We start from the raw sequence: 122,789 nt of genomic DNA on the forward strand, positions 1-122,789 counted from the left end.
AAAAATGGAGGAGGAAGGATTACAGGTAGTCCTCGACATATGGCCGTAATTGAGCCCAGAATTCCTGTTGTTCAGTGAAATATTTGTTAAGTGACTTTTGACTCGTTTGATGACCTTTCTTGCCCGTAGTTAAGTGAATCACTGCAGTTGATAAAGTTAGTGTTAAGTGAATACCGCTTCCCCCTTGACTTTGCTAGTCAGAAGGTCACCAAAGGGGATCACGTGACCCTGGGACGCTGCAACCGTCATAAGTGTCAACCGGTTGCCAAGCATCTGAATTTTGATCAGGGGGATGCTGCCAAGGTTGTAACTGGTCATAAGTCACATTTTTCAGTGCCGTTGTAACTTTGAACGGTCATTTAATGAACTGTTGTAAGTCAAGAACTACCTGTATTGTGGAGAGGAGGAAGGCCAGTGTGATGACCCATGGTGTCTCAAAAATAACACAAAAACTAAAACATGAATCAAGGTCTCGTAATACTTTCAACTTAGCTTTGCTGTTTTATTAGTCACAGTTTAAATTCAAAAAGTAGATAATGAAGCAAAAGGAAACCAAAAACAAACTGCATTGACACCAAGATAATTAATCACACATTCAAGGAAGATTAACGGGGGAATCCATGGGAAGAACACCAACAAAGATAAACCTCACCCAAGGAGAGTACTACTTTGACTCCAGTGTTTGTGAACACGCAGTTCCAAACTCTTACACAGAGCTCACAGCTGCAAGCTATGAGGAGGATCATGGTAATCTCCTGAGTAGGCCTCGCTTTTCCCTGATCCTCTCCTCCCTGCGTGCCCTAGGATGGATAGGGGATGGGCCTGGGTCCTCTGATTGCTCAGCCAGCCTCTGCCCTTCCCCAACCTCCACCACCTCTAGAGCCACACTTCCACTCCTTGTTGGCTGTTCCTCCTCTTCCTCGGAGTCAGTCTCCACCAGGGGTATGACAGCCAGCCTCACTGAAAAAGGAGATGGATTGAGGCATTGCTGCAGAGAATGTATTCTGAGCCCATTAAGTAGTTGGGTTATAATTCCAGTTTTTCTCAAACCTCAAAATGTGTCCCACAGAAGTATCTGAATTTACTGTTGGGACAGTGATGTAAGAATAAATGCACCTTGTTCCTCATCAGATATTCTTTGCACTAGAAAGAAAGGATAAAGGGGATTTTCCAACCAAGGTTCAATTCATTGTCAAATTTGAGTTGCTTCATTTATGGGTTGATCACTGTTGCAATGTACTGTTACGCTAAACGTTGCAATGGTTAACCTTGTAAAAGTGATGGATGAACAATGGAATGTTGCCATATGATACTGGAGAAACGAAAGTTATATGGAGAAACAAGAGTTATATGGGAGAAACGAAAGTTATGGAGATAAGAGTGACTGGGCGGGGCTAAGAAGTAGGAGCAATAAGACACCAGCTATGGTATAGGTTTGCATTAGCATAATTATGTAGAAAGCTTCTTTGTCTCTGCTATGACGTGTGCATGTAGCCTATAAAAGGAGTACCCACCATTATTAAAGTGCCTTTTCATCCCGATTAAACACTGTGCCGTGTGTTTATTTATTTACCATGAGAAGGCCCAGGGCTCTGAGTTCAGACCCTGTCGTCGCCAGGAGGCAGGCAGTGAAAAGCCACAGATCACCACTTGGTTGGTCTTATTGGAAGCTAAGGAGGGATGCACTTGATAATGTGGATGGGATTCCTTCAATAAATTGAAAATTAAAAATTAATGGAAGAATATAATGGCAAACCACTTTGTTTTTATAAGAAAATTCTGTAGATGTATTAAGGTACCAGTAGTTAAATTAACTTTGGAGACTTTTACTTTATGTTTAACATGTATTTAAATAAAGACTAATACTAATTTTATAATATTACCATTATATCATTATATATTATTATTATTATAACACAAATAATACCACAGTATGGAACATGCCTTCCCTTTGCAAGTCTGTTTAAACCATGTTATTCCACTGTACCTACCATTGGTTGAAATTGACTATTGTCATTTATCTTTGAGATGTATGAAAACAAAATTTCTATTTGCTTGATTTTTTTCTGTTTTATTCTTGTTCACTGTCCAGAACTTTGATGATTATGGCAATCTAAAAATATTACCAATTGTGGTTTTTGATATTTATGGCCAGGTTGGTGATGGAGTTTTCTAGGCTGATGGTCCTTTAGAACTTCAACTTCCTTGGATGTGGAGTAAAAGGTGCCTCAGGACTTCATGGTCATCATGACACCCATGGGTCTGACCCAAGTCATCAATGTCCCAACACACTCAATACTCATATGCTAGAACAAGTTTTCTTGTTGGAGCAGTGACAGTGTGGATGGAAGGTGAGGAAGACTGATAACATTCCTCTCTTGTGGAGATGAGAAGAGTTGGAAGGGACCTTGGAGGTCTTCTAGTCCAAATCCCTGCCTAGGCAGGAAACCCTATACCAGAGACCCTACACTTCAGATATATAAGTCTCTGTTGGCCCTGATGTTTTCTGATGTTTCTACTTCCATGCTGTAGGGAGGTGGACTTACTTGATTGGTCTACCTGAGGTGACTGATTAACCAGAAAGCTTACAGAGGGAACTTGGGGTTTCCTGAAGGTCTGTTGTATTTTCCAGCTGAAGATTTAGTTGCTCCCTGGAATGTGAGGGAGGGACTTCGGACTAGATTATTTCTATATGGTCTCTCTTTTCCTGTGGATCCTAAATTCCCCTTAGCTTACTGAGGAGAAAGAGGGAAGGAGAGAGATGTTGAAAAGAAACTAAGAGTGCCACAGGAAGACTATGAGGAATAAGCAGGACCGAGCATCAGCTGGAGATGTTATTGGGGTCTAAGTTGTGATGGATAGGGAGGCAAAGTGCCAGTATCTTTATTGCATCCACACTCACTCAGAAACACTGTTCAAGGTAATCCTAGGGAAGGATTGAGATTTGCAGGGCCACTGTGAAGAATGTGCATGGAATCTATTGGATAAAAATCACTCCAATTCACATGCAGAACCATCCCCGCACAGACAAAACTGAAAACGTGGGGGGAGAGGGGGAAACAGGAATGGATTGTGGATGTGAGCAGGAGAGAATCCTTGCACAACTTTGTGTTGTATATTACTTGTGCCTTTGTTGAACTGCGAGAATCTTCTTTCAGTTAGTCATGCCTTAGTGTCCTTTCAGTTGGGCTATTGCAATGTTTTCTACAGAAGATGTTTTGCCCTTGAAGAACATCTGGAATCTGCAGTTGGTATAGTATACAGCAGTGAGAGCATTGATGGGCACATCTCAATCGGTGCATATTACCCCTCTGCTCCACAAGCTGCATTGATTGTGGTGAGATGGGTGTCAAATACTTTAATAAATAAATAAATATACTTCTGAGCTTTTGTTATTTTTTTAAATTGTTGTTAGCCACTCAGTTATTTGATTGAGATGGGCTGCCATATAAATTGAATAAATACATAAATTTAGCTGCTTGTGGTCTTTATTCCTCAGGTGTATCACTGCATCTGTCCAAATGGTTTGTTTCTATTTTATTTTGGACACAAAGCCCCCTTCAAAGTGTTTTACAACATTAAAACATAAAAATGCAACACTACCATATGCTTTTTATTTTTATAAAAACCTGTTTTTCAGTACTGCAGTCAAAATTCATACTTGGCTTTTGTCTTGCAATGAAGTGAAAAAGCTATATGAAGGAATGGGGGAGATCTGTAGTGCTACATATGTTGTTCCCATCATCCTTTATTAATAATAAAGGTTGCCTGGAGCTGAATTGACTTGCAGTTTGAGGAAAAGCATGGAAGCCTTTTGGTACACAGAAATAATATTGAGCTTGATACATTATTGAATGTGCAGATGACATAAAATTGGATGGGATAGCTAATACTCTGGATGACACAATGTAATATGATCTTGGTTGGTTAGAAGGAAAATAATAAAATGCAACTCAGCGTTCTTCAGTTTGGCTTGTCGATGAATATGCTTGAAAATGATTTTGAAATTGTATTTTATGATAGGGTGTAAATGAGTAAGCAGTGTGATAATGGCTGCAAAAAAGAAGACAGATAATTGCTTCCAAATCATGAGCAATACTATGTTCACTCCTACATTGCATTGGTCAGATGTTGCCTTAAAAGACTGGGGGATATTTAACCTTGAACATAAAATGACCACGGAAAGTGCAGGTTGCAGATTTTTAGCTCCACAAAGAAGGGCTGCACACACAGAAAAATCAAGTCCTATTCATGAACATGTCATCGTTCCAGTTGGGGTTGGTACCTGTAGAAGGGCAAATTGTTTTCTAATTTAAAAGTAATTTAAAAATGCTACAAATTATCTCAGAGATGGTGGCTCCTCTGTGTTGCATTTGTTCAAACATCAATTTATTTATTTTTACTTATTAGATTTTTAAAAATCTCACTTATATTACTTTTATAAATAACTCTGGGAAGTAAACATGCATAATACTCTCTATTTTCCCCATAACAACTCTGTGAGGTGGGAATAAGTGACCAGCCCGGTCATTCAGCCCCTTTCATGCCTAAGATGGGAATAGAACTCAAGAGTGTCCTGATTTCTAAATCAGCATCTTAACCACTACACCAAACTGGCTCTCAGTTGGGCGGCTGTATGTATGTATATAGATTTGTTTGCTTGGCTTTTTAATTTTGGATTCTTGCATTAAGCATGGGGATTGAATTTGATGTTTTAAATCAGCGCTCTCCAGCCTTTCTGGCTCCACAGACTTGTGGGGGATAGTTTCACGTATGCAACCTATATGTGCAAATAAAGCTTTGCATGCTTACCTGCCTCTTACATGGCCAGGTTTCCAAAAGGCATGATCAGCTACTGGTTCATGGCCTAGGGATTGGGGACCCATGATCTAAATGGCCTCTTCGAATTCTATAACTCTCTGAAAATTTCTGTTTTGATATATATGTTTTCATTCACCCCCTCAAATCTATTCATTCTCTTAGAATTGTTAAAACAGATGTTATAAGACCCCTTGATTTTAAACTCTGTAGCATTGTTCTACAGAAAGTCTACTATATGAGGATCACAAAAAAGCAGCTGGAAATGCCTCAAGCCATTGCATAATGTAGGCTGCAAATATTTAAATATTTTGTTTCTTAAACACTCTTTTAGAAAGACGTTTTGCTACAGAAGAAAAGTATCTTCCGTGCTCTTCTGCTTGAGGTTGCTCCAGAGGGTAAAATGAAATGACCAGGTCATATTTAATTGTAGACAGAACAAAATTAGCCCGACCTTCAGCGTGGGTGACTTTTTCCCTGTAGTTTGGATGACTTCAGTCTAGAGAATTATCTGTCATCACAATTAACTATTAAAACATGTTGACAGTTGCCATTCCTTTCCTGAGAGGGTGGGGAAAATGTGGATTGGTTTTATAACACCTTTAGAAGTGTTTTTTGCAAATACAGTGAAATGTATCAGCTTTATCCTCCAAAGAACCCTGTAACAAGTATTGTAATAACAAGTATTGCCTGATAAGATCTTTGAAACTGAAGACTTAAAGCATACTATAATCAATAAAATAGAAAATTCAGTTTAAAGCCAGGCAGCATGCTTGTATTTTACTCAGAAAAAAACAATTTCTGCCTTTCAGCTTAACAGCAATTTTATTGCACCCATTTATTTTCCTTTGCAGAGGAATTGTTGCAAAACTAGATTCTTGGATTTGTCTTGAAGAATGCTGGGTGTGGGAATTCTGGGAGTTGAAGTTCAACACATCTTTATTGAAGTTGAGAAACACTGCTCTATAGTAATAGCAGGGGAACTCAGTGGCTCAATAGATAAAGACACTGAGCTTGTTGATCAGAAAGGTTGGCAGTTCGGAGGTTTGAATCCCTAGCACTGCATAATGGAGTGCGCTCCCATTACTTGTCCCAGCTTCTGCCAACCTAGCAATTCGAAAGCATGTAAAAATGCAAGTAGAAAAATGGGGACCACCTTGGTGGGAAGGTAACAGTGTTCCATGTGCCTTTGGCTTTTAGTCATGCCAGTCACATGACCATGGAGTAGTCTTTGGACAGCGCTGGCTCTTTGGCTTTGTAACGGAGATGAGCACTGCCCCCTAGAGCTGGAAACAACTAGTAAGTATGTGCAAGGGGAACCTTTACCTTTAGTAATAGCAGATTTATGTATACATCAGTTTTGAAGTGAAAACAGATACTCCCTCCCCTTGGTAGCAGTTATAGCAGATTGCAACAGAGGAGCTTCTAAAACTCTTTGGAGTAATATTGAGCTATAATTCATTTCATTTCCAACCAATCTTGGAGCAAATAGGAATCTATCCAGGGATACTACAAATTATAGAGGAACAGAATTTGGCCATCAAGATTAGAGAAGTCTAGAAACATAGGAAAGTGTAGCAGCTTAAAATATAAATTTGTGCATGGTAATAAGTTGCAATATAAAAATTAGGACTATAGTTATCTTTTGCTTAAATACATGCTTGTTTATTGTATCTTTCCTCAATCAGATGGCGGGTGGGGGGAGGCATGGTGGACTATACTACCCATTATCTCCAATGTGCCCTCTGGGAATAAAAGTAGTTGGCTCTGAATATTCCTAGAGTGCATGAGTTTCTTGTTAAAAAAGGGGTGGGTGGGGGGCGGGGTACATAACGGACTCTAAAGATTTCAGAGTTTTTGTCACAGCTGGGCACTTAGTACAGCATAGTACAGAACGCTAGAAGGAGGCAGGAGTTACAAAATCTGATGGTCAATAAATTGCCCATTCCTATACATCTCAACATGATGTGTAGTGCTATAAATTATACAATAGGTAACTAATTGTCTAAATCTGTTGAGTTAGTAAAAAAAAATGTCAAGTGTCTTGTCAGAACTGGTGATAACATAGTATTTCTATCACATGAAAATAAAGGACTGTCATTGTAAGTGTAAAATAATCGTGCATGTAACTATTTTATCCAGTTTACTTTGGGATGCCTAGATTCATATAGATTCAGCTCAGTGTAGTGGTTAAAGCATCAGGCTAGAAAGCAGATATCATGAGTTCTAGTCCTGCCTTTGGCATGAAGCTGGCTAAGTGACTTTGGGCCAATTGTTTTCTCTCAGCCCTAAGTAGGAGGCAATGGCAAACCACTGTCAGAAAAGCTTACCAGGACAATGGTAGGGACTTATACAGGCAGTAGTCAGGAGTCTTCCTGACCTGAAGGCACTAAACAAGCATACCATACATGCAAAGCTCAAGAATGAGGATGGGATTAATTTCGGAATTCATGAAGAACTACAGATCACATTGAAATTATGTGTTACAAACATTTTTATTAAATAATTTACAACTTTTATTTTGCACAATACATCCAGCTTGTGAGTTAGAGTACTATTATACTATAAGAGTACATTTTTGAAGCTGACACAAGGCTTTTTAATATGTTAAAATCAATGTTCCCTCACAAAACTATAACTATGAGAAGGAATGACCAAAACAAACCCCCACCCTTCCAACGCCAAGATATTAGAAATTAGGAATTCTCTACCCTACTTCATCACCCTTTTCACATTCTTAGGACCAGCCTAAGAACACATGCACACGTACACACACACATACACACACACACACTCCCCTCTTTAGTCTTCCATATGCTTGGGAAATCATGGTCAATGTTTTACCAGTTCAATATCAAGCTTCTTTTCATGCAAATACAAGCTCCCCGACACCCCTCCACTCGGTGCAATCCACTGCAATGTTACCTCTTGCAAGCCTCACTGAAATTAATCCAGAGTTAAGCAGGCCAGGATTCAGTTTCTCACAGCCCCTTTACTGATGTTTACGTTTAGAGGAAAGTTTGTACCCTTGGACTAACGTGTTTATTTCAGTAAGACAGTTCAGTAATTTGTGACATTTCAATTTCAGGGTGAAGAAAAAAAAAAGACTTCTATAGTGATGTTTTTTTGTCCTTTTAATGATACAAAAAAACCCACCATGCACTTAATTTCTGCACAGCAAAAGATTAAGCCAGGAATTGGAGTCATTATACTCAAATCCGTGCTATAAGAAAGTTTCTAAAACAGACCTGGGTCACATGGGAAAGCCCTTGGTACCCCTAAGGGAGTGCTTCGGGGCTCAACCCTCTCTATAAGAAATAACAGGAAGAGGTCATCCCTTGGTTTGCAATAAGGCAGCATTATTAGGGCAGATGGTATCCAGTATACATCTCTACCCCAGACCAAATGGAAGAAGCAACGGAAGCCCTCGCCTAATTCCTGGAAACTTATTTTACTGTTTGAATAGGGAGAAGCAAATTCAGGTTCAACTGAAGTAAAACTGAAGGGCTATTCATTCAGAAGGCCACTGGTTCTGTGATTATTACATCTTTTACTCTTCTCCCGAGAAGAGGGGTCTGCAATCTGGAGGGGTGTGTGTTCCTCTAGTACTTCTGGCTCATACTGTGGCCAGGAAAGCTCTGCCTAATGGGGGTTCTCCTTACAATATGGGGTACTGAAGATGGTTGCTTCATGACCTTGGTAACTCTTAAAATGGAATACAGATAGTCTTTGCTCAGGGACTACTCATTCAGAGACTATTCAAAGTGGTAACAGTGCTAAATGAAGTGATTTATAACCGATCTTAGAAGTTGTGGCTATTGCCACATCTCCGTGGTCATGTGGCCACAACGTGGTGCTTGTCACCTGGTGTGCAATTATGATAGGTGATCTCCATGACCACTGCATCTGTCAAGCAAAGTCAATGGAAAGCCGACAGCGAGTTTCCATCACGTGATACCGCGCCCAACAACCACAGCAATTTTCTTAACCACCACAACTGGAACAGTCCTCACAATCTGTCGTCACGTGATTTTTCGCTTTAGGTCTGTGATCCTTAGCGATGGAGTTTCCAGTTTCAGCTATAGTTGCTAACAAACGACCTGCATTGTACTTTGCTTTTCATGGAGCTCCCCTTCAGTCTATCTGAAAAATTCAGTTGGTGCAAAATGCAGCACCTTGTATGCTTCGCTGGACAGCTGTTGATGTCAAACAATGCTAAGTAGCAGGAGTTGCACTGGCTATCAGTACATTTCAGAGTGCAGCTCAACTGCTGATTATCCCCTATTTGGACCTGGACCTGGATATCTTCAAGACTACCTGTCCTATGGTGGACTTTAAAGAAGATGGTGATCTGAAGACAGCTCCATGAATAGCAGAGATTACTTTTGCGGCCATGAACAGGTAGATCAGCTCCTTTGACCTTCTCTGGACAAAGTGAGGACATGAGATCGTCCAAGCTGTTCTCTTTAAAATTGCTCCTTGCTCCCTCTTTCTGCAGGATGGGAAAATTGGGAGATGAGGGAATTGGCCACTGTTCTCCAGCCACAAAGCCTTTTTAAATTACACCGAGTTTGCACTTGCCTTGCTAACCATTTTTGGATATTGTCTATTAAGTGCTTTAGAATGACAATACTATATATAAACATCGGATGAATGTCTTCCATCTTTAATGTAAGAAAATGAAGATCTATCTTTATAATCTTTAAGAATTTAAAATAAACAGCAAAAAGCAAAGCAAGAATTTGGCTATAGAAAGTTTTAAACAGAATAAGAGCTTAGAAAACATTGAAAAATTGGGTTTTGAATATTAAGGTTTTGAAATTAATCTTAAAAGAATAAATGAATTTTTGTGGGAAAGAAAAACTGGTTTTGTTTATTGGAGACATAACAAGACAAGTAATTTATCATGGTGTTTAGAGATCTTTGAGAACTTGGACTAGGACTTGCACAAGAACTTTCAGTCATGTCACCTATAATATATTGTGTAGTTTTGGGAACAGCCTGTTTCTTGATAACAGAAAAAGATAATGCAACAAAATCTACCCAAGAACACATGAATGAGAATTTGAGTAAGAATTTGCCATCATATTAAAAAGAAAAAAAAATGGGAGGATGCTTTAAAAATTAAGGACAGAAAAATGATAACCCCAAAAAGTAACTAGAACATTTTTTTGTGGGATTTACAAATGAGGCTGTTTCAAACAATGAAGAAATCCGTAACAAGGATTATAACATAGAATATCAGAGTTAGAAGGGACTTTGGAGGTCTTCTAGTCCAATCCCCTCTCAAGAAGTATCTGAATGGATTAAAGAGCAAGACTGTTTTGTATAAGAAGATACATTGACTTGGCTTATTTGACAAGATTTAAAATATGGCGTTACTATTTTGAATGATTCTTTTTGGATTTGATGATATCTGGACTGGAAAAATATTGTATATTAATTTGTTTACATTTAATATGGTGTTTAAGTTTTTCCCACTACAGTACCATGATTTGGCAGCGTTTAAACTGGCTCTTATTTAGCTGTCTTTTAAAAGAGTTTTATGTACTTGTTCTTTTTAAAGAAGAAAGTATCACTCTTTGTAATGTTTAATTTTTATCTTTTGTTTACATTAGGATGCTTTATATAGCGAATATGGATTTTTTATAGTTAAGAGTTGAGGTATGAAATGTTTATCTGAATGGAATATGTTGTTATTTGGATGATACTCTTTGGAATTGCCATTTGGAGTGGAAACATGTTGTGTATTTGGTGTGTTTACACTTAATATGGTATTTAAGTGTTTCGCCCTAGGGTCACTCTAGAAGGGGCTTGCTTTTTAAAAAGGAGAAATGCCATGTGAAACTGCAGTTTTTTGTTTCTATTAGGATATTGGAAACACTTTATGCCTTTTAAATGTGGTTTTGCTTCTGGCTAGGAGCAGAGATATGGGATGTTAGTTTTATATATATTAATTAATGTTATTATTTTAGGACTTTACATATTTTTCTGACACCTGGATTGGAGAAGATATTTCTTATTGGATCTGCCTATATTTATGGAATGAAGAGTTTTATATTTATTAAGAGGAGATAAAGTAATTATGAAATAGTTTGTACTTGTGATGAGAATAAAGGGAAAGTTGCTTTCTTAGGGGTTTTTAAAAAACTTTTTTCTCCTTTTTGCACTTTGGTTTATATTATTTTTTTTACTGTTGTAACTAAAACTTTTAATAAACATTAGGTTAAAAAATACTGCCTAAACAGGTGGAGGCCTGAAAGCGTATTCCTTATTCTGGATCACTTTGCCTCCCAAGGTATGGGAATCTGGAAGACCTCTGGGGCTTTAAGAGTGCAGAAGTGTCAACTCCAGGAATGTGAAGGATTTATTGTACTTTTTGAAGCATAATTATATATTGTATTCCTTTTATTGTATTTAATTGCTGTTACTTAAGCAGTTTATAAAATTCTAAATAATTTAGGATGATTTATTATTTTATAAAATAAATGGTGTATTTGAGATTCGCCATACTAGCTTATGGTTTGGAATCACTGCAATCACTGCAATATCTGAAAAGGCACAATCTGTTCTAACTTGATCTAAACAATTTCTTAACTATAAACTCTATTTCACAATCCATTTTATTGATATGTCATTTAGAAGTATTATATATCTTAGAGTAGGATGACTAATTATTTTGTAGCAGAAAATAGGGAGTGTAAAATCAATTTCAAATGACATTGCCTCTCTCTTTGCACTTCCAGGGGTTTAGCAAAACTTCCCTCCTTCTTTTTCAGTTTAACAATTGTCAACATACCTTTCTCCTTAGTCATTTATTACCTAAGCAGACATAACCAGTTTCCCTCCATAAATTTTATCTCCAAGATTTTATCTTTTGAGCCAACCTTTCCAGTTAGTCAATCTGCTTCTCTAATTGCACTATTCAAATCTGAGAATGCAATTCGAATAAAATCTAACAAAATATCAAGTCCTTCTCAAGTTGTGGAGTCTGTCTTCAACAGTGTACTGTAATAAGGCAAAAGTCTTTTTACCTCATTTCATCCATAACTGATATTTTCTAAACTCTCACTCTAAAACAAACTTCTGTATAATCCTTTCCACCATTTTGTACTTGTTTGACCCATCTACCTTTGCAGAATTTCATTTTCATATTATCTACCCATGTCCCCGTGGGAGATCATTTTGAAGATTGGCCTCTTTGTAGTAAGTGGATATGTATTAACTACCCCATATTCTATTATAGTAAGAAGCATATATCCTCATAAGGTGACGTTCAAAAGGCAATTGAATTTTGCTTCCCCATCCCCTTGAAAACATTTCGCTTCTCATCCGAGAACTTTCTTCAGTTCTGAATGAGAAGCAAAACATTTTCAAGGGGAAAAAACCAAAGCCCAGTTGCCTTTTGAACAGCATCTTTGGGACAACCATGAGCTGGATGATTGAGAATCTCCACAGACATATCCCCACAATCACATTCCCCCCACCCCATCTTTGCTGGCTGTTTTCCCACAAACTGCACAATAAATATAGTCCTCATGAAGAATGGTGATGATTCTAAGTATTGGACTTAGAGACCTGTTTATAAATTGAAAACAGAGAAGTGCTCTACGGTATATTTAATTTTTTTTTTTCCTTCACTATAAGCCATAGGTATTTCTGAATTACAGTGCTGCTCAGTCTCTGGATGTCTAAAATGAATTCTGTATGACCTAAATCAATTGAGTGTACATTTGCAACCATAACTACAGTGATTCCAAGTAACAATAATTTAGTAGGCTAAAGGTACATAGAATTGGTGCGGCAAAAAGATTCACTGATTACTTTTATCTTCCATATAGATTACTTCTAGAACCAACACAAAGAAATTCCCAGGATTGGAAAGATGCAATTGTGAATCTTGATTAAATCAGATCTGTATGATATGACCTAAAGGCCAAACTAGATGCGTCATTAAATGTGTTAATGAATTTATACAGTGGGCTTTTTCTATTGTAAATAGCTGCAACCATGCCTGACAGTAATATTGGTTTAGAGAGTAATCCTTATTAAATTTAATGAACCATTTATTTTCAATGCAAACCATAGCCTCTTGGAAAAGAGAGAATGGAGTCCTTACCCTATAGTACTGCTTACTGTAATCTTGCAAAAGAAGTCCAATGCTGGATTGAGAATCTTCTTCTGAGTTGTGACCATGGAGTGTAGAAAAGTAACATTTTGAGTTCAGCTACTGCTTTTATGATTAAACTATTATTTCTAAATACTTTATTTATAAAACATTTCTGCCATATAAAAAGCTTCAGTTCAAATCCCACCAGGCTCAAGGTTGACTCAGCCTTCCATCCTTCTGAGGTGGGTAAAATGAGGACCCAAATTGTTGGGGGCAATATGCTAATTCTGTAAACCGCTTAGAGAGGGCTGTAAAGCACCATAAAGCAGAATATAATCTAAGTGCTATTGCTATTGCTACTATTTCTAAATAGTTTATTTATAAAACATTTCTGCCATATAAAAAGTTTCTAAAGGCTAGCTTTTTAACCAGTTCCATTAAATGTAAGACAATACATTTAATGCTGCACTAAAGTAACAATTTGCCACATAGCTGTCTGCAGGGGATAGAGTGGATTTGGGACAATGGGGATATAAGAAAATATATGACATCATGCAAACGATGCAACTGGTATTATTTCAGACAGCTTGGCACTATTATATATATAATTGTTATTTTGATGTCATCATGGTCTGTTACTGACACCTATGGCTCCCCATAGAGATGTCAAGGCAAGCAAAGGCTAAACTGAAATTACAAGAAATATCTGAAAACAGAACCAGAACAAATCCATGACCAGATGAAAATAGTTTCTTTAATGTAGTTCTGCTATTTACAAAAATCATGCCAGACTAACTGCATTGTCTAGGGAAAAGGGGAATAAAGGGTTCAGGAATCTGGCCTCTGATGCTTCCTCCAACTGAGAAACTTTAAGCTTGCCAGCCTCTTTATTCCACCCTCTACTCTAGCTAGAGATCTCAGCACAATAGTTTAGCGATAGAAAAGCAAAAAGTAACAAAAATCACCCACCTTCTGTATTAACACAATTCCTCTACTGATATAAGTACATTTTATCTGATTGGTGTGGCTCTCCAGAATGACATGCAATTTTGGCTGCAAAGTGTTACTGTTTTGCATGAATGAGGGGCTCAGTTATAGAATCTGGTATGCAAAAATGTATCAGGTTTAACATCCAAGACCCTAATAAAAGATAGGCAATGTAAACTTTTATGTAGGCTTCTTAGGATTTTAAAGACAAGTTTTTAAAATGAAAGGTTTGTTTCTTCTGACAAGTCTATAATAGCGTTCCTGCTATATAGGAAGGAAGAGATGAGAGTATCATTATGTTTTGTTCTGATTTTTTTTTAATATGCTGAAGTGATTTAATTCTTGGATGCAAGCTTCTCAGGGTACAAGAAATTGAATGCAATTATATATGATTCATGTAAGAGACAGAATGAAAATACCCTGTTGGTAAGTTCAAAGGAGGAGAAAAATCAATTGAAGGCAATTATTTAATATTTGCCAGTGTATCTCTCATGAAAGAATGAGTTATTAGAAAATCCCAGACCTTAATCGTAAGATCTTGACATTCCTCAAAAAATATATGCTCAGGGAAAAAAAACATTTTTTTCCAAAGTGACTATTGAAAGCTGGGTACTTTTGAAATATAATTTCACTGGGAAATGTCCTAAACCTGTGTATTCCTGCTTGCAGCTATTTATAAAGTGAAACCATAGATGAGGAGTCGTGGGTAAGGCAGTTCAAATGGCTGCATGCCTGCTGTAAATTAGAATTCCCCCAAGATCATCCAGAGGAAGATTTGCTGATCCAAGCTACTAAAAATAAAACCTCTCCTGTTCAGCAAACATAGTACAGAAAAAGGACATTCCAAAAACATCCATTGAAATGCAGTGATTAATCAATATGATACACTAGATTCCAGTTGAGGCAAGGCACTCCCCATTGTGACCTAAACTAAATGCTATTCATAGCAAGAGTTCTTTCCTCCAATCACTGCAAGAAATACTCTTACAGTAGCAAAGGCATAGTAAACCAGCTTTGTAATTCCTTTAAGAAGCAGAAATTAGCGTTAACAATGAAGATCAACAGGGTAAAGATATGCTAAGACACATTTCATCTTCTTTGCTTTAAAGGCCTAAGCAAGAACTATAGTAGATGTTGATCACAAAGTAAGACGAAACAATTTAAGAGTGCTTTTCCACATTTGGCTCACCTATCTTCAGTGGCTGACCAAATAGTTATTTCCCTTAATTTAAGTTCTATCATTTCCTGCAGGTTTGTATATTCCCTGTTGCTTTCAGTTTGGAACAGTAAGGGGAATCACTACAGCAAAGTCAGCTGAGGCCTAAAGACTATCAGCAGGTTCTACGTATTTAAGAAGAAAGTGAAAAATAATTTGCCAGAAATGTTTCCTTCTGAGTGGCTAGTAATATGATTTGCAGGGCTTAAACCATGTAATCCTCTATACTGCAGCGCTACTTGCCTTGAAAGAACTCTTTGAAGTCATACTTCTGAATATAGAATAACATGTACTGTAGGTTCAATCAAATGCCAATGGGCAGCCTGAAAGTTATGTGTACATTTATTAACCTGAAAGCTAAATCTTGACAAATGGATCTTGGAATATCTCTGACAGACTCAGGTTCCCATTGGAACTCTGGTGAGTGCTTTTTGAGATAACTTTGGTTATGCTTTCAAAAGTAACTCTGTCATATATATTTAAATGACTAGATAATGCTATGTTTAACTAGAATTATGAGATTCCTTTGAGCCTTTGCTCTTTTGAATCCAACTATCTGTGAGAGTAGATCAATGATCAGAAGGCCAGCAGCTGTTGTGTAAACAATGCCCAGGTGCAGGATGTCCAAAGCAGTCCCTCCTTCCCCTTCAGTAAGGGTGCAGGGTCAGAATTTTTAGCAGAATTCTCTGCTACCTTTATCATTTTCTCTAATTAATATCTCCATCAGAGACACATATTTACCTCTTTTAGTCTTGACTGTAGTAACAGAGATCTGACAGTACCAAAAGGTTATTTTCAGTAAAGTTATCTGCTTAATTTTTCAATCACTATTTAAATCAAGATAAATACAGTTTCTCTTTATCTATTGCTTTTTATATATTAAAGCCATGTTTTTAAAATTTTATGCATGGTGACAAATATATTTTAGATATGCCACCAAATAGTGAGTTTCCTACATAAATGACCAACTATTTTACTGCAGTGTCCAAACCATAATTTATAGAACTGGTGTATATAATCTTTATGTAGTCATAGCACCCACAAAAAAAGGCGGAAGTATGTCCTCTTTTGTTTTTTTGTATGTTTCAACGTATTAGTTTCATGCAACAGCACAAATCTTGTAAGAATTAATAGAAAGGCATCTGGTAAAAAGAAACTGCTCTTTTCATTCTGCATCGAGCTTATTCCAGTATAAATTAAAGCTGAAGATAAGATTTCAATTACTTGGGAGATAATGAACACATAAATCCATGTGAAATCGCATACAAGTGAATAACCTGCAATATACAACCTGCTCTCAAAGAAACAATTTATTGGGACTTACTCCCTGTAAGCATACATAGGATTATGGCTTTGATATGCATATACTTTAAATAGCAAGGCTAAAGACCTCTCCCAATATCAGGTATCATTCCACCTATCTCTCTTCCTGCCTCCCCACCCCCAGAAAAGCCCCATGAATGAGATCTAGGATCAATGCAAGATTGGTAGATAGAATTTTTTTTTTTCTTTACAAACAACTCACTTGAAACAGTTTAACTTCAGTAAATGGGAAACTAAACATTCCCAAATAGAAGGGATGCTGAAGCTCAAAATTCATATTAATTTGCATAGCAATAAGCAAATAGCACTGAGGTACTGTAAATAGCGCCCTTTCTCCAGTAATGAGTAGGGATTTAGATTTAAATGATCTCAATACAAATATTTGACTAAGTACATCCAGAGAACTTTGAGGCAGGCTAACACACTGGCAGTGAACTCGATGACTTGGGACAGGTAGGGAAGTTTCTGAAATACAGCCAAGGCCACAGCTTATGCTTGAAATGCCATTCTGCAGAGCCACATGTTAACACTAAAAGTAGCCCTTGACCTACAACCATTTGTTTAGCCATGTTCAAAGTGAAAATGGCACTGGAAAAAGGTGACTTGTGACTAGTCTTCAATTTGCAGACATTGCAGCATCCCATTGGTTACATGATCAAAATGCAGGCACTTGTCAACTGGAATATAATTAGGACAGTTACAGTGTCCTGGGGTCACTTAATCACCATTTGCCACCTTCCTAGCCAGCTTCCAACAAGCAAAGTTAATGGGGGGAACTGGATTCAATAATGACCATCTGATTTACTTAACAAGTATGGCAACCACCTTGCTTAGCAACAGAAATTCTGGTCCCAATTGTGGTCATAAGTCGAGGACTACCTATAACAGTAGCTTCAAAGGATGCAACTGTGATGTTAAAATATTCTGCTTACAGAGAAGGTGAAATAAAAAGAAACTGTCTAATTATAGGTAATTGTAAGAAAGTAGTCAATTAATATCACAATGGCATAAGTGAATGATGAAAGCCTTAAATAGCGGAAAGGTGCTACTATCACGCAGGGATAAAGTTGGCTGCTCTAGACATGAGTAATATTCTCCAAAATAAGCTTTGTGCTTGACCTCTCTTTATGTGTGGCATTAACTATTTTTAAGACTTATTTAGACTAACCAGTAAAGTATCATCAAGAAATAGAACAGTGATTATAAAATAGCCATGTGAAAAAGTTTTACTGTTTGGATAAGCATATAATCACTGGCATTCCAATATTATATCTATACAAGGTTTCCCTGGAGGACAAGGATTTATCTGATAGAGGAGATTATTTGTAGCTCAGGGTTGAAATGAAGGGTCCTTGGTGCTCTCTGAGCTTGGTTGTTTTCTTGCAGATATTGCTTACCTGAATTAGATAACATCATCAGTGCAGTGTGTTTCTATTTATATGTAGGTACAGAAGCCGTCTAATTATCTCCAATTCATTAGAGGGGTTTTTAACTAACATGAGGTTAAATCTAAAAAGTCCTTTTAAGCATTCAAGGTCCCAGACATTTTTGCTTTCCTCAACCCCATGGCAGTTCCTTGCCAATTTTCAAAGGTCTCTGAAACAGCACAGAGTTTTGATGGGAGTTTCTCGGACATGGTACAATGTTAACATAGAAGGAACTGACTGTAAGGTTCTTGCTGAAGCCTCATAAAAGTCTTGGAAAAGATCCTTATTTGACTTCAGTTTAATGTACTGAGCACACTGCCTTGAAAACACCCTAGTAAGTACATCCCTGATATTGTTTCTTTCACACATTCAGTTCCACATATGTTGCCAGACAAGCATTATATCATTGATAAAATCATGATCAAAGCTATTGGATTGACTTGTAATGCCAACCTCTCCAAGCTTTAATTCTAAATAATTATTGCCAGTATATGGCTCTTTTGATTAGGTGACATACATGTCTTCAAGCTGATTCTTGAAAGTAAAACTCAGAACAAACTAATGTCATAAACAAGTCAAGAAATGGAATGCACAATAGACTTCATTAATAATGTACAGATTCATAGTTTGGTTAGCGGGAATGCCATAATTGGCTTTTTTTTTGCAGAGAAACTTCTGATAAAGCATACAACATACTACAAAATTAGAATTTTGAATTCTTAGACAAATTCACATGGGCTTAAATATCCTGACTCAATATTTCCAATTGCACTGGTTAACTATAATAATTCTCCCAAAATAATGCTGAACTATATAGTATAAAATAAAAAAGTATAAACTGTCTATTTCCAACGTAACCTTTAAAATTCCCTTTTAAGTGGTGAATTAAGAACAAGCCACCAGACATGTTCCACCGAATAGGAAATATCAAAGCCTTATAGCTTCTTTTACACATTATGAGTTTACCTGCCTATATTTTAAAGAGAAAAAACATGGAGTATGTTTGCTCTATTTGCAACAAAAATAAATGATGGGAAATCATGTGATGGGGCAAGATTAATTTATAGTTTAAAATAAATGGAAAGCACAACCAAAGCTAAGAAACTATCTGTTTAAAAGAGGGTGTAAAGAGATGAGTTCAATTACATGGAAACAATATCTACACTGTCCCAGACAGTTAGCTCTGAATGCCATTTCTGGATTATTCATGATCTGTTCCCAAAGGAAGCCTCAAAGTACACTAGCAGCAACCTCTACTGGATAGTGAGGGAAATCTTTCCCAGTGCTATTCTAGAGGATGCCAACAGATTTAATGCTCATTGCTCAGGCTGGAATTCCTGGCAACTGTTTGTAGGACCTTCGTTCACAATCCACTTCATGGACGAGAGAGAGAGAGAAATAAACAAGAATCCTACCTTTAGCAATGGCACTTTCATAATTTATATTACTTCAGACACTGGTTTTATAAATAAGTATAAAATGGCTTATGCTAAGCAATTAGAAACATTTCCCACCTAACATGCTTGCTCTAAGGCTACTGACAGCAACTGATACCTGTCAGTTGTAGTCAAATTATTTTCATCTAAGCTTCTTACTAGTATCTTAACTGGAAGTTATTAAGAAGACTCTATGTCTATTGAACTATAAAATAATTAAATATAACGAGCTAAGATTGTCTAAGGCTACATTTTCCTTATTTTTGTTTTTGCTTAAAAGCAACGTTCTTATTTATATTTATAATAATATCAGAAAATAAAAAGTGCAATTTAAGATTGGGTACTGGATGGACTGATTTGGTCACTCTTATCAGTATCATTATTCTGGAGCCACATCAATCATCTGTTTTTTCTAGTCTTCGAAGAAGCAACAATGAAAACATTAAGGCTTACAGTAACAGCAAGGAGTGCAGAATGGCACTAAAATCAAGCCAAACCTTCCTTTCCATATTTTCTAGGCCACTCCCTCCAAAATCCATAAAAAGTGCTAGTTTCACTTCCCCAATTACAAAAGCATGGCAATGTTTTTCTACAAAACTATGAAATATCAAGGCTTATAATCTGTACATTGGATTCTCCTCTTCAAAGATTAAAGCAGAATGAAAGGCGATTCCCTTTGACTGTAAGATATTAGTCTGTACACTGCACACGGGGAAACAGTCTAACAGCAAGATCCCCATAGAATGTATGTAAGAATGCCAGAAATGGTCCATGTTGGCTTTGACTATCAGGGAGATCAGAATCCATGATCAGTAATAGATACTCAAAATAAACCCTTAATGTTTAAGGCCAAATAGTTTATAAAATCTAGCTTGTTGGGTCTCAGTATCAACAACAGCTGCGTTTTGTCACAGAAGGCTGTCTTCTAAGTTTGAAACCCTTACCAATAGATGGAGGGTTGGCATCTGTGGATGGAATTCTACGACCTGCAGTGGTAGGGAAAAAACAGCATTAAAAGAGTATTAAAACAGCAATTGAAGACTGTAAATAAAATGAGAGGCTATACTAATATGATAAAGAAATAGAGACTTCTTCCTAAATCTAGTTCTATTAAAAGATACTCATAATTTTGATAATACATAAAAACAGAGAGATTATGACACAGGGCATTACAGATAAAAATGTAATCATCAATGCTACAGGCTGTTCTTCAACAGCCTAGAAGTCAGGCTAATCTTTCTTCAAATGATAGGATTACAGGTGTCAGGGGAAAAATACTTAAAAAAATACTTTAAAAAAAAGACTGGAAGCTTTAATATGGAGTTTTTGATGAACAAAGGAAATACTGATGATTTATGGATATGGGGGTGGGGGGGGGTTAAAGAAGGGAAGAGTAAGATGGCAATTACTCCATAGAAAGAAGGGCAGAACTTAAAATCCTATGTTTTCTTTTTTTACTTCTTGTTCTTATTTCATTTCTTTGTTCTTATTTTTCTTTTCATTTTAGCACTGTTATTGTATTATAAATTATAATAAAACTATTAACCCCTCCCCCAAGTATTAGGATTATATGTTTCTTGAATTAAACCAAAAGTACTGGTAAACTATCTAATAATTTATTCAAACTGCTTGGAATTCATCTTATAAGCTGAATGATTAATGATTAACTTCACCTTTAACTTGGAAAAAGCTCACCTATAAATTTAGTATTTCAAATTTATTTAATTAAGTAAAAATACCACACAAAATTGCCAGAGTCTTATCAGATTAATTACATAACATTAATTATCAGATATTGATAATTTCTTTTTCTCTCTCTCCATGGAACCAAAGGTAATATTACACAATAAACTGGCAATTTGCTGGGGCAAATATATATATTTTGGATAGTACTAATTATCACAAAATACACTATTAAACATGATACTGGATAGCTTAAATGAAGCTTAAATATTTCATAGCAACAGTTGCCTATACAACATAGTAAATAAATATTAAACCTCTATGTTTAAATTAATTTCCTAGGAGAGAAATGTATTATTTTTCTTACAATACCACAGAAACTTGGGAAAAGAACGTGTGTTTTAACTGTGTCTACTTAATACTTTTGAGGAGAAGTGCTTTTCTCAACACATTGAAGTACTGATTTCAAAAAGTTTGTGCAGCTAATGCTAACTGTATATTTCATATCCTCTCCTTCTAATGATATGAAACAAAACCACTACATATTAGTTAGCAAAGTTAACAGGATGAAAAATGTTAATGCTGGTACATTTCTCATTCTTATGCCAAGATATGATTTGAAAGATCAAATTAACCTCTGAGTCCTAATGATGAAATGAAAATGATGCTAATCATGAAGAGAATTACAACTTGGTAGAAGCAGAGCATGAAGCTAATACGATTCTTTTTGGTTAATAACTAGGAACTCAAGAAGAAAAATATTAGTGATTTACTGACATTGAATACTTACTTATTTCTATAAACAGTTCATTTATGTTTATTGCATTTTTTGCACTAGTCTCTACAAATATTGCATGGATGGAATCTGCATAGTCTTTAGCATCTTTTTCAGTAACTTCTCTGCAGGGTGAGAAGAGAATACATACTATAAATAAACAATAATGATTTGCCTTCATTTTAGCAAAGAAAATTAATTGCAAATCAATGTAGCATTATCAGTTATTTCTACAACTAATCCAAAGTCTGTAACACACTTTGTCTGAGAGATGTGGAAATATAATCAGTTTCTGTTTAACAGAATTGGTAGTGGTAGTACAACTTTCTAGACTGCCAAACATTAGTGGTTCAATATAATAGGTAACTGCCTAGAGGCATGAGATAGACAGCTATAGAAATTGATTGATAGATTGAATTAATAAAATATAGCAACAAAAGTATGCGGATAATTCTGCACATCATAAAACATAAACATTTGGTTCCATAATGATTTACTGATAGTTAAAAGGCAGTAATTTTTTATAATGTATGTTCAGGAAGGCATGAATGACAATTAGATGTTCAAATGAAGTTTAATTTCAACATTCCTACATCTATTTCCCAGCATTCTGCCCTCCACTCAACCAATTAGTTAGGAACTACGGGGTTGCTCTTTTTTTCTCTTTCAAACATGATTTAATCAAATGCAAGACTCTTTCATTGTTATATACAGTTTATGCTGCATCCCTTCTATCCTTCATTATATAACACATCGACCAATTTTCTTTCAGTGGCTTGATTAACATAGTGACCGGTAATTAAAATGAAAGTAAATTACTGTTGTGAATATTAAAAACTTAATAAAATTTGTTTTCAGACAGCCTAGGTGTTTCTTGCCTCTTCTTCAATATATTAAAATTAATTAAAGATTAAAGTATCCATATATTTTGGAAAACTAAATATACCAAGAGATTGTGGTAGGTTTGTAATAAAATGTTACCAACAGCTGAATAAGACTCTGTTTAATTTACCTTACATCATTAAGATCACACTTATTTCCAGCAATTGCTACAACAATATTGGGTGGTCCATGCTGGCGAAGTTCTTTTACCCAGTTTTTTAATGTTGAAAATGTTTCCTAAAATGGAAGCAACAGGATCAATAAATTTAATAAAATAGCCAATTTGTAGATTTTGCAAATGCATTTAATTTACCTCTTTTGTAATATCATAGACTATAATAGCTGCGGCAGACCCTCGATAATACATTGGTGCCAGAGCACGAAACTGTAAAGAGAAAAAACACATAAAAATAGCTTCTGTGCCATAGTAATCATATCAAATATTAAATGAAAAGGGGATTGAAATATGAGTAAGAGAAATAAAATAAAATTCATTATGAAGCATCTTTGTCCTCCATTAGTTTTTTTCCTCACATTTCCTCCAAACAAACAAGTAATACGACTAAATGAGAACCTAAGTACCGTGTTTCTCACATAATAAGGCCGGGCCTATTTTTTTTTGAGCCCCGAAAAAACAGCTAGGCTGTCTTTTCGGGGGTGACTTAATTCCCCCCCTTGCATCCTCGCCACCAGCAGCTCCTAACGGGTGATCATGGTGAAGCACAGAGAGCTCCCTACTCCCACTTTTGCTGCAGACACCTTTGGCACCTGCCGCCGTTGCTTTCCCTTCTGCCCATTCCGCTGCCACGTTTGGAGCTGCTGCTTCCGTGTTTGGAGTGCCACCACCATTTGGAGCTCCAAACAGCGGCAGTGCTCCAAACGCGGAAGCGGCAGCTCCAAACATGACGGCGGGCGATCTTTTTATTTTGGTCCACGCGAAGTTCAGAGCGAGCAAGAGAGGGAGACTGCGATGCCTCCATCCGAGATGGCAACCTCACGAGTGGATCACAACGTGGCTGGAAGCCCGAATCGGCGGGAAATGATGGCGATCTTTTTGGAGCGAGAGGAAAGGAAGAAAAGAGTTGCAAGGCGTAATTTGCAGGAGGAAGTGGGTGTACCCCACGGCAGGGAGCCCAAGGAAGAAGGCCTGGTAGGCAATGGAGAGCATCCCGTAGCTGTGGAAGCAGCCTAGAGATGCTCCCGGGAAGAGGCGCAGATGCTGCCTTGTAGTCCCCAAACCAACTGCGTGCGCTGCCTTTAGTTATGTGAGCTCCGCGCTTTGGGCATCTCCATGTGATCGCGACCCTGTCCTTTCCACCTGGCGTCCTTGCTGCTTTCTGGCTCTTTAGCAACCAGCTTCGTGTTTCTGCCAGGAGATAATTCCTTGTCGATATTGACAACCAGCCACATTGTGATCCACTAGTGAGTTTACCATCTCGGATGGAGGCATCACAGTCTCCCTCTCTTGCTCACTCTGAACTTTGCGTGGACCAAAATAAAAAGATCGCTCGCCGTCATGTTTGGAGCTGCTGCTTCCGCATTTGGAGCTGCCGCTGCCATTTGGAGCTCCAAACAGCGGCAGTGCTCCAAACGCGAAGCTGGTTGCACAATACAGAAGCCTGATGATGGCAGATGAGATTCTGCCGAAACGTTGCTACAACTTTAAAAGCACAACTACAATGACGTGGGAAAATACCCGAACAAAGCTGAATACCATACATGTAAGTACCCGCGAAAACTTAAGAAAACAAATATATATATCTATATATAAATAATATAGTGTTAGAGATGGAAAATAAATTATGCCAGCATCTTTATTGTTTTAATTAAAAAACATAAAAAATTGAAATAAAGATATAATTGTACTGTCTCCTTGCACTTCCACAATTTATCATAGAGCATCAGCATGTTTTATATTGGTTAAAGGGTTAAGAGTTTAGAGTACTCTAGGTACATATAATCCACTGAATTGTGAAACTGGCTAAGCAATCAGAGCCAATCACTTTCTCTTTGTTTAAATTGCTTTCCCAAGTTGTTATACCGTGTTTCTCCAACAATACGGCCTCTACCAATAGGAAGTCCCAGCATGTTTTTTTGGCATAAAATCAAATTAAGCCCCTCCCCTCAAATTTAGGCCTATTTTAAAACATACAAAATAAGGGGGAAGGGCGGGGGGACTTGCCGTTAGGAGCGCCCGGCGAGCAGCAATTCCTCGCCACCAGCCGCTCCTAACGGGCGATCATGGCGAAGTGCGGAGAGCTCCCTACTCCCACCAAACACCTTTGCTGCAGAACCAAGACTTTTGGCACCTGCAGCTGTTGCTTTCACTTCTGCCCATTCCGCCGCAACGTTTGGAGCTGCCGCTTCCGTGTTTGGAGTGCCGCCGCCATTTGGAGCTCCAAACAGCGGCAGTGCTCCACAATACAGAAGCCTGATGATGGCAGATGAGATTCTGCCGAAACGTTGCTACAACTTTAAAAGCACAACTACAATGACGTGGGAAAATACCCGAACAAAGCTGAATACCCCATATATGTGTGTGTGTGTGTGTGTGTGTGTGTGTGTGTATGTGTGTGTGTGTGTATAAAATGGTATAATATTCGGCACATTGATCGGCATTTTGCTAGAATATGAGGATATATAGTATAATGAATCCATTTATGATGTATCCATATAATTCCTAGAAAGCTTTATAATAAAACAAATAGAAATACAAAAAATGGCATATGATGTACAACAGCGGTGTCAAACTCGATTTCATTGAGGGCCGCATCAGGGTTGTTTTTTGACCTCAGAGGGCTGGGGTGGGCGTGGACAGGGGTAGGTGTGGCCATGGTAGGCATGGACAGCTCAACGTCACTCATGTCGGGGGCACCTGTGGTGGCCAAATGCTAAGGCAGAACTTTCCTGAGACTTTCCCTTACTCTCAAAATAATTTCCTTCTTTCCTTCCTTCCTTCTTCCTTCTCATTCCTTTTTTCCCCTTTCCTTATTTTTCCTTCCTTGCTCTCTTCCTCTTTCCTTCTTTTTTCTTTTTTTTTGTAAATTTTATTTGAGTTTTCACAAAGAGAAAAAAAAATACAAATAAAACATCTTTTTTGAAAGTAGTGTAATCCTGGGTTACATTTCTTCGTATAAACACAAATTCAGGTTCATGCTCATTTTTATATTCTATTCCATATCTTATTACTATTTTACATTTTCTCCATAGCTTCTCCTCTCTTTTAATTTTCTCAATTTTATTTTAATTATCTCATCTCAATTCAAATAATTGTATTTAAATTTTTTGTCTGTCCTGTTTCAATTATCTATTATCTTTTCTCATTAAACAAAATTTCTCCTGTAGTTACTGATTGGAGTATGACGCCTTTATATCTTCTCCCTAAAGTTGTAACATTCAGTATAATACATAACTTCCATTCGGATTCTGCTTGGTACATTCTTAAAATACGTGCTATATTCTTAAAAAAAGAAAAAATTATAAATATATATAATTAAAACAACATTCCATTCCAATTCAATTCTATCATTAATATTAATATTCATTGAAGTCTTAACATCTTTAACATTACTTTTCAATTAAATATCATACTTCTATGGGAACAATTATAAGCTTTCCATAGTTAATTCCCCTCCCTTCACTTATATTTTATAAAACATTAACTAATTAAAATGTTCCCGTTCCTTCCTAATTCAATTTTCTCATTTATTTTCACTTATTTTATTTACAAACATTGCACTAAATTACACTAACTATTTTACCCCTCATTTTAATCATACATTGTTTCCAATTTTCTAAAGTTATTTCTATTATTAATATAACAATACAATCTTATGTACCTTTACAGAATCCCTTTTTCAGTTAGATTTTCACCCATTATCTCTAAATAGGTCCTGTTTCTTTACATCTTGCTCCGGTCCTTTGTAACTTCTTTTCCTTTCCTTCTTCCCTCTCTTCTCTCTCCCCCTTTTACCCCCTTGTCTCTCTACCTCTATTTCTCTCTTCCGTATTCCCCTTTCTTTGTTGCTTTCCAGTATTATACTTATTTTTCAAATTATTTTTTTTTCTTTGGTTGTTTTTTTAAGTCTTAAATTCTCCATTCTCTTTCCCCCCTTTCCTTTTTCTTCCCCACATAAAATTGCTTGTTCATTAAAGATGGCTTCTTCTTTGTCCCAGTCTTCTTGTTTTGCAGTCATTTCTTGTTGTTTCTCATAGTTCCAAATCTCCATTTCTAAGAATTGAAAAACGAAGCCAAAAGAACCCTTCCCTTCTTGTGCATCTTCTTTGTACTTTTTAAGTTCCATTTTCAATTCATTCAGAAGTGGTGCCATTGTATAAATTTTTAAACAACCACCCGATTGATTTTAGTCATTCAAATATAATAACTAAGAATCCAAAGATCACCAAATAAACCAATACACGCAAGCTGTTTCTTTTTTGCTCTTTTTTTCACTTTCTCTTCATGGGGTTACTATTTAGTTGCAAAGTTTCAGTTAAAATGTATCTTTTAGAAGACTTGTTGAAGTTTTACTGTAGATTCTTTTTAATTCCAGGCAGTCTCCTCCCTGTTCCAGATCCTGCCCTTATTCTTTTTCTCTCCCTTCCTGCTTATGAAAAAGAAAATTTTTAATGTCCAGAAATCTTTATTATCTCTTTGGCATTTTGTTTTATTTTCAGCTTAATTGCCTATTGATGTCAAAGCGGATTTTTCCAATTTCTTATTTAAGTCTCTTAGTTGTCAGTATAGGGAAGGAGAGAGAAGAAAAAAAAAGGCAAACCTTTCCCTTTTCCCTTTCCTTCGCTGCTTCCGACTCTTCTTTGGGAGCGATGTTATTTTTTGTAATTTTAAATTCCAGGGTACCTTAGTTGTTGCTTTTACAATTTAACCCAGTGAGCCAAAACTTTCACTTCTTATCTTCTTCCTGCACATTCTTTTCCGGTCGAGTTCTCCTTTGTGGTGGCCATTTCTGACCACCGCTGCATCCGCCTTCGGGAAAGGGAGTAATGGGCAGCTGAAGAGGAGAGATTGGGCGTTGGTCTTACCTGACACGCCATTTCTAGTCGAGCTGCGAGAATCATCCAGAGAGTGGGAGGTTCTCCAGTCTGCGTCTGTGTAGGCTGGGCTTAATCATTAGGGAACGCTCCGCCCTCTGTCACATGGTCCCTTGTAGCCTCCCAGTTTATGCGAAGTCGAGAGAGGAGGAAAGTCGTCTAACTCTCATCTAACTAGACCTAAAGTAGCATTGGCTGAAACAAGGTTCCCCCAGACGGAAAAAAATAAAAAGGGTGGGGCTGGATGATCCTCGCAGCTCGACTAGAAATGGCGTGTCAGGTAAGACCAACGCCCATTCTCCTCGAGCTGCTCGGATCATCCAGAGAGTGGGACATACCAAAGCTTGGCTGTCCTACGGAGGGAATCCGTCTGGGATGGAAGCTCCCTGGGTCCTCGATGACCGCTGGAGGACTCGTCTACCAAACGAGGCCTCAGCTGACGCAAAGATGTCAATCTTATAGTGCCTAATGAAAGGGGAGGGGAAGCCCAAGTGGCGGCCCGACAGATGTCTGAGATTGGAGCCTGGGTGGCCCAGGCCGCAGAGGTGGCCGCACTCCTGGTGGAATGCGCCGTAACCCCACTGGGAACTGGCAAGGCCTGAGACGAATAAACCTTGGCGATGGTGGCTCTGATCCATCGCCTGATGGTGGAAGGGGACACCTTGTGGCCTAAGGACTTGGGCTGGAAGGAGAGAAATAAAGACTCTGACCTTCTAAAGGGTTGTGTGCGGTTAATGTATATGCGGAGGGCCCGCCTGACATCTAGGGTGTGCCATCGTTTCTCCCTTTCCCGCGAAGGATTGGGACAAAAGTTCGGGAGTGTAAGCTCCTGAGCCCTGTGGAAGGCTGAATTGACCTTGGGCAAGAAGGTCGGGTCGGCGCGAGAACCACCCGATCGGAATGGAAGATACAGAGGTCCTTTCTCACCGAAAGGGTAGCAATCTCCGAAATTCGGCAAGCCGAGGTAATTGCCACCAGGAATACTACCTTAAAGGTCAAAATTTGGAGAGAGGATTCACTAATGGGTTCGAAAGGAGGTTTGGTGAGGGCCACCAGGACCTTGTTAAGGTCCCAAGTGGGGTACCGGTGCACAACAGGGGGACGGAGGTTAGTAGCCCCCTTAGGAAGGCCCTGATACGGGGATGGTGAGAGAGGGGACCAGATTGTCGCCGGAGACGACAGTTGAGAGGGCCGCTACCTGGCGCCTCAGGGTATTAGGTGAGAGACCTTTTTTGAGCCCATCCTGGAGAAAATTCAGAATCTGGGCCACCGAAGGCAAGAGCGGGTTGACCATGGATGAATGGCACCACCTGCAGAAGCTGACCCAGGTGGCATCGTATATCCGATTGGTTGAAGGCCGTCTGGCGGCCAGGATCGTGTTAATGACCTGGTCAGATAAATTCTCCTTCCTCAACTTTTCCCGCTCAACCTCCACACGGTTAGTTGGAGCCATTGGGGCTCCGGATGTTGAATGGGCCCCTGAGACAGGGAGATCCTGTCCGGAGGGATTCTCCACGGGGGAGACACCGAGAGGTTGCGGAGGTCTGCAAACCATGGTCGCCTGGGCCAATAGGGGGCCACCAAAATCAGATCTGCCTTCTCCTGGATCAGTTTCTGAATGACCCTGGGAAGCAAAGCTAATGGGGGAAGGCATACAGGAGTCCGGGGGCCACGGACAGCGAAGTGCGTCGTGATTCTCGGCCCGGGGAAGGGAATCTGGAGAAGAACCGAGAGAGCTGGGTGTTGCAGGGGGATGCAAAGAGGTCCACTAACGGGAGACCGAAGATCATGGTCGCCTCCCTGAAAAGGGATGGATGAATGCGCCACTCGGACTGGTCCACGGTGGCCCTGCTTAACCAGTCCGCTCGGGTGTTTGAGGCCCCGAAATGTGTTCTGCTTTGATCGAGAGGAGGTGACGCTCTGCCCAACGGCAGAGTCTCTCGGCCCTCTCATCATCCGAATAGACTGGGTCCCGCCTTGCCTGTTGACATGGGCCTTGGCGGTAACGTTGTCCATGAGAATAAGGACGTGCCGCCCGCGTACCTGAGGCAGGAAGTGGCGCAGGGCCAGGTGGATGGCGTGGAGCTCCAGCCAGTTTATGCTGCAGGCCCGCTCTGCATGGGACCATTTGCCCTGTGTTGTAAGGGACTGGAAGTGAGCGCCCCAGCCGCTCAGGCTGGCGTCTGTGGTGATGACGAGACGCTGGGGATCTTTGAAGAGATGACCCCTGTTGATGGCAGGGTTGGTCCACCAGAGGAGAGACGAGAGGACCTTTGGAGGTACCTTGATGGAGGATTTTGAGTTGCTTCTGCCGGACCTTTGAAACGGAAGCAGGAGCCACTGCAGGGACCTGGTATGAAGACGGGCCCAAGGAATAATAGAGATGCATGAAACCATTTTTCCCAGTAATTTAGATAAATCTAACAGAGAAGCCCTCTTTGATCGGCGAATAACCTGAATTGAATTTCGAATACTCTGGAGCCTTTCCGGGGAAAGGAACACTTTTTCCTGCACCGTGTCAATGATGGCCCCCAAGTGGGCAATTCGGGTAGAAGGGACCAGTTGGCTCTTTTTTTGGTTGACCAGGAAACCATGGGCGTGGAGGGCGGAGAGAGTAGTCTTGGTGTCCAGCTCTGCTTGGGATTGTGAATGGGACAGGATGAGGATATCATCCAGATAGCAGTGGAGACGGACCGGGCAGTCCCTTAAGCGAGCTGCCAGGGCCGCGAGGATCTTAGTGAAAACTCTGGGAGCGGAGGCTAACCCAAAGGGAAGGGCCACTTACTGAAAATGTTGGTGATTGTATCAGAATCTAAGGAATTTAGAGTGTGAAGGCCGAATTGGGATGTGGAGGTATGCCTCAGAGAGGTCTATAGAAGATAGCCAATCTCCTTGCCTGGTACCCTGCAAAATGGATTGGAGGGTGTGCATTTTGAATTTGCAGGGGTTTAGGAAGCGGTTGAGCCGTTTGAGGTCCAGGATAGCCCTCCATCCCCCGAGGACTTGGGAACCACGAAGAGGTGGGAATAGAAACCCTGCCCTCGCTGAGAGGGGAACTGGCTGGATGGCCTGGATGGAGAGTAAGTGATGGATGGCCGCATCCATTAATTTGCGTTTGGAGGGGTCCCTAGAGGGGGAGATGACATGAAGAACTCGGGAGGTTGAGAGTTGAACTCCAGAGCGAGTCCAAACCTGATGGAGTCCCTGACCCATTTGTCGGAAGTGGTAGAATCCCACAGGTCGGCGAAATGCCTCAGCCGACCACCAATGGGGGAAAAGACAGGATTCATTTGGAGCGCCGGAAGGGTCTCCCGGAACCCCTGAAGGGACGCTTAAATCCTCCGCCCCTCCTATTTCGATCGCTCGGGTCGGAACGATCCTGGGAATATGATGCTCTATACGAGGGAGGTCTCGGGTACCTGGGGGGCAAGGGGGAATGGTAGAAGGACCGGGAGGATCCTCTTCGAAAGGGCTGAGGGGCTCGGGAGTCAGGCCTCCGAAAAGGAGGAGGAAGGAATTTCTTCTTTCCCCTAGTTTCGGCCAAGAGAGGGTCCAGGGCCGGCCCAAAGAGCTTCTCCCCTTTAATGGGGGAGGAGGCCAGCTTGACCTTGTTCTTCACATCCGCCTGCCATGGTTTGAGCCAGAGCAGGCGGCGGGCAGTGACCTGGGACGCTAACGCCCGGGAGGCGAATTTAACCGAATGGTACGTGGCGTCAGCTGAGAACTCTGCCGCCGCTGTGATTTTGGCTATGTCCTGAAGCGCCCGTGTATTGGATGGAGGGATGTGGGCCTTCAGTTGACGGAGCCACCGGATAGAGGACCTGGTAAAGAAGGAGGCTGCGGTGGCCGATCTAATTGCCCAGGCGTCGGCTAGATGAGCCCGACGCAAGGCCAATTCAGACCTCCTATCCTCGGGTTTGAGGGCCTCCAGGGGGTCACTCGGGGAGGAGGAAGAGGCGAGACCAACAATGGGCTCGTCCACCTCCGGGGTATTGAGGAGGGAGCAGAAACCCGGTTCGAGGTTAAAGAACCTCTTATCCTGTGTGGATGGGGCCGGAGGAATCCCCGTAAAACCCAGTTGGTTGGAAACCAGATCGTGGAAAATGGGAGGAGCGGGAATCACATCCTCGGCCACCACGGGCTGTTTGAACATTGCGTCCTCCGGTTCCTCCCCAGAGGAGTGGGGGACAGGGGAAGTTGAGTGGCCAGGCCCGAGGTGTTCTTGGCCTTAAACAAGATGGACTTAAACATGTGGGGCTTGAATAACCCCACAAAGGAAGGCTGGTCGGGGTAAGGCCCTCGTCCCTCCGACAACTCTGCTTCCATCGGGTCTAAATCTGAAAAGGGTTCCCCATGGAAGGTAGATCCCCATTCAAGGTGCTCCTCCTCCTCCCTGTATTGGTCTAAAATTTCCATTCCCTCCTCCGGTTCCCTTTCTGGAAGAGGGCTGGCCCCCGGGAGGGTACCTGACCAGGAGCAGGGTCCAGGGTGGGCATGGACCTAGTTGGCACCGGTACTTGCACGGGAACCGTCTTAGGAAGGCTTGATCCGGCCATCTGCTGCATGCCTTGAGCTATCCCCTGTCGAATAGCCTGCTCCATCCAAGTTCTCATGTACTCAGGCATCTCGATCGTGGGTGGGTCCTCCTGTCTCAGGCCAGCGGCCGTGGGAGTGAAGGTTGCTTCAGGCATCCGGCTGGTAGCTGGTCCAGGGGCGTGAGACTCCTGGGATGAGCTGTGCCTGGAGAGAGGGGAACAAACTGGAGGGGGGGGGGTGCCTGGAAGTAGAAGGGGCGGCTGGGGGTGATGGTTGAGTCACCCTAGAGCGCCTATCGAACTCCCTCTCTAGTGCCTTATGACGCCTTAAGGCGTCCCTTTGAGAGGCCTTAGAAGTCTCCTGGGAGGTTTCCTTAGCCTGTCTGTGCACATGATGGGACTTAGATTTCGCCTTCAAAGAATGGCGGGAGTTAGGGTTATCATCTGCCATGGTAAAACAACAGAAGTATCAAAATGAATATATAGAAATATATATATATATGTGTGTACAGGCGGTTGGCACGCCTAGGATACGACCTGGGTAAGGCCGGGTATCCAGAAACTGGCCCGCGCCCCCTTTTGGAATTTGCAATGAATAATCTGAAAATATGACCAAAAAAGGGGGAAAAAAAATTTTTTTTTTAATTTTTTTTTTTAAAAAACTGCCACAGATATAGACTTTTAATGTACAATTATATCCCACCAGGATAAGGATCCAGGAAAACACACTGCAGCGACAGTGATGGAAGCTAGGTCTCTCTAAGCAAATCTGAGAGAGAAAAAATGCCAATTGAATGAGATTGGATTACCAATGTAAGGAAATATGAAGATATTCTGTATTAGACTGAATAACAACCTGGCAGTTGGTAAAAGGAAGAGAAGCCAATCAGTCAAATCAATGCCAGCAATACAAGGCCTCAGGCAGCTTGCCCCCCCTCAGGGAGGGAGTGGCTGCTTTTCTAATTCCCCACCCTCAGATCTGCTGCGGAAGCCAACACTTAGACCAACAATTAACAGAGTAAAGAGTAAAGAACAGCTTTCTTTTTCCCCTCTGGGAGAGGGAGATAGAGAGATCAGCCCTACTAGGCCTGGGAGCCTAAGCCTAGGGCCAGCAGAACGTCGCAGCAATAGGAGGCCTGCAAAATGTCACCCGGCCACGAGGCAGCGCCCAAAATGGCGGCCGCCTGGAAATCGAAAGTGAAAGGCAAAGCGGGCGGCTCAGGGTGGGTGCGTCCTGCAAGCCACGAGGGCGAGGACGCTGAAATTGGCGTTAGTGGGGGGAAAACCAGAATAAAAAAGGCTCCAGACCTTAGAAAGGCACCAGGACAGCAAGGCAGGAAAGAAAGAAATAAAGGGCAGAGAGCGGGGGGGGTGGGGGTGGTGTTAGCGCTAAGCGCTGCTAAGCTGCCCGCCCAGCCCCCTGGGGGCGAAAAACGCACACCCCTAAGTCTCAAGACACCCCCAGAGGCTAAGGAAATAATAAGCTTAAATCAAACCTGAACTGAAATATTATCCTGCTTGAATCAGCCAAAGAGTGGGAAGCTCAATCAAAACACACAGCCTAACTCTGCAAAGGCTGGGCATAAACTGGGAGGCTACAAGGGACCATGTGACAGAGGGCGGAGCGTTCCCTAATGATTAAGCCCAGCCTACACAGACGCAGACTGGAGCACCTCCCACTCTCTGGATGATCCGAGCAGCTCGAGGGAGAAGTGGCTCTCCTCGACCCTGCTGGCGGTCTGCCCCCTCTTCACCACCTCTACGGGGTGGCTTAGCCCCGAAACCAGCCGGCTTGGGGCGCTCCAGCGGCGAGCCCAGACAGAAACCGTGCATGATCGCGGATTTCTGTCTGTCGCCAAAGTCCTTCAAACCCTTTCCTTTTTTCTTTGTCTTTCCTCTTTCCCTTTCTCCTTTCCTGTCCCCTCTTGCATGCTCAAATACAAAAGGGGAAACATTTCTCCTTTTGTTTTGTTTTTAGTTTGTTTTGCTAGCCTTCTGCCAGCTAAAATGGAGCTCAGCCCCCACCCGAGCTCCATTTTTGTTGGCACTGCGGGCCAGTCCTTTGCTGTTTCCAGGCCGGCCCCACAGGCCAGCTCTAAGCACCCTGCGGGGCTTGAGTTTGACACCTCTGATGTCGAAGAGCCGAGGTGATGCGGTTGTTAGAATGCAGTACTGCAGGCTAATTCACTGCTCACTCCAGAAATTTGAATGGCTCAAGGTTGACTCAGCTTCTATTCTTCTGAGGCTCTAAAACTAAGAGTCTGTTTGTTAGGGGCAACATGCAATTCTGTAAACCACTTAGAGAGAGCTGTAAAACACTGTGAACACCAGAAAACTAGACATAAGGACAGTTTTTTCCCCAAATGCCATTGCTCTGCTAAACAATTAATTCCCACAACACTGTCAAATTACTTAGTAAGACTGTATTACTATTATTCTTCTCATCCTTCCTAGTACCTATCTCTTCCCACTTATCACTATAACCGTGTTACTTGTATATTTACAATTTATATTGTTTTATTTGTTTTCCTTGTATGTTTTGATTGCATATTAACAAATAATCAAGAGTTGGAAGGGACCTTTTAGGTCATCTAGTCCAACCCCCCGCCCAAGCGGGAGACCCTACACTATTTCTGACAAATGGCAGTCCAATCTCTCCTTGAAAGTCTCAAGTGATGGTGCTCCCACAACTTCCAAGGGCAATCTGTTCCATTGGTTGATTGTTCCCACTGTCAGAAAGTTTCTCCTTATTTCCAGGCTAAATCTCTCCTTGTTCAATTTCCATCCATTATTCCTTGTCTGGCCTACAGGTGCTTTAGAAAATAGCTTGACCCCTTCCTTTCTGTGGCAGCCCCTCAAATATTGGAAGACCACTATTATGTCTCCCCTGGTCCTTCTCTTCCCTAGACTAGCCAAGCCCAGTTCCTGCAACGTTCATTGTATGTTTTAGTCTCCAGTCCCCTAATCGTCTTGGTTGCTCTTCTCTGTACTTTAGAAAAAAAGAGTCTCAACATATTTTTATAATGTGCTATTAGTAATCTATGTATGATTTGATTGCTTATAAGCAACCTATGACTATCAATAAGTGTTATATCTTATGATTCTTGTTGAATGTATTTTATTTTTTCTAATGTACACTGAGAGCATATGCACCAAAGACAAATTCCTTCTGTGTCCAATCATATCTGGCCAATAAAGAATTCAATTCTATCCTATTCTATCCTATCCTATCCTATTCAGCAGTATATAAGTGTCAAGTGCTATATGATAGAAGGAAAAAAGTTTCTCTCATTTGTATTTGTAACTTGAACCAATTTAAAACTTGAGGCAAAAGAACTAGAATACATTATTTAGATGTAGTAAGAGAAAAAAGATATCATAAAATATAAATTTCAATCCTGTTTACTGAGCAATTGAAGCAGATGAGTGGTATATTAGCCACTTGTAAGGAGATATTATATATGGTTTTATTACACTTCTGCCATTTTATGCAAGAAAATCAATGCAAATAATTTCTCAAAGCAATTAGGTTCAAGGCTGAGTGGGAAATTGAAGCTGAATGTTTTTTATTCTTAGTCAGACTGACCCTTTCTATAGTTGCTACAAAAGGGGAGAAGATCACAAATTCTGAGTCACAGAGCTAACAATAAATACATCACATTATTTTTGTTGCAAGAGCTGCAAGTTTTACTCAAAAAAGATTCCTCTTTTTTCAAGCATGGCAAAATCAGTTACATAAAGACATATTTTAAGAAAATAGATTCTAAAGTCTATTTTGTTATTCAGACCTGAAGATTGGCAAGAATTCTGAAGCAATTAACTACTGGTCTTATATAAAAAGCCATACTTTTACCCTGTGTTTCATACTTCAAAATCACAAAATATCTAGCAAGTAAAGAGGCAAGGACACACCTACATTTTAGGGACAGGTGATTTACTTGTTTGTTAAATTCACGACATGGAAAGGATTCAAGAGAAAACACCAAAATAAAATGGAGGACATACCAAACAGTAAAAATTATATATTATGGCTGTGCAAAACACTCAAAGGAGCACTTATAAGTGTGTTGATATAAATAACGTACGTGTGTGTGTGTGTGTTATCTCTCCTCAAAATGCTGACATGACACTGTCCTCCAGAAGGCTGGTCTTCCTGTAGTGAGGGGTTGCCCATAATCGGGGGTGGGATGCTACCAGTTCAGAACCGGTAGCTCTGAAGAACAGATGCTCTGTTTGGCCCAGAACCCGCCCGGGCTCTTGGCTGTTCTTTATTTCCTGCTTTTTCAACCTCAGCTGCTTTGCGTGGCACAGCTGAGGTTGAAAAAGCAGGAAAGAAGAGGATTTTCAAATGCTGTGCACCTGCGCATAGCGCTTGTTAGCTGTCTCGGCGGCATAGCAGAGGTTTTTAGGAAATGGTCTACATGTGCACGCAAAATGCACCTCACCAGGAGTGGAATTCTACCTGCCGGAAAACCGGCAAATCACACCACTGGCTGGACCCGTCTTGCCCCTCCCCATCCACTCACTCCTTACCTGGCATGCGTGCCATCAAACTTGCCTGCTAAGTTGCTATTTTTCCTCCCCCACCCCCAACCATCAACTGTTCTGCTGTATTGGGAGATTTAGATTAGCTAGAAAGCAGGAAATCATTGGATTTCTTGCTTTCTAGCTAATCTAAAAGCAGAGCTGAGTCTGAAGCTTCTATTACTCAGTGCAGACTTAGGTAGCAGATGGCAGAAACAGATCTCTAAGTGAATATGTGATTCTGTGAGCAACTCGATCTGCCTGCCTACTCTATCTGATTTTGGGTAAAAGTTGCTCTTTTTTAAATAAAAAATTCAATATTTACATACATGGTGTGTTGTGAGTTAATTTTATGAGTTTGCTTGCAAGCAAATTTTATGTGACAGACTCAGGTAGCCAAAGGCAGAAAGATAGATCTCTGAATCTGATTCTGTGAGCAACTCAATCTGCCTGCCTGCTTTGCCTGATTTTGGGTAAAAGTTGCTTTTTTTTAATAAAAAATGCAATATTTTCATAAATATTTATAATGTATGGTATTCAGCTTTGTTTGGGTATTTTCCCACGTCATTGTAGTTGTGCTTTTAAAGTTGTAGCAACTGAAAGTCTGACTCACAGACGAACATAATACAGAAGCCAGATGATGATGGCAGATGAGATTCTGCCAAAACGTTGCTACAACTTTAAAAGCACAACTACAATGACATGGGAAAATACCCGAACAAAGCTGAATACCATACATGTAAGTACCCGCGAAAACTTAAGAAAACAAATATTTATAATATTTACATACAAGCCACGCCCAGCTAGTTACATGACCACCAAGCCATGCCCAGTCAGCAAGCCACCCCAGCCAGTCACATGACCACTAAGACACAACCACAAGTTAGGCCACACCCACAGAACCGGTTGTTAAGAAATTTGAATCCCATCCTGCCCTTAACGTAGAGTTGCTTTGCTAGCAGCTCCAGTGGACTACTATCTACACATATACAAAAAGTTGATCAGGGAAAAGGCCCCAAAGCAGCTCTGTATTCAAGAGGAGCCAACATGTTTTGTGAAATGCCTCTTCAAACGCTTTGCGTACAGCTTCCAAGAAAGTCACAGGTTTAGATCCATACATTGGGGGGGCAGGGACCCTAAGTGGGCAAATATTAATGAAGCACAGAAAAAGGCTTCCTCAAGCAGGACATCATTTAAGTGAGCAATGGAGACTTCGTCTTTAGATATTTTTTTTCTAGAAGATATAATTACATCACCAAGGGGGTGAAGCTAGAATTTTGATCCTGTTTTTTACTGGCAAATGTTAATTCAACTTACTTAAAGCCACATTTCCAAGAATGGGGAAATGAAAATCGTAATGATTTTAAAATAGCAATTGTAAGAGGAAACGTAATCATCCTTCTGCTATGAGTCTAAGTTCACATGCTATACCATGCCCAGGCTGTCTTATCGTTAAAGACGCATCAAACTTTCTGTAATACAAGAGATAAACAGAATACATACAGCTCGTGTGGATCCATGCCCTATAGAGTAATTACTAGTATACATTTAAATAAGGATACCTTTTTCCTATGCATTTTCTACTATGCATCCAATTGTTTTCTAATTCATTCTTATTTTCTCTTAATTCATGGACATATTAAGAATAAGACTATTTTTTGAATTTGAAAAAAAAGTACTGAAAGGTCAATGAAGCAGGGAAATAATATATCTATTAAGACATTTATCTATCCTTTATCTCATGGTATCATTTCACAAAACAATGACGATGATTCTGAAATTCCCTATTACAACATCTATACAATATCTAAGAGACTCCTGCTAATTAAGATGATCATTACAAAAATCCCTTACAATAACAGCCAACGATAAGTAGGTCACAGAGAAAGATGTCAACCCCCATTTAGAAATGCTTTATCTACTTACTCGTTCTTGTCCGGCTGTATCCCATATTAGGAACTTATGTAATTCATTCTGATACTGTACTGTCTTGGTCATGAAAGACGCGCTGAAAAGAATGTTATGTATGAATAAACCATAAAACAAAGAAAGCCCTGAACTGAAAATCAATATATTTCTCATAAAACATATTTTTAGATTAATTTTATAACTTTAAAGATGGAAGGGAAGGAAAAATGTGTGTATTTCATGTTTTCTTTATCTAGAAGTGAACATATGAGACAAGATAAATGCTTTAGACCAGCGTTCCCCAACCATTTTGGCTTCGTGGATCAGAGGGGGTGAGTGGGGGTGGATGGTTTTGCACATGTGCCGCTTTCACAAATACAACTTCGTGTGCGTGCACACATGTGCGCTCACCCACCACTTCCATGGCCTGGATACGAACAGGTTGTGACCCGGCACCAGGCTACGAACCAGGGGTTGGGGACCCTTGCTTTAGACAACTAAAATTGATTGAAGTATCCATTCTGTTTTCTTTTCATAACAGATCTTAAAGAGGGAGGAAAGTGCACAAAGTTCAAGTTACTTCATTAGTGTTTATATTACAAGACTGGTTCCTTTTTTTTATTACTAGGAAGAGCTACATGGGACAGAATTTTGCTAAAATTGGGCACAAGAAACTGCTTATTCGTTTTCTTAAAAGCCTCTATTTACGCCATTTCAATTCCTACTGGACCTATTAAATCAAAGGCATGATACATCTACATGCTTTGCTTAGTAAAACAGAAACATCTCAATTTATTATCTAAGGTAAACATTGCCCAATGAAAACTTTAGCAAAGTTATCCTCATGAAACCAACACAAAACAGAAACTGGAACTAGAGGGCAAAATAAATTGATATAACATACTTTTAATGTTGTAATTTATACCACAAGAATGGAAGGACTGCCATTCTCTACCAATTATATAATGGTTTGAATTGCTTCTCATTGCATACTTGAGCAGCATTCAATTACTCAAGAGTCTAGAGTGGAGGAGGATTGTTGAGCAATTTTGCCTGAGTATACTACTCTATAAGTTAAAAGGTCCACTTTCTTTTCTTTTAGACAAATTGATTCAACTAAACAATTCCATAGTATGATATAAATACACGGTTAAGACTATTTAAATAGGCCATGAGCAATAAATATTCACGCAAATTTTTATCTTTTTATTTTCTTTAGCAAATAGCAACATTAAAAACCCTAAACGTAGATGTAGTTTTGTGTATCTTTAATCAGAACAATATGGTTATTCTTGGTATCGCTTGTGAAATGAAAATTTGTTTCTTGGCATTGTTAAAATGTGAGCAATCATCCTAAAGATGCAGAATAATATCTTCAAACTTTATTAAGTGGTTTTTATTGCAAAATTACTAAGCCACATTTCAAATATTGAACAAAATTCATGATTTATAAAGTGATATGAGTTTGGAAGGAAAACATCTGTAACCACAGTTTTCAAAGTCTCTGGTGTCTTCAACTGAAGGAAAACAAATGTGCGGGATTGCCTATTGTTTAGAAGGCATTTGGGGAAAAAATGATACCAACTAGTTATATGGATTTTTGAAAGGTCAAAAATAAATGATTTAATTTTACAGAGTTCAGGATACAGGATATACAGGATACAGGATATACTTCACAGGATGAGAGCCAGTTTGGTTTAGTGGTTAAGGTCCATGGCTAAAAACCAGAAGACTGTGAGTTCTACTCCCACCTTAGGTATGAAAGTTGGCTGGGTGACTTTGGGCTAGTCCATCTCTCTTTTATCTCACCTCACCTTACTGGGATGTTGTGAGGAAAACAGGAAGAGGATGTATTAAGGATATTTGCTGTCTTGAATTATTTAAAAATAATAAAGGTGAGATAAAAATAAAATAAATTCAGATTCTCCACGTATCTATGTGTACTGTGACTGAATGTGGAAATAAGATGGGATGGGGTGGATACTGGAGAAATAGGCACTTGTGGTTGATCATACAGGAAGCCTTTCAGTCTTCATATAAGCTAAGAAGTGGAAACCCATCTTACATCAATGACATTAGAAGATAGGATGTAACCAAGAAAAACAGAAGTATTCCAACTATTAAATTATGTTAAAATTAGCACTTTAAACAAATGAAATTTAAATTGTAAAATTGGCTTTATATAGAATGTAAATTTAAGATTTAAATTTTTCTGAAATCTTTATGGCAATGTTGGTAAAGTAATGGAACAGCCACTAATTTGCATTCGCAATCCATTTTCTAAAATAATTTTCTGTACTGCTCTCAAAAATGGTTTAACAAATATTCAGTTCATTGAAATAATTTATATGGCTGCTCAATTAGCAGATTTCGCAACAAGGATGTACATAGAATTAAAACCACAAAATAACTAACAAACATAAAAAACACAAGAATCACGTCACAATATATTGTAACATAACCAAGACTGTACCATAATCATATTTAGGATGGACTCATTCAAAGTTCTATCTCAATGCTCTGAATCTGCAGTAGCAGTCTGACAAGTACAACTTCTATGCTAAGTATCTCCAAAACAGGAGATGGCAAGTTCCATAACCAAATAGACCAAATAGCTTATAGTAATCTAAAATGTGTTATGGTACAATTATTTCTCAAAAACAATAGAATATCAATAATTAAGTTATTATTTCTAGGAATTATTGTAAATATTTGTCTTCATTATTCCTATAGAGAGTAAAATTAAGAAGGAATCCATTTTGCTTTTTTCAAGGGAATTCTTTGAGTTCTCACTTATTCTTCAGTTAGAATGATTTATCACAAATCCTGTATGGAAATATTATTTTATAGCATTTCATCCAACAATCAGTTCATTGGCAGTAAAAGTCATCTCCACTGAAGTTGCACTGCCACTAATCAACTCTTTTATCATTAAAGGCAGATAATTGATTAATTGTGCAGGATAGCTGACTCCAATATAATACCTCACCAGTTTCATTCAGTGCTGATTGGGTGAGGTCACATTATCAGCCTCTGACTTGTGGTGTGCAATAGGGCTTGACACTCTCTCCTTTTATTAACATCTACATGAAACCACTGGATAAGGTTAATGTGCTGATGATATCCAATTACACATCTCAGTCTTGATTTGACAAGATCACACTGTCCTGATCCAGTGCCTGCCTGTATAGGCCTGGATAGAACAGTCTCGAGTTCAATCCTACAAATCAAGAATTTTATTTCTTTGACATACCCTCCCTCGTTTGGGGACATTCCGTCTAGTCATTCATTATACTGAAGTTCTCCATGAGAGACTATTGTGGAATCTGAGGGGTCCTCTTGGGCCTTGGCTGAGACAGCCTTCACACAGGTTTGCCAGTTACACTTGTTTCTGCACTGGGAAGTCTTTCAGATAGTCACTGAAGTCTTAGTTACCCCCGATCTGACTATTGTAATGCAGCCTATATGTGGCTACCCTTGAAGGCCACTTGAAAAATACAGGTGGCCCTGAATATAGTGGCATGTGCAATGATGTCTCTGCTGCTTTGAGAGCTACAGAGAGCTAGTTGCCACTTGGTTTCTAGGTGTCATTCAAGATTCTGGTTATCACCTATAAAGGCCTTCCTGCCATAGAGCCTGGTTACTTGGGGGAAACCATCTAACTACACGTGCCTGACTATGTGGTAGGGTCAGCAAGTTTAGTATATATTCCCTTTTATTACTTTAACTAAAATATTTAATAAAATTATGAAAAAACCACACACTTTATGTAATGCTTAGCTTCCTAGCTCATTGTTTTATATGAAACTTCTATTTTTTAAAATATTATTAAACTTCTACTCTGCCCATCTTGTCGAGATGATTCTACCCAGCTTACACTCATAAAATTATCCCTAATCCTAACCTTAAAACAATAAATAAAAACCAAATATTTAAAATTCAGATAAAATTCAATTAATCAAGATGGGAAAAGGAATAAAATGTGCATGGTGGGGCTCAGTCTAATTCATTAGCCACTTCCAAGATGCCACTCCCCCTTGGGGCCCCAGCCCAGCAGGCAGAGGCAGGTTTTAGATACTTACCCAATTGTTGGATTGATGTTTGGATCAAAGCTGTCTTCTACAAAGCGCCATACAATGCTTGATTTGCCCACACCTGTGTCCTTAAAGAGAAACGAAACAGGTAATTTTAAATTTCAATCTTCCTATCTGTATTTCTAGAAGCAGCATTTTCCATCCAACTTCTATGAATTTAGATAAATCAGTTTCTTTTCCCCAAAAAAATCTTAATCTAAAACATTACCCATTGAATAATAAAAATGCCTTAAATCATTTGAAACAATTAAAGAGATAAAGAAGGATTCTTAAAATCTCAACTAGCAACTTCTTGATACCTGAACAAGAGACATTACAAAAATTTGATTAGCGACCATACAAAGTTACAACAGCACTGAAAAAAGTTACTTATGACCATTTTTCACGTTTGACCATTGCAGCATTCCCCTGCTCACCTGATCAAAATTCAGATAGTTGGTAACTGACTCTTATTTATGATGGTTGCAGTGTCCCAGGATCAAGATATTTTTTGGAAAAAGAAATCACCTTTTGCGACCTTCTGACAAGCAAAGTCAATGGGGAAGTCAGTTTCATTATTTATTTATTTATTTATTTGATTTGTATTGCCGCCTATTCGCCATGGCAACTCAACAACCATGCTATTAACAACTGCAGTGATTCATTTCAAAATGGTGGCAAGAAAGGTCATAAAATGGGACAAAACTCACTTAACAAATATTTCACTTAGCAACGGAAATTTTGAGCTCAATTGTAGTTGTAAGTTGAGGGCTCCTGTACCTTATTTGAATCTATTACTGTGTTTCTCACAAAATAAGGCCAGGCCTTATTTTTTTTTGACCCCCGAAAAAACGGCTAGGCCGTCTTTTGGGAGGTGACTTAATTCCCCCCCTTGCATCCTTGGGTGAGCGGGCAGCGACAGCTTGGATGTTGACCTCAGTGTTGGTGGGGCACTTCATATCAGGAGACCTTCCGCCACCCTTGCTTTTCCTTCTCCTTTGCTGCTACAACAAAGACTCCCCGGCCCTTGAGGACAGCCCAACCCCATGTGGGGAGGCGAATCTCCTCGGGCCGCAGTGCAGGATTGGCCCACCTCAGGAGAAACACCCAGCCACCATCCCTGCCTGGTGCCGGGCAGAGCACAAAGAGCTTCGCCTGGGGCGTCCAGTGCATCTGACAGGCGGGCCCTCCTTCCCGGCAGCAGAGCTCTCACCAAGGCAGCAAGCGCCTTCCTGCCAGACCCTCCGCTCATCCTGCCAGGGCCATGCCAGAGCCGTGCGGGCTGGGCAGAGCCAGGAAAGCGAGCCGCGGGTGCCCGAGGCAGTGATAGCGCCCACCCGTCTGCGGATAGGAAGGCGAGTGATGGCAGCGCTGCTTCCTTTGCCGGTGGAGAGAGCCCAAAGCTGCCTGTCCTTTCCACCCCTCACCCAGCCTGTCCCTGTCCGTATGCATCTCCAAATGCGTCAGCAGCTCCAAATGCTGCAGTGGAACGGGCATCAGGCAGAGGCACTGACTCAGCGGGGCTCAGCTCGGAGGACGCGGCGCAGGCCGTTACCTTGCCTTCTTGTCCATGGATGGGTGGGTGCTATCACTGCCTTGGGCGGCCTGTCCTGGTGGCCCTTTCGGGTTCGGGCTGGAGGTACTTGGGAAGGAAGCCAAGCTTGGGTCGGCCCGGCTCTTTCGCTTGGCAGGCGGGCACGCACCCCCGGCTTGCTTTCCCAGCTCTGCCCAGCCTGCACGACTCTGGCGTGGCCCTGACAGGATGACAGAGGGTCCAGTGGGGAGGCACTTGCTGCCTTGGCGAGAGCTTTGCCGCCGGGCAGGAGGGCCTGCCTGTCAGCTGCGCTGGGCACCCCAGGTGAAGCTGTTCGCACTCTGCCCGGCGCCAGGCAGGGATGGCGGCTGGGTGCTTCTCCTGGGGTGGGCCGACCCTACGCTGCAGCCCCGGGAGATTCGCCACCCCACGTGGGGTTGGGCTGCCCTCTTGGGCAGAGGAGTCTTTGTTGTAGTGGGGTGTTGTTTTTAAAATAATTGGCTTTACCTTTGAAGGCAAAGGGAAGGCGGCGATAGGAGCGCTTGAAGCCGAGTGTCTCTGCTGGGCTCCGGTTGCAGGAAGGAGCCCTGGTTGGCTGCGCATGGCTACGCCAAACACCGCAGCATTGCTCTAAACGCCGCAGCAGCAAGGGAGAAGGGAAAGTAATGGTGGAGGAAGGTCTCCTGATATGAAGTGCCCCACCAAATGCAGGCAGCACCATATCCGGGTATGCAACAAAAGTACTTCCTAACAGCAAGCCCCCCGCCATCCCCCCACATTTTGCATGTTTAATATAGGCCTTAATTTGGGGGGAGGGGCTCAATTTGATTTTATGCCAATAAAGCATGCTGGGCCTTCTTATGGTGGAGGCCGTATTGTTGGAGAAACACGGTATAATCAACAGTCTAAGGTAACATAGAGTAATGATTTTATTTATTATAAAATTTATAATAATAACGATTGAGCAAAGCTACCATTCTATGCAAACACTTTGAACTTTCTGAGTAAATATGCATTAAATTGTCATATTATTTTGTTCTGTTCAATATGAACAAAATATGGGCTATATTTTGCAGATGATACAACAGTGGTAGCACTCATCTCCAAGGGGGATGAGTCTGCCTACCGAGATGAAGTGGACTGGTTGCTTTCGTGATATGGAGACAATAACTTGGTCCTCAACACCAATAAGACCAAGGAGCTTATAGTGGAGTATAGAAGGAACAGATCAGACATCCAGTCCTTGCTTATCAAGTGGAGCAAGTGGCCAGTTTTTAAGTTTCTGGGTGTTACCATAAAAGAGGACCTGACCTGGGGTGCTCACATTGCAGCACTGGTCAAAAGGGCCCAGCACAGATTATACTACTTGAGACTTCTCAGAAAACAACAACTGAATGAAAAACTGCTGGTGACCTTCTACCGCTGCACCACAGAGAGTATCTTAACTTATTGCACCTCTGCATGGTTTGCCAATTCCACAGTGGCAGATAGGAAAGCACTCCAGAGAGTTAATGTCATTGCCCAGAAGATCATTAGTTGCCCTCTCCCCTCTTTGGAAGAGCTTTATACTCCCACTGCCTTAAGAAAATTCAAAACATTCTGAAAGAACCATCTCATCCTGGGAACCCTTTTTTGAACTATTAGCATCTGGCAGACAGCACAGAATAATAAAAATAAGCACAAATAAGCTGAAAAACAGCTTCTATCCCAGGGCAGTAGCTCTTTTGAATTCTACTGTATACTGCAGTGTTAGTGTGATGTTGGGGTTTTAGGCTCAATGTGTGGAGGGTGAAGGTGTGTTTGTGTTTATTTTCATGGTCATGATGTGCACTGAAGATGGTGTTTGATTTCGTTGTAGAAGTGCAATGACATAAACTAAACTAAACTAAACTATAGATGCACTCATAATTAACTTTACTCAGTGAACCCAACTTTCTGGACCATATAAACACAAAGGCTATTGAACTGATGCTGCAAAACTCCAAAAGTAGCAAGTAGTTAAATGGCCTTCATATTTTCTATTGCTAGTGTTTTATTTTAGATAACATTCTATGGTTTCCCAAATAAACATTTGCCATGTAAACATAGCAACATACTTTACTAGAGACTATTTTCAACAGCTATATAATGATCCACCCTAAAAATATGTCTACTAAACAACTGGGATAGGAAAGAAGGTGTTTTAGGTATTTCAAGGGTGTTAGTAAAAGGTGTTGTTATTCATTCAACCTCTCCCTATTTAATGAAAGGTTATGTATGCATTCATAAACCTGAGGAGGGAAATCATTAAGAAGGTATGGTTTAAGTATTTGAGAAAGTACAGTGATGTTTCTCTAATTATTTTTGTGTACAAGTATAGACAAGCTAAACTGGACAAAAAGCCTGCTTTTTTTCACAAGTGAATATCCGATGCTCATGTTGCATCTATGACTTCATTTATTTATTTAGATGGGCGCCCAATCTCTTTCAGTGACTCTAGGCAGCTTACATAAAATTAAACCTCAATATACAAAGAGTAAAAACAATAACCCCCTCCATCCCCATTATTAACAGTAATGTCATGATTAGGGAGCCTGTGGCTTGAGCCTATGGTCAAACTTCATGCCACAGTTAAAGTTTTTTTTTAAAAAAAGTTTAAAGTGTAGTAGTTAAGGTGATAGGCTAAAAACCAGGAAACTGAGTTGTAGTCTTCCTTAGACATGAAAACCGGCTGGGTAACCCTTTTAATCCAATCCATATCACATGATTGTTGTCATTGGGTAAATAGGAGGAGGAGCCTTCAGTTATATACAGAAAAGGCAAGACAAAATAATAACATGGATACATTACAATATCCTAGGTTCTTAAGAACTTGAACTTGGTATGAAAGCCAACACTAAAGAACTGGCAGCTGTGAGTTCATATTTTTGTAAACAGATTATAATCATAGCTTTAGCTGAAGATTCTGGGATTCAATAATGCTGGTATAGCTAGTCTTCAACTTAGGGCCACATATGAGTCCAAAATTTATGTTGCTAAACAAGGCAGCTAAGTAAGTTGCACCCCATTTTACAACTTTTTACCACAGTTAAGCAAATCACTGCAGTTGTTAAGTGAATCATATTAAGTGAATCTGCCTTCTCCCATTGACTTTGCTTGTCAAAAGCCAGTTAGGAAGGTTACAAATAGTGATCACTACCCCAGACAGTGCAACTGTCAGAAATACATGCCAATTGCCAAGTGCCTGAATTTGATCACTTGACCATGGGAATGCTACAATGGTTGGGCGAAAACCAGTCCTAAGTCATTTTTTCAGTGCTGTTGTCATTAAACGAATGGTTAAGTCAAGAACTACCTGTATTTCTAAAGAAAAAGGAAAGGTATCTTTCTGTTTGTTTCCATGTTCTTAAAAACACACATTTTTCTCCATTTAAATGAAAAATATATAACATATTCTGCCTTGTTCTATACAGGTAGTCCTTAACTTATGACCCACACTTGAGTCCAAAATTTATGTTGCTAAGTGAAATATTTGTTAAGTGAGTTTTATCGCATTTTAAGGCCTTTCCTGCCACAGTTAAGTGAGCCAGTGCAGCTCACTCACCTATAAGTCAAGGACTACCTGTACCAATCATAGGGCACAGTGAATATTACCTAACTCCTTCATATGCAAAACAATACTGCTAAACAGAGAATATTGGTTTTCAGGAAAATTGTATATTTTGTCCCATAAGCCACTCTCATAACTGGGCTTTAATTCAAATTATTATTTAGATATTAACATTTTATAGTGAAATCCTGTGACTTTGTCCTCAGAAATAAGATTCATTCTATTCAATAGTCCCATAGCCTTGACCATCATCCCGTTTCCTTTACAATAAAGGATTTTGTTACATACTCTTTTAAAATGAATTTTCAAAACTCATCTCAAAATCTGTCAACCAGGAGTTTGCACATACGTTTTAAACACTGCTTTTCCGCCCAGAAATATTGCAAGTAATTATTGTAGAATTGGTTGGAGAACAAATTACGAAATTCCTTTCCTTTCCAAGAAAGAACAAAACCTCTAAAAGTTGCAGCCTTGAGCACATATTTGGAAAGAAATCCCACAGAGGGAGGTTCAGGCTGGACTCTCAATAAATGCATCATGATGAACTGCTTGAAATTAAAAATTAAAAATTAAAAATAAAATAAAGGAGCATCACCGCCCAAGTCCATATTGTTAGTTTTCAGAAGTCGAAGGGCTGTCAGACGATAATCCTAAAAACACCGACCTGGCAATACGCCGTTTTGAAACTTGCCGAGAATTGGGGTGAAGCTGTTAAGGAATTTCTCGTGGGGGGAAACAGACGACCCCAATTCTAAGGTGCGATTCCCCTCCCAGCCCACAACTAAGGTAACGATGACCAGAGAGAGCCATTAAGCCGAGCTTCATGGAGAGCAAAAGCCCAATCCTTCTTCCGAGGAAGACGCCGCCGAAACCCCAAAACGAACTTTTTAAACCAGCCTGAACAAAGGAGAAAAGAGAAGCCACGCTTGTCCTCCACGCCCTTTCCAACTCACCCCAAGGAGGCAAACTTTCAGCTCCCGCAGAGCCATCGCTCGAGAACCGAGGGGGGTCGCCGCTGCTTTTTTTTTAGGAACCGCCGCCGCCGCCGCTCGGCCACACCATCACCCCCTTCGCGGGACTTTCACATGGAAAAGCCGCCCCGCAGCTACCCAACGGAGTCTCCGGAGAAGGCGGCCGGAAAAAAAAAAAAAGGGGTGGTGGTGGAAAGGCCTCCCAAGGCGGGGCCCAGAGAAAGAGCCTCACGTCCTGCCTCTCGGCTCCGGGCTACAGGTGAACGCGCCTCTTCCCTCTCCTCAGAGCCCACAGGCCGCGCGCCATCTTGGACAGCCCCGCGTCGAGCGTCACGTGACGGGCGCCCCGCCTCTTTTCCCAGTGACCTAATCCGGGAGGGAGGAAGGAAGGAAGGAAACGCCCATGTTGGCGCGCGGGCCGTCCTCCGGCTCTCCAGGCGCGCCTCGGCTTCGCGGAGTCCTCGCCTCAACGCTATTAAATTACACCCCTCCACCACCCGCCTCAAGACTGGAAACCGGGCGAGGAGGAGAGGCGGGGAAGGAAGGCTCAGTCCACGGAGACAGCCATTGACGTTTGAATTGGGGCGAGCGGCGGAGGCAGGGCGCTGCCCAAGGCGACCGGGATAAAGCCGGCAGCTCCTCCTTTCGGCCGTCCTCTCCGGACCCCAGTCTCCTCCCCACCCATGCGCCTTTCAAAATGGCTGGTAAGTGGTGGGGTGGGGACGACCTGCTTACCTGGGGGTCTCTCTCCTTCCACCCCCCCCCTCCACTGCTCTCTTTCGCCAGCTTTTTAAACATGTGTTCTTCTGCTGCTTGCGAGGGGGGGGGATGTGGGAAGGTCAGAGGCTGTTTGAAAATGGCGGTGCCATGGCGTCTGGGGCTGCTGTTTCATGTGCTGCTCTTGAGGCTTTCATTTATGTGTTTTATGCTTGCCCCCCCGTTCCCACCCTCCCCGGTTTTGTGGAGCAACAACAGCAACAAAAACGCCCCCCGCGTGTCTTCTCTCTCTTTCTTACTCTTGTTTTCATTTGTAGGGATCCCTTTGTATTTTGTGGATTTGCAGGATGACTTAGATGATTGTGAGTAACTTGTTTTAAATTTTTCTTAAACACACACACGCAAAGGAAAGGAAAATGGCAGTGAAATGGTGGTGATGATGGTTGTGGCTTTCTCAGAGGAGCTCTGACTTTGCTTGTTAAAATTTCCTCCCAGAGAGGTGGAAGAGGATTACAGTATAAAGATTAGGATGTCGATCCTTCCTCTCTCTCTCTCTCTCTCTCTAGCTTAAGGAGAGTGGCTATTTGTAGGAAAAGCTATATGTTAAAAGTTGTACCTTTTTGAATGATACTGGAGACGTTTTGATTTGTATAGCTTGACCACTCCAGTTTGAAATCCATACCTGTCAGTGTCATGGGATGAATGGAGCAGCCTATCTTTGTGAAGCCAGCCCTCAATCAGCAGATGTATGGAGTTTTTATGAAGCTTAGCCTCCTGGAAATGTTGGGGAGTGAAATCACACATACCTAAAAGGCAATCTTAATCTTTTGCAGTTTTGTGATATTTGAATAAAGATAAAGATTTTCATTAATTAAAGATAAGGATATTTCATTAATTTATGATACTGGTAGATTTTGCAGTTTTCTTGAAATAGATAAAACAACATAAAGCAGTATAAATCCCTATAGTATGTAGTTGTACATTGGAGAGGTGACAAAGGTTTTGGGTTAGCAGAAAAATTCTAAAAAGAAAAAAAGTATCCTTTTGGGGAGGGGATACTCATATGCTTGAATCTACATGTTTACATGCTTGTTTCTCTTGCTGTCTGTGACTGGCAAAAACTGGTTGCAGCATCAATTAAGTTTAAAGAATAACTTGTAGCAGGTAATTGTGAATTGAAGGTGCTGTCATTAAAATGCAACCCTGGTAGATTTGTACTGAGTTTGCTTTTGAAACCTTTGTTGATTTTTATAATACCTTATGAACTCTTAATTTTTGTTAACATATAGCATTGTAATGTTAAATAAGGAAATTTTAAGATAATGTAACCTTATTGTCATTTTTTCTGTGAACACACTAGTACACATTAAAAATTAAATTCTGATGCCTACTCTCAATATATATATATTTTACTGGAGTGTGTATGTATACATATACACACATACCCATACATGCATGTGTGTGTGTATACACACACATTAATCACAGATCATTTAGAATATATAGCAGAAAAAGTCTTGCAAGATAAATTTTACATTCTAAATTAAAAGCTTAATTGTCAAGTTTTTATATTTTAAGCATGACTTAGACTTTATTTTCAGATCATATTTGCCTAATACACTTCATCTTAAGTATTCCTTTCTATATGAGAAAATGTGTACATCCTTTAAGACAGAGTTCTCAAAGGATGTGTTTCATCTCTAGGTCATGAGACAGGAAATGGGGGGGTCACTGATGAGTGCTGTCTTTGCATCTTTCATAGCAAGACTTATTGTATTAGTTTGATGCAAAGCAATGGGACAGTTCCAGGTTCTGTACTGTGTTTGTTTTTCAAAGGCAGAGACATACCTGAAGATGTGAGATTTCCAATGAAAGCTCTGACCCTCAGATGTGATTCTCATTTTCAAGATGACACTGGGAGGAAGGGAAACGGTGCAATTATCTCATTGTGGGAATGCTTGAACACAAGAAACCCAAAGCAAACCCTAGCTCCCAATATTTTGCAAACAGTTTAAGAGAATTTAAAGCAATAGAGCATTTTGCACATATACAACACATACAGTTGCATGCGTATATGCATGTAAATTCATATGTAAACAGTGTGGGAAAGGTATCACCAGGTATTTTATTTTTATTCTTTTATTGTTTGTCCTCATAATTACTCTATCACCTTTTATAAGTAGCAATAGCGCTTAGACTAATATACCACTTTACAGTGCTTTACAGCCCTCTCTAAGTGGTTTATAGAGTCAGCCTATTGCCCCCATCAATCAGGGTCCTCATTTTACCCACCTCAGGAGGATGGAAGGCTGAGTCAACCTTGAGCCTGGTGAGATTTGAACTGCCAAATTGCAGGCAACCGACAGTTAACAGAAGTAGCTTGCAGTGCTTCAATCTAACCACTGCACCACCACAGCTCTTCCTGTTTTATTTGTAACAGCAAGTTTGCAACAAAACAAACTGCTCATTTTTGCTGATTTAATGTGAATCTTGTAGTTTGAATAACATAAATTCTTGGATCCTGTTTATTTTGATAATAACAAATAGGCTGTAATTACAGGATTCAGGCTAGAATGCTAACCTAAATTCAAAATACATGGGTTTTGTTCTGAATTTATGACCATATCCGGCCACATAGCTAAATAGTTGTATTTAGTTGTGACCTCAAGGCTGTCACAGATTATATTTGTTAGTTGGAATTGAACTACTCAACTTGCAGACTCATCTTTCTTTTAAACTTTAAGAAAGCTGTATTCATTGTTCCATAGAGAAACAGTCTAGAGATAGGAATATACATTTAAATTTCAAGTTTAGTAGACATGAGATTAGCAGGCTATACTGGTAGCCCTTGCTCACTAGTTGTAATTGGGACTGGGAGCTCCATCACTTGATGACACAGTCATAAGGTGTGATGTCACATGACTGCATGAACTTAAGATGACAAAACCAGTTGATATTGTTAGGTGAATCCTGAGTGGTTCCAGTCTTTCGTGGTCATAAATCACCATTTGCAACCTCCTATTGGCTTCTCTATTGACTTTACCTGTCAGTGGAGAGACAAGTATGGTTTTTGCTGGGACTCCCTCTCCATGAGGCATCTTGTCCTCCTTACCTCCCTGCTCAGGAACTGAAATCCTTTGGCAAGCAGCTCTGTCACCCAACATCCAGACCCCGAGTGTAAGTTCTCTTTGCAAATATCACCATTTGCAATCTTACTGCTGGCTTCCCCATTGAATTTGTGGGGAATCTGGCAGAGCATATTTAAATGGTGATTGCATAGTCACAGTGTGATTGGCAACAGATCATAAATGCGAACAGGTTGCCAAGCACCCAGGTTGTGATCACATGACTATGAACATGTGTGCAATCTTTGTGATGGTCAGAAGTAAAGCTCCCTTTCTGAACCCGTCATTAATTCAAAACATCATTAAGTGAAAGGTTGTAAGTCAAGGACTACCTAGACAGTAGCTTGCCTTCCCGGTGCTGGTGGGGATGTAGTTTTATTTGGGTGCTGGAGAGGATATGTTCTGATGTTTGTCCCCCCCACCCCCCCGCTTTTATTGTCTCTTGAATGGTGTGTAATATGGTTTATTTTGTGTGTAATATGGTTTAATAGTGTGTAATATGGTTTATTTTGTTTATTTTGCAGTGGTTAGTTTGTCTATTGGTGACTGATTTGTCTGAATGCCAAACTTCTGGGAATCTTTAGCTTTTTGGGATTTGGCATAATCTAGAACAGTGGTTGCCAACTGGTGGTCCGCGAGAAAATTTTGATGCTCCGCATAGAAATGTCACCCCCAGAGCACCCCCAAAGCAATTAATCCAGGCTGCGCCGCCCACATGGCCTGCCCACTCACTCCTTACCTGGCAAACTTGCCTGCTAAGTTGCTATTTTTCCTTATTTTTCCCCAACTATCAGCTGTTCTGCTCTGCCGGGAGGTTTAGATTAGCTAGAAAGCAGGAAATCGTTGGATTTCTTGCTTTCTAGTTAATCTTTAGCTCTCTGCTTAAAAGAAGAGCCGAACCTCCCTTAGGACTAAAGGTTCTATTATTCAGTGCAGACTCAGATAGCCAATGGCAGAAACACAGATCTCTAAGTGAATGTGTGATTCTGTGAGCAACTCAATCTGCCTGCCTGCTTTGCCTGATTTTGGGTAAAAGTTGCTCTTTTTTAAAATAAAAAATTCAATATTTACATACATGGTATGTTGTGAGTTAATTTTGTGAGTTTGCTTGCTAGCAAATTTTATGAGTTTGCTTGCAAGCAAATTTTATGTGACTGACTCAGGTAGCCAAAGGCAGAAAGATAGATCTCTGAATCTGATTCTGTGAGCAACTCAATCTGCCTTCCTGCTTTGCCTGATTTTGGGTAAAAGTTGCTCTTTTTTTATAAAAAATTCAATATTTACATAAATATTTATATTTACATACAAGCCATGCCCACCTAGTCACATGACCACAAAGCCACGGCCACAAATTAGGCCACGCCCAAGAACCAGTTGTTAAGAAATTTGAATCCCACCCCTGCCTCTGTGTGTTTGTGTGTGTGTGTGAGAGAGAAAGGGAGAGAGGTTAGATCAGATCTCTCTCTTTCTCTCCCTCCCTCCCTCCCGCCATCATCAGTCAAAATTCATATTAGTGGTCCCAGGGATTTAAAATTATGAGTTTGGTGGTCCCTGAGGTCCAAAAGATTGGTGACCCCTGGTCTAGAAGGCTTCAAAGTTTCCCAGCTGAGTTTTCATTTTGTCTTCTGATTGCTAACTGGTGTTCATGCATGTGCTGTGCTAATTTTCTGCCTGTTTGCCTTATATAATGGCTGTTGCAGACTTTACACGGTATGTTTAGATGACACTTATTTTTAGGTTACTGGGCTTTTTGGTTTACTTATTATGATTTAGCATATGATGAGAACATGGCTTGATTTGTGTGCTATGATGATGCCATGTTTCTGTAATAGTCTGTTGGTTATTTTTGATGTATGGTAATATCCTTTTCATTGTGTTCGTTTTACTGTAGTGGGTTCAGTGATCAGGCAGTTTTTGATAAAATTGCATGGCTATCCATGTCGTTGGAAGATGTTACATAAGCCTTTTCCTTTTTCTGGTGTTTCTGCAGTGTGTTTGTGCTCTTTTGAGTAATATTCTTACACAACTATTCTTGTGGGAGGTTGGGTTGTTACTTTAGTGATGGACCAATTGGTTAGTGTGGGTTGTTCTTTGTAGATGTGTTTCTTTCCTCTAGTTATGGGGACATCCAGAAAATGTAGTGGTGTTATTTACTTCCCCTCTGAATTGTATTCCTTTAAAGATATTGGTTGCTTCATGAGTCTTTTCTAGTTCTTTTTTTATTATGACAAGGGTGTCATTTGCATACAGAATTCATACTTTTGATTGCATGTGTGGAAGTGGTATAGTTTTGAGATACTGCATTATAGTCTCTGCTGTGAGTTTTGAGAGTGGGGATCCCATAGGAGGTTTTTCTGATTTGTTGATACATCTATCCATAGAACTGGAAAGTATGTGATAAGGCAGAGCTGATGAGGTCCATAATTCTGGATACAGGTAGTCCCTGACTTACAACCACAAGTGAGCCCAAAATTTATCTTGCTAAGTGAAACAGTTGTTACATGAGTTTTAACCAATTTTACAACCTTTCTTGCTACAGTTATTAAGTGAATAAACTGCAGTTAAATTAGTAACACAATTGGTTTCCCCATTGACTTTGCTTGTTAGAAGGTTGCAGAAAGTGATTGTCCGACCCCAGGATACCGCAACTGTCATAAATATGAGTCAGTTGCTAAGCATCTGAATTTTGTTCACATGATCATGGAGATGCTGTAACAGTCATATGAATGAAAAACAGTCATAAGTCACTTTTTTAGTGGTGTTGTAACTTCCAATGGTCACAAAAGGAACTGTTGTAAGTTGAGGACTACCTGGTCCTCTGGTCATTTGAATTTTACAGGTTGTAACAGGTGAAACTCAAAAAATTAGAATATCATGCAAAAGTTCATTTACTTCAGTAATGCAGCTTAAAAGGTCAAATTAATATATGAGATAGACTCATTACATGCAAAGCAAAATAGTTCAAGCTGTGATGTGTCATAATTGTGATGATTATGGTTTACAGCTCATGAAAACCCCAAATCCACATCCCAGAAAATTAGAATATTACATGCAATCAATAAAACAAGGATTGTACATAGAACAGTATCGGACCTCTGAAAAGTATAAGCATGCATATGTACTTGGTTTGGGCCCCTTTTGCAGCAATTACTGCCTCAATGAGGTGTGGCATGGAAGCTATCAGCCTGTGGCACTACTGAGGTGTTATGGAAGACCAGGATGCTTCAATAGTGGCCTTCAGCTCTTCTGCATTGTTTGGTCACATGTCTCTCATCTTTCTCTTGGCAATGCTCCCTAGATTCTCTATGGGGTTCAGGTCAGGTGAGTTTTCTGGCCAATCAAGCACAGTAATCCCACGGTCACTGAACCAGGTTTTGGTGCTTTTGGCAGTGTGGGCAGGTGCCAAGTCCTGCTGGAAAATGAAGTCAGCATCCCCATAAAGCTCGTCTGCGGAAGGAAGCATGAAGTGCTCCAAAATCTCCTGGTAGACGGCTGTGTTGAACCTGGACTTAATGAAGCACAGTGGACCAACACCAGCAGATGACATGGCCCCCCAAATCAACACAGACTGTGGAAACTTCACACTGGACTTCAGGCATCTTGCAGTGTGTGCATCTCCATTCTTCCTCCAGACTCTGGGTCCTTGGTTTCCAAATGAGATGCCAAAGTTGCTCTCATCAGAAAAGAGGACTTTGGACCACTGAGCAACAGACCAGTTCTGTTTTTCTTTAGCTCAGGTAAGACGCTTCTGACATTGTTTGTTGTTCAGGAGTGGCTTGACAAGAGGAAAACGATATTTGAAGCCCATGTCCAGGATCCGTCTGTGTGTGGTGACTCTTGATGCACTGACTTCAGCCTCAGTCCACTCCTTACGAAAGTCCCCAACACTTTTGAATGGCCGTTTCCTGACAATCCTCTCCAGGCTGCGGTCATCCCTGCTGCTTGTGCACCTTTTTCTTCCACACTTTTCCCTTCCACATAACCTTCTCTTAATGTGCTTTGATGCAGCACTTTGGGAACATCCAACTTCTTTTGCAATTAGCTTTTGAGGCTTTCCCTCCGTATGGAGGGTGTCAATGATGGTTTTCTGCACAACTGTCAGGTCAGCAGTCTTTCACATGATTGTGCTTCCTACTGAACCAGACTGAGAGACCATTTAACAGCTCAGGAACCCTTTGCAGGTGTTATGGCTTCATTAGCTGATTAGAGTGGGACACTTTGAGCCTAGAATATTGAACCTGTTCACAATATTCTAATTTTCTGAGATTGTGGATTTGGGGTTTTCATGAGCTGTAAGCCATAATCATCTCAATTGTGACACATCACAGCTTGAACTATCTTGCTTTGCATGTAATGAGTCTATCTCATATATTAGGTTCACCTTTTAAGTTGCATCACTGAAATAAATGAACTTTTGCACGATATTCTAATTTTTCGAGTTTCACCTGTACACCACTGAATTATATTTTTTGTACCTGGGGCATGGTACAGAGGTAACGTAGGCAGTTCGAACTGCCCCTTTATTGCTCCAAATTTCCCCAAATACTCCCAGGTTTCTGCCAAGTCCCAGAGCAAAGTGATGACACATCCACACCCATACCTCAAGTGGCCTCTGGCTGCAAATAGTCCAGCCCAACCTTGTGAGCACCACGGCTGCAAAGCAAGAAATCCAGAAAGAATGCAATGAATCCAGGAAAGTTCAAATGTCAGCACTCAACACTCCAGGAATTCAGCATTTGTTCCCGACAAATGCTCCTCCCCACAGCATCTCCTTAGGTCTCAGTCCCCAGGTGTGCTTTGTGAAGAGGAGTGGGGTACTCTCCTGAATAGTTGAGTCTGCACTGTTCTTGCCTTCTCTCCACTCTCCGTGCTTGAGGATCAGGAGAGGGTGGTCCTTGCTCATTGCCTGAGCTCTGTCTCTCATGTTCACTGCTTAGCTTCTCTTGGTTATCCTGCCCCCCTTCTTCCCTGCCTACAAGCAGCCCCAATCCTGAAAGGCCCTGGCTTGACTGGGTCTGCTTCTCCCCATTTTCCTTTGAAGCTTCCCTCTCAATCTCCATCGGCTCCAATTCCACCCCTCCTTCCTCCGCAGATTCAGGCTCTGACAGGGGCATGACAGGAAGAGCTTCAGTGAGCAAGCCACTATATAGCAAGGAAGTTCATGTGATACCATTGTTCCCACGAGCCTAAGTATACAAGCAGGGTCTCATATCTCGTTTACCTGCCTGGCAATGCCTGTAAGCATCACCAAGGATTTTTGAATGATAATGGCCACTGCACATCTCCTGCCTGGGGTCACGGCTGATGCCATACTTGTAATCTATTTGTCACATTTTAAGAACAGATTAAAATCTGTACCCAGTCTTCATAACATTCACCAACTTGGCTCTCCTCCACTATTCAATCATGGATGGGGAAGCCTTATTATGGAATGACCTGGAATTCAATAGCAGTAGCCAGGGATTCTGGCCACTGAAGATCAGATGATCAGGCCTTAGGAACAAGTATAGGAGGCTGGAATGTGGAATTAGTATAGCATGCTGAGTCCATTTTCCCTGATGGTCCACTCCCTAAGTCCCATCATAGCCTTCTGTATTGGTTATCTGTCACAATATTATAACTTGCTCCTTCTTCCACATACTTACCAGCCCCCTCCTGTCCTCTCTTATTCCACTCTCCAGTTAAAACATTTCATGTTATCACCTGGTAACACAACCAGCAAAGTGGATTGATCAGATCTTTATGATGCTTCTGCCCAGCATTCACTCCCAAATAGCAGACCTTCCCTCTCACCATTCATAAATGTATCGGATGCCTTCCCCATCCAACGTGCTCTCATTGTGGTAGCTAGAGCTCTGAATTATACCCACAATCCCAAGGAAAATAATTATTTCCCTGGTCTCCAAATGGGATGGTGGGGGAGGGAAGATAGCTGCATTCCAGCCACCGCCAATTTCTTAATACCAACCACTAATATCAACTCCCTTCAGAATTCACAACTTCTGTTTTTTTTTTTGCCAGACACTACTTCAGAACAAAACTCTGGAGCTACCGAAAAGTGACACACACACAGCACATACTCCAGTTTCTTTGACTCTCACTGCAGCTTGCAAGAAACACAGAGCCATTCTCAACGTGGCAGGCGTTGTCATAGAACAACCAACCAGGCCTCCTGCTGATGTGCTGGCTGTTCCAGTTGAATGCAGCCCTGTCACCTAGGTGCCCATACAATATTGTTCCAAATACCAGAGGCAGGTATCCCCCTGGTGACTGTCACTGCTCAGGTAGAGAAGCAAATCTGGCCAGACATGATGTAATGGTATCTATCTTGCATCATCCCAACCTGTAATGTGCCCCTTGTACACCTTCCTGGACTGGCATGGTGCCTCTCACACACACTCCTGCATCCTCCCAGCCTCGGTTATTATGAACTCTGAAAAGATAAATGTACAATTGGCCGGTAGTGGTGGATTGTTGATATGTGTGGATGGTCAATATTCTAAATTGGTTTCTTTTTCCCCAGTTAAAGAGAAGGAAGTAGACTTTAAAGTAACCTACTCAAATTTGGAGTTGTTTCGTTCAGATACATTTCCAAAGGTTTTTTTTTTTTGATACATGCAAATCTTATATTGTATTACTAATGTTCATGTAATGTAACATTCATGTAATGTTATGCCCAGTTTGATTTGTCAGTTTTTTTTGTTTTTTTTAAAAATACTTATCAGCTTACCTTTTTGTTCAGGAGTCTTAAGATTTTGAATTAAATGACAAGGTGTTTAATAATCACATTATTACAATCTTCTGATTTGAAAGAACCATCTGATCAGCTGTGTGTTTGGAAGAGACATGCAATGTTCCAATGTTCTGTAGAAAGTTCAATTCCCACAATGGCAGGTTTTGCATAAATCAACTGACTACAAAGTTAACAATGGTGGTGTGCCAACAGAATATGGCTATATTGTGTTTGCATATTTCAAAAAACTGCTTGACTTACAGTGCTTATTCCCAATCTGCAAAGAACTTCTCTCTTTCACGTAGAAGCAGTATTGATAAGCCTTAAGTACTTGGGAAAGGGAAACAGAAAATGAAATCTTGGGGATTATATAGGTAATTTTTGCTTAACGACCATCAAAAAGTTACAGTGGCACTGAATGAATGGTACTTACAGGTTAGCACATTTATGGTCACAAGATCAATATTGAGGCACTTGGTAGGCGGCCAGCATTGTCCTTCACCTCTCCCACCTGCGTATGTTCCCCCATCTCTGCTCTTTGGCCATCCTGCTCTCCACTGGTGTTGCCCCTCAACGACCTTTGCGCCACTGGCAACATAAGGAAGAAGATAGTAAAAATCAGCAGAGGGAGAGCGACATGGGTACACAGCAGAGACGTTTTAGATGGGAGAAATGAAGTGACTAGGATGGAAGGGCAGAAGAAGTGTAAGTTCCTTGCTTAATGGCACAGTCCTCACTTAATGATTATAATCACGATTAGCAGAACTGTTATTGCTAAGTGATGTGGTTATATGATGTTTCACCTACCAACCATTTTGCTTGAGGGCGGACATTCCAATGACAGCTGAGGTTAAGTGAGGACTATCTGTGGAGAATGTGTGATTCATATAGTTTTTCTCTGCTTTCTTTCTAAAGCAAAAGTGGAGTCTGAAATATCTCTTCAGCAATGTTACAATGTTATAAATGATATTGTGTGCATATTCTTAGGTGCTAAATTGTCTTGGAAGATTTTCTTTAATGTTACCTTTTAATGCAGTTTTACTACTGTAATAACAAATCTTTCCATTTTGTGTCTTTCACCAAATGACTACACTTCAATCAATCACAATCTGAAGTTTCTTAGATTGTTCTGATTGTAGTGTGCCACCTTAGTAGGTGGCATCTGGATTCCAGTCCCTCAACTATCTGGTTTATCATTTTTGTGATCACTTATGACAAAGTATATGTTTTGGTCCCAATAATTGTTTTAGTTCAGCTTTAGGGTGACAGTTGGGTAGTCAATTAATCTTGAGACAGCCTTTGTGAACTGTCTTTATTTTCAAAACCTATGTTTTTGAAACAAAGGGAATACACTTAAGCAAGTTACTCAAAGCCACCTTTTGCAACCAACTGCTACCCTTGCATATCACCTAACAAATTTAACTTCTTTTTAACCCTTTCTATCGAGGCATGGCGGTGTACTATGGAAGTGAGTATACACTTACAGAAGCAAAATTTGCTGTCTGATGGGGAAATGCATCCATAGGCGCATTTGTAAATTAGATTGGTGTTGGATTCCCCCCCCCCCCTTTCCTTTCATACTGACAAGTCATTTTTCTTTCTTTTTAAAGTTGGGTTTGAAGACTATGGACCAGATTGTGAGAGCATGAGGATAACTGCTTTCCTGGACATTCCAGGGCAGGATAACTTAACTCCACTTGGACGTTTAGAAAAATATGCTTTTAGTGATAATATATTTAACAGGTAATATTGAAAATAATTATTACTATTTTGTTGCATTAAAATTATTTTTCATGAAACTGGGATAGGGCAATTAATGCTGTTTTGATATTTTGAATAACTTTTGGTTTAGATCCTTTTGGCTATGCTTTCTGGAGCTGATGAAAGGTGGCCCAAATATTTGAGGGAGACACAGGGTGTTTCTCCTTCTCTTTCACGGGCCAACTAAGTTTTAGATCATATTATGTATGTATTGTTTTAAATACAGTATTAAAATTTTGATTTTGCAAAATAAATAGAAATTTTTTGTCTATGTGGCGAGATAAGAAATCTAAAGAAGGGAATTGTATGCAGATATTCCTTGTTTAATGACTAAAATTGGCACTTGCAATTCTGTTGCTAAGTAGAAAATTACATGGCCGCAACAGGCTTATGATCTCACTTTCTCTTCAGTTTGTTAAAAAAATGACTGAAACTGCAGCTCTTAAGCAAAACATGATGATTTTACTTCTGCCTTCTCTATTAACTCAGTTTTTGTAAAATGCATAAATGGCACTTGTGTCCCCGTGGGACACTGTAATACTCACAAATGCAAGATTGACCAGTTTTTTTAACATTGTTGTAACTTCAACTACTTGCTGAATGAGGAAGTTGATAAATGAGGACTACCTGTATAATGAATGAATATCAAGGTATATTCTGTCTTCTCTGGTAATAAACAGCAGTACCTGAACAAAATGGGAAAAAATGCTTTGACTTTACAGCTATATTGCTATGATAATTACTATGATAATTAATAACATTGTTGCAAAATTCTGCTTGTAAGATAGCTTGTGTGTGTGCTGAAATGAAGGAATTTTACCTTCCTTTGCATGCTGAAAGTAGAGAGAAAAATACTCTAAAACACAGATGTCAAACTCGCTGCGTCACGTTGCCATCACATGACGTTTTGCAATGTTTTCTCCTTTGCGGAACAGGTGGTGTGCCTGTGCATGATGGATCTGGCCTGTGGGCCGCCAGTTTGACACCCCTGTTCTAAAAACTGGAATTCATCAGTTACCTAACTTTTATATGCTGTCTTGGCCTATCGCTCAGTTTAGAATCCCTTTAGGATTTTTTAAAAAGAAAATGCTGATTCCTAGTCAGTATTGCTTTGTATATTATCCTCTGCCAGCAATGCTCTGAGTAATTTGGAAAAGTGGATGAATCCTATAGGATAGCCCTCCTGTGTTAAACATAAATAAAACATACCTGCACTTGAATTAGACCATATTGTTGTTGTTTGTTTGTTCACAAAGCTGTAATTATGAATTAATATTTCAAAACAATAATTACATGTGTATATTTGTTGCTCATGCAGGCAAATAATTGCCAGGGGTCTGCTTGATGTCTTTCGAGATTTTAATCATAACGAGGAAGATTTCTTGACAGTTATGTCAATAGTGGTCCGGCTGTCTGAAGATACAGGTGATTCTTCCGATCTTTATACTCTCATTAATTAAAAACATGTTCTCTGTATTAGTGTATTTGAGTATAAACGTGTACATATGAAATCTAGCTTATGATTATAATCATCGGCAGGGTTCTACAGGTTTTGAGAAGCAATCTTTCTCTACATAATAATTGGCATTGAATAAAAAAAATGAATTAAGTATTTTACCTGATTTGTCACAGTAATTATCAGCATCTCTAAAATATCTTGTAAATTCCCAATGATAATTTGCATAATTGATTTCCAGTTTGTAGGCTGCAAAGGTATTATGCCCAAAGAAAATTTTAAACTCCTGAGATTTCCAGATGTTTTTCACATTTTTGCTTGAAATCTCAAAAGATTTTGTTGTTCTTGTAGAAACTATGAGAAAGTGATAAATTACTAAAATTGCTTATACTTCTTGTGAAGAAGGAAGTGTTTTCTTCATATATATATATATATATATATATATATATATATATATATGTTTTCTGAGGTTCTCAAGGGTATTTATATGTGGATCTTTGGTTGTTCGGTTTTCTCCCGCGTAAGATTCAAGTATCTAGGCAACGTTTCGATGAAGTCTCATTCATCATCTTCAGGCTTCTGTCTCCGGCTCTGTGCTTTCAGAGTAATGTGAGATTGCAGCTGCTTCCTCCTTTTAACTGCCAGTGGGGTGGGACTTGATTGGGTGGGGGCTTGGCTGTGTTCTGATTGGGTGGGGGTGTGTTCTCATTGGTAGGGGGTTTGGTTGTGTTCTGATTGGTTGGGGGTTAGCCGTGTTCTGATTGGTTGGAGGCGTGTTCTGTTCAGGTGGGGGCTTGGCTATGCTCCGATTAGTCTTAGTTGCTGGGGGATTTGAGCTGGGGAGTTGTGATCTTGCTGTTTGGCTTCTAGTTCGTGGTCCTGTTGCATCTTCATAGTGGGTGTCGGTTTGCTTCATGTATGGCTCGGAGGGGTTTGAAGTGGGTAGTGATGCAGCTGTAGTGCAGCTTCTGGTCCATGGTCGTGTCTCATCTTCTGAGTGGGTGAGAGTCTGTTTTCTACATGGAAGTGTGGTGGTGGCATCTTGTGTGGCTCTCATGGGTGTGGGTCTGGTGTCCTTCTTCATGTTAGGTACTGCCTGTTCATGAGGGCGTGGTTTCCAAATGGCTGGAAGGCGGAGGTGTCATCTCGTTTGTTCATGCTGTGTGGGCGTTTTTTCTATCTCTATGGCTTCTCTGATTATTCTGCTGTTGAAGTGTTCGGTTTGGCGATAGTTCTGGTATTTTTAAAATCAATTTCATGTCCTGTGGCTTTGAGGTGTTGGACCAGGAAGAGGTCGTTTCTTCTTTTTTGATTGAGTTCTTATGTTCTTCAATGCGTGCATTTATTCTTCTGTTAGTTTGTCCAATGTATGTGGTAGGGCAGGCAGTGCAGGGGATTTCGTATACTCCTTGGTTTTCTAATTCGATTTTGTCTTTGGGGTTTCTTAGGATGGTGGATATTTTTCTGTTTGTGCAGAATGCTGTTTTGATGTTGTGTTTTTGGAGGATCTTGCTGATTTTGTCTGTAGTGCCTTTTATATATGGAAGGAGGGCTTTGCTTTTTCTTGTTCTCTGTCTTGGATTTTGGTTGGGGTTTCTTTTTGATTAGGTGGGTAATCTTCTTTCTTTGGAATCCATTGGCTGTAAGTACGTTGGTGAGAGTGTGTAGTTCGGTTTTTGGTGTTGTTCATCGGCTAAGCATTTTGTTCTGGAGATGAGTGTCCATATATATGGATCTTTGGTTGTTCGGGTTTTCTCCCGCGTAAGATTCGAAGTCTCTAGGCAACGTTTCGATGAAGTCTCATTCATCATCTTCAGGCTTCTGTCTCCGGCTCTGTGCTTCTCAGAGTAATGGAGATTGCAGCTGCTTCCTCCTTTTAACTGCCAGTGGGGGTGGGACTTGATTGGGTGGGGGCTTGGCTGTGTTCTGATTGGGTGGGGGTGTGTTCTCATTGGTAGGGGGTTTGGCTGTGTTCTGATTGGTTGGGGGTTAGCCGTGTTCTGATTGGTTGGAGGCGTGTTCTGTTCAGGTGGGGCTTGGTTGTGCTCAGGTTAGTCTTAGTTGCTGGGGATTTGAGCTGGTGAGCTGTGATCTTGCTGTTTGGCTTTGAGTTCGTGGTCGCTGCATCTTCATAGTGGGTGTCGGCTTGCTTCATGTATGGCTCGGAGGGGTTTGAAGTGGGTAGTGATGTAGCTGCAGTGCAGCTTCTGGTCCATGGTCGTGTCTCATCTTCTGAGTGGGTGTGAGTCTGTTTTCTACATGGAAGTACTCAGAAGATGAGACACGACCATGGACCAGAAGCTGCACTGCAGCTACATCACTACCCACTTCAAACCCTCCGAGCCATACATGAAGCAAACCGACACCCACTATGAAGATGCAGCACGCATCACTAACTCAAGCCAAACAGCAAGATCACAGCTCACCAGCTCAATCCCCAGCAACTAAGACTAACCTGAGCACAACCAAGCCCCCACCTGAACAGAACACGCCTCCAACCAATCAGAACACAGCTAACCCCCACCCAATCAGAACACAGCCAAACCCCTACCAATGAGAACACACCCCCACCCAATCAGAACACAGCCAAGCCCCCACCCAATCAAGTCCCACCCCCACTGGCAGTTAAAGGAGGAAGCAGCTGCAATCTCCATTACTCTGAGAAGCACAGAGCCGGAGACAGAAGCCTGAAGATGATGAATGAGACTTCATCAAACGTTGCTCAGAGACTTAATCTTACGCGGGAGAAAACCCGAACAACCAAAGATCCACATACAAATACCCATGAGAACCTCAGAAAACATATATATATATATATATATATATATATATATATATATATATATATATATATATATATATATATATATATATATATATATATAATTATTTTGTTTCTATTTTTCTATTTTTATCAGTTTATAATGTAATATAAATTGGATTTAAATTATTTTCAGTTCTACTGCCCTTCCGATAAGATACTATATTTCTGGAGAAAGTATTAAAAAAAAATCAACCACGTAAGAGTATTGGATGGAAATAGTTCCTCCGTAAAGAAAGTTTAGGGTGTTTAGAGCTGTTTAACTTAAAAAATAATTTTGTAAAGGAGGGAATAGTTTAGAGATATAATCATGCATGATTTGAAAAATGTTGATGGAGACAATTCTTTTTTCCCTTTTTTCAAAGTATTAGCATTGGAATCAGCCATTGAAACTAATGAAAAATCTGAACAATAGAAAAAAACTTTGTACTTTTTACACTATTACTAGTTAAACTGTAGAAAATGCAGCTAGCAGATATTGTGATGTCCATCAATTTATTAAATAGTATTAAAAGATGACTAGAAAAACTCATGGAACAGTAATGGCGTGATGGCTATATGCTGTCTTGTTTTACTGGAGGCATCATGCTTAATGTCAGTGCCAGGGAGAAACAGTGAATTTGTGGCTTCCTAGCTCCATATTCTCAGCTGCTAATGGGATACAGAATGTTGACTTAATCCCAAAAGTATATTTTAATTTTAAAAATGTTTTAATTTCTAGAACCTACTGTACGGACAGAATTAATGGAACAGATACCACCCATTGCCATTTTTCTACAGGAGAGTAGGCCAAACTTCCCTGCAGCCTTTTCTGAATACCTTATGCCTATAGTGGTGAGATACCTCACAGATCCAAATAATCAGGTATTGTTTTCTGAATGGAAAGTATTGTTCACTCATTTGTGGTAATTTTTTCTTGTAATATTCAATTAGATACTTTGGTTTTGCTTGATGTGCAATGTGATTTGTGCTTATATGTTCCCTTATCCTCCTGTAACATAGCTTTGAAGAGACGTTTAAAGACTTTCTATTCTAGATTAACCATACCGTATAATACCCAACTCTATATGAACTGTGTTTAATCCTAATTATATTTTATTGGAAGGAACCAACAGCTTATAATTTTAAAACAAAGCCAATTCATACTTAATTAATATGAAGCAGTATGTGTAGTGTTAGTCATTTATTTCCAAAAGGCCACCCAGAACAGTTCAATTTTTAACAGTTGATGGAAGGCCAGTCTAATAGGATGTGGGGGGACTGCAATAAAGAATCATGGCTTGTGATCTCTGTACCCGTTCACCTCTGCTATGCAGGGGACCATTAAAAAACATTGGCAGAAGATCTACATTTAAAGAATTGGATGGACAAGGTCTGGAGGAGGTAAAGCTATAAGTATCACAGTTGTGTTCTGAGAATTTCCAGCTTAATAAAACTGAATTAGTATGTGCTGCCCTTCTCTCAGAAATCCAGGATATGGAAAATCACGTGTGCCCATAAAGCCATAATTATTTTCTCTTAAAAGCAATTTAATCCCATTTCATGTATGCTGGTCACAAAATATTATTCCCTAATATATTATTATTTCTCCTTTGCACATTGTTAGGTGAGAAAAGCAAGCCAGGATTCACTGCTAATATTACTGGATCAACAACTTATTGCTCAACATGACATTGAAAATAAGGTGTGTCCAATTCTATTGGAGCTTTCTGCTCCAGAAAGTGATGATGAATACAAGGTGGAGGCAGTCAATGTAGGTATCTAATTTATTGAGATTGCTGTTTCTGAATTGATAGGGGGATTTATCTAGCATTTTAATATTTATATAATTATGTAAAACAATGTTAATAATTAAATTTCATTGTTATTGGCATATCCAGCAGTTTCCCAAATATTGATCTCTCTTTATATCATTTGAACAAGAATGTGTTCCATTTATTTTTGTCTTTTACCCTCTCAGCAGTGATCTCATTCAAAATTTCATTCACTCAAATGAATAATTTTATACATCTTTAAAAATTGGATTTTGGAATGGTATCTATTCCAAAAGCTTGAGATTAAAAGCTATTTTTTCCATATCAGACTTGGTCATACAGCCAGCGGGCCACATGCAACTTGTAGATCAGAGTTTCCTAACCTTTATAGGTTTGCGGCTCAAGGGAGGAGGGGCAGATGCCTTTACCTGTATGAGCGCTTGGGGCCGTGAGTGCCCACACTCACCACAACATTCACACAGCCCGGTGGCCAACAGTCCATGGCTTGGTAGTGGGTTGCAGCCCACAGGTTGGGACCCCTGTCGTAGATGGTCCCAATCCAGTCTGTAGCATCAGTGAGCATGGAACATTGGCGGGGTGGGGGAGCATCAGCATTAAGGGCAGGGCAACGGCGGAGAGTAGGGTAGCATTGGCAGGGCGTGGAGCACCAGTCCCAATTTCTCATGCTCACCTGTTCTACATCATAGGAATTTTTTAGAAGGGCAAAAATGCATGTAAACTTCAGAGAATGGAAGCTTTTGTGGGTAAACAAGCAGAAGGAATGTTTATAACTGCTATTGTTGTTTCCTGTATTTTTAAAAGCACTCTCCATCAACTTCTACTCATTGTACTTCAAGGATATACAACAGCACAAAAGGATTCTCCCCCTTTCCCGTCCCCCCATCAGATATTATATGATTTATACTTTATTTTGTCCCATTTATACTTTATTTTTCAGCAAAATTATTCCCCAAACTGCTTACAATCAAAAGACATATAAAAGTATAATGTGATTAGGGATGTGTTGATCTAATGGCAATCTCTTTTAGCTTTCTGGCTTCTGTCAGTGATGCAAACCAGACTTTCTTCTTCCTTCCAAAGATAAAAACCACAAACATACATAGTCATGGTTAATGTAAAAACATCAGTATACAAGAGCAGCTCTATTTTTGCTGGGTACAATCTGTTGTTGGTGGAATTCTTTGATTGTTTATTCTATTTATAGCACTTCTACTATGTGATCAACTAGATAAAGTCACTGTTTCCTCAAAGGAATTGTATCTAAGTATTGTACTTATGTATTGTATCTGATTCCAAGATGCCTTAATACCTGTGAACCTGGTGAATTTTATTCTTGAACTGTAATACTGTTCCCACATATTTTGATACATTTTTTAACAGAAATGCTAAAAATCTAAAGAAAATGATAACATAAAGAAAAAAAATGATTTTTCCCTCTCAATAGATAATCTGCAAAATGGCATCTATGGTGAATAAATGTACCCTTGAACGGTTGCTGCTTCCTCGATTCTGTGAGCTTTGCAGTGATGGAAAACTCTTTCAAGTCCGGAAGGTTAACATTTGTTGATTTTATACTAATTTAGTCATCTGCATTGGAACATACCTAATAAAATTTTGGAATTAAATTAACTTAACCTGTAAGTACTATTGAACCCCCCCTATTTTTAAAACTTTTTATATGTGCCAAAACAAGTATATCTTGTTTTACATTTGAACTGCCACTCTCATTAAAGTGGCTGTTATGAAGTATAATTGACAACTGGCACCATCTAAAATCAAGCATAGCCAATACAAATCAACTGATGCACACTTGAAGGCCATTTAAGGGCTCGTTGTTTTAAATATTCCAATAGGGCTAACTGAGATTATATGCATACATGATGCTGTCTGATAAAAGTACAGAATGTGATTATATCCAGATAATGACTCCTACGTGTTTTACTTTATGAAATAAATCCCACCATTCTTTGTTCCCATTTTGACCTGTGAAGCAAGTAACATAAAACATAGCATTTTAATCATGACACACATTTTCCCACCTACTCCCATCCCATCCCTGTCCATGTTTTTGGTGTAGCATTCAGCTTTTATTTATGAAGGTACATAATTAAGTTAGTATGTATGTATAACAAAACACAAAGTAGATTAACATTAGGGTAGCAACAAAGAAGTATTGTGTTTGTTTCTTTTGCTTAGGTCTGTGCAGCCAGCTTTGGTGATATATGCAGCGCAGTTGGGCAAGAAGCTACAGAAAATAATTTGGTATGTTAAAATCTGAAAGTCAAGTTACACATCTTGGAATTTCATGCTGTTAGCAGTCTGTGTCATATAATTGTCAAAAATTATTCCCAGAAAAAAGAAGTTTCATTTTGTTGACCCCAAATCTCATTCCTAAATCCATAAAAGAAAAGTGTGGCTCCTTTAATTCGGCTTTTCTTAAATTGCTGTAGCTTGCGAGACACTGATAGACTGTATGTTGACTATTCTGGTCCACTAAGGAAACCAATTTTCTCCCTCCCAACTTCTTGCTTATAAATTCCACACATACCTCTCTTCCTGCTTTTTCCCCCTTCAGGCTAAAATTTCAGTATGCTTGATCTTTCGTTAGATATGATGGCTACTATTGATAACTTAATTTTACAAGGTTAATCCTTTGATGTTAACATTCCTTTCCTCAGGTTTGCTAAAAGGACATGAATATTTTTAAAGTTTTGCTGTGTCTCATCAGAGACTGAAATTAGACTGACATTCTCAAGAAACTGAGCTTTCCCTTATAGCATTATATACTTAGAAATATGTATTACACTAATATGGTATCAGCTAAGTATAAGACTAAGTTGACTTTGCATGTTTTCATTCAGTTGTGATTAAATCATTCAATAAATTATTTACTCTTCGTTACGAACTACTAAATGAATGTTTTGCCTGCTAATCTGATACATATTTGTAAGTAAGCCCTTTCCAAGTAGACAAGATAATGTATACAAACAAATCAATTGTTCTGCTGTGTCTTTATTTTGGCAGATTCCAAAGTTTTTTGAGCTCTGCTCTGATAACATTTGGGGTATGCGGAAAGCTTGTGCTGAATGCTTTATGGCTGTCTCCTGTATCGTTTCTCCTGAGGTTAGGAGGACCAAACTGTCTCCCCTCTTCATCAGTCTCATTAGTGATCCTTGCAGATGGGTAAATAGAGTCGAATTGTTCACCTTAAATTGCAGTGATTCCATAAAAGCAGGGAATCTTCGTTTGATAAAAGCAAATGAATATTTTGAAAAATGCATGTATGATCACACTTTGATTTAACAACAATATCGTTAGCTTCTATCAGCATCTCTTATATCTCTACAACAAACTCAAAGAGTAGTTTCCATGTATTAAAATTCAAAGGAACTACTGTTTGTGCAAATAGATATTTTCTGTTTGATTTTGTATGCAAGCTTGCCTCCTTAAATTTTGAACAGTTGAGCTTAAATCAATTGTTCACCGCAAGCAATATTGCAGATTTGGGGAATATTTGATCTTTTTGATTACAAAAATTTATCACTCAATTTTTCCTCTAGTCTTTAAAAACATTAAAAAAATATAGTAGAACTCAGTGTGGCCGAAAGTGTCATGCAGATACAGATAATACTAACGTTTCCATTAATGTTAGGCAAAATTAATTCTAATCAAGGTAAAGGTAAAGATTCCCCTCACACATACATGCTAGTCATTTCCGGCTCTAGGGGGCGGTGCTCATTTCCGTTACAAAGCCAAAGAGCCAGCGCTGTCCGAAGACGTCTCCATGGTCATGTGGCCGGCATGACTAAATGCCAAAGGCGCACGGAACGCTGTTATCTTCCCACCAAAGTGGACCCTATTTTTCTACTGCATTTTTACATGCTTTCAAACTGCTAGCTGGGACAAGTAATGGGAGCTCACTCCGTTACATGGTGCTAGGGATTCAAACTGTCGAACTGCTGACCTTTCTGATTGACAAGCTCAGTGTCTTAGCCACTGAGCCATTGCGTCCCATATTTATTTACTTCCAATCAAAGCTGCCTATTAAGGCTAGATTTTTTTTTTTTTGCAGTTGTCCATTTTTTTTTTTTGGTCATGGCCTGTAGCCTTAAAAGTAAATTATGCACATTTGAAGCAGTTCTACTGTTCTTACTAATGTTGATTGAATATGTACCATCTAATGTCACTCTTAGCAACCACAAAATGGATTTTCTCCTGGAGCATCTGTCCCCAGACTGGTCCTTCAGGTTTTCCAGCGGTACATCCATGGCTGTAGTTGAGCCTATGTTGCTGCTGGTTGTCTGGTTCTTGTCTTTTTTTTTTGTATTGCACTAATACAGTGAAATTATAATATTTTTTTCTTCTGCAGAAACTGAGCATCTGTTCCCTAGAGTTTATGGATTTTGTCACAAAACCAAATAAACTGGCATGAAAGATGCCAATCTGAATTGATGGTTCCACTTTTGAATTTCATGTAATTTGTGAACATTTAACTTTAATTACAAACAGTATCAGTGCTATTATAGTCTCTTATATTTCCAATATTCTAGGTTCGTCAAGCTGCTTTCCAATCACTTGGTCCTTTTATTTCTACTTTTGCAAACCCTTCCAGTGCTGGTCTTTACATTCGAGAGGATGGGACGCTCAGCATCCGGCCTTGTAGTCCATGCCCAGACCACAGTGCAAATTTAAAGTTATCAAGGTATAGTGATTTGGCATTAATGGTAACTTGGGCAGCTTGAAACTAGAACTCTGTTTTTCATCCAATTGAGAAATCATTAATGCGGTTATTATAATTCTCAGGATGAAGGATTCTATCTTGATAGCTCAAATTTAAAACTGAAACAACTGTAAAAGTCTGACTCACAGACAAACACAGTACAGAAGCCTGATGATGGCAGATGAGATTCTGCCGAAACGTCACTACAACTTTAAAAGCACAACTATAATGACGTGGGAAAATACCCGAACAAAGCTGAATACCATACATATATATATCTCCAATTGTTTCATCTCTTTATGAGATAGAAAACATGGCAGAAATAAATTACACATATCAGATTAGAGATAAAGTAGTGATAAGTCTAAGACACATTTTTACAGCAAGATAGTTTCAAACAACTTACTTCATTGCGAAATTTGAAAAGAATCATTTCAAAATTTAATCCAGAGGCTATTGGACTTTTGTTTTATCACTTCCTTCTCTTCTGAATGTGGGGGGAAAGCCCCAGTAGTGCAATAAAGCTTTTATTTGATCTTAGAATCTCCTTAATCAGACAGTTTAGAATTCATTGTCAATTTCTTGACCTCGCAGCAAATATGACCTGGAAGGCCAAATAATTAGTAAATAACTTGAAGTTCAACAAGTTAAATTTAAGCTTGTTTAATCTTATGAAGCACCAGCATTTTCAGAAGCAGGATTAATTTTGAGAGAAAAGCCATGATTATTATAATTGAAACTGTACTTAAACCACTACATTTGTTGACTTGATATTTTCACAGTTGTTTTAACAGTATTTCTCTTCTCAGATCAAAGGACTCAATGGAAAATAAATTGGAATCTTTGGCAGTAGAATCTTCTTTTACCCCTGTGGTTTGTTCTGAAATGACACACTTGGATGCACAGAATCAATGTTCAGCCATACACATCAATTTTGGAATAGATCAGACTATATTACCTCAGGGAGATGAGACTTTTTTAACTAATGATATTAGAAACTGTCAAACCAGCGAATATCAGGAAATTAGCTCAAGAATCCAGGCCGGACAGGATGTGTTTAATACTTTCTTATACTGGCGACCTCCTCTTCCTGATATAAGCCAAGATATAGAGCTGCTTCAGGGCAAGAAAGAGATACATGACAGCACCTCAGTATCACAGGCACTTTATAATAACTGCGTTGCCAGCAGTGAAATTAAAAAAGTTCTGCAAAGTTTGCAGGAACACATGGATGACCCCGATGTTCAAGGCAAGTTTTACTAGTAGCTGTCCTGGTGTTATTGTCTTCCTGAAATTTCTGCTATTGTTTGCCATGTTCTTTCCCAGTGCCTTATTACAAAGAAAAAGCATTTTCAGAGCTCCGTATAGTTCCCCTAACCTTCTGAGTCATCATAGACGGAACTGTCAGGGAAGTGTTTAGGCAGGGCTAAATTTTTGTCATCTGTGAAGAACATCTTTCCCAACTCGAGTTTAGCTCTGCCTTCTAGTTGAGAATAGCTCCCCCCCTCCACTTCTTCAACTGGTCTGAAAGAGAAGGTTCTGCATTCCATTCTTTTTTTCAAAAGAGACAATAAAAGTGGGAAACAATAAAGTGAACCCATTTGTGAATCACAACTTAATCTCCTGAAGATTGTAATATTTGCCAATAACACATTTCTGCCTGGCTTGCACTTCCACCATTATTCACCTTGGCAGATAGCTTGTTCCCCAAAGGTCTTACTTGTGGGATCTCAGAGTATTTTGACCATAAGAGAAACCATAGATTAAAGTCATTTAAAATATAGAAATAACATCAAAGAGGCTTTTTATGCTTGTTATAATAAAGTGTCATAACTCAGGTCCCTCTAGTGGACTTATACTTGTATGCACATTTCTTATATTTCCATGCCCTGGTACAACCTAACTGGGAGATATGCAGAGATTGGGAAGAAGAGGAGTACACTTCATAGGTGATACTTGCATGTGCAAACTGGGACTCTTCCAACAGAGATGTGTACAGCTTGTCCTTTTATCATTTATTAGCGTCCATCACACATTCTTTTCTATGTCATCTCAGCCTTTCATTGATATATTAGTTTGCTGAATCAAATATGACACTACATGGCAACAAACAGTTAATTTTGTTACCTCCAAGTGCTGTTCTCTGATTCTTGTCTGAGCTTGGTAAATTATTGATTTAAATTATTGATTTACCAAGCTGTGTCAATTACTGTGACTTCTTATTCCTACTAATTGATGCCCAGACTTGGTGTGGTGGGTTCCTTTATTTTTACCATCTTCTGAATGTCCATATTTTTTTCCCTTGGGTTTATAATTCTGTTCATGTGGTTACCCCAATATTTTATTTTCGCAGAAGACATCAAAAAAATAAGCAAAACCCATTCAGCACGAGCTTCCAAACTGTATTCGTTTCCATGGAAGAATAGGGCTTGTATTCCAACTGTGTATGGATTCAACTGTTAACTGAACTGGCAGATGCTCTCATATTTAGCACCGTGGTCTGGAAAGAAGATAGTGAGAATCTGGCAGATGGCAAAGAATGGTTGAAAAGAGTCCTGGTCATCTCTACAGCCATGATAAAGTAGACCTGTATACTCCTATGTTAGGCAGCTCAAGGATAGTTTGGCTAAATTTGCCAAATAATGGAGTTGATTGCTTGTACCATCTACACAGTGGTGTAAATTGAGGCAGCACTTGACCAGGCTAAATTTTACAAGTATTTTTTATAATGGTCATAAAGCAAATCACTGCAGTTGTTAAACAAATAGCGTGTAGTTAACCAATCCATTCATTTGAATGTGTATTTTTTCTGAAAACTGGCAAGAAGCATCCCAAATGACGGTCAGAAGACTATGAGATGTTGCATCCAGTCATAAATGTGAGCCAGTTGTCAAATGCTTAAATACAGTCATGTGATTGTGGCGCAGGAGATGGCAGTTGTCACTTCAAGGCCTGGTCATAAGTACCAGTTTGCAAATCTGTTGTAACTTGGAATAGTTGTTAAATAATTGGTCATAGGACAAGGACTACATATAGTCTCATTCTTCCCAGACATAACCAGTCACTCTATCATACTAATTCCTTACCAATTTCCCAGTCTTCAGACACACTTACCTATTTAACACATTTATATGACTGTTTATCTGTCATATTCACTCAAAATAAAGATGGGAGCAAAAGCAAAGCCATAGTCTGCTAAACTGCTGGTCCATGACCTTGAAACCAGGCCACAGGAAAAATGGGCAAGCGCACGAGTGTGAAGATCCACTCATGCAAATGGAGGTACTCATATAAATGGAGCTTCATGGGTGAACACAAGTGCCCTCACATGAGTGGAGCTTTGCGTGCGAGCACAGTAGAGGACGCGCATGTGAAGCTCACAAATGGAGCTGTGCGTGTGCAACTGTCACCTCCCCCAGGCCAGGCTGCCAAGCTAGAAAGGTTGGGGGCCACTGCACTAAAGAAAAAACTAGTTAAGGCCCTGGAAAAAAAAATCAGAAGCCTAATGAGCATATCCCACAACCAATTTGGAGTTCCATTAATGCTCTAACTCCAGAACTTGGAATAATAGCCAAGTCTTCATGACTTTCAGAAGGGTAACAGGATTGGAACTGTCATCTTTGAAGGGCTGATCCACATGACGGAGAAGTCATACTACCTAAGACCCACCAGTGCCACACATTGATTGATGGGACCCATAGCATCCCCATTCTGCCTGATCTTATTGGATGGAAAGAAACTTTTTTTGATCTGTTGCCCAAGTGTAGTTTTTATATATTATGATTCATACTGGGGACATGTGTTTTCATGAAGTGAGCATCAATGCCACTTGTTTTCCACTCAATTATAATAGCTCCAGACTTCAACACAATTGCTTTTAGCATAAATCATTTCATGAAGCAAAACAAAATCAAATGATCAACTTGTGATTTCCAAATAACTATTTTTAAGTGCCAATCTTAGGTTTTTTTTTTATTCAGCAGGCAGTCTCACTATTTAATATTTTTATGGCTACTAAGAGTGCTCAGAATGTCATTCTTATGTCTGTCTTTGTAGATCTCTGATTTTAAGACACTTTCAGCTTACGTGTAGAACCTCCATCATATGTTTGTATGTTATTTCCAAGGTCATCCTGTCTTTATAAACATTTCTAGATCTGAACATTCCCTATAGCTATAAATAAACCTACCTTCACTGATTTAAGAACCAGTGTATAAAATATTTTCATTCATTATTCATAGTTTTATTGAAAGTATATATATTTTTAATATTTTGGAAAATGGGGTACAGTATTTGAAAACTTAATGGGATTTATTCCATTCAATCAGCTCAGGTTCAAGTACTGTCTGCTGCCCTCAGAGCTGCCCATCTTGATTCTGTCAATGGCTGTGACAGCAAGCAGAATGTGGAAGTTAATGATACCTATCCAGAAGACACTCCAAATTTGGTCTGTACTTCCAGAACAGCAGATGTAAATATCTTATCTTCATTGCCAAGTCTGGCTGATGTGATTGAGCTACCTGATCCAACTATAATAAAAAATGCGGTAAATATGTGTTGTGGAAAGGACAGGTGATGGTCAACTATTCATCGATCATTTTATGAGTTGACACTAAGCTCTGTTCCTGCAGTCCTTCAGAAGAGTCCCCTTCAGTGCATAAAGGAAGGCTGAAACCAGTAGGCATCTGTTTCACTTCACTTAACAACATAGAAGATAGTTTAACGAGCACAACTCAGAGTGTCACGATTGCAGGTTTCTTACCTAACTACTGTTTTTGCTCTATGACTGAGGTCCTGATTTCAAATTGTTTTATTTTTAATTGCTGAACCTTGGAAGTTCTCCCAATAAATACTTAGATTGGCAAAGACCTACATAAAGGAAGCTTGATAACCTGCAGATAGGGCACTCGGAGACCTTCAGTGAATTATTAGAAAAATATTAAAAATGGCATCTCAATGCTGACATGGGAAAAAGAATAAATATTAAGCTTGAAATTTTTTGCTTTTTGTGCCAAGCCAAATGAAACAAATTGTTTATTGGTTTTTTCTATTCTTGGCCCAATGTTCTGCTTAAGTGGAATGTAGAACCAATATAAATCAGTGATAGTTTGTGATTTTTTTTATCACAGTAATTCAATTCGTAGAAATAGATTTTTTGTTACATTTCAGTTGTAATGCATTTTAATGATGTTGTATATTTTATTATTATGCACTTTTACAGAAGTCAGAAGAACAACACAATGATGTCAACAAAGCTTTAGAGGCACAAGAGAATGATCCACGTCTTGAAGAAGACAAATCAAAATTGCAGGTTTCCAATTTTTCTGATATTCCTGGTCATAATTGAGAGTTTTTTTTAAAAAAACTGTTCTTAAACCAACTCTTGTACTTCAGTGCTAACTGATTACTATGTCTAGAGATTTAAGCTTGAGAAAACATTATTTTCAAACCTGGCCGTATGGGTTATTTTGAATACTTGTCTCCTTTTATTACAAAAAACGTAATACTTAATCTAGATTTACCCAGATTGAATATTTCACGCATCCTATTTGGAACTTTCTTCAACCTTGGATTTTATTGTAAAAAAATAAACAAAGTTTGGCTTGAACAGTATTTATTACTTGTGAAATACACTGATTTCTTGTACTAGTTTAAGGATATAGTAACTATGTTGTATAACTAATGTTAAAATATAAACCAAACACTGAGATAGCAAAAGCTGATCTACTGCCATCTATGTTGTAAAGATGTATACTTTTATTATACTATATACACAAAATGTGTCTATTTCTGGTTCGTAACTTATTTCCAGTTCCTTTTATTTAGTTCATTGGCCTTGCAGACTGGTGTGACATTTAGCATATGTGACTTAGTGTAGAAGAAGCTGATTATTCCCTGTTGCAGAACTGATTGTGTTTTTGGCCCATTGTGTACTTCTTTACTGGCATTATGTGGTTGCCATCTGGAGGAAGAGATAGAATGTTATACTAAAAGCACGGGTGTCTTTTAGTAGTGGTATAGCCTTACTCTTGTTTAATTTATTGCAATCAATAATTTACTATTCTTTTTAATCTTCAGGACATTATACCTCAGCCTTTGTTGGAGCAGTATTTATCTATGACAGACCCTGCTCGAGCACAGACAGTTGATACTGAAATTGCGAAACATTGTGCATACAGTCTACCTGGTGTGGCCTTAACACTTGGCAGGCAAAACTGGCATTGTTTGAAGGACACCTATGAAACTTTAGCATCTGACGTACAGGTAAAATACAAAGCAGTCGGTATTGCTTTGCGTTATTTAAACTATGCATATAAATGTGTGAGAAGCACGCAGTATTTATTATTAATCTGTGTTGGTTTGTTTAAGGTAGTCCCTTTCTAAGTAACTTCCCTAAGTAAACTGTAGGAAGATAGATATTTCAAAAAATTGATGCCTTGTTTGTATGTTTTTTGTTGGGTTTGTATTAGCTTTGATGGTAGCATGGCTGCTTCAGAATGCCAGCTCTGTGAGAATAGACTGCTGGGGTAGATGGATCCAGTACAACTCTGCTCAGGTTCTAATTGCACCAAATATTGTGTATAAATGGCTTACTTTTATCATTGGTCTGTGCTAGAGCTACAGTAAATCAGGCTAATAAGGGTAAATAAGGTATGTCTAGTTCACTTGGAATGTTAGTTTATGTAGTAAAAAATTAACCAAGCCTATATTTTTCCAGGTTTCCTGGAAATAGTTAATTGTGGAGTCCTCAGTGCTGTCTGAACTTGGTAGTTTTTTTTGCGGATGTTTCATTCCCCAATTAGGTAACATCATCAATACTTGACATTGACATTGATGTCATTACACAGATGGGTAATGAAATATCTATAAAAGAATGATAATAACCAACCTAGGTGAAACCAAGGACTCCAGAGTTCAGCCTTAAGCTACACACATTCTTTTCTAAATAGTTAATTTTTGGACCAAAACTTCTATGAAGAAAATATAATAAGAAAAAGTAACATCTGCCCAGGAAAAAAACAGACTGAATAACATAACATTCAGGGGAGGGGATGAAGGTTCCATATTATGGCAGGAATGGTCTTAATTATTTGCTTTCCAGTAAATTAGCATTTTTTGACTCATCATGCCCCATCATGAATAGCCATTGTGTGAAAGTGTCCATGTTAGGTTTTGAAATTCCCACTCCACCCCCACCCCCAATGGCACCTATCCCATCAGAAATACTAATACTGATTTTATTATATTTTTATTATTATATTAATTTATTTGATTTTTAAAATCAGTTTTATGGTTTTAAATGTGGTTTTTATATTTTGTAAGCTGCCTTGAGTTGCCATGAGTGAATAGGTGGCAATATAGATTTGATAGACAGGTAGGTAGGTAGGTAGGTAGGTAGGTAGATACTGAACAGTTACAGCTAACAAATATATCAGTTTCCTTGTCTGGCAGGCAAAGTATATATTTTAGAACTTTGCTGTTTTTTAAATAATCAGTATGAACTAAAATAATAATTTTGCAACCATTTCATTTAGATATCAGGATTTCAGTACTTTCAGTGGAAAAGGTTATCCTTTTACTAATCTGAAATTGTCCACTATTCAGCGCCATTGAATTATCTTTGGTTCTAGTATTGAGAGAAAAGATTTATTGGCAATTTGGTAGCACTATAAATTTGCATACATTGGGTTTTCCTTGTTTAAATATTCTTTTCATCTTATTGTACTTACTCAACTGTGTTCTGTACTGTTCTGTCCATTTGTGTGAACTATTTTCAGTGGAAAGTCCGTCGCACGCTTGCTTTTTCCATTCACGAGTTGGCTGTAATTCTGGGAGATCAGCTAACAGCAGCCGATTTAGTGCCTATTTTCAATGGTTTCTTAAAAGATCTGGATGAAGTACGCATTGGCATCCTCAAACATCTTTATGATTTCTTAAAGGTAGGGATAGTTCGCATTTGTTTGTTTTTACCTACTTGAGAAAAAGACCCAGATTTAGAGACAGCTTCACTGCAGTCATTCATACTCTGGCAATTTCCTGGTTGGATTATTGCAGTTGCTGAGCATGGTCTGCTTTGGAAATGGTCTGGAGACCTCACTTCACTGGGATTGGCTGATACAAACGTATATACAGGCAGTCCTTGGCTTACAACAGGAATTGGGATCAGAAAAGCCATTGCTAAGGGACACAGTCATAAAGCATGATGTGATGCGACTGCATCACTTAGTGGATGGCAGTTCGAGTAACCTCCCTGCCCTTGATACTTTAACCGAATAACAGAGTTGGAAGGGACCTTGGAGGTCATTAAATTAGAGCCGTGGTGACTCAGTGGTTAGAATGGACTACTGCAGGGCTAACAACTGCTCACTCTAAGAGCTCAATCCTGACTGGCTCAAGGTTGACCCTGCCTTCCATCCTTCCGAGTTTGGTAAAATGAGGGCCCAGGTTTTGGGGGGCAGTATGTTGACTCTGTAAATCACATAAAAGCACTGTGAAGCAGTACATAAGTCTAAGTGCTATTGTTATAGCGTAGATCCTTCAACAAGGATCCTTCAGATTCCAGTTTTCTGTTGGCTTTCCTATTGACAGCTTATGCAAAGCCAACAGGGTGTGCAAAAATCATGATTATGTGACTGTAGGGGCTCATTAAATAATAGTTGTTCAGCTCAAGCATAACTTTGAATGGTCACTGAATGAACGGTTGTAACCCAAAGGATATCTGTAGTATCAGTTCTTTGCTGATTCATTTCCAGACCCATTTTAAAGAGTTGGTTTTGATCTTTAAAGCTCTACATGGCTTAAGACCAGGTTATTTGAAAGAGCACTTTCTCCCACATTTATATTCCTGGATTTTATGCATGTTTAATGATCCCTGTCCCATATAGACAGGTTTTTCAGGAGCCATCCTACCAAGGAAAAAAAATCTGTCACTTTTTTCAGGGCCATTGTAACTTTGAAGGATCACTAAATGAACTGTATTGAGGACTACCTGTACTGCGAATGAAGTATTTCTATGAAATAAGCCTTTCATGTTTCACACATGCTAGATTAACATCAAACGTCGTGTGTGTCTTTAGACAAAAGAAAAAATCAATTGTCAGACATACAGTTTTTATCGTTTTGTTTTTAGTTGCTTCATGCTGAAAAAAGACGTGAATACCTTTATCAGCTTCAAGAATTTGTGGTAACTGACAATAGCAGAAATTGGCGATTTCGTTATGAACTTGCGGAGTAAGTTAAGATTTTTTTGATTTTTGATTTTTTGATGGGCGTGTCATTTACCTCGAAGCATAGAAAACACAATTAAAACAGTATCCCAGAGAAAGCAAATTACTTGGGCCTTTTTCAGTGTTCAGGCTTGAGTTTAGGATTGAAATGGCATTGGTCCCTCTTTGTAAGGGCCTGGGTGGAGATCTAATATCTCTCCTGATCTTACTAAATCCCTCAGCAGCCTTTGATATCATCAGCCAGGGAATCTTGGACAATCTGTGAGAAATGGAGATTGGAGGTATTAATTTCAGCAGTTTTGCTCCTTCCTGAGTGAATTATTCCAGTCAGTTGGCATGGTGGGTAGAGGGAGAAAAGAGAAGAAAAATTGGCCTTGCTGCTGCTCTGATTTTTCTCTCCCAAAAAACATTTAATGTCTACATGAAGCTGCTGGATAGGTCATCCAACAGTTTGGGGAATAGAATCATCAATATACGCTGATGATACTCAATCAGAGATCACTACCCCCGGCTCAGCTGAAGATGCTGAGGAGATCTTGTCCCAGTGCCTAGAGAATCTTAGGGCCTGGATGGAAGAAAACAGGCTTCAGCTGAACCCAAGCGAGATGAAGTTGCTGTTTGTTCCCCGTGGCCCTGAGTTAGCTCCAGTGGTGTCTCTCAGGGGAGTAGCCCTGTCCCTGTGGGAGCAATTGGGTGACTGGCGGGTCGTCTTGGATAGCTATTGCTGGAGGTAGGTGGAGGCTACGTCCATAAGGCTCTTCGCCCAGTTTGGGCTCCCTTGCCAGTTCACCTCTGCCTTGAGTAGGAGGACGTTGCTACATTGACATATGCTGTCCTCAGTACTTGCCTGGACTACTGCAATGCGCTTGACATTGCGCTGCCCTTGGAGGCCTCACAGAAACTGCAATTGCTCTAGAATGCAATGGCCTGCATGTTAGCATGTGCTCAGCATTAGGATTATAGTATACTAATATTCAGGCCATCGGCAGTTATCCAGATGCAATTAAAGGTGCTGGTTTAACTACAGGACCATCCTACCAACTAAATTTAATCCTCTCAGAGTGCATTTTTCAGAAGATATTGCTGGTAATGTCACATTTCTTGTCCAGTATGGGGTGATGTGTGGGGCCTGGATGTGTTCTGTTCTCATGGTAGCCCAAGACTTCTTGAATAGCCTCCATTGATAAGTCAACACTGAATTATTAATTGCCAAATGTCACACGATAATAATAAATAAATTATTAATAAAGACTAATAAATTACAACTAGAGCAACAAATTTTATTTTATCTCTCTTTTTTTTGGCAAAATTCAAAGAAACAAAAAAATTCCATTGAATTCCGTTGTGTGAAGCTAAACAAATATAAGTTTTGTAACTGAAACAAGTATCTTCCTTCCATTTGGTGCTACTGTTGCATAATTCGGTTAATTTTGTATTGACTGCAAATGAATATTACTACAGGTATTTTGATGGCGTAACATATTGTAACATCGCTGACATCTAGTGGCCAAACCTTGTAACATTTTCTTTTATGTCAGTGTTGCCCTATTGCATTAGTTTCTCAAATTACTGTAGTCAATTACTTGGTAAATGTATTTATTAGTAGGTGCCCATATGGCACAAGCATGGCCATATATTTCTTGCAATAACAATAAATATATGTAGCTCAGTGTTGTTAAGAGTTGTTCAAGCTTGATTTTGAGTTACAGGTATTTCATCAGTGAAAACCACAACATTTAAATATATATATAACCAGCAGTAAGGAGAATATAATTCAAGAACCTAAAGAATCTTAAAATTGTTCATTCATTCATTCAACCACCCACCCACCTTTCCATCCATTAAAATATATATGCATGCATGCATACATGCATGCATGCATGCATGCATGCATACATATATCACACATACACACACAAACAAACACACACACACGCACTGCCCATCTCGCTGTTAAGGCAACTCTGGGCAGCTTACAGATCATAATTGATTCTTCAAGCAGAAAGTATGGTAGAAGCCATTGCAAAATGCTGAGTTCCTAATGATATTCCTTAATAGTGTTATTTTCCAGGCTTATCTGTATTTTCAACTAAAAGCTAGATCATATATAATTAATTCTTTTTTTTTTCTTTTAGGCAGCTCATTTTGATACTTGAACTTTATAATCCCAATGATGTGTTCGACCACTTAAGACATATTGCACTAACACTCTGTTCAGATAAAGTTTCTGAAGTCAGGTGGATCTCCTTCAAATTGGTAAAGCACCAGCCTTTATCTCCTTTTGTTCTACATGATATAGCCATTTGGCTTAACAAGTCTACTTTTAAATGCTAGAAACTTATTTCAGCATTCCCCCCCCTCAAAGTTCATAATAATTATATTTATTTAGAGAGATTCACAGGAAACAAATGTGTAATGAGTGATACTTGCTGTGGGAATTGTATTTTATTACACTGCTGTCACTGCTCCTTCTTGATTCTTTGGTATTTTTGCAGGCTGTAGCAATACTACAGAAGTTCTATGCATACAATGCAACTTCTCTGGGATTAAATTTCATTAATGAGTTGATTATGAAATTTCGCCACTGTTCCAAGTGGGTTGGTCGACAAGCATTTGCTTTCATCTGCCAGGTGAGTCTGCTTCTTGTGGTGTCTGTGATGTGAGCAAAGAACCGAGCTACCTGATATGATTTTGTTATTAAAGCTAATCATATCCTAAGTCCCCTGCATGAGAAATTTGATTTAAAATTTGAGGAGAGAACCCATAACTTTAAAACATGAAAGGTATCTCAAGGAAACTTGTTCTGATTATCTAGGCTCAGGTATATAACCAAGATGAGAGCCTTGAAGGAAACAGTGGCAAACTACTTCTAAAAAACCTTGCCGAGAAAAATACAGGGAATTGCCCAGGTATTTTCTGAGAATTGGACACTGTTGATAGGAAGGGGGGAAAAATCACTTTCATATACTTCTGAGGTTATTTTCAGCGTATGAATATAAACAGGGACATACCTGATAAAGCAAGTGATTTTTTTCCTTCTATAATTCTCTTCTCACTAGCTTATTTGGGGAAGATTAATTTATATCTTAAGGTAGTCCTTAACTTATGATGGGAATTTATGTTGCTAAACATTGTGATCTGAAAGCATGATAATACATGTCTGCATTGCTTACCAATGGCAATCACTCTTTGGCTGTTTATTTTTTTAAAATTAAGTTCTTACATTTCTAGACAAAATTTTTGGAAGGAAATTCATGTGGTATCAAGCGATTTATTCTTTGGCTTTGTAAGGCTAATTTGTCAACTTGTAGCTTAATAACTCCTCATTTCATAACTTCTGTGGGTGTTGTGAATGCTACAGGAGTTGGAACAGCTTCCCATAGCTGCTATTGTATAAATTATGACGCATTGAAGTCAGGTCTGTATTTCATTAAACAAAATGCCACATAACTTTTTAAATAAAACCAAATAGCCTATGTTTACTGTTCCTCAACCTAAGCTCTTTTACATTAATATCATGTGAACTGGATTTGATATAAGGTTGTGTGAATATCAAAACTGTTTGCAGAAAAGATAACACTTCCTTCTGAGTATCAGATGGATCAAAAGCTAACCTATCTCTCATGTGGTATGTGCTATCTTTTATACCTTGCATGATGCTGAACAAAGTTGAGGAAGTCTTCCTTGTTCTATGTTTAATTATTTTTTATGTAATTGTACTATTAAGCATTATAGCTATAATCAATTCCATCCATTTTGTTTGTTCAGTATATTACTGAACGCTCAGTACCACTACTGTCTTGTACCATCTGTCAATGGAATGGACTGTGTTCTGCTTTTTAGGCTATTTTTAGAAGTTTGAGGAAACAAAATATTTGACTTGCAATGTGCACATATTAGAATGCATAGATCAACAAAAGTTCTCTGCAAAGATCAGCAAGAATTTAGCTATTTTGGATGTAACTGCTGAGTAGAGTATCTGTCTGTTTTGCATCTTTAGCACATCTTTTTTAGCATGTTTCAAGAAACAGCCATTGTTCAAATCCCATGTAAAATCCATGTAGTTACCCATGTCTACAGTCTGTCTGACATGCTGAAACTGAATAGATACACAAGGGAGTACATAGCATTTCACAATTGTTATATCTGTGAACATTAGCTTGGTCAGTGATTAAAATATGTATTTATTTTAATTAAAGGCAGTGTCTCATAAGAAAGATCATTAACTTTTAGCTACAGTAATACATTTATTTGCAACTGTAGATTTTAGCAAAGTTCATATAAAATTGCAATAATCCATATCAGTTCACTTGATCCTCTCTAAATACAGATAGTCCTCAAGTTACAAGCAACAATTGAGCCCTAAATTTATGTTGCTAAGGGAGAGAAATTTGTTAAGTGAGTTTTGCCCCATTTTACAACTTTTCTTGCCGTATTTGTTGAGTGAATCACTGCAGTTCTTAAATTAGTAACAATTGTAAAGTGAATCTGGATTCTCCATTCACTTTGCTTGTCAGAAGGTCGCAAAAGGGGATCACGTGGCCCTGGGACACTGCAGCGGTCATAAATGTGAATCAGTTATCATGCATCTAAATGTAAATCACATGACCATGGGGATGCTGCAATGGTCATAAGTGCGAAAAATGGTCATAAGTCACTTTCTTGGGTGCCTGTTATAACTTTGAATGGTCTCTAAGCGAACTGTGGTAAGTTGAGGACTATCTGTAGTGCTTTTTCCTGTTTTATGATTAAAGGCAGTAGTTGAAGAAGAATGCATGCCTGTGGACCAGTTTGTTGAACACCTGTTGCCCAGCCTTCTAAGCCTAGCTTCCGATCCTGTGCCAAATGTACGGGTTTTGCTTGCCAAAGCACTGAGGCAAACATTATTGGAGAAAGGTATGTTTAGTCCTTTTGGAGGCAGTGCTAATATGCACTACTAGGTGGTTCTCTTTAAAATTATGTACTCAGAGCTGAAAGGGACCTTGGAGGTCTTCTAGTCCAACCATTTCAGACAGGTGGCTGTCCAGTCTTTTCTTTAAAAACCTCCAGTGATGAAGCGCCTACAGTTTTTCAATATAGATAATGCAAAACTTAAGAACAAAAGGATTACATGGGTTTCAGATGCCATAGCATTGCTGCCTTGTGTCTCCTTCTACCAGAAATTGATGGTTATGTGAGTTGCTTAGACTCACCTGGCCAAGCTGAGCTCTCTTAATGTCAAACTGGTGGCCTGTAGGCCGCCTGTAGGCCGGATGCATCATGCGCAGGCCACACCCACCCCACCTCCACAAAGGGGGAAACCATTGCAATACGTCACATGACAGCAGTGTGACACCATGCGTTTGACACCCGTGATCTAACTCCAGTATTGTTGATCCTGATTAGCAATTACTTTTTGGAATTTCAAGAGAAGAATGTTTCCAGCTTTGCCTCAAGTTTTTATTTTTTGTTTATGCATTGTGCCTATAGAGTGACTTTGGTGACATGGGCAGTGTAGAAATTTAATAAATAAATAAAAATTAAAGACTCTAAACTCTTCACAATAAGCAAAAGATCCCACACAAAAATAATTTCCCCTATTATAAACGGCCTCCCACAATCCCCTATTATAACCCTGCCTCCCACAATCTCCGCAAAGAGTCAAATTTTAAAAACAAAAAAGTCATCATCAGAAGCCATCATTTTATCTGTGATCTTCCTAATTGCAAGTGTGTATTCTGTCATTGACCTGTTGAATCTGTAAGTGCAGATTTGCTTATTGGTTATCCTGACTGATATATTTAAAGTGGAATGCCTCAGTTGTGGTACAGAATAAAATTGTCAGTGGTAGCAAGGTTGTGGAGTTGTCTCTGTAAATGGCTCAGCTTGCCCCTTTTTTTGCTGCAGCTGCCAAAAAAGCCAACACAGTTTTAGGCTGCATAAACAGAGAATCAAGATCATGTGAAGTGTTAATACTACTTTATAATGCCTTGGTACGGCCACATTTGGAATACTGCATCCAGTTTTGGTCGCCACAATGTAAAAAATATGTCGAGACTCTAGAAAGAGTGCAGAGAAGAGCAGAGAAGAGATTAAGGGGATTGGAGGCTAAAACATAAAAAGAATGGTTGTTGGAACTGGGTACGTCTAGTTTGATAAAAAGACATGATAGCAGTGTTCTAATATCTCAGGGGCTGCCCCAAAGAAGAGGGAATCAAGCTATTCTCCAAAGCACCAGAAGGCAGGACAAGAAGCAATGGTTGGAAACTAATCAAGGAGAGAAGCAACCTAGAACTAAGGAGAAATTTCCTGAGAGTTAGAAAATTAATCAGTAGAACAAATTGCCTCCAGAAGTTGTGAATGCTCTAACACTAGAAGTTTTTAAGAATAGATTGGACAACCATTTGTCGGAAATGGTATATAGGATTTCCTGCCTAAGCAAGGGGTTGGACTAGAAGACCTCCAAGGTTTGCTCGAACTCTGTTATTCTATTCTATTCTACTTACCGGGAATTTGGTAGGCTTTAATAACCTGAACATCTATATGCTTTTCCTTGCTGTAAAGACTTTGAGTAATATTTTCATTTTCTATTCCTTTTGATTGTTCACTTTCATTTTATTGTTCGTTTTATATGAGACCCCACTGAATGTTTAAAAGTAGGTAAATGAATGCTTTGATACTGAATAATATTCTCATATTAATTTGTTAGCATATTTTAGAAGTGTCGGGAATCCTCATCTGGATGCTGTAGAAGAGACTGTGTTGATTCTCCAAGCAGATAGAGATCAAGACGTTTCATTTTTTGCCACCATCAAACCAAAACTCAGTAACATGCATATCACGTTACTTGAAAAACAAAATTAACATTTTTTGTGCATGTAGTCTATGAAATTATTATTCAGCTAACAAGTTCCTGCTATGACTACTAACCAATTTGGTGGAAGAGGACTCTATCAAGGAAATAATTCACAAGAAAAGGCCATGTTCTTAATTCTGTTATTAAAGTGAGAAACATGTTTGTCCTTTTGTGTACATACCACTTTGATAGGGAATACTTGTTTATTAATTTTTTAATATAATTATGTTCTTTCATGAACATGAGGAGTAATGCTTATCTCTATCAAACATCCAGCTATATGTTCATATGGTTATGTGAGCTCATGCATATTTGCAGCTTAAATATCATTCCACAAACTAAGAATATGCCTTTTTAAATACACTGACTCAAGTTACAGTGACAAACCAAGGCAATGCTTGGTTTGACTAAAATTAAGAGCATTGTTGGTGAACTTAAAATATATGAGCCACTTGCTTATTTTGTTCTTAACTGAACCACAGCCATCCCCATTTTATTGTATTACATTATTTAAACCATGAAATTGTGCTGTTTGGTAAAGAGTTAAGAAAACAAATCTGTAACTTGAAAAAAAGATAAAAGTACAGATTAATGTTCTCTTTAAGATGATAGCAGACAGTTTCATGAATGTTAGAGTGTGGGAAATTAAATGAACTATTCACCTCTATCTTTGACTGGTACTGGTATGTCTTCTGATGAAACCTCCTGTTTTGAAACAGCTACATCTGAAGAAATCCTTACATATTTTCTAGAGTATATTTCATAGGAGATGGTTTGATGCTTGGGCTTATAAACTGTTAGATTTCACTGCAGGAATAGGGCTGTCATGTTTTGGGGAGTTTCTCAACATTTGCTGAAGGAAATTAGAATTTTCCCAAGGGAGAAAGAAGCTTGGGATAGGAGTTAGCATAAGTTTGAAATTCCAAGAATTGAATGTCTGGACTGGGGCTATTCTTTTTTTCAAGAGTGACAGAAATTTCAGTATGAAGTATTTTTTATCTAGCGACCTGTATAGTCTTTGGATTTTGCAGATTTCCCCCTAATTATATATTCCATGATCAGCTATTTCTGAAAATCGGGAGACCTTCTGAAACAACTTTCCACTTAGTGTGGAGGATCTCCACTTAGACAAATGTCCTGATCTCTCTATGTACATATGAAGTCATACTGTTTAGACCAACCTTGATCCCTGATCTTCTTGCTGAAGCTATGAATAGAGTAAAAGAATAGGTTTTTTCTTATTGCTTTGGACAAGATAAAAATGGGGAAAAAAATGAATATGGGGGGGAAAGAAAGGGAAAGAGGGGGATCAATGTTTATCTTGATTTTACATTGTTAAAATACAGTCATACATGCAAGAGATTCGGAAAAACAATGAAACTCAGTCTGTGAAGTGTTTCCCAATCTTGGCAACTTTCAGATATGTGGACTCGCTGGCCAGGGAATTCTGGGAGTCGAAGTCCACATATTTAAAAGTTACCAAGGCTGAAAAACACTGGACTGGTGAGAGCTGCTGGACATAACCTTCCCAATTTAAAGATTATACTGTGAGTCCGCTAGCTCTAGATAGATACGAACATTTAAATTATACAAAGAATTTACTATATGTACTGGTGTAAGAACTAACCCCCTGAAAACAACCCCTCTTACAGCATGATTTGTTTGGCAGAACAAAAATATATATGACATAGGTATCTCCTAGGAATCATTCACAGAAATAAATGATCATTGCTTGAGTTAATGGTTTTATTTTTAGTTACGGAACAATATTCTTAAGACATTTTTAAATTGTGTATTGATGTAGAAATGAGGTTATTAATCCCAAAAATCTATAAGAAAGATTTTAATTTTGGGATAAACGTAGTAGAATCACTTTAGAAAATATGTAAAATATGCTTTGTTGCAAGCCTGATTATTTAGCTAATTATCTTAAATGTCCTTGTTACGATAAGTTGTTGTCCTGTGTATTGTCCGTTTGTGTCTTTTTTTAAAAAAATGACAATGATTTAATTTATTAGAATTGTTTAACACATTTTGGACACAATGCTATGAAAGATTGTGTTCCAGGTTGCAAAACAGTTTTTAGATTTTATAATAATCTTATTTACTTTGCAAGTTTCTAAAATGTTTTTTGAACATCTAAAAATATGTCTTTGGTATTTCGGTATAAAAATGTGTAAACTAAATTCTGCAAGCTGATTCTATATTTAAGTGTTTGAGTAAGTTTTAAACAATGCCTCTTCAATGCAAATGATTTTTTAATGTCTGCAGTTACTCTGCAGTGACAGTTCTTTTGTAGTTTCACTATCTTTTTCTAACGCTTGTATCCTACAAATATTTTAATAGTTAAGATTTTTCTAAAAAAAATTCAATTTTTGCTTCTGTAAAAAGTTCATTTTTTTCATCACCATGTTTTTGAATGCATGTAGAAATGTCTGAAAAGAACTGTATATATAGTCTGCTGTTTAGACGGTTGTTTGATGGCCATGTTAATTTTAGATTAGAATTATTTCCTACACTATCCAACTAAATATCAAAAATACGTGTGGAGGTTGTTGCCGTAGTTTTCATGATTTTTTTTTAAATTGGCATTATTTATGCATGAGTAAGTGGCAGAAATTTTTTACTGAAATGACAAATCAAACTTTTCATTAATAATTAACCCCTAGATCTGAGGATTAAAAAAAAATATAAACAATTTTCGTTAAAAATTTTGTAGAAAGTTTTTAAACTCTATAGTTGCATGCAGTAGAGGAATGAAAAATTCTGGACACTTCAACTTGCTTTGGTTCCCCATTTATTTTTACATTCAGTTTATTAGCTTTGGGTTTAAGTAATAAAGAACTGCACCAACACCATTCATTTCACAATTGCCGTTAGACCCACTTATAAATCAACACTGGGATCTGTACAGTACGGTAGTCTTAAAAACGGTTTACCTGTAATAAAAACTGATGTGATGATACCTTACAGGTTACTCTAGGTGAAAAAACACTAATGGACATTCGAGGATAGTCACATGTTCTTTTCAAATAGCATAAAAGTAATTAAACCCCACAGTGAGTTAGAGCTGATACATAGTCACCTCTTCTTACAGAAGCTGCATGGATTTCATTTTGAAATCAAACCTGGTGTTATCTGTTGCAACATAGTTACAACTTTTTAGTTGCAATTCTGCTGTAGTAGTTAAACCTGTAAAGAATGGTGGTTAGAATCCAAATAGTTGGATAGTGCCACTGATTTTGTAAGAATCTATGTAACTTTCTATTCTTATTTATATCAATAAATTCCACCGTTTTATCAATTTCTGTTTATTGAATGTACTCTTATTTCTGCATATTCTTTTCAAACATCATTTAGCATGCAAACTGCACAGCATTAATCAGCATTTCATATTATTTATATCCCACATTTATTACTTTTTTAAAATAAACGGCTCAATATGGCAAACATCTAATACAGGTAGTTTAGTTTGTTTATTGTTATTGCACCTTGTACAACGGAATTAAATACCATCTTCAGTGTACATTTTGACTATGAAAATAAACACACACATCCTTCACATTCTATACATTGAATTGAAAATCCTTCAAGTCTTTTAAGTCTTCAACTTATGCCCAAAATTTCAGTTGCTAATTAAGAAATTTGTTAAGTGAGTTTTGTCCTATTTTATGACTTTTTCTCATCACATTTATTAAGTGAATCACTGCAGTATTTAACTAAGTAGCCTGGTTGTTAAGTGAATCTGGCTTCCCCACTGACTTTGCTTGCCAGAAGGTCGCAAAAAGGGATCACATGACTCGGACACTGCAACTGTTGTAAACGTGAGACAGTTCTCAAGCATCCAAATGCAGATCACGTGACCATGAGGATGCTGCAATGGTCACAAGTGCGAAAAACGGTCATAAGTCACTTCTTTCAGTGCTGGCGTAACTTCAGTCACTAAATGAACTGTTGAAGGTCAAGGACTGCCTGTACTCCTGCCTCCTATTTTCCCCAAAGCAACAACCCTGTCAGTTGAGTTTGGCTGGTGAGGGGCTGACGCAGAGTCACCCAGCTGGCTTTCACAGCTAAGATGAGACTAGAACTCATTTCTAGCATGGTATCTTAACCGCTAGACCAAACTGGCTAATTACTATAGGATATATGATGATGATGATAGAGCCTCTGTGGTGCAGTGGTTAGAGTGCAGTACTGCAACCTACTTCTGCAGCCAGCTGCCTACAGTTTGGCAGTTCAAATCCCATCAGGCTCCAGGTTGACTCAGCCTTCCATCCTTCCAAGGTGGGTAAAATGAGGACCCAGATTGTTGGGCAATATGCTGACTCTGTAAACCGCTTAGAAAGGGCTGTAAAGCACTATAAAGCAATATGTAAGTCTAAGTGCTATTGCTATACCGCGTTAGGGAGGAAAGCTGACTTGAGCTTGATTCTTTGAGGACCCTTTATCAGCTTATTGGGGTTTTAAATCATGTATTTCTTTTACCAATGCTTGCTGTAAGAAGTTTGATCGCTCAGGTGGAAACTTTCCAGGTGTGTGTCCTAGCTACATCATGACATCACATTGGCTACGTTCTAGTGACTTGCCTGACAGGCTTTGTTCTTCAGTCATGACATCGTTGGTTCAGGTGGAAAGTGTCTAGGGAGATTCTCAGGTGGAAAGAATCTAGCACGCTGCCTTGTTCGCAGAATGCAAAGCAAAAGAAGACTGACCCTTAGCACAAATCCCCAAACCAGAACTGGAACAAGTTCACGTACATTATGGCAACGACATTTGCGTTTAGGAGACCTTTTATCTCCGCAGTCACGGCTCTTCAATATCAAGTTACAAATAATTGAATCAGAAGAATTATTTTCATTACCCGAATGTCACCGGGACTTAAGTATCGGTAAACTGAAGAATCGACTTGAACTTTATGTTGGAATCCCAGTGAATTTCCAACGAATTCAGTATCTGGATGAAGGTGAGTGCTCTTGTCTATCTGGCAGCTATGTCTTACCACAGTGTCATAATCCTCCATGTAATGTCTTACTGGCTGAGCCAGGAATTTTTTTTCTGAATATTGGACAGTTTCAAGGGTTATTAGTCCAAAAGGTCTCCAGCATAAATGATAAAAATAAATGGTTATAATATGTAGCTATATTATATCATAGAAGACCAGGTTTAGACATACTTAAATTAAAAAAAAACCTGTACAGTGCATAGGTACTCCCAAATTCTGTGTTAATGAAGTCTGGGTTCATTGTTAAGTTAAATCAGGTTATTTTATTTAGAAATGTTTATCTTCTAGTCTAGCTGATTAGTTAACCACCCATTACCTAGTTCAGTAATGTAATGTTTGCAAGCAAACAAACCAGAGAGCACCAAGGACTCTGCAGCTCATAGGAATTGTTTTTTTTAAAAAAAAAACAATATTATTGGCTTGTAGTGTTTTAAACCTACCCAGGATATACTACTACTACTACTTCCAGTTTGCTTCTACAGCAGATCTTGAGGATGAGTCTACTTTGAGGAAACATGAAATTGTCCCTGGAGGAATGCTTACTATGCGAATTTGGCCAGAAGATTCTTGGGGACAATTGGTGGCTGCAGCTGCAAGTGGAAAGATCAAGAAGGTTAGTCTGAAAGTTTTAAAAAGTACCTCATGCTGTTCTACAGAAACTACAGCAAGTGATTTTTGAAGGGCTTCCTTTGAGGTAAGGAATATTTCAGTGGTAAAAGGTGAGAAAGAGCTAAATTTTGGCATAATACCAAAAAAGCTAGAGCAATGGTTCTCAACCTGTGGTCTGGGGAGCCCTGGGGACGCCACAATATTGTCACAGGATCCAGGAAGGATTGACGAAATGTGATGATTTAAATCTTGAATTAAGTCTTGGGGGGGTCCGTAGTCACAGTCCGTGGCCACAAAGGGTATTTAAAGGGGGGTCCGTGGTAAAGAAAAGGTTGAGAACTACACTGCTAGAAAATTCCTGGAAGCTGACAAATTGATCATCAATAGACTCACAAACACAAACAACATCTACATTCCAAAGAGACAATCATCAAGTCACAATGGGGAAAAAAAGGACCTCACCACCAGCAATCAACACCCAGATGAACATAGATTAACACCAAGATTAACATCAGATCAACAATCAAGAAGTAAACAATATTCCAATAATTTGCTTTCAGAAATCTTGGTTATTGTGGTTCTGAATGCTCACACTTATTTATTTATCTATTTATTAGATTTGTATTGCCGCCTATTCGCCATGGCGACTCAAGGTGGCTTACAACGTATAAAACCACAATTTAAAACAATAAAACTCGTAAAATCAAATAAATTAATGGAGTAAAATAGTAATGTAATGTAACATCACAACACCACATCATAACACAATGTAACTTCACAACAATAAAACGTGACATAACAGAAGATAACAGAAAATAACACAACAATAATGTTAAGGAAGGCCTGTCCCTCATGGCCGGCCTCTGAGGTGCTTGGAGAACCTTCTCTCCTTTCCAGCCTGTGATATTCATCCTTCCCCTTCAGCCTGGAGGTGGGAAAGCATGTCATAAAAGGCGCCTTATCGCCATCCCAGGCTCCAAAAGAAATCTTTCTTCTGAAATTATCAAAATTCAAAACTGAAGTGTTAAAAGGAATCGTACCCTGCTGGACAGTCCCTCTCAGAGATGTAGACAGCCTTGGTTGGCTACTTTAAGGTTTTTGAGACACCTTACAAATCAAAACAAAAGGCACCAAAACAAAGTAAAATTATCTGAATGTTTTGGTTACCTCAGAAAATAAGTCAGGATTAGATACGGTGAATCCTCGACTTGCAATAGTTCATTCAGTGATCATTCGAAGTTATAACGGTGATGAAAAAAGTGACTTATGACCGTTCTTCACACTTACATCCCCATGGTCACGTGATCAAAATTCAGATGCTTGGAAACTGACTCATATTTATGATGGTAGCAGTGTCCAGGGGTCATGTGATCACCTTTCATAATCTTCTGACAAGCAAAGAATGGGGAAGCCAGACTCAACAATCATGTTACCGTATTTCCCCATGTATAAGCCACCCCTTTTTTCCAAAATTTTCAAGCCCAAAAAGTAGGGGGTGGCATATACAAAGCAGGTACACTTTTTATCGTGAAAAATGCATAAAATAATAAAGTAGGAATAAACTGGTTTTCCAGCAGTATGCTATACTTTTTTGTAAAAATTATGCGTGATGATACGATTACGAGTCTGCGATGTACGCGATGAAATGCATACGCTAGGCATAGGCCTGAATGCTTTGTTCCTACTCTCGTTCGATCGTAGATTGCTAGCGTCGCCGCACCGCTTTCGGCGTCATGACCGAAGTTGTAGATCTAGGCGTCGAATTTTGTTTCTTTGTAAATTTTCTTTCTTCATAACTTGTTTCTCTAATAAAATATTTTTCAAAACTTCACAGTCCAAAAATTGGGGGTGGCTTATACAAAGGGGTGCTTATACATGGGAAATACGGTACTAACTTAACAGCTGCAGTGATTCACTTAAGAACTATGGCAAGAAAGTGGCAAGTGCTGAAGAAATCAGGGGATTCAGGCAGTTCAAATGGGAATAAAAATTTATTGTAAGCTTAAGCTCCTTTCAAGAATCTGAACTACTGATGGTCAAGAGAAATTAGCGGGAGATAAGAATAGAAGGAATTCAAGGTAGGCTGGACTTTGACCTCTTGTGGGCACACAGGAACTCATGACTGATGATGTGTTTGACCCTCCCTCGGGTTCAGTCGTTTCATCTTCTAGAGAAAAGTCATAAAATGGTGGGGGTGGGGGAGATCATTTAACAACTATCATGCTTAGCAACAAAAATCTGGGGCTCAATTGTGGTCGTAAGTTGTGGATTACCAGTCCTTAAATAGAAGATCACAGAAAATCTCACAACTGTAAATAGAGAAGATCACAAGGGACTCATTTATAGGTAGCCCTTGAGTTATGACCATAGTTGGGATCAGAATTACTATTTCTGTTATAAGTAACTGTGATTGTAATTTGAACTGGACCCAATTTTACAGCGGTGCGAGTGAAAGTTGTAAATCATGAAATGTGTTTGAATATTATTAGCTCGGATTGGTAGTTAGGCTGCTGGTTTGAACTCTGAACTTGGCAATTTGCTTGCAAACATTTCATCACCCTTTGAGGAGACATCATCAGTGTGTTTTGAATTGACAACTCAAAACACACTGGCGGTGTCTCCTCGAACGGCGACAAAACCTTTGCACTCCAATTGCCAAGTTGTAAATCTTTATTTTTTTCTGAGCGCGTCATAACTTTGAGCAGTCATTAAATGAACAGTTGCAAGTCGAGAACTACCCAACAGTGTGTATTATGTTTCCTTTGCCTGCTTCTTAATACGGAGCCCTTAACATTTGCTTCTTTGTTGCCAGTTGCAAACCGTAGGAGTTACACAGACCTCCGGGTTCAGCACTGCAAATTCGAAGCTAATGACGGAAGAAAAGAGGAATGACTGGTTTGCGCATCGTGCATTCGTGGCTTTGTTTATTACTGCTCACAGAGGCCACACGAAGGCAGTGGAATTTTTGCTCCAAAATGGTAGCGTACTGAGTTCTGAAAGACTCCCATAATATAGTCCATGCTGATTTTTTCCTCTACACAGGTAGTCCTCGAATTACAATCATTTGTTCAGTGACCGAAGAGCACTGAAAAAATGACCATTTTTCACACTTATGACTGTTGCAGCATCACGTGATCAAAATTCAGAAGCTTGGCAATGGACTCATATTTGTGACCGTTGCAGTGTCCCGGGGTCGTGTCACCTTTTGTGACCTTCTGATAATGGGGAAGAAGCCAGATTCATTTGTATATGTATATTAAACAAATTTCTGTTTTCATGCTTAGGGCTTCCAAGATGGGCATCTTCAAAAATGTCTGTCTCCACAAAAGGCTTTGGAACTTTCCTTTCTCAAACCAACCCCTCCTCCCAGCTGGCCATGTGGCAAATCAGTTCTGCCTGTAGCTGATCCAGCCTCTCTTTCGGGAGCCCAGAACTGCCCAACTTCCAACATCTCAGGGCTGCCTCAGACGATACGCAGAGAGATAAGGACCAGGCCAGTGTAGCTAGACCCATTGTGTGGCAGTGATGACACGGGCAACTTAAACCTCCTCTTAAGAGGAAAGAACATCTCAGGCTAGAACATAGAATAACAGAGTTGGAAGGGACCTTGGAGGTCTTGTAGTCCAACCTCCTGCTTGAGCATGAGACCTATGCCATTTTAGACAAGCGGCTGTCTGGTCTGTTAAAAGCCTCCAGCGATGGAGCATGAGAAATGTGTCCTCTGAGCATAACAGATCTTTGTCAGATCAACAGGGTTGGAAGGGATCTTATAGGTCTTTTAGTCCAACCCCTTGCCCAAGCAGGAGACCCTACACCATTTCTGACAGATGGCAGGCAGTCCAGTCTCTTCTTGAAAGCTTCCAGGGATGACGCTCCCACAACTTCTGAAGGCAAGCTGTTCCACTGGTTGATTGTTCTCACTGTCAGAAAAGTTATTCTTATTTCTAGGTTGAATTTCTCCTTGATCGGTTTCCATCCATTATTCCTTGTCTGGCCTTCGGGTGCCTTGGAAAATAGCCGGAGCCCCTCCTCTCTGGCAGCCCCTCAAATATTAGAGCAGTGTCTCCACTGGTCCTTCTCTTCACTAGACTAACCATGCTGAGTACTTGCAACCGGTTCATTGTATGTTTTAGCCTCCAGCCCCCTAATCATCCTGGTTGCTCTTCTCTGCACTTTTTCCTCGAGCCTCAACATCTTTTTTTATAGTGTGGTGACCAAAACTGGATGCAGTACTCTAGGTGTGGTCTTACTAAGGCTTTATAGAGTGGCATTAGTACCTCACTTGATCTTGATAAAAGAGACTCTATCTCTGACTGCATTTTATATGAAACAAATGTTAAACCCGACCTTACTGAATCCCAGATATATGTCTTCTATTCCTTTCCAGGCGCTGATGCGAAACTTAAAACGCCTCTGGGTAGGACAGCCCTCCACGCTGCTGTCACTTCAGGCCAGGTTGAATGTATCAGTATCCTCCTTGATGGCGGAGCCAGGGTCAGTGATGAGGACAATGAAGGACACAACGCTGCACAGCTGGCCCGGCTGTGGAAACAGAAAGAGAGCGAAAGGAAACTCTTCCGGCACAGGTGGATGATCCGAACAGGTAGAAGCAGCCAACACCAAAACATCAAACAGAATCTGGAAGCTAAAGGAGATATTTCATTGTACAACTGATGGAGGGATTAAGAACGTTTTCCATGTGAATTTTTCTTCAGAAATGTATACGGTATTGAAATACAAGAGTTCATTTCTCCACAGCTGTAAATGAGATAGTTACAGCAATGATAGAAAGTCTTCAAGTTCCTCCATGGTTACTAGTGTCAGGCATGTGCTCCTCATGGCGGAGCTACAGTGTTTGCTTCTATCCCATTATCCCAGCAACCATCACCCACCTATGGAGTAGATGCGGCTGGTAGAATAGCCCAAAGTCATCCAGAGAGCTTTCATGACTGAGGTCAGCTAGAACTAAGGTTACCACAGTTCTAGATCAATCCTGTAACCTCCATACCATAGTACCTCTCTTACTTCCTCTGAGGTAGCCCCAGTATTAAATCTAGAAGGTACCTGACTGTATTAAACTGTGTATAATGTGTTGAGTCAATCTTACTCAAGTTTCTGCTCAGATCACTAAGTTAGAAGCCCTATAGGAATTTCTATAACGTTCTACTTCCTTTTCATTTGAAGAAATCTTAATTAAATGGTCTGACACAGAGGTGGTATTCAGTAGGTTCTGACCAGTTCTGGAGAACCGGTAGCAGAAATTTTGAGTAGTTCGGAGAACCAGCAAATCCCACCTCTGACTGGAGATTTTACAGTATCCTTCCCCTGCCACGCCCACCAAGCCACGCCCACAAAACCAGTAGTAAAAAAAATTTGAATCCTACCACTCGTCTGACAGCTTAATTCTCCAGACTAAAGGTTTAGTTTAATTAAAAATTATCTTCAGAAAGTAGATCTTCATCTCTTTTTGGACATCACTGTTCTTTTTTCCTCCTGGCTGTTACAAACAATCTGTGTTGCAACTGCAGATCAATTTGGAAAGGAGATTTTCAAATGTCTGGATTTGCAATACATGATCCCATCCCAATGTTTCAATTTCACACTATACGTCTGTAGCTCTTTTTCCTGCCTCAGGAACTGAACTTTTTAAAAATCAGGCTACTAGACTAGTGTTCATTATGAAGAATATGAATTTTCATCCTGTGAGGAAAACCATAGCTAGTTTTACTTACAATAAATGCTTACACTTGTAATATCAGCCCATCTATAACAGAGATGTCAAACTGGATTTCTTTGAGGGCTGGATCAGCATTGTAATTCTGCTCCATGGGCTGGCCAAGAGAGGAGACGGAATGGACACCTCCTGCAGCACCATGTTGGCCAAAACAGGATATGCGGGGGCGCGTGAGCCCCCCCCACCCCAATTTTGGCCTGGATGACCACCTACAGCACCCTGCTGGTCAAAACAGGGTACAGGGGGACCTCACATACCCCCTCGTGCAGGGGTGGGATTCTACATGTTCGCACCTATTTGCTAGAACCAGTTGTTAACATTCTAAGCAGTTCAGAGAACCGGTTGTTAAAAGAAATGACTGGCCTAATCCTGTAAGGAAGGCAGGAAGGAAACATTCTGGTGTTGCTTACAGAAACTGCCTCTCCATTAACCCTTATTACATTCTTGGCAGGACTAGACTTCCTGTCTCAGGAGCTTCTCTGGAGGTTTTTCCCGCTCCTTTGCTGGTACTTTGCTTGTGTGGAGTGACCATTCAAAGTTACAATGGCACTGAAAAAAGTGACTTATGACCATTTTTCATACTTAGGACTGTTGCAGCATCCCCACAGTCATGAGGAGACGCGTGCCTTGATGTGAATGATATTGAGTTGGCCACACCCAGCCAATAACATGACCACCAAGCCACGCCTACCAACTAAGCCACACCCACAGAACCCATTGTTAAAAAATTTGAATCCCACCCCTGCTCGTGCCCCGTTTTGGCTGGCAGATGCACTTCAGGTCGATCTTTTGCTATTTCCAGGCTGGCCCCACAGGCCAGATTTAACCACACCATCTTGAGTTTGACACCCCGATCTATAAGTAAACCTATGTAACTGAGCAGGGATGTATTATTCTGAGTGAGTACATGTGCTGTAAATTTTCCTTGACTTTGTTGGGAGTGAAATAAGCTAACGGTCTACACATTTGCCACCTGAGCAAAAGTATTTAGTAGTTTGCTTTCAGGTAGAAATTCACGCTTTCTTCTTTGAAATAGTTTGTTATACATTCCAATATTAACAATATTGAGTTAAGATATATGACAACTTTGGCTGTCCTTAGGAAAGTTATTAAGATCTGGCTTAGTCTCCAGGGGTATGGGGAGCCCCCTTTTGCTTGTTTAATTCACACTTACTGTACGTTTTACATATTTTTTTTGTATTGTGCGTTATTTCACTTGTATGCTGGTCAGCATTTGAGTCTGGCAGCCTTACAAATCCAATAAATAAGTAAAGTGTTTCCCTACTGTTATTTCCTAATATAGGTAGTCCTCAATTTATGACCACAATTGAGCCCAACATTTCTGTTGCTAAGCAAGACAATACTGTTAAGCGAGTTTTGCCCCATTTTGTGATCTTTTTTTTTGTCTATAGGTTGTTAAGCAAATCACGGTAGTTTGTTAAGTGAATCATGCTGCTGTTAAGGGAATCTGGTTTCCTTCCTAATTTTGCTTGCAGGAAGCCAGCTGGCAACGTTACAAATGGGGATCACATGACCCCGGGACAGTGCAACAGTCATAAGTACCTGCCAGTTGGCAAGCATTTGAATTTTGATCACATGACCATAGGGAAGCTGCAGTGGTTTTAAATATAAAAATTGGTCACGAATCACTTTTTTCCCCAGTATTTTTGCAACTTTGTATGGTCACTGAGCGAATGGTTGTAAGCAGTGGTGGGATTCAATTTTTTTTTACTACCAGATCTGTGGGTGTGGCTTGGTGGGCATGGCATTGGAAGGATACTGTACAATCTCCAGTTAGAGAAGGTATTTGCCAGTTTTCTGAACTACTCAAAAATTCCATTATCGGTTCTCCAGAAGTGGTCAGAACCTGCTGAATACCACCTCTGGTTGTATCTACCTGTAGTACAGAACAGAGTTGGTATTCAGTAGGTTCTGACCAGTTCTGGAGAACCGGTAGCAGAAATTTTGAGTAGTTCGGAGAACCGGCAAATACCACCTCTGACTGGCCCTGCCCCCATCTATTCTCTGCCTCCCGAGTCCCAGCTGATTGGCTGGGTCTTCTTTTGTTGCCCTGCACAGGAGAACAGAGCTGGAAAGCAGGTTAGTGGGGTGGGAAGGGAATGAGATTTTGCAGTGTCCTTTCCCTGTCATGCCCATCAAGCCACGCCCACCAAGCCACGCCCATGGAACCGGTAGTAAAAAAATTTGAATACCACCGTTGGTACTGAGGAATGGACAGGTAATCTTGTCAAACTTTTTGGTACAAAACTGTAACTGAATAAACAGGTATATTTATTATTTAACTATATCTCCATTCTTCTAGGGAGCAAAAGGCAGATAAAGGATCTTTAAACATTCCCCGCCCAGAGTCTGCTTGGCCAGCTATGTCTCAACAAAGTTATTACATTCCAAACCATCTGTATTGTGTGTTGAATTATTACTGAATTGTTCACCCTGGTTCTTTATGGCCTCAGCTAACCACTAAATCAGAGGGCCTTCTATTCCTAATTTTAAACTGTATCACTACCAAAGACAAATCTCCTTTTTTGAGTATCACTTCCTGCTTGAGCAATCGGACTGTCATTCTATCACTGACCACCAGAGGGCGGGCAAAGACTGGACATCAATCCACAACCATTGGGCTTTGAAATACACACTTGGGAGCAGGAAAACCTTCAAAATTTGCCAGAACCAAGTTCGGCTGAAGAAATGGCAATAGCACTGAAACAAATGAATCCCGGTTGTGTTCTGGGTTGTAGCTACCACTTGATGGTTGTAATCCCAGGGCAAGGCAAGAAATAAGGAAGAGCTCTTTGGCTACCATGATCTTGTCTCCTGCTTTGTAAAGTATTCAGGTAATATCTCTACATACATACATATGTACTGTAAAAACGTCCATATGCTTTCTGTGATTTGTACAGCCTGTTTTCTTCCTTAAAAAAAAAAAAAAAACCACACACAACCACCCACCCCAAAATACTGCTTTCTAATTGTGGTAGTTTGCAACATGTTCCTGGCAGATGTCGGAGTTATTATCGAAACATTTATTGCTTATTGAATATTTTGCAGTTTGAGGAAAAAGGAAGTCAGTTTTTTTTTAAAAAAAAATTGTCTAGACTGTTGGCGCTGAGAGGGTAGATGTAACTAAAACAAGGTGAAGGATTTGGGTCTCCTTTCAGACATGGCACAGAGAACTGTCTTCCAAGGGAGCATTCACTTGTCACGTTTGAGGAAAATGAAGTAGGCCATTGAGAAGGAGAACAGAAGTTTGCCTCAAAAACTCTACTACAGTGTTTTTCAACTAAAGTGGCAACTTTAAAATGTGTGGACTTCAACTCCCAGAATTCTCCAGCCAGGAATTCCCAGCTGGGGAATTCTGGGAATTGAAGTCCACGCATCTTGAAGTTGCCAAGGTTGAGAAATACAGCTCTACCATTGTCAGTCTGGCTCTTTACAACAGCTTAGTTTCTTTTCTACTGAGGTTTTTTTTTTTCATTTAGTAAGGAAAATACTTTTATCTAGGAATGAGCAGAAGTCCTGAATTTTATCTTTCTGAAAAGTGGGAAGCCTCATTTGTGCATCCTTTGGACCAGGGGTCTCCAACCTTGGCAAGTTTAAGACTTGTGGTGTTCAACTCCCAGAATTCCTTAGCCAGCAAAGCAAAGCTGCCTGAGGAATTCTGGGAGTTGAAGTCCACAAGTCTGAAACTTGCCAAGGTTGGAGACTCCTGCTTTGGGCAATGCCTGACAGGTGGCTGATGTCTCAGCATCTTAGATGGTACAGTTGAACCGGCTGCAGTGCACCTCTGCTTTGTTTCATGAAGACATCTTTAAGTGCAAAATCGGTTCCTTGAAAATCAGTCACTTTTTCTTTTGCTTGGTTTCCCCTCCCCCGCAACATCCTCTGAAGAACTCAAGAATGCATGCTGCTGCTTTCGGACTGCCAGTAGGTTCAGTGAAGTTATTTTCAAATGTGAATTTTGAAGGATGCCATCATCACTGCAGTGCACTTTCAGTACACAACACTGAAAGATAGCAAAATATTTATTTTAAAAGATCAGGTGCTTGCCCTTGGACAAATGCGTGTTTAAGAAGTAAGGAAAAAGGAAAGGCAAGGAATTAATACGAATAACTGAAGTTAGGAGCACGCACACAACATATAGTTCTGGAGAACTGGTAGTGGAAATGTTGAGTAGTTTGGAGAACTGGCAAATGCCACCTCTGACTGGCCCCGCCCCCAACTATTTCCTGCCTCCCAAGGGCTAGCTGATTAGCTGGGTCTTCTTTGGTTGCCCTGCACAGGAGAACGGAGCTGGAAAGCAGGTTAGTGGGGTGGGAAGGGAACGGGGATTTTACAGTATGCTTCCCCTGCCACGCCCATCTAGCCATGCCCACAGAACCAGTAGCAAAATTTTTTGAACCCCACCACTGCTGCATAGGATTTTTTAAAATGTGTAAAGTGATCTTAAAACTATACACTTGTAGCTGTCATTTATTGTCACAACACAAATTACGTGCAAATGCCTAAGTGCTGGTTTTTTGTTTTTTTTCATGAAGTAGCTTAATGTGTAATTTTGGTATTCTCCTTTTAAGCTGTATTTTGGTGTTACTTTTGTTATTTCCTAAATTCTTGAGAAGAGACTTGTCAAGGTTTGGGCATTTATTCTATTGCAGCTCCTTGTTCTTCTAAGAGGCCACTGATCTTTAAGGTATTATTTCTGGACTTGGTTTTTTTAAATTTGGACAAGGGGTGGAGGCTGCTATAAGGTTGGAAGTACACCTGCTGTTTGAACTTCATGTGCTTTGCCAGTACGGCAGCAACTCCTCCCACTTAAAAGCCTGAGGCACACTTATTAAGAAGGAAGAAAACCTAACATGGCCTCCTTCCTCTCTCTCCTAAGCACACACAGACCTTGGCCAACATTAGCATCCTGACCAGGCAATGTTTAATCCAGCCCCCCCCCCCCCCGATTCCTAGTCCATGGATCAGTACCACGCCATGGCATGCCAGAAACCGGGTCGCGCAAACAAGTGAAGCCCCATCCGTGGAATGCAGGCAGCACATAAAACCACACCCCTTCCAGTCAGTGGAAAAAATGCTCTCCATGGAACCCATTCCTGGTTGTGTGTGTGTGTGGGGGGGGGTGGAGTTATAGGCCACTGGTTTAATCAGCTGCCTTCAAGATTCTTTTGGGGGTTGGTGCAGAGGTGGTATTCAGCCAGTTCTGACAGGTTCTGGAGAACCGGTTGTGGAAATTTTGAGTAGTTCAGAGAACCGGCAAATACCACCTCTGACTGGCCCCGCCCCCATCTATTCTCTGCCTCCCGAGTCCCAGCTGATCGGCTGGGTCTTCTTTGGTTGACCTGCACAGGAGAACAGAGCTGGAAAGCAGGTTAGTGGGGTGGGGAGGGAGTGGGGATTTTGCAATAACCTTCCCCCCAGGAGTGGGGTGGAAATGGGAGATTTTTCAGTATATCCAGAGGTGGCATTCAGTAGGTTCTGACCAGTTCTGGAGAACCGGTAGCAGAAATTTTGAGTAGTTCAGAGAATCGACAAATACCACCTCTGACTGGAGATTTTACAGCATCCTTCCCCTGCCACGCCCACTAAGCCACGCCCACAGAACCAGTGGTAATTTTTTTGGGATTCCACCACTGTGTCGGTACATGGTTTCCGCCTGAGAGTGACAAATTGTATAGTGTCTCTTTGTAGGTGGATGCTTCCTGACAAGTTGTTATGAAGTAGAAGATCAGAGAATGGAGGTGTTCTCACCCGGCTCCCAAACACGACAAAACCTCTGTAGTTAAATCAACGATTCCATTATTAGAAGTGCCAGCAGCCCCGGGAAAAAGTCTCTTTCTCTCCTTCTTACAGCAGGCTAACAAGTCTGTCCGGCAGGGAGATGAATAGTTGTCTGCCATACCTGTTCATCTCCGCCCCCTGCCTTTTATCCCCAGAACTAGTGTAGGGCTTCACTGGCAGCGGTAGCTCTTCCGTCCCAAGGATCGGCCCATATTTTTCACTGCTCTCCTCTCCTCTGCCTTCTGTGCATTCAGGTGTCAGGCTGTTCCTCCTCTTCTTCATCCACCATCTCTAGACCTGGGGGCTGTTGACTCTCCATCTGAGGGTTCTGCCTCTCTCTCTCTCTCTCTCTCTCTGCCATCTCCATTCCCTCTTTCCCCTTAAAGCTCTCACATTGCCTCGATGCTGGCCCTGCCTCCCACATCGCCTCATCTGGTTTGGCTGCTGGAGGGGCCAGTGGCTGACAAGCCATAACAGAAGGTCTGGAAGGCAACTGTTCATGGCCTTCATGCCACGTTATCAGCCCTGGATTGGTCTCGCTGGCTGACAGGTGTTTTATTCCCTTCTTCTCAGTTTTACTGCTGAAATTATCAGAGCAAATTTTATGGCAAGGACCTTCAAACTCCCTTTAGATAACGGTTCGCAAAATCCACCCCTTTTTTAGCAGATAGTGTGAAACCAAACTGGATCATACACTCTGATTTGTTCAGTGTGGTGAAAACACAAGAACTGTGTATCTAAACCTAGATTCAGTGCGATGTGTGAGCCAGATCTTTGGATTCTTTGGGGGACTGGATGAATCAAATCCGTGTCCCACCTCCAGCCACTCCTCATCTGTTACTTGTGTCCTGTAAATAAGCAGCAGCCGAAAATGCTAATACAATCCTTGGTTGTATAAACAGAGGCATAGGAAACAAAGCCACATGAAGTGTTAGTGCTGCTTTATAAAGCCTTAGTAAGACCCACACCGGGTTTGGTTAGCCTAGAGAAAAGAGGGACTAGGCATAACATGATAGGAGTGTTCCAGTATTTGAGTGGCTGCCACAAAGAAGGGGAGGTGTCAAATTATTTTCCGAAGCACCAGAGGGCAGGACAAGAAACAATGGATGGAAACTAAATCAAGGAGAGAAGCAACCTGGAATTAAGGAGAAACATCCTAACAGTGAGAACAATTAACCAGTGGAACAGCTTTGTCTTCAGAAGTTGTAGGTGCTCCATCACTGGAGGCTTTTAAGAAGAGACCGGACAGCCACTTGACTGGAATGGTATAGGGTTTCCTGCTTGAGCAGGGGGTTGGACTAGAAGACCTCTAAGGTCTCTTCCAGCTCTATTTGGATTGATCAGAATTGAAAGGGGCATTTGGACCATGTCTCTAAATTCTTACTTGGAGCTGGATTAACATTAAAACATTCTTACGATTTTTATTGACTGTTTCCTAGTATGATTTGATTGCTTATTGTACCCTGTGACTATCATTAAGTGTTGTACCTTATGATTCTTAATGAATGTATTTTTTCTTTTATGTTTACTGCACCAAGACAAATTCCTTGTGTGTGTCTAACCACACTTGGCCAATAAAGAATTCTATTCTATTCTATTCTATTCTATTCTATTCTATTCTATTCTATTCTATTCTATTCTATTCTATTCTATTCTATTCTATTCTATTCTATTCTATTCTTATTCCTATTCCTATTCCTATTCCTATTCCTATTCTATTCTTGACAATAGCTTACCTTTTGTTTAAACTCATGAAGAGGAGCTCAGTACTTCAATGGTAAGCAGTTCCACCATGGAAATTCAACCGGAGTCTACTGGTTTAGATTAAAACCATTTTTATGCCAGAATGAAAGGAGTCATGATATTGTAAAATCAGGATCAGATCATGGCAAAAGTCATTCACCATTCTGATATGATAAGAGCCATGGTGGTGCAGTGGTTAGAATGCAGTATTGCAGACTAGCTCTGCCGGCTTCCAGGAGTTCAATCTTATCCAGCTCAAGGTTGACTCAGCCTTCCTTCCTTCCTTCCGAGGTGGGTAAAATGAGGACCCAGGTTGTTGGGGGCAAGAGGCTGACTCTGTAAACCACTTAGAGAGGACTATAAAAACAGTATGAAGTGGTATATAAGTCTAACCGCTATTGTTATATATAGGCTTCATCACTGGAGGTTTTAAAGAAGAGAGGGGACAGTCACTTGTCTGAAATGGTATAGGGTCTTGTGTTTGAGCAGGGGTGTGAACTAGAAGACTTTCAAAGTCCCTTCCAGCTCTATTCTGATTGATTGATTAAACTTGCTAAAACTAAAAAAAGCTGAGTGGAAGAAAGCAACATGTGAAGAAAACAGGGTTTAAAAGCAGGTGTCCCTATTTCAAGACATGCCCATTGTTTTTGACATAACCCACTTTTCTCCTTGCCTCATTTATATCCAGAGTCCCTCTGTGTGGGACATGGGCAGTTTCTAAACTTGATAAATAAATACCTAAATACACTTTAACCAAAGTTACACAGCCTACAAGAGCTATGTACTGTAAGCAGCCTGTAAATGCTGCATTGACAATATTATCAGAGGCATCACCAAGGCATAGGGGGTCTCTGACATAATAGAGAGAATCCGAGATGCATCAAGATGTCACCAGAAGTGTGTTATCTGAAAGGTGCTTTTTTCAAGAAGCAACTGGACTTTCTGGTTTTTCTTTGAAGACCTTTTGCTTTTCATCCAAGAAGCTTCTTCAGCTCTGAAGAAGGATGTTGGGTACGTTTAATTGCATTGAAGCTTGGTCAATTTCTCCATGACATCAAAATAGTGCATTGTTAGCATTGGAAAGTAACTTGTGCAGTGGTGGGATTCAATTTTTTTTACTACCGGTTGGTGGGAGTGGTGTGGCTTGGTGGGCATGGCTTTAATGGGCATGGCAGGGGAAGGATACCCTAAAATTTCCATTCCCACCCCACTCCTGGGGGAAGGTTACTGCAAAATCCCTATTTTCTCCCCACCCCACTAACCTACTTTCCAGTTCTGCTCTCCTGTGCAGGGCAACAGAAGAAGACCCAGCCAATCAGCTGGGACTCAGGAGGCAGAGAATAGAAGGGGTGGGGTCAGTCAAAGGTGGTATTTTCCGGTTCTGTGAACTACTCAAAATTTCCACTACCGGTTCTCTAGAACTGCTCAGAACCTGCTGAATACCACCTCTGAACCTGTGTCTATTATTGTTTTTTTCATGTTATGTTGTAAAACAGGGGTGTCAAACTCAAGGCCTGGGGGCCAGATCCGGCCTGTGGGGTGCTTAGATCTGGCCCACAGGGCCACCCTGGAAACAGCAAAGGACTGGCCCGCAGTGCCTCTGCAAGTGAAAACAGAGCTAGGGAGGTCTGTGTGAACTCTTCCCAAGCTTTGTTTTCACTAGCAGAGGGTTGCAGGAGGCCACCACAGCCAAAAAGGGAGCTTGTGAGGGCTGCAGGTGGCCTTCCCAAGCTCTGTTTTCAATGGCAGAAGGTTGCAGGAGGCTGTTGCAGCTGAAATGGAGCCTGAGAGCCCGTTTTCGCTGGAAGAGCAATTGGGCCACCACAAGGCCCCCCAACATGAGTGACATCGAGCTGGCCATGCCCACCCTGTTGGCCATGCCCACCCCGGCCACCCAAGGTCAAACACAACCCTGATGTGACCCTCAGTGAAATCGAGTTTGACACCCCATTGCAGAACAATTTAGGACCACCCTAGCTCCTACTCAAGAACTTGGTATAAAACCAAGTCAATACAGCATGGAGAAGTTGGCAACTGGTCTTTGGGCTATCAGTCACACTACACTTCCAGGCTATCCTATCACTTCCTTCTGAAGATAGTTTTGGCAGCAAATAAGGAAGAAAAGAGGAGCCATCTCACCTTCAATGGGATTGTCCCATCATTCTCCAACAAAAGAGGCCTTCTTTGGATCCCCATCTGCCAAAGAATTTTGACTAACGGAGTCTCGGAGAAGAGCCTTTTTCTGCTGTTGTCCCTGCCACCTTTGGAATATTGTTGGAGGTGAGGTCAGCCCCCACATTTCTGGCCTTCTGGAAAGACTCTGCTGGCTGATCTGGGGCTCCGGTGGGGGCACTCGAGGCTGGGGGTGTTTGAGGGAGTAGGGAGAAGACCGCCACCCCTGTGTTGCTTGTCCTCTTGGTTTTTTAATCTTTATTGTTAAGTCTGGAAGATCAGTCCCGGGTAGATCGGTCCCGGGTAGATCAGTTCGCACAGAGACGCGAGACTCAAAGTGAACATTCAGCTCTTTATTGACTATACAATTCTGTTCAAAACCTGCGCTTCGCGGCAGCCCTTCATATAGGAGCTGTCCGCGGCACAGTGGCCAATGACAGCGCTTTGAATCTCCCGCGACTGGCTCGGCCAATCATGGTAGATTCTAAGCGCACCAATCACGGCCGTTTAGTCAACCAATCCGGTTGTGGCTTGTGAGGGCCAATCAGATTTTAGGGTTTGGTGTATGTTAATACAGAGCATTTATTTAATTTTTCTTAATGTTTGTTTTGTATGATCTTTTTATTATCCTGTAAGCTGCCCAGAGCCACTGTTCACTCTGGAAAGGGGTGACATACACATTTAATAAATAAAAATAAAATAAAAAGTGGAAGAAATTGCAAGAAAGAAAAGAGAAAGAAAGAAAGGAGGAAAGAAAGAAAGAAAAAGAAGGAAAGAAAGAAAGATAGGAACAGAATTCTTCATGTGTTCCACAGGTGCTTCCAAGCTCTTAAAACTTTGATGAAAAAATAAGACTTTTAAGCAAATAGCTTCCAGTAAGGTAAGGTAGGAAGTACAGAAGAAGCAGTAGTAAAATGGTGACAGATGAAGTGATCTCAAAGATCAGCAACACCCTGCCCCAAGCATTATTGTGTACTTTTACATAACTGAAATCTTGTGAGCTTATAGGTCTTCTTGCACTACTGAGAAAAAATTTCATAATTTCTAGGTTCTGGTGACCCACTCATAGCATTTAACAAAGGTATACTTCAGAGTGATTGTTGCAATGTTTTCTCTCCCTCATGACTTCTGTAGGAGCATCCCAAGATGAATAATAGTTAGGTACGCTTTTGGGGCAGTGGTGGGATTCTGTGGGCGTGGCTTGATGGGCATGGCAGGGGAAGGATACTGCAAAAACCCATTCCCTCCCCACCCCACTAACCTGCTTTCCAGCTCTGTTCTCTTGTGCAGGGCTACCGAAGGAGACCCAGCCGATCAGCTGGGACTCGGGAGGCAGAGAATAGATGGGGGTGGGGTCTCTCAGAGGTGGCATTTGCCAGTTCTCTGAACTACTCAAAATTTCCGCTACCAGTTTTCCAGAACCAGTCAGAACCTGCTGAATACCACCTCTGTTTTGGAGGCTTCTTTTCACTGTCTTTGATTAGCTTCTTCAGGAGGATGGAGGGAGAGAAAGAGAAGGAATTTTACGTTGGAATTCCGGATTGCAAAAGTGGAGTTAATTTGTGATCAATAAATAGGCTAAACAAATCAGATGTGTGTTGAGTCAGGTCCTGAGACGATGGGCTCAACCGGAGAACATTTAAAAGCAGGCACAGCGACCTTGAGCAAGATGCCATTTCAGAATTGACTGAAATGTGCTGAAGGTACAAAACAGAATCGCAAGGTTGGGTTGGAAAGAAGGAGGCTATGGAAAAAGAGCGAACATCCTGAAATAATTTAACTATATTGGAATTAGGGCCTGGCGAGTGATTTATATGGGCTATAACACTGAAACCAAATGAGGTAACAAGGCTAGAGAGAGACAGAGCTACAAAAGTCATTTGAGAAGTACATAGGACATAGATCATACTGCCACAAAGAAATATAATTAACTGTATGAAACCAAGTATGGCGAATCAACCTTGACCCGATGCAAATTGTCAGTTCAATTTCAAAGCGTTGATTTCATTCACGTCCTCAATTCAATGGAGGTCAGTTCCATTCAAATCCAATTGCTGCCTTTATTTGGATCAAATGCCAATAGAGATTCTCTTCTCAAGTCATTCAGGTCATGGTTGTTCCAAAGGTTCTTTCTTTCTTTCCTCCAAAAGGCAGCTCTGATCAGAACTGAAGAGGCTTCTTGGATGAAAAGTGAAACATCTTCAAGGAAAAACAAAAATCCAATTGCTTTTTGAAAAAAGCACCTTTGGGATGTTTGGATCGAATAGTTGGAATGGGATTAATTCAGTTCAAACCGATACAGATTTGAAAACCCTGATTCTGGGTGTCTGGATTCATTCAGTAATTCTAATTCGAATCGGGGATTCAGTTCAGAAATAGATGGTTTGATTTGGAGGGTTAATATAATGGGCTCTAAAGCTGAATGTTTGAACCACATTTTAGCATGTGCTAGGGAACTACACCAGGATATAGTCAAAAAACATCAAGATAAAAATACACTGAGGGTGCTAGAACTGACCTGTGCTGGAAAAATTCCTGTTCCAAGCAATGAAGAAAGCAGCTCCATATTTGACTACAGACAAATCTGTTTTTTTTCCCCCTGCAAACCTGGAAGCACACATTTAGTCCTTGACTTACGACTACAATTGGGCCCGCAATTTCTGTTGCTAAGTGAGACAGTTGATTCTTGCCACAATTGTTATGTGAATCACAGCAGTTGTTAAGTGAATCTGACTTCCCCATTGATTTAGTTTCCTAGTATGATTTATGTTGATTTCTTATCTTGTATCCTATGACTATCACTAAGTGTATCTTATTACTATGATGAATGCACTTTTATGATGACTATGATCATGATTTATCACTTATATCTTTTATGTACCTGAGAGCTTATGCACCAAAGACAAATTCCTGGTGTGTCCAATCACACTTGGCCAATAAAAGAATTCTATTCTATTCTATTCTATTCTATTCTATTCTATTCTATTCTATTCTATTCTATTCTATTCTATTCTATTCTGCTTGTTGGAAGGTTGCAATAGGATAGAATACAATGGAATGGAATAGAATAGAATAGAATAGAATAGAATAGAATAGAATAGAATAGAATAGAATAGAATAGAATACTTTATTGGCCAAGTGTGATTGGACACACAAGGAATTTGTCTTGGTGTAAATACTCCCAGTATACATAAAGAAAAGGTACATTCGTTAAAAATCAAGAATCATAACGTACAACAATTAATGATAGTCATAGGGTACAATCAACAATCAAATCATACTAGGAAACGGTCAATATAAATCATAAGGATACAAGCAACAGAGTTACAGTCCTACAATCACATGTGGGAGGGGATGGGTGATAAGGAGCGATGAGAAGGTTAACAGTAATAGTAGTGTACACTTTGTAAATAGTTGAACAGTATTTGTTTAGCAGAGTGATGGCTTTCGGGGGAAAACTGTTCTTGTGTCTAGTTGTTCTGGTGTGCAACGCTCTATAGCATCATTTTGAGGGAAGGAGTTGAAACAGTTTATGTCCGGGATGTGAGGGGTCTGTAAATATTTTCACAGCCCTCTTTTTGATTTGTGCAGTATACAGGTCCTCAATTGAAGGCAGGTGGGTAGTAATTGTTTTTTCTGCAGTCCTAATTATCTTCTGAAGTCTGTGTCTGTCCTGTTGGGTTGCAGAACCAAACCAGACAGTTATAGAAGTGCAGATGACAGACTCAATAATTCCTCTGTAGAACTGTATCAGCAGGTCCTTGGGCAGTTTGAGCTTTCTGAGTTGGCGCAGAAAGAACATTCTTTGTTGTGCTTTTTTGATGATGTTTTTGATGTTAGGTATCCATTAGGTCATGTGATATAATAGAACCTAGAAATTTGAAGGTCTCTACTGCTGATACTGTGATGTCTAGTATTGTAAGAGGTGGTAGTATGGGAGGGTTTCTTCTAAAGTCTACTACCATTTCTACAGTTTTGAGTGTGTTCAGTTCCAGATTGTTCTGGTTACACCACAAGGCAAGTTATACAACCTATCTGTATGCAGATTCATCGTTGTCTCGAATGAGACCAATCACTGTTGTGTCATCAGCAAACTTCAGTATTTTAACAGATGGATCGTTTGAGATGCAGTCATTGGTATATAGGGAGAAGAGAAGTGGAGATAGCACACAGCCTTGGGGGCCCCCTGTGCTGATTGTACAGGTATCGGATGTGATTCCGCCTAGCTTCACCTGCCTCTTCCTGTATGTTAGGAAACTTATGATCCACTTACAAGTGTGTTCAGGTACCACTAGTTGGTTTAATTTACTTAGAAGAGTGTCTAGAATGATGGTATTGAATGCTGAACTGAAGTCTACAAAGAGGACTCTTTTGTAGGTATTTGGAGATTCAAAGTGTTGTAGGATGTAATGCAGAGCCATGTTAACAGCATCATCTGTCGATCTATTTGCTTGGTATGCAAACTGCATGGGATCTAACAGCAGATCCGTGATGGTTTTCAGGTGGGACAGCACAAGCCTTCCAAAGATTTTCATAACTACAGATGTTAGAGCAACTGGTCTGTAGTCATTCAGTTCCTTGATGGGGGGCTTCTTTGGCACTGGGATGATGGTAGAACGTTTGAAGCATGAAGGAACATCGCACATCTCTAGTGATCTATTGAAGATTCGGTTGAAGATGGGGGCCAATTGGTCAGCACAGTCTTTTAAGCAAGAAGGAGTTATCTTGTCTGGCCTTGGTGCTTTTCCTGGCTTCTGTCTGTGTAATAGATCTTGCACTTCTTTTTCTGTGATCACCAGAGGTTGTGAGCCCAATGGATTGGGGCCAGTTGTAGGAGGCTGTTGTTGGTGTGTTTGAGATGTGGGTTGTGGAGATAGGTGGCTGTAGTTTCTTTTCAAACCTGCAGTAAATCACATTCAGGTCATCTTCTAGTTGTTGATTTCCTTCTGCCTGGGAAGGTTTGCTGAAGCCAGTGATGTTTTTAAGAGTTTTCCACATGTTTGCTGATTCATTTGTTGAGAATTGATTCTTTAACTTTTCCGAGTAGCTTCTTTTTGCTGCTCTGATCTCTCTTGTTAATATGTTTCTGGCCTGGTTGTATAGCATTCTGTCACCTTTTCTGCAAGCTTCCTCTTTGGAATGACGTAGCTGCTTAAATTTAGCCGTGAACCAAGGTTTATTGTTACTATATATTTGCAGGTTCCTTGTTGGTACACATAAATCTTCGCAGAAGCAAACATATGATGTTACAGTATCTGTGAGCTCATCTAGGTCTGCAGAGGCATCTTCAAAAACATTCCAATCAGTGCAATCAAGGCAGGCCTGGAGTTTCAGCTTTGCCTCATCCAACCAAGTCTTCATTGATTTAATTGTTGGTTTAATAGTTTTAAGTCTTTGTCTGTAGGCAGGTACAAGGTGAATCATGCAGTGGTCAGAGTGTCCCACAGCTGCTCATGGTAAAAACCTATAAGCATCTTTTACTGTTGTGTAGCTATGGTCTAAAGTATTTTTGCCTCTGGTGGGACAATTTACATGCTGGAAATATTTTGGGAGCTCTTTCCTTAAATTTGCTTGATTGAAATTTCCTAAAATGATGGGAAGGGAACTTGGATGTTTGGTTTCAGCCTCCATAACTTGATCAGCACGAGTTCATAATGCCTTGTTTACACAGGCTACTGGAGGAACATACACAGCTATTAGGAGAAATGAGGAGAACTCACGTGGAGAGTAAAATGGCTTGCAGTTGATGTGTAAAGACTCTAAGTTTTCATCACAAAACTTATATATTATAGTTATATCCTGAGACCAGCTGTTGTTGATATATAAACATAATCCTCCACCCTTTGTTTTACCTGATGTCTCTTCAATTCTGTCTGATCTAAATGTCAAATCCTGGGATGTATATGGTGTTGTCCCCATGAATTTGTGGATTAAGCCAGGTTTCAGTAAAACAAAGAACAGCTGAATTATGAAAATCAGAATTCCATCTATTTAAGAGATGAATTTCATCCATCTTGTTAGCCAGTGAGTGTAAATTAGTCAGAAAGGTTGAAGGGAGAGGAGTTTTTTCCCCCCTATTCTTTAGTCTGTTTAAAATTCCTGCTCGTTTACCTCGTCTCCTCTTCCGGCGTGGTCACTTCTTTGCTTTCTTCGTTGTAACCCATGGCACCGGGGAATTGGTTAGAATCTCCTCTGTGTTTGCAAAGACAGATGAGGGTGGGGAATCAGAAAGCTGCTCCTTAAGGAAACATTGCCTAATTCTTAGCAGATGGTCTTGTGAGTATGAAATCCGTAGTGAATCGCAGATAATAATAAGGAATAAAGAAACCATTAGAGAGCATTTCACTGAAGCAGCCGTCGTCAGCGCCATCTATAATAGGTCACCTATTATACACATGACCCTGGGACCCTGCAACCATTATAAATATAAGTAGCTGGGATTCTGTGGTGAATCTCCCAGTGTGAAGAGTCTAATTTCCATTGATAGGCCTATCGCCCTAAGGCAAGGATGGCTAATCTTTTCCACGTGGTAGGCTGAAAATGTGCCGCAGGTGCATGCTCGCATGCCTGCACCCATGATGCAATGCATGTGTACCCCCTTCCCCCTGAGCATATGCACACGACCCTTTGCGCACCCCTGTGCATGCATGTGTGACTTCCCCAGACTGCCCTGTGCATGTATGAGTGTCTCCCACATGCGCATGTCTCCTGTGTGCATCTCCCCCAGCGCATGCGTGGCAGATACCCGATAATCAGCTGAACCCCTCAAAGCAATTAATCGAGGCTGTGTGGGAACACAAAGCTGTGCTGCCCACATGGCTCCTGGGAACACAAGGCTTGTGTCGCTTGCATTGTGAACAACATGAGGTAGTGAAGGGAGGGGGGAAAGGGCAGAGGGGAGGACTTGCCCCATTCACCCCATGTGTCTGGCCTGGCCACCGGGCTGCTTCTTTCTACTTCTTTCTTCTGCTTTTGGCCGCATGCAAGGAAAGCAGCAAAAATCTTTCTTTCTCTCCCTCAAACTCTGCCAGAAATGAGTCTTTGGGACCCTGCAAGGCATCCTGCTCCAAGAGGCTGCTCCAGTGTGACAAGTCTCACAAAGAGACTGTTATTTATTATTTCTGGCAGAGTTTGGGGGAGAGAAAGAAAGATTTCTGCTGCTTCTGCTGCTTTCCTTGCATGAAGCCAAAAGTCTCTCTCTCTCTCCACCTCTGAGAACGGAGCTGGAGATGGTATCCTGCAATCCCAAATAAAGAATGATCGATCGGTAGGAAAACCGGGTGGGGAATTTTCCTGCAGACTTTTTGGGCGATTTTCCCAGGGTCTCTGGCCCGCGGGATTTAAAATTATGAGTTTGTTGGTCCCTGAGGTCCAAAAGGTTGGTGACCCCTGGCCCGGATGATGGAGGACCTGCATAGAAATTCTGGACATTGTTTTAGATTGCTGTGCCACAACAAACATTCACAGGTTTAGTTGGTTTTGCTTGCCTCGCGTTCTTATTTGTCTTATCTGTAAAATGAGCTTCGGCTGGAAAGAAACATGCTGAAAATAATCATTTGCTATTGTAGAGCTTAAGACACTTCCTTGCCTTCTGCTTTCCCAAGTGCAGCAGGTACCAAAGCAAATTTACTGCTTTTTATTATCCTGGGAGAAGCAGATAAATAATGAAACATCAGGGAAAACAAGCCTGGATTAATTCTAGCAATGCCTGCTTTTCCTCGAGAGACAAAAATAGCCCCCAGGTTTTTCCTTCACTTTCGTTTTCATGGGGACAACCCCCAGTTGTACAATACTGGGATTGGGAGATAGATGAGGCCGGTTCTGGCTCTGACAGGTAATGTTTCCAAGCAGTTGGGAGGTGAAATTAGCTACTAAAGATTTAATTAAAGATAACAAGTTGCTCTTCTTCTCCTACAAATCAGTGCAAGTCTCCTTGGGTAGAGGCAAGAGCCAGGCAAGGGCTGAGGAATGGAGGAATGGAGCTGTTTGTTGTTCCAGGTGTATGAGGCAGCCCTCAACTTTCAACAGTTCACTTAGTGACCGTTTGAAGCTGCAACAGAATTGGAGGAAAAAAAGTGACTTATGGCCGTTTTTCACACAACCGTTGCAGCAATCTCCATGGTCACACCATCAAAATTCAGACGCTTGGTAACTGACTCATATTTAGGACAGTTGCAGTGTCCTGGGGTCATGTGATCATTTTTTGCAACCTTCTGGCAAGCAAAGTCAATGGGGAAGCCAGATTCCCCTTTACAAACATGTTCCTAACTTAACAACTGCAGTGATTCATAAAATAATAGAATAACAAAACAGAATAACAGTTGGAAGGGACCTTGGAGGTCTTCTAGTCCAACCCCTGCTCAGGCAGGAAACCCTATACCCGTGATGGCGAACCTATGGCACGCATGCCACAGGTGACTTGCAGAGCTATTTGTGCCGGCACGTGAGTTGCTGGCAAACTTATCTCACTGTGCATGCATGCACCTCACAGCTGATTTTCAGCGGGTTTGAGGCCTTTTTCGGCCTCCCAGAGGCTTGAAGAAGGCTTTTGCAGGCTGAAAACTAGCCCTGTTTCATCACTTCCTGTTTTTCCGACAATACCGGAAATGACGAAACGGGGCTAGTTTTTGGCCTGCAAAGCCTGCAGAAGCCTTCCTCAACTCTCTGGGAGGCCAAAAAAGGCCTCAAAGCAGCTGAAAATCAGCTGTGAGGTGCAGTGCAGGTAAGGGGGCAGTGAGGGGTGGGTGGGGATTGCGCACACATGTGTAGGGGTTGTGGGGGAGCGTGCATTGCCTTCTGGGTGCTGGCACGCGAGCGTGAGCATGCAAGCGCACACACAGTTTTTGGCACAGGAGCCCAAAAAGGTTAGCCACCACTGCCCTATACCATTTCAGACAAATGGTAGTCCAATCTCTTCTTTAAAACTTCCAGTGTTGGAGCATTCACAACTTCTGAAGGCAATTTGTTCCATCTGAATAGAATTGTTCTGTCTGTCAGGAATTTTCTCCTTAATTCTAGGTTGCTTCTCTCCTTGATTAGTTTCCACCCATTGCTTCTTGTCCTGCCTTCAGGTGCTTTGGAGAATAGCTTGACCCCTTCCTCTTCTTTGTGGCAGCCCCTGAGATATGGGAACACTGCTATCATGTCTCCCCTAGTCCTTCTTTTCATTAGACTTAGACATACCTAGTTCCTGCAGCCATTTTTATATGTTTTAGCCTCCAGTCCCCTAATCATCTTTGTTGCTCTTTTCTGCCCTCTTTCCAAAGTCTCAACATCTTTTTTTATAATGTGGTGACCAAAACTGGATGCAGTATTCAAGCTGTGGTCTTACTAAGGCTTTGTGAAATGATACTAATAGCCTTTCTTTTCATTAAACTAGAGATACCCAATTCCACCAACCGTTCTTTTTATTACTTAACAACTGTGCCAGGAAAGGTCATAAAATGGGGCAAAATTCACTTAATAATGTCCTGCCCAGCCACAGAAATTTTGGGCTCAATTGTGGTCATAAGTCGAGGACTACCTGTAGTTTGGTTCTCATTGCTGAATGATTCTTTGCTGCAATGAATCAGTACATCATTGGTGTCCTTCAAATTCAATCCTAAACTTAGTCTCTCTGTGAGAGCTGGTCCTAGTTATCCTGAAATTAGCCTGGTTCTGTTGCCACCTTTGCCGCCAAACACTTAGCCAAATACCTCCTCCTAATTTTATCCCTTTTTCCCATGCACAGTTAATGTCCTCAGTCATTAAGCTGAGAAACATTAACCTTGTCGCAGTTAGTGACTAGAAGCAGAAAAGTCCATTTAATTCCCAGGTGGAATGAATTCTAATTTTCAGCCTGTCAGACGCTGACATTTTACATATTTTCCCCTCCATCTCCCCATCTCCCACCTTGCTTAGTGCTAAACTTAAATGCAGTGTCATAAGAAAGGACCCTTTTTTTATTTGCCCAGGAGCCCCGGGGGTTTGGGCAGAGAGAGCCAGGAGAGATTTGACGCTGACCACAACGGCCTCCGCTGGAACGGGTTTTTATTTGCCGAAGAGGCCGTGAAGAGAAAGGTGAGGATGCGAAGGGCCGGTAGAAGGTCGCAGCACAGATCGCATTAGCGTTTCGTGTCGAAAGAGATTTTCCTGCCCCTTTCTCAACCTCCCCGTGCCCTCTTGAAAACAGAAGGAAAAGGGAGGGGGAGAAAGAAAAGGGGGGAAAGTGAACTGGAGGTTCAAATAAATAAATAAATTCGGGAGAAGCAAATTATGTTAATCAAACAGACTGGCCCTCCAATATTTGTCATTTCGGATGTGGCAATTTCTACTTGATTCGCCTTTGGAATATATAAATGGGGATTTCTGAGCCTGCAGAAATCTGTATAGAAAGCACGTCTCGTCAGCAAACTGCAGACGGTCTCCGAGCTGAGAAAGGTGAGAGAAAGAGAGAGAGAGAGAGACAGAGACAGAGACAGAGACAGAGACACACACAGAGAGAGGCAGAAGTAGCTGGCAAAACTCTTGGTGCTTTGATTGGAATAGATCCGATGCTGGCTGTCCAGGTTGCACAGAGGGGACGAAAACCCTCTAGATGAGAGGTGAGAAATTTAAAGGACCAAAGGCGATGTAGGAAACTGTGTAAGGGGAATGGCATAAACTCAACATGTTTGGGGAGTGGGGGGGAAACAACACTGAGAAAGCTATGGAGAATAAAACAAACCGTGTTAGTTTAGGCTAGTTTTAACTGCCTTTCTTCTCCTTTATCTCCTCTAGGGCCTTTAATTTCTTTGACTTACTCTCTCTCACTCCCTTTTCTGAACTTGGCATAATGTCACTTGCTCCCAAAAGGAAGAGTAGGATGGGCGCCTGGGTAGATAGGTCTGTAAGAATGAAGGAAACCACTGCACATTGGTGTATTTCTTCATAGTTAAGATAACATTATTGTCATTTTTTTTTACTGCAAGAGGACGCTGGCCCTCATTAAAATGAAATTCTGTTGCCTGTTCTCAAGATAAAAGTGTGCACCTACCCAAAAACATACATGACACACATATACACATGCTATATAAATATAAACCACACACACACACACACACACACACACACACACCACATACAGATACCATGAAGCCTCTTCCCAGAAGGTAACAAGGAAATCAGACCATGAAGAGGATGTATCATAGCATCCCAGACAATCCTGTGGATTCTTGCTCAAGGATCATTTATGTGCCACGTCCTGGACAGACGGAAGAATAGAATAGAATGGAATGAATGAGCTGGAAGGGACCTTGGAGGTCTTCTAGTCCAGCCCCCTGATCAAGCAGGAGGCCCTATACTATTTCAGGTAAGTGACTGTCTCAACGACTGTGGCAAGAAAGGTTGTAAAACGGGGCAAAGCTTACTTGACACGTATCTCACTTAGTAACATAAATTTTGGGCTCCACTGTGGTCATAACTGGAGGACTACCTCTATTTAGCTGTAGTGCTGTTCCTAACGACAGTGGAACATCACATTTACAGCACAGCAAATGCAATGAAGGAAGACAAAAAGCAAAAACTGTAAAGCGGTTATGAGAAAAGAGGGAAAGCGTACACCGAAACCCTCCAAGCATGGATATATTTTTCTACCTGCTGGAGCACTACACGGTTACACCATCTGCCAAAGGGCGAGGAGCAACAAATGATGAAGCATCCTTTGTGATGTTGCCATGCAAACTCCACCCCTTGTGTTTCAGGATGCAAATATGAAGGGAAGGCCTTGCACCTGTGTTGTCATTTTGGCACTGTCGTGGCTCGCTGCATTGCCTATGGTCATGCCCCCATTGGAGCCTGAATCTGCGAAGGAAGGCGAGCCGGAATTGGAGCTGATGGAGATTGAGAGGGTGGCTTTGGAAGAAAATGGGGAGAAGCAGGCCCAGTCAGGCCAGGGCCTTTCAGGAGTGAGACGGCTTGTAGGAAGGGAGGAATGGGGGATGGATGACCAAGAGAGGCTAAGCAGTGAACAAGAGAGACAGAGCTCAGGCGATGAGCAAGGACCACCCCCCTCCTGATCTTCGAGCACGGAGAGTGGAGGGAAGGTGAGAACAGTGCAGACTGACTTGACTACTCTGGAGGAAAGCGCCCCACTTCTCTTCACAAGGCACACCTGGGGACTGAGACTTAAGGAGATGCTGTGGGGAGGAGTATTTGTCGGGAACAAATGCTGAATTCCTGGAGTGTTGCGTGCTGACATTTGAACTTTCCTGGATTCCTTGCATTCTTTCTGGATTTCTTGCTTTGCAGCCATGGTGCTCACAGCGTTGGGCTGGACTATTTGCAGCCAGAGGCCGATTGAGGCGTGTGTGTGTGTTATGTGTGTGTGTGTGTGTGTCATCACTTTGCTCTGGAACTTGCCAGAAATGTGGGAGTGTTTGAGGAAATTTGGAGCAATAAAGGGGCAGTTTGAACTGCTAGCTGCCTGTGTTACCTCTGTGCCATGCCACTATGTATGGGGAAGACAATTCCACTCATCTGAGTGACTTTCTAGTATTAGGTAGTCCTTGACTCACAACTGGGACCAGAACTTCTATTGTTAAGTGATGAAGTCTTTAAGTGAATTGTGCCCAATTTTACCACATTTCTTGCTGAGGTCATTAAGCAAATCACATGTCATTAAGCAAATCCAGTTTCCTCCATTGACTTTGCCTTTGAAAGCCCCCTGGGAAGGTTGCAAGTAGCAATCTTATAACCCTGGGACACTGCAACCATCATAAATATGTGCTGGCAGCCAAGCACCCAAACTTTGATAAGGTAACCATTGGGATATCACAATGGTGATAGATGCAGAGACCAGTTGTAAGTCACTTTTTTCACTGCTATCATAATTTCAACAGTTGTTAAGTGGTCATAAGCTGAGGACTACCTCTATATAGCAAAGAAGGAAACAGCTGGATAAAATCTCCCAATCTTCCCTGAGCACAATTTGAAGTCTTATGGGACACAAAAGGCCCTTTTTCTTCAGAATTCATCATAGGTTTCATGGGACTTTCTGAAGTCTAAACTGGCATGGATATGCACTCACATTTAGCATCAGACAATCAATTCTTTCTTCTGGGCTGTTGATTAATAATGAAGCCTATCTATAACAATAGCACTCTTATTTACCACTTCATAGTATTTTTACAGCCCTCACTGAGCAGTTTACAGAGTCAGCGTATTGCCGCCAACAATTTGGGTCCTCATTTTACCCACCTCGGAAGGATGGAAGGCTGACTCAACCTTGAGCCGGATAGGATTGAACTCTTGGCAGCCGGCAGAGTTCGCTTGCAACACTGCATTCTAACCGCTGTACCACCACGGCTCTTATCATAGCAGAATGGTGAATGACTTTTGCCATGATCTGAGTATTTTACTATTTATTAAAATAATACAATATCATGACCCCTTTTGTTCTGGAATGAAAATGGATTTAATCTAAACTGGTAGATTCCAGTTGAGCTTCCATGGTGGAACTGCTTATCACTGAAGTACTGAGCTCCTCTTCACGAGTTTAAACAAAAGGTAAGCTATTGTCAAGAATGTTTTAATGTTAATTCAGCTCCAAGTAAGAGTTTAGAGACAGTGGTCCAAATGCCCCTTTCAACGCTGATCAATCCAAATAGAGGTGGAAGGGACCTTGGAGGTCTTCTAGTCCAACCCCCTGCTCAAGCAGGAGACCTTATACCATTCCAGTCAAGTGACTGTCCAGTTG

General features: G+C 40.3%; 3 protein-coding genes across 5 annotated transcripts; 2 read left to right on the plus strand and 1 right to left on the minus strand.

Annotated features, from left to right (window-relative positions):
* Positions 1-14,225: 14,225 nt before the first annotated feature.
* On the minus strand, positions 14,226-49,172 carry RAB22A (RAB22A, member RAS oncogene family). The gene is made up of 7 exons (XM_026697448.2): positions 48,826-49,172; positions 42,759-42,838; positions 38,695-38,776; positions 22,971-23,042; positions 22,788-22,894; positions 21,791-21,900; positions 14,226-20,303 (listed from the first exon to the last, which is right to left on the minus strand). Exons 1-7 carry the CDS (start codon positions 48,859-48,861, stop codon positions 20,206-20,208), a joined length of 585 nt encoding a protein of 194 aa, XP_026553233.1. The 5' UTR covers positions 48,862-49,172; the 3' UTR covers positions 14,226-20,205.
* A 44-nt stretch (positions 49,173-49,216) lies between these two features.
* LOC113434333 (serine/threonine-protein phosphatase 4 regulatory subunit 1-like) lies at positions 49,217-91,317 on the plus strand. Of its 3 annotated transcripts, none has more exons than XM_026697446.2 (20): positions 49,252-49,547; positions 49,878-49,922; positions 61,029-61,161; positions 62,498-62,604; positions 66,178-66,320; positions 67,063-67,209; positions 68,676-68,783; positions 69,428-69,493; positions 70,256-70,414; positions 71,782-71,933; positions 72,761-73,200; positions 76,280-76,497; positions 77,173-77,262; positions 78,030-78,215; positions 79,730-79,891; positions 81,082-81,182; positions 83,314-83,434; positions 83,674-83,808; positions 85,933-86,074; positions 87,867-91,317. In XM_026697446.2, the coding sequence occupies exons 1-20, from the start codon at positions 49,541-49,543 to the stop codon at positions 88,019-88,021; spliced, it is 2,817 nt and encodes a 938-aa protein (XP_026553231.1). In that variant the 5' UTR covers positions 49,252-49,540; the 3' UTR covers positions 88,022-91,317. The 3 variants fall into 3 exon arrangements, with proteins under 3 accessions (XP_087785084.1, XP_026553231.1, XP_087785085.1); XM_087928959.1 differs by having other exon boundaries at positions 76,280-76,398; XM_087928958.1 differs by lacking the exon at positions 49,878-49,922 and having other exon boundaries at positions 49,217-49,547.
* A 1,385-nt stretch (positions 91,318-92,702) lies between these two features.
* Positions 92,703-102,254, plus strand: ANKRD60 (ankyrin repeat domain 60). Its single transcript, XM_026697777.2, has 5 exons — positions 92,703-92,976; positions 93,498-93,628; positions 96,437-96,602; positions 98,012-98,227; positions 101,682-102,254. Exons 1-5 carry the CDS (start codon positions 92,703-92,705, stop codon positions 101,708-101,710), a joined length of 816 nt encoding a protein of 271 aa, XP_026553562.2. The 3' UTR covers positions 101,711-102,254.
* The last annotated feature ends 20,535 nt before the right edge of the window (positions 102,255-122,789 follow it).

The sequence above is a fragment of the Pseudonaja textilis genome, chromosome 3, assembly GCF_049901715.1.
Source record: "Pseudonaja textilis isolate UNSWEBS1 chromosome 3, rPseTex1.2, whole genome shotgun sequence".
NCBI classification, from domain to species: domain Eukaryota; kingdom Metazoa; phylum Chordata; class Lepidosauria; order Squamata; family Elapidae; genus Pseudonaja; species Pseudonaja textilis.

Bases quoted from the DNA above. Each gene is read 5' to 3' on its own strand.
- RAB22A (XM_026697448.2), bottom strand. From the start codon at position 48,861: ATGGCTCTGCGGGAGCTGAAAGTTTGCCTCCTTGGG. The intron at 23,043-38,694 runs GTAAGTAGATAA...TTCTCTTTACAG, and splicing joins ATACAGCCGGACAAGAACGA to TTTCGTGCTCTGGCACCAAT. The intron at 22,895-22,970 runs GTAAATTAAATG...CTTCCATTTTAG, and splicing joins TCTATGATATTACAAAAGAG to GAAACATTTTCAACATTAAA.
- LOC113434333 (XM_026697446.2), top strand. The intron at 81,183-83,313 runs GTAAGTTAAGAT...TTTTTCTTTTAG, and splicing joins TTTCGTTATGAACTTGCGGA to GCAGCTCATTTTGATACTTG. The intron at 83,809-85,932 runs GTGAGTCTGCTT...TTATGATTAAAG, and splicing joins CATTTGCTTTCATCTGCCAG to GCAGTAGTTGAAGAAGAATG.
- ANKRD60 (XM_026697777.2), top strand. From the start codon at position 92,703: ATGCAAAGCAAAAGAAGACTGACCCTTAGCACAAATCCCCAAACCAGA. The intron at 93,629-96,436 runs GTTAGTCTGAAA...CTTTGTTGCCAG, and splicing joins CAAGTGGAAAGATCAAGAAG to TTGCAAACCGTAGGAGTTAC. The intron at 96,603-98,011 runs GTAGCGTACTGA...ATTCCTTTCCAG, and splicing joins GGAATTTTTGCTCCAAAATG to GCGCTGATGCGAAACTTAAA.